At 40.0% G+C, this 144,179-nt stretch overlaps 1 protein-coding gene, 1 non-coding gene and 1 pseudogene across 2 annotated transcripts; 1 reads left to right on the top strand and 2 right to left on the bottom strand.

Annotated features, from left to right (window-relative positions):
* The first annotated feature begins 38,851 nt into the window (after positions 1-38,851).
* LOC136221178 (small nucleolar RNA R71) lies at positions 38,852-38,958 on the top strand. Its single transcript, XR_010684961.1, has one exon. It is a non-coding gene; the product is annotated as a small nucleolar RNA R71 (small nucleolar RNA).
* A 25,487-nt stretch (positions 38,959-64,445) lies between these two features.
* Positions 64,446-66,053, bottom strand: LOC136218670 (1-aminocyclopropane-1-carboxylate oxidase homolog 1-like). The gene is made up of 2 exons (XM_066005702.1): positions 65,456-66,053; positions 64,446-65,171 (listed from the first exon to the last, which is right to left on the bottom strand). The coding sequence occupies exons 1-2, from the start codon at positions 65,980-65,982 to the stop codon at positions 64,592-64,594; spliced, it is 1,107 nt and encodes a 368-aa protein (XP_065861774.1). The 5' UTR covers positions 65,983-66,053; the 3' UTR covers positions 64,446-64,591.
* An 8,377-nt stretch (positions 66,054-74,430) lies between these two features.
* LOC136217148 (1-aminocyclopropane-1-carboxylate oxidase homolog 1-like) lies at positions 74,431-122,523 on the bottom strand (annotated as a pseudogene).
* Between the last annotated feature and the right edge of the window lie 21,656 nt (positions 122,524-144,179).

Raw genomic sequence — 144,179 nt, 5'->3', positions numbered from 1 at the left:
GTCGGTTCAAGAAAAAGACGTGAACGGTGTCCTATTGTAATTTTTCTTATGTAATGATGTAACCGTACTCTGTTGGATTTTGGAAGATCTCTGTGAACTCTTTATCATTATCTCTGTACTTGATTTGATATCTACTTTTGATGAGCTATCTTTTATGTCTTGTCGTTTTTTAGCTATAAATTGGTGTCGTTTTTGTATTGAATTTGGGTGCTTCTATTCTGCTAAGATTTATTCTTTGTTTTTTTTGTGAGTTATCCTTCCTCCCGTATGTCTCTTCGGGATGTTGTCGATCCTGCCAGGGTGCTCGAAGTGCAGAAAGCGATCTCGACGATGCCTCACCCTTATGTGTATTGTCCGCCGAGGGATGATCATGATTTGGTATGAAATGTGCGATATGCCTCCCCGGTGTGGATGAGGCGGAGTACGAGCTCTCAATAAAGGACTATGGAAAGTGATAGTTCCATGCCTTATACTGGGTCGGTGACGGATTCCTGCGAGGTAGCTGTAAGTGCGTTTTCTTCGACTGAAAAGAAAATCTGGTCGCAAGAAGGGATTGGTTATCTTAATCCTGATGAGACAGTTGCTCCTGTTTTAAATCCTCATCCTTCATGGATTAAGAGGCATCTTACCGACGAGCTGGAGAGGGTAACTAATCTTCCTCATGAAATGGAGTATCGACGAGTGGGGCGTCATGCTTCACCGACTCATCCGTATGGTCCGACGTTTGTCGATCCTTTGAAGCCTCAAAGCATGGTGTTTCTCGAGTTTGCTAGGGAAGGATATCTTGGACCGGTTCCGGCTAACCCTAACCACCACGTGACCCATGTTGGCAAGGCATGTTTGTATCATAGGCAGAATGGGTATAATACTGATGAGTGTGTTGACTGGCGAGCAATGTATCAAGACTTGATGGATGATGAAGCTATACCCAACTCGGACCGTGTAAACGTGCAACTCACATGAATGTTTGTTTAAATTTCTGTATCTGTGCTTTCCTTTGATATGATGTACCGACTTATGTTTTCATGAATTTTACGATGCTTTCTTGCTTGTTTGTCAAAATGTATATTCGTTATCAGTTCCTATTAGGAAAGAAATATTGGGTTGATCCCGCATTTTCATGGGGCGGTCGAGATGCTTGAGAAAATTTGAAATAACGCTTTGAGTTATTCGTGGCGAGGACCTGATCGGGTAGCTCGCGTTCCGGTTAATTGGTAACAACATGGGGTTGTTTACACGATTTGCTAAGAGGCGTTCGAGATGATTGAGAAGCCTAGAAATAACGTTTTGAGTTATTCATTGCGAGGACCTCATTGGGTAGCTCGCGTTCCGGTTAATCGGTAACAACATGGGGTTGTTTACGCGATTTGCTAAGAGGCGTTCGAGATGATCGAGAAGCCTAGAAATAACGTTTTGAGTTATTCGTTGCGAGGACCTCATTGGGTAGCTCGCGTTCCGGTTAATCGGTAACAACATGGGGTTGTTTATGTGATTTGCTAAGAGGCGTTCGAGATGATCGAGAAGCCTAGAAATAACGTTTTGAGTTATTCGTTGCGAGGACCTCATTGGATAGCTCGCGTTCCGGTTAATCGGTAACAACATGGGGTTGTTTACGCGATTTGCTAAGAGGCATTCGAGATGATCGAGAAGCCTAGAAATAACGTTTTGAGTTATTCGTTGCGAGGACCTCATTGGGTAGCTCGCGTTCCGGTTAATCGGTAACAACATGGGTTGGTTTACGCGATTTGCTAAGAGGCGTTCGAGATGATCGAGAGGCCTTTGAATAATGTTTTTAGTTATTATTGAGCGAGGACCCTTGTCGGATAGCTCGCGTTCTTGCGTGATTGGTAATAACATAGGGTTATTGACGCAATCGGAGAGACGTTCGAGATTTTTGAGAAATCTGGGAATAACACGGTGTTTTGTAAACATGTATTTTTATTCATGATTCAGATTACAGGAGCTTATTGATAATATTTCTTCAATGTTTGGATGTTCCAGCTATTGTCAAAGACCGTCCCGTCCAAGGAGGCGATTTTGTAGGCCCCATTATGTAGGACCGTGTTGACTACATAGGGCCCTTCCCATGACTGTCCTAGCTTTCCTTTGGCGAGTAGAGATTGAGCGGCGGCTGCATCTCGGAGCACTAGGGCCCCTACTTGGAAAGTGCGGGGTCGCACCCGCTTGTTGTGATATCGTGCCAAGTTTTGCTTATGGGCCATGATATGGAGCAGTGCGTTAAGGCGCTCTTCCTCCAATCACTCTCCGGCCTCAGCAAGCTCTACGTCGTTGTCAGCTTGTTCGAAAGTTATCTGTCGAGGAGAATGAAGGATGACCTCGGATGGTGTCATTGCCTCCGCTCCATAGGTTAAGAAAAAAGGGCTTCGTCTTGTGCCGGAGTGTGGGGTTGTGCGATATGACCATAATACCGCTGGGATGTGGTCGGGCCATGCTTGTCCTTTGTCAAAAAGGCGTGCTTTTATACCACGCAGGATCGTGCGGTTGCTTACTTCAGTGAGCCCATTGCTCTGAGGATGCGCAACTGAGGTGTAACGACCTCTTATGCCCCACTTGATGCAGAAATCGCGAAATTGAGTGCAGTCAAATTGTCGCCCATTATCTGTGATGAATGAATGAGGGACTCCGAATCGGTATATTATTATTCGTTTTAGGAAGCTTATAACATTGTCAGCGGTTATCTTGGCGATAGCCTCCGCTGAAGGAAATTAGGGCTAAGGTATAGCAGCGGAAATATAAAAATTTTAGCCTATTTCCTTTTAACCATAGGATCCGTTAATCGTTATTTCATATAAAGAGGGATAAGAAGGAATACCTTTCGATGAACAATCTACCGTTGTTAAAGAAGCACCCACAATTCTTCTCCGAGGTTCCAACCACAAAGTTTAATACGGTGAGGCTAAGATGAAATCAACCCTTATGAGATGCAACCAAAATAGATTGCCTCTAATTAACCAACACAAGATCAAGGAGAAAGAGGGATGAATAAGATTAATCAATCGATGGAATGCCGTATGAATTCTTGTCCACGAACTTGGGGAATAGAATTCTTTTCTCTCTCTCTCTAAGCAATTTCGAAAATCACAAGTGGGGAGGCTTAGGGCCTGGTCGAAATTCACTATAGGGAGGGGTATATATATTAGCTTGTATCTAAACCCTAGTTAGATAGGAATATGTTACTTAATAGGAATCCAATTCGGAAAAGGATTTCTAATTATTATCTCACTATATATCTAATATATTTAGGATAATAATAAATAACCTAATTGGATAATAATAGGAGAATATTAATCTAATTAAAACTCCTAATTAAATTATCTTTTAATTAATTTAATTCATAATCCTAATCAAATTAGGATTAATGGAATAAAATCAATCCCTTACTAATACATACAAATTTCGGCCCCCTCCTTGTATTTGGGCCTTACTGGGCTCAATTGGGCTTCTATCTATTAATCACATCCATCTCTCTTTTTGTTCCAAGTCTTATGTGTGATCCATTAGGTCCTTACTACTTCTGGCCGTATGCAACCTATTAAATTAATTTCTTCAAGAATTATATTTAATCCGTTGCATAACGGAATGATGTACAGAGTATGTTATTGGCAAGTCTGTAATCATTCCCCCAGAGTCCGTTAAGAAGACAGGTTGATTCTGTCGTTAACCCTTCCGTATTAGTTACGGTATAATACGATCCTTTATCAACTACATCCTTGAACTGAATCTTATGACTATGGGTAATGTCAAGTCACATATAGCGAGACGTTCGTTTTACTTGTTCTTGGCCGAGTCAACTCAAAAAGATAGGTTAAGTGAAATCTATATTTCTACTCTTAAGCTATCACCTTGCAAGGGTTTAGAGTCGAGTCTTCCACAAGCGATCCTTGGATGTATCTCCCATTAATCGGGAGTGATAAATGCTCAATCCAATGTATAACTACCCTGAAATTACTTCCTGTGACACCCAACCTTTGCAGTTCACACCCCAGAGTCATCTCTGTTAAGGATCGTGGGACCGCAGGATCAAAGTCTCACATTCAGTAATTCAGGATGACCAATTAACATTCTTTTGAGTCTGAGGATTAGTTATACCTAGTAATACCAATGAGATGAACAGTTGACAAGGATGAATCTACCCATCCTGTTATCTCAAGTCGGATCCCCAATCCTAATGAACAACGTTTCACCGGATCTATGTAACTGTCCAGATATCTATATATATGAAGCTTGTGAGATCAGCTTTCTGTCGGACAGAAGACATTGTTACATACAAGACTCAACTGTGATATATCAATCCTAAACATATCACTTGACTTGGGGTGGTTTTAAGTTTATTAGTTTATTATAAAGTTTTGTCTCACTTCATGCTTGTATGAACACTTTATAATCACTTTAAACAAACTTACGGATTTCCTTTTATTAGACTTTATTTAGTGCTTAAAAGGGATTGTCTTTATATAGTTATAAAACATATATCTCATTAAAACAAATGATATAAAGAACAATTCATTTACAATAAGTTTGTATCCCACAACAATTGAATATAGGACACTAAACCCCAACATCCGCCTCAATCCATTTTGTGAAATGATCGACTGCGACTACTATGAAGCGTTTTTGTGCCAAGGAAATCCGAAAAAGGCCAAGTAGATCAACTCCCCATACTGCGAAAGGCCAGGGTGTAATGATGCCCTTGAGGGGAGACGCCGGTGCGTGATGAGTATTCGCGTGGATTTGACATGCCTGGCATCTGCACACTAGACTGACTGCATCGGAGTCCATGGTCTGCCAGTAAAGTCCCTATAATCGGGCCTTCTTTGCAATAGACCGAGCGCCCTGATGTGAGCTGCACACGCCCTGGTGTATCTCTTTTAAACAGTGATCTCCTTCCTCATCGGATATGCAACGCAACCAAGGGTGTTTGGAGGACTTCCGATAGAGTAGGCCGTCGTGCATTGCATACTGCCAGGAACGCCGAACCACGAGTGATGCCTGCGTTCGATCCTTCGGTAGTGTTCCATCTTCTAGATACCTAATTATCAGACTCCTCCAGCCGCTTGCTACTGCATCTGTCGTGTCGATCTGCAACGAGCATTGTGTGCTAATGGTTGGGGCCGCAGTAGTTTCTATAAGGGTATGCGGGTCACGGGATTGCTCGCCTGCTGCGAGAGCGGCAATGGCATCTGCCTCTTCATTCTCTTCTCGCGGTACGAGCATAAGGATGAAGGTTACTCCTTTGTTCTTGAGATCCTCGAGCAGGGATTTGGCGAGCGCCAAGTATTGACACATCGTCGGGTCTTTTTCTCTGTAAGTACCGCTGACGTGGCTGACGACGAGTTTGGAGTCTGAGTACATCGTCAGGTGTCTAGTTACCATCGTTTTGGCTAACCAAAGGACCACGATCAGGGCCTCATATTCTGCTTGATTGTTTGTGGTTGGAAAGTCGAGTCGGACGGCGTACCGTAGGCGGAGGTTATTAGGTCCCTAAATGGCAATGCCTGCGCCTGCCCGTCCTGGGCCGCAGGATCCGTCCACACTCATGGTCCATAGGTCTCTGTTGTGAGCTTTTGCCAGTGTGAGGTCGCTAGTCGATGACCCGAAGAATTCGACAATGAAATCGGACAGCACTTGAGCTTTGATTGTCGTGCGGGGTTCAAAGCGTATGTCAAACTGCGACAGTCGAACCGACCAGTTGGCGATCCGACCGGAGACTTCTGGTTTCTGGACTGCCTTCTTGAGAGGATAATTGGTCTTGACCACAACCGTATGCGCTTGGAAATATGGCCGAAGATGCTCGGATTGCGTTATGGCGAACAGAGCCTTCTCAACCTCGGAGTATCGGACTTCTGCTCCCTTTAGGACCTTGCTCAAAAAGTAAATCGGATAGAGCTCCGTACCCTCTTCTTGAGTTAGGACCACTACCATAGTTTTATCGGCGATAGTGAAGTACAGTTGGATGTCCTGTCCTTGCTTTGGTACCATCAGTAGTGGCGGCATGGCGAGGAAAGTTTTGATGGCATTGAATGCCGCCTAGCAGTCTGTAGACCATTTAAAGGGATGCTCCTTCTTGATTGCTTTGTAAAAAGGCAAACAACGCTGTGCCGAGCAGGAAATGAATCGTCCCAAGGCGATAACCCTCCCGTTGAGCCTCTGAACTCCCTGTAAATTGTGTGGCACTTCCATTTCTAAGATTGCCTCGATCTTTGCGGGATTAAGCTCAATACCCTTTTCCGAAACCACGCAACCAAGGAACTTGCCACTACAAATACTGAAGAAACATTTCTCCGGGTTTAGCTTGAGGTTGTAATCACTGAAAATTTTAAACACCTCCGCCAAGTCACGCGGGTGGTCGCTCTCATCAGTGCTCAGGACGACCATGTCGTCGATGTATACTTATACCGTTTTGCCAATGAGGTGAGTGAACATCTTATCTATTAGTCGCTGATATGTGGCCACTGCGTTCTTCAAGCCGAAAGGCATTACCTTATAGCAATACGTGCCTTCATACGTTATGAAAGAGGTCTTCTCGGCATCGGCTGGGTCTAGAGGTATCTGCTGAAAACCAACTGTGGCATCAAATTGTGACAGAATATTGCATCCGGCCGTCTGGTCGAGAAGCTGATCTATGTTAGGCAGAGGATAAGAATCTTTGGGGCATGCTTTATTAACATCGGTAAAGTCTACACACATGCAGTATTTCCCACTAGCTTTCTTTACAAGTAAGACATTAGAAAGCCAATCCAGATAGTGGACCTCATGAATAAAATTTACAGCCAAAAGCTTATCGATCTCTGCTTTGACAGCTGCCTGTTTGTCCTTTGCTTGCACCCGTTTCTTCTGTTTTAGCGGTTCGACGGAAGGGTCGATATTTAGCTTGTGGGTTGCTTGCTCGGGCGAAATGCCTGTGATGTCCTCTGTGCACCAAGCGAATACATCGGAATGTTCAGCTAGAACGACCTTTATTTCATTGGCCAGCGGAGACGAGAGCTTGGTGCCGATCTTCAGTGTCTTGTTCTCCCCGACTAGGCAGTCGTTGACTAGCTCAATTGGGGTGGGATTGTACCCCCTTATATCCATCAGGCCGTCTTCAAGATAGAGAGCCATCCGAGGTTGAGTCGCCTCCCATTGCAGTTTTTTGGCCAAGATACGGTCTCCCTTGATGGTGATTTTTCCACTTCGATGCGGTAAAGTTAAGCATAGGTCGGAGATGCCAATCGTAGCCTTGAGGCTAGCCAGGAGAGGTTTTCCTATAATGGCATTATAGGCTAAGGGGATGTCCACCACCACCCATTCGGCGGTGTCTTCTACCATTTCGTCGCTTTCAGCGAGCATCGCTAGGAGAGAGATGACTCCCTTCACGGGGACTTCTAATTCTGACAATCCGACCAGGGGAAAAGTTCCTGCCCGGAGGGCCGTGTGGGTATTTTTCATGGCGCGGAGCGCTTTCCAGGTAAGCAGATTTACCGAGCTTCCCGTGTCTACTAGTACCCGATGCACCTTAAATTCGGCGATGCTAATAGTGACCACGAGGGCTTTCGAGTGGCTAGTCCGGAGCGGTGGCTGTAGTGTTAGGGATTGATCAGCTGCTTTTCTCTTTCGGGAGCTCTCCGGAGGTGGATAGAGTGCCGGTGCTCCCTCTATTATCATATGGATCTCACCGTGGAACCTTGGTCGCTTTGCCTCATCCGTTCGGCCAGCGTCGCGCTGCTTCGGGCTTTGCTCTCTTTGTCTGATGGGTCTTGGCGGGGCACCTTGTTGTGTGATACGCTCGATTTCCTTCTGTAGTTGGTAGTAGTTCTCCGTGGAGTGTCCAGAGGATTTGTGGTACTTGCAGTATTCCTTCTCGACGCGGGTTTTTTCTTTGTCTGCCGACGTAGCCAGGTGTGTGTGTCGCCGAGCCTAGTTCTGAGTAACATAGTGTACCTCCTTTCCTCGGGACCGGTCCCCCCTGCGTTCTGAGTTTGTCTGCTCCACTTGGGCCGAGAAAGGCATATGTGCTTCTGTGGGGTTTATGTCCTATAGACAATTGTTTTAGGATATAAATATTAATGAATAAATTATTTATTTAATCATTTGTTTAATCAGATATATAGCATTAAACTGTAACTATATATAAAGGCAAAAATCTTTCATAAAGAAAGTAACCCTAAGTTTATTTAAGTAGTTATAAAGTGTTCATACAAGCATGAAGTGAGACTGTACTTTATAATGGACCAGTAGACTTAAAGTAAACCCAAGTCAAGTAATATGTTATATGGGTTGACATATTACTGTTGAGACTTGCATGTAACAGTGTTTTCTGTCGAGACAGAAAGCTTATCTCACAAGCTTTAGATGTTTAGATATCTAGACAGTTACATAGATCCGGTGAAGGAGTTCATTAGGATTGGGACCCGACTTGAGATAACAGAATGGATTGATTTATCTAATGTGTCAACTATTCATCTCATTGGTATTAGTAGGTATAACTAATCCTTAGACTCAAACATTCGTTAATTAGTGATTCTGGATTATGGAGTCTGATACTTTGATTCTGTGCGAGCACGATCCAACAGGTGAGAGCCTGGGGTGTGTGAGAGCAGGGTTGGGTATCACACAAAGTAATTGAAGAATAGTTAATGTCAGATTGAGCATTCGTCACTCCCGATAAGTGGGAGATATATCCAAATGGCCGCTTGTGGTGAATTGACTGAAATCCTTGCAAGGTGATACAGTTAAGAGTAGAAATGAACATTTCACTTAACTTATCTTTCAGAGTGAATTCAACCTGTACAAGTAAAACCGGACTCTTCGTTATATGTAACCTTGACACGTTCCATGGTTATAAGGAATTGACCGATAGGATATAGTTGATGAAGGATCGTATTATACTGTACCTAATACAGAAAGGTTAACGTCAGTTATCAACCTGACTTCTTAATTGCTCTGGGGGAATATCATAGGTTCTGCTAGTAACAGCTCGCGACGGTATTCCGTTATATATATGTTGGAATTAATCGTGATGAATAACTTCAAAGGATATATACGGCTAGTGGCAATAAAGAACCTAATGGGTCACATATGGGACTTGGAATCGGAGGACGAAAATGTAATTAGTGAGACACTATATATATAGACCGAAATTTGTAGATTAATTAGGGATAAATTAATTTGATTAATAATTATAATTTGATTATGGTTATGAATTAAATTAAATGATTATCTGATAATATTAATTAGAAGTTTTTATGTGATTGAAACTCTAATTAATTATTAATTTGATTAATAATAATTATCTAGATATAATTAGTTATTATTTAGATAATAGTAAAATGTTTATTTAATTATCTAATTAGTAATCCTGTTCCGAATAAGATTCTAATTAATTAATTACCTAACACAACTAGGATTAGGGTTTTGAGAAGTCTATAAATAGACTCCCTAGCCTACATATTTCGCCCAACACAATAAGAAGGCAAGAGAAACCGTTCCGAAACCGTCTCGGCTAATTACAATCTTTCTTACTCTCTCTTTGATCTTGTATCGATTTCTGTTAGAGGCAATCATTGCGATTGCTATTATTAAGGTTGATTACTGATTAGTTATTCTTTTCTGTGTTGTTTGTTTTGTTGTTCTCATGAAAGAAGAAAAGACAAACAAAAGGAGAAATTCGTTTTTCTCCTCCTACATCAGGTCAGTTCACATTTTCACGGATTCCCGGAGATTGAACCGTCGGATCGTCACGATTTTTGGACAATAGCTTCTAGACATATTCTTCCTTGTTTTCACCATTGCGATTTTCATTCGGACATCTGGAAGGTCTGTTCGGGTAGGGGGCAGATTCGTTGACAGATTCTATTCTTTTGAAGTTGTGAGCACTTCGTTTGCAACGGTAGATAGATCGTCATAAAGGTATTTCGTTCTATCCCTCTTTATATGAAATAACAATTAACAGATCTTGGAAATGGGAAATAAATAAAATAGATAAAATTTTATAATTCCGCTTCGTCTAGGCTTGTCTATTTTCCTTCATTGGTATAAGAGCCTCTGTTAATCTGTTATTTCATATATGTAAATAAATGGATTATTCAATCAGATTGAATAGATTTATTGTTAGGACAAATTAATTAATCGGCTAGTTCAATTAATCTAACGATAAATAAGTTTTGATTACTTGTTAATTAAAACTGATTATGCATAGTTCCTGATTATTTCGGTTGATAATCGTTTGAACAAAACATTAAAGGTTTTATGGTTGGATAATTAAAACGTTTTGTTTTATTAAATCTCAAAGATAAAAACTGATATTCTGAAAATTGTTTTGAAACAATTATATGTAAATATATAATTTTTTTAAAAAAATAATTATAGAAACAGTAGCGTCGGGGTCGCTGCCGCGAGGCAGCCACCCCGCGCCACTGTTGCTGGTTGCTGCCAGCGGCAATGCGACGCTGCTGCCGTTAAGGTGGCAGCGCCGCGGTGCCGGCTGTTGCCCTAGGGCAACGACCTTGACGTTTGGGTCGGGAAGATTAAATCGGCCCGGTCGAATCACTGATACGGGTTTTAAAATTGGTTTAAAACAGGCCCAGGTTTTATATATATATATATATATATATATATATATATATATATATGTATATGTATATGTATATGTTTCAGAATATAATAATTTGTTTTGATTATCAAAACCAATTTATTTAAAAGTTTGTTTTACATAAATATTTGATATAAGTAATTCAAATCATTAAATGAATTGTACGAATTAATTAGGGTATGCATAATTAAAATTGGATGTGAATTAATTTAAGTTGTTAATTTGATTAACTCAAATATTACATAAATAGTTTATGTAATCAAGCAATTAAATTTAGTTTAATTGAGTCTATGCATGTTTGGAGTTATGGACATATTAGACTCTGTATAATCGTTATTTAGTCTTTTGGTATTTTAAATAGGACCTGCGTGTCCTGCCTTCTCTTACTCTCTATTGTATTTCTCTTCTCATCCAAATTCCTTCAAGAAAATTGAAGTTTCTTAGAAATTGAATATTGTTGTAATTCAAGGCGCCAAGGAAAAGACGGAGGACCCAAAGAGAAATATGTAATAGTTAGTATTTCCCTAAGGTGACCCTTTATTCCGTTTCTGGCTCAACGGAATAAATTTAGAGATATGTCCATAATTATCAATGTTGAATGTATGAATGTTTGATATGTGCTAAAGCAAATCAAGACTAGGTTAGATTATGAGACTTAAATAAAATCCCTCACTAATCAAAAGTTAAGTAAATAAGCAAGTTATTAAAATCGGTTGCCCATCCCTAATATTATAATTCAGCTGGCAGTACTGGGGGCCTTTGGGTTGTTGAGTAAACTCAAGCTCGGGGTCTTATGGTAACACCTGAATTATCGAAAAATTGTTTTTCACGAATATGGGGTAATGCTTAAATTAGGATAGAATAATTGGATGAGTAAAGTCATGTTGTTCTAACCTAATGGGAAATATGGTTAGGATTGATAGATGACACAATCAGTTACTAATGTGGTTAGTAACCCAACAACCTAGAAATCACATGTTTTGATGTGATTGATTACATGAATCTACCTAATGAATGAAACTAGCTTGTTGAGCAAACTCAAGGTGAAATTTCAGGAGTTAGGATTCTAACTCACTAAAGGAATTGTGAATATCCTTCGAATTAATATAGAGGGTTATTAATTTGGTAAAATAGTGGGAGCAATTTAAAACATAAAAGTCCGACGTATTTAAATTGTAAGTGAATTAAACAAATGAATAACATCCGTCACTCTATCTCACTCTCAGGTTAAAGTAAATACTCTGAATCATCATATCTAAAATGGATCTACATAATATTTTAACCGATAACAAATTGAATAGTTCAAAATTCACCAACTACTTTGGCAAACTCAAAATTGTTTTGAGGATTCGGAATGATTGGGTATGTACTAAGATACACTGATACTCATCATCAAAATTGTTTTGAAGTTCGAAAAGATTGGGTATGTATTAAGATACGTCGATACCCAATGTCATTGTTAATGATGCTCCTGTCAAGAAGATTGATGTTTACCGGAAGCACCAATCAGATGACGAACGTACAGGATGTATCATACTTGCAGCTATGGCACTAGAGCTACAAAAGGAACATAAGAACATGGATACGTATTCCATGGTTATGCACTTAGAGGAGGTGTTTTGAGAAACAGACTCAAATGCGAAAGCTATAAGATAGCGATGATTGTTTCGCTCCAAGATGCAAGAAGGTTCTTTTGTTGTGGCACTTTGTGTCAAGATGATTGACTACATCACCAAAGCTTTCTAGTATTGGATTTGTGATGGATAATGAATTAAGTGTCGACTTAGTTCTACATTCCCTCCCAGAGATTTATTCATAAGTTCATCTCGAACTAACAGATGAATAAACTCAGAGACCTCTCTAGAAGAGCTCTTGAATATGCTCAAGATAGTTGAGCCCAAATCTTAAGAAAGTGATGTCAGCACTTGTTATTGAGGGATCTCACGAGAGAAAAGGAAGTTTCCCAATTCTAAAGATTCCAAGAAGAACAAATGCATTAAACCCAAGTCAATATAAAAGCAAGAAGGGAATGCCACCAATATGGTAAAGAAGGGAAGTGGAAGAGAACTGTAAGAAGTACCTAGACTCTCTCTAGAAGAAGGGTCATAATGGTGCTTTTACTTTTAGAACTAAAGGATAGATAATTGAACTTACTTGTGATAGTCACCTAGGCCATGTAAGCAAGAAACACATGTCTAAGCTACATCAAGATGGGCTTATAGACTCGGTTGATTTTAAGTCAATGGGCACATGTAAGTCTTGTTTAAAGGAAAGATGACAAAGACACCCTTTAGCAATAAAGGAGAATGTGTATCAGACACTCTAATACTAGTGCATTCAGATGTATGTAGTCATACATCAAACACAAGCAAGAGAAAGGTTCAATCACTTCATTAGCTCCATAAGATGATCATACCAGATATTGATTCATCTGCTTAATGAAGCATAAGTTAGAATCTTTTGAGAAAATTCAAATGATTCAAGAACGAAGTAGTAAATCAAACAAGAAAAAATATTATAGTGCTTCAATTAGATCGTCGTGGAGAATATCTTTCTAATGATTTTCTGAATTATCTAAATTGAATATAGGATTCACTCATAATAGACTCCTCCGTATACACCACGATGTATCTAAAAGGAAAAACTGTACTCTATTAGATATAGTACGATCCATGATGAGCACAACCTCTCTTCCAAAGATGTTCTAAGGCTACGCCCTAGAAACCGCATTGTTTACCTTGAACCGAGTATCCACAAAACCGCCAAGTTCTATTCCATTTGAATTGTTCATTTGAAAGGAAACCCAGTTTCTCTTTCATGAGAATTTAAGGGTGTTCAGCACATGCTAAAGACATAGCATCAGATTAAGTTAGACCCTAAATCTGATAAATATTTCTTCATTGGAATTCCGAAAGAAACAATAGGATATTACTTCTATCATTCGGATGATCGAAAGTAATATTATCCAAACACGTTGTATTTCTAGAGAAAGAGTTTCTTCTAGAAACACAAGAAGAAAATGTGATTGAACTTGAAGAAGTTCAAGAAGAAGGATTGGCTGAAATAGCGGAAGCGATGGTGGAACCCGAATCTGTCTCACAAGATGAGACACTGGTGACATTACTAACTCATAGGTCTGGTTGAGTTCATTAAATCCCAAAGAGATTTGGATTTCTAGTGGGAGCCGATAAAATCCCAAAGAAATTTGGATTTCTAGTGGGAGACGATGAAGAGGTTCACGTGTTAGACGATGAATCTACGACTTATGAGAAGGCTCTTGCAAACCTATACATGTAAGCTAGTGGGAGCTCGTATGAGCCTTTACATGTAAACTAGTGGGAGCTTGGTCATTTACTTAGTATTATACATCGACGATATTCTACTAATGGGAACGACGTAGCTATACTGCAATCGGTGAAAATTTTGGTTATCGGATAAAATTCTCCATAATAGACTTAGGAGAAGCAGCTTACATCTTAAGGATTAAGATCTATGGAGATAGATTGAGAAGATTGCTTGACCCCTCCTAGTCTAAACATGTTGACAAAGTGCTCAAAGCGTTTTGCACTAGACCTAACATCACTTTTGCTTTAAGCATGACAAAGTCGATTATAGGTCAATCTGAGTGATGGTCACTGGATTGTTGTCAAGAACATTCTTAAGTACTTAAAATGACTGAAGATATGTTCCGGGTATATGGAGATGAAATTTGAGAGTTAGAGACTTTCAGATATAAGTCATCAAACAGATAAAGATGATCTTACGGAATACAAGTTTATTCTGAAAGAGGTACGATTAGCTGGAATAGTTCCGAGCAGGAAATCGTGACCGAGCCAGTAAATTAAATCAGAGTATATATATATATATATATATATATATATGTGTAGCAGCTTCGGAAGCAGCTAAAAGGAAGTTTGGAATGCAAGTTCATTAATGAACTAGGCGTGGTACCTAACATTGTTAATGAAATTAACAATAGGGCTGTTGCTCTTTCTAAGGGCCCGCAGTCTCATAATACGTCCAAACACTACCTCAGTTGTTACCATCTCTTCCGAGAGATAACAACAAGAGTATATGTGAGAATTGAAAGAGTGCCCACCAAGGCACAATCTTATAGATCCATTTAAAAGAATGCCTTACCCCAAAAGGTTCATGATCGTCATACGAACGCTTATGGGAATGTTTTTTAGAAACAATTGGCTTTAGTCCAAGTGGGAGAATGTTGGGGTTTATGTCCTATAGACAATTGTTTTAGGATATAAATATTAATGAATAAATTGTTTATTTAATCATTTGTTTAATCAGATATATAACATTAAACTGTAACTATATATAAAGGCACAAATCTTTCATAAAGAAAGTAACCCTAAGTTTATTTAAGTAGTTATAAAGTGTTCATACAAGCATGAAGTGAGACTGTACTTTATAATGGACCAATAGACTTAAAGTAAACCCAAGTCAAGTAATATGTTATAGGGGTTGGCATATTACTGTTGAGACTTGTATGTAACAGTGTTTTCTGTCAAGACAGAAAGCTGATCTCACAAGCTTTAGATATTCAGATATCTAGACAGTTACATAGATCCGGTTAAGGAGTTCATTAGGATTGGGACCCGACTTGAGATAACAAAATGGATTGATTTATCTAATGTGTCAACTGTTCATCTCATTGGTATTAGTAGGTATAACTAATCCTTAGACTCAAACATTCGTTAATTAGTGATTCTGGATTATGGAGTCTGATACTTTGATTCTGTGCGAGCACGATCCAACAGGTGAGAGCCTGGGGTGTGTGAGAGCAGGGTTGGGTATCACACAAAGTAATTGAAGAATAGTTAATGTCAGATTGAGCATTCGTCACTCCCGATAAGTGGGAGATATATCCAAATGGCCGCTTGTGGTGAATTGACTGAAATCCTTGCAAGGTGATACAGTTAAGAGTAGAAATGAACATTTCACTTAACTTATCTTTCAGAGTGAATTCAACCTGTACAAGTAAAACCGGACTCTTCGTTATATGTAACCTTGACACGTTCCATGGTTATAAGGAATTGACCGATAGGATATAGTTGATGAAGGATCGTATTATACTGTACCTAATACAGAAAGGTTAACGTCAGTTATCAACCTGACTTCTTAATTGCTCTGGGGGAATATCATAGGTTCTGCTAGTAACAGCTCGCGACAGTATTCCGTTATATATATGTTGGAATTAATCGTGATGAATAATTTCAAAGGATATATACGGCTAGTGGCAATAAAGAACCTAATGGGTCGCATATGGGACTTGGAATCGGAGGACGAAAATGTAATTAGTGAGACACTATATATATGGGCCGAAATTTGTAGATTAATGTTGAGCGATTTCCGCAAGTGCACGGTATACGCTTGTAGTAATAAAAGATATCGATCCCACATGGAACGTTTTTCGAACAAAAACTTATTTTGAATCGGTTAAATTTACTTTAAGGTTTATAATATAGAAAATCGTTAAAACGGTTTTGGTTTTGAAATTGCTAGAATGAGAATTAGGTTAGAGTATGAAAACATTAGAAAATACTCTGATTTAAGAATGAATTTGCAAGATAGGAACGTTTAGTACTTTTAGAAAAGTAAACAGATGTATTTGTTTGCATTAAGCAAAGAAAACAACTTTAAACTTTGTATGAATTATAAAGATGAAATAAATGACGGAACCTCTAATTATTTGGCTTTGAACATGACAAAACCCTATCCGGGATAATTGCCCTTAATCAAATTAAAACTCTTTCGAGATAATAATTTGCCTAAGTGTTCAACAAAGTTTCCTTGTAAAGATTTTGAATTAAATACGTTTTAATGAAAACACCAGCATCCACTTCGGATCCTTTACCAAAGTGCTGCATAAAAATCTATCGAATAGAACGGACTTTATTAGATGAAATATAAATTGATACAAGTTTACAGAGAACATGGAGCATGGAAACATTCGACGGCTTGCAAGTGAACGGGTTGTCAATCCTTTCCTTGGGTTTCGTTAGAGTTTGTCAGGCTCCGGGGCGGATCCTCTACTCAATCTTCTCGTTGAATCTTCGTAATAGAGACTGGGTCGGTCTACTACCAAAATGAAAACTAAACTGGAACAATGTCTAAACGCTACTAAACTTGTTATTATTGAATAAACAATGTGTGTACAACATATTGCTTTTTACAGAATCGAAATCTAACTTCTGAATCACTTGACTCGGAATTTCTGCATAAATTCTATACTAATCTCTTTCTTCTACATATCTTCAACTCTCCATCAACTCTTTATTTATAGATGTTGAAGAGTCTTGATTGAAGTGTCGTGTCCGTTGTGAAGGATCGTATCCGTTGCGAAAGGACGTCTTTATCCACCCAAACGATCGTGTTTCGTCGAAAACGAAAGTGTGCAACTAGGCTTCTACAGACTCCTGCTCGTACCGAGAATATTAAATTCTCTACCGAGAATGGGGGAGCATCAATTGGTCTTCAAATGAAGGGAAGGAGAAGCTGAGGAACGCGTGTCGCGACCGAGAATGTGGGGGCCGTGGTCGCGGCACGGAACGTTTTTCACCTCTTTGGCTTTCGTTCGCGTCCTCGATTTGGCGTTATTAATTTCTGTCGTCTTCGACTCCTTTTGTAGGGTTTTTCTTCTGTTTTTGAGCTCTTTTCGTTCCTATTTGGATTTTACCAAATATTTATGTACCTTACAAGAAAGAAACATATTCGAGAGTAAAAGCTTTCTAAACAGTTATAAATAGCATAAATTCGTAGCAATATTGATGTAATTATTGATGATATTTTAGGTATATTTTGGGCTTAACAAATCTCCACACTTAATCTTTTGCTAGTCCCGAGCAAAATTTCTCTAAATTTATTCTTTAACTAATCTCTTTATGAACATAGAACATATATCTTAGTATTACCTTTTGAATTAGTTAAGCCGAAAAGACTTACTTCGCATGGCAAATTTATACGCAAAACATCAAACTAACTTAGTACAATATACGATATATCACTTGTCTTGTATTTCCAATTTGGAATTGAAGCATTCGGGACGATATAAGCACGCATGTTATTGAGTCTTTCGTCTCAAGGCATTTCAAAGCACAAAATTTCTTTCCCAAACCTAAACCAATATATGAGATATATTATACATTTAAATAAGTACTTGGGTTAATTATTTGTTTAGTTACGCCCGAGATAAGGGTGGTCTTGATCGTAACTTTATACATATTTTATTGCTTGGTGTTTGCTTAAGAGGTACCGACTATGCCATGTGTGGACGCAATCGTTACTTTAAACTTATACACGCTTATTATTATTTTTTTTTTGCTTTTAACGTTCCTTCCATACCTCGATTGTGATAAGGGTGGTTGCAACCATGGCCAAAAGTAAACGGTACTTAATTATTCTTCCCTTTCATACCTCGATTGTGATAAGGTTGGTCTCAATCGTGGCCAAAAGTTAAGAATTCAACTAATTGATTAATTAATATGAAATATAAAATTGAAATTTGGAAAAAGAAAGATAGCACATTCATCCTATATTGACTTAAAATTCAACATGTATTATGGCTAAAGTTTCCTTAAAAACTTCAATTGGTGTTAATGTAAGACGAAATTCAAACCGAAAAAAATTGTTAGTTCAATTTAATGCCTATAAACCTAATTGAAAACTTAAAATAAGATTTATTGTATCATGATTTGCATGATATAAAATAGAGATTGAAAATAAAGAATTTTTGTTACTTAAATACATTCACTCGAGACAATTTTACTTAAAATCGTATCGGAGATTTGTGAAAAATTTGAAAAATATTACCCGTATACGTATAGAAATATTTTTTCTAACGATAATGATAACCTAAACAAATAATCATATTAACTTATGGTTAATTTATGAACATATGAAAAATGTCAAGTTTATAAAAAATAGTGTGAAAATAAAATGTTTTGCAATATATGTTGCATTTGCATAAAAATTATTGGTTGCATTTATTCGTTTTGCAAAATAATATTTTCGTTGCATTTATTCGTATATGTGGAAATGATATATGTATATCTCCTCCCACACTTAAATTGGACCATGTCCTCATTGGTGCAAAAAATGGAGAAAAGATAAAAAAAATAAATACGAAATAAGGCATACGAAACAAAGACTGAAATTGTAGCAAATGAAATATTCAACATAAAATTAAAAATGGAAAATTGTACCAAACATAGAAAAATTAAAATTGTACCAAATTATAACAAGATAAAAAGAAAATAAAGAAAACAACTTATGCTTGAGGCGGGGAATCCGGAGGTGTAGGTGAAGTCTCCACATTTCAGCATCGGAAAAAGGAAAGCATCCGATGCCGAGTCGATCTATGCTCACGCCTCAAAAGGTTGAGGTTGTCATTCATCACCATGTTGTTTTCGACCAAATCATCAATTCTTAAGTTCATTTGACGTTGATTTGGTTCAAAATCCTCCGCAAATCCACCGGATCATCCGCTTGAGGTGCTTGGGGTTGTGGTTGAGCTTGGGGTACATCTTCCTCTCCTTCCGCCTCTCCGCCGCCTTCGGTACCTGCAAATTGAGAACTTGAAGCGCCACCACCCATAGTGCCACGAAGGTGGGCAATACGGGAGGCATACGAAATAAAGATGGGGGGACCTTGTGGAAGCAATAAATGAGCCCGCTAAAGAGCCGAGATATCCAAAAGTGGAACATACCCACGGTAGGTGGACATGTCAAAATCAGCCAATTCACCCCGAGCTCCCAACACAATAGCGGTGATAAAATTACAAAGAGGGATCTGAATGGTAGTAGCCCTTGAAGCATGGAACAAATTATCGAACAACATGCCAATGCTATCAATCCTCAAGCCTTTAAACAAACTATCCAAAACATACAAATCCCGAACCTGAACTTTTGAACTCTCAACACGCCCAAACAAGGAGAAACTCAAAAATTTGTGAAAGAAGAACACACAATTGTCCTTAATCAACTTGCTTGAAGTGTTTTTGGAATTAAAATAGTCTTGGTCCGAAAGAGTTTGCCAAACAGCATCATTATCAAAATCTTTAGGCTTATCATAAAAATCAGAAGTAGGGAAACCAAACATGTTTCCCATCACTTCATAATCAATGGTGTAAGTGGTACCATTATTCCTAAAAGAGATTGAGGTTTTCTTCTTGTTCATGGTCAAAGTGACCAAAAATTCCACCACATACTCATTAATACGCGGAAAACGCATATTAACGAATTCTTGCCAACCCAACGCCTCAATAAAAGCATCAATTCTAGTAGAGAAATTCAATGATCTTACCTAATGGAAGTCTAGGAAGTGCATGTCCACAAATTGGCGGTCGGCTTGTGAAAAATGTTTGAAACGAGCGGCTTCCTCCTCCGAAGCGATGTCGAAATAAGCTCCACATTGAACCCGAAGGCGATTAGCTTCCGTAACAACGGGCTTGTTACCAACACGCTTAGTCCTTACCATGGTGATGGTGTTTAGTGTGTTTAGGGTTTGAGAAGAAGAAGAAGAAGAAAAAGGAATTGAGAGAAAGAGTAAAGCTTGAAGATGAGTTTGGGTGGTGTAATTGGAAATGATTGAATGGAAAAGAGGATAGAAATTGGAGTGAATAAATTGGGAAGAGTAAAAGTATGTTTTTGGGGAAGAGTTTGGAGTAAGGGATTGGGTAAAAATAGAGGTGATGTGAGGTTTGTGTAAGAAGTAGGTTTATATAGGGTGATTAGGTAGATGTATAGGTAGAATAGGAATAGGAATGGGCAAAAATTGTGTCAAAATCGGAATAAAAATGGCATATATCACACGTGTCGCGACCGCGAATAGCGTGACTTTCAGGGAATTTTTCCCCTGAAATCCGTCCGTTTTTGCTGCTCATACCGAGAATTATTAATTCTCGGTAGAGAATTAGTCAAAATGGCCTATTTGGATGCCTATTGACTTGGTTTGTGCTTTTTTGTTGATGGAATGGTTCCTGAACTTAATATAAAGTGTCTCTGCACTTAAAAACTAAAATAAATGACATTAATTGCAAGGAAAACCAAAGGTTTAACCTTAATAAATTGAATTAAAGTGTAATAAATTGGTTTATGAAGAATTAATGAAACTTAAATGTTCATTTATGCATATAAGTTAAGAGAATCATATTAAGTGCATAATAAGTGCATATAAATATATATTAATAATATGAATTTAATCAATTGAATGAAGTAATGTTTTAAACTCAATGAATGAAGTTTGTGAAATTGGATTAAGTGTGAATATATGTGTGTTAATTAAGAAAACCATGATTGTTCAATATTATAGATTTTATATAGATTTAACCATGGTTATATAAGAAATGGAATCAAACATATATCTAACCTTTGTAAAATTAATAAATGAACTAAAATGAAAATAGAACTTTATTGAATAAAACAAAATATAAAAACAAAGAATGAAACTAAATAACACAAAATACACAAATATTTACAAAAAGAAAACTTATAAACCTAAACTATTCTATATACTCATCCCTATCAAGCGGGATATTTCTAGCCTTAATACGATCAATTTGAAACTGCACGAAAGTTTCACGTTCCGGTGCAGACAGAAAGTGAGGCCCTGCTCGAAAGACACGTTTCACAAGTCCTTCGTGCTCGAGAAATTCATAGTCTATCGTCGGGAAGAATTCATCATCACTCAATGGAACATCAATGGTACCCTTGGTACCGAGAATTATGCCACAGATTATATTGTCGAACCCAATCTTCTTATCTTTGGATCGAGAAGCGACGACAAGACCCTCCATCAGAATCTACTGCATTTCCCTGGAATATATCTCCAAGAACATAAAGATCTGTGTCACGGACCACACTACTGAATGTGCAACCGAATAAACTGTGACACAGGAATTTGTGCAAATACAGCATGGAGTTGGAGCGAAAGGAGTGATTATAGGCGAGTTTTGAATTGAATCGACAGAAACCGATGAGCATTCTCCAAACATCCGTGGATGTCATGTCTCTTCTAGGATGACGTTTGATTATATCCCTCGGGGGAAAACCAAACCAAGCATGCAACTCGGGATAGACGAAAGTGAAGATTTCGCCATCTCGACGAAAACTGAGACGTACCCGTCGTTTGTTAGTGAAACGAACGGTAGAAAAGAATTCGAGTATCCAGTCGCCTATTATTGGAAATCGCATTTTGGCGAATTTTGTCCACCCTAGGCGTTCCATATAGCGGCTCATGTCATCACTAATGCCAAGTTGGGTGTTAAGAAATTCATCCATATACAACATTCCGGTGAAGAATTTGTAACGGAGACTCCAGTAACGCCTACCTTCATCGTGATTGAAGATAGGAAAAGGCGCCCCATATCGCTTAGATAAGTCTGGGCATTTGTTGCTTGAGGCAGCATTGTGCCTTGAAAGTTTGTATTTGGTAGACATGGTGTTGAATTCAAAGAAACAAAGTTTCTGTTACTTAATGAAAAATGGTGTTTTGAAGAAATCAGAAGTCTGACAAAGATGAAAAGAATTGTAACAGAACTTGAATCCTCTAGGACTAATTTATAAGATTTTAGGATGAAGAGAGGTGTTGTTTTAATCATGAAAAGGTATAAAATTACACCTTTCGGGAATGAAGAAACTTAAGGTTTCGTTTGTCAAAGGGTTCGTCGAAAGGTTTAGGATGATTCAGACCTAAATGTGCAGGAATTACGCGTGTCGCGACCGAGAATTCCAAATTCGCGGTCGCGACACGCTGATTTCCTTGCGGAAATCAGGCGTCGTAAGCCATGTCCTGATTCACGGTAGAGAATTTATTATTCTCGGTAAGTTCAGAGAAAATCTAACCTATTTGGACAAATCTGAAAAATAGAATTCTCGGCAGAGAATTCCAAATTCTCGGCAGAGAATTGCCTGAAACTTCAATTTCATTCTAATTTCCTAAATTTTAATTCTAAAATCATGAAATAAACATATGTTATGCATTTAAATCATAACATAAAGTCATCTAATCACAAAAATGGCATGTGGAAAAATAAAATAAAATAAAATAAAATAAAATGAAAATAAAATAAAATAAAATAAAATGAACAAAAAGAAACAAAACAAAATAAACTGTGATCGAAAAACTGAGTGATTTATACGTCAGATAATCTTGTTACGAACGGAATTCCTATTTGTGAAATATTTTCGTAATAAATTTTACATCGATTACCATTAACTTTGAAACGAATTCCGTTAGGACCTTCCAGTTCTAAAGAACCATAATCGAATGTTTTGACGACTAAATATGGTCCTATCCATCTGGACTTAAGTTTGCCTGGAAATAGACGAAGTCATGAATTAAATAACAGCACTTTATCCCCAACATTAAAGTGTTTGACTTTAATTCTGGCATCGTGCCATTTTTTCACTTTTTCTTTATAAATGTTTACGTTTTCGTAAGATAGATGGTGTAACTCATCTAACTCATTTAAATTGAGCAAACGTTTCTTACCTGCTTGTCGTAAATCAAAGTTAAGTTCCCTAATAGCCCAATAGGCTTTATGTTCTAATTCGACTGGCAAATGACATGCCTTCCCATACACTAAGTGGTATGGAGTCATTCCTATTGGTGTTTTAAATGCACTACGGTATGCCCATAACGCATTATTTAGTTTAGAAGACCAATCTTTTCTTGAGGATGAAACTGTTTTCTCTAGAATCCATTTGAGTTCTCTATTTGATATCTCCGCCTGACCATTTGACTGAGGATGGTATTGTTGGTCCCTTGTTTAGTTGCAAGTATAGTTCCAAGGGGGGGTTAGGAACTATTTAAACTTTTTTCGCAATTTAGGCAGACTTCTTTTTCTAAAGAAAAAGGTTTGAACAGCGGCGCTGAGTAAACAGCAAGATACTGGCTTAGTCAACAGGTGACTAGGTCAGTTCCTCAGCTTGAGTCAGGAGATAGCACTTGGAGTCTATTCCTGAACTCAGACGTTCAACGCGCACAACTCAACTTGACCTCTTTACTTGGTCAGTTTTGATTATTTAAAGCAAGCAATATAAATTAGGAGTTAAGGTTTAGAAATACTTCACTCAGCAGATTTATCCAGGTTCGGCTTCTTCTAAGCCTACGTCCTGTCCCCGGAACACTTCCGAGATTTCGAATTCTCTACTGAGCTCTTTAAAGGTAGAGCCTCAAACCTTTTACAATATCAGCAATTGAGTATGACAAGAGTACCTTCCTCTATACTTCTACTCAATCCTAATCTCTCCGCTGAGTACTTAAAACCGAGTACTCAGCCTCTCCTTTCTACTTCTAGAAATGATAAAGATTTTTGTCCTAAACAACAATTGCTAGAACACCTTAGATGATTGAAAAACAATCACTCTAGACTTTTACACAAATGAATAGACTTTGTAGTGTAAGAAATTTGCTTTGCTTCTTGCTTGCAGAACTTGTAGAGATTTGGTCAGCGTAATGGCTTGATCAAGTTCTATGTGTTGTGAAGCTTGTGATGGCACTATTTATAGAGACGTCTGGTCATTCGGTCATTTCGAATTTCGAAATAACCGTTGGAGGGAAACGGCTATATGTCGTTGTCATCCTGACTTGCATAGAGCTCTCGGCCAATCATAATCGTGTATCTTCTGTCCTCGGTCAGCACAGCAGATGGTCTCTCTTTTTATGGTAAAGTCAACTGGACAGCATACTGTGTCGTCTGAACTTTGCCAAAAGAGGAAACACTTTGTCTGGAAGTTTTCCTTTGCCAGCTGCTGTCTTGTACGCTTTGTCGAGACTACTCAGCAGCTTCATCTTGAAGTTGTTCCCGAAGGTCTTCTAGATCCTTCCGATTGCTGAGTTGCGTTTTGAACAAAAACGGCAGCGTCTTGACATACGTGGGCCGAGTGTACTGAGTTGTTTAACTTGGGCCTTGGTTTTCGTATTGGGCTTGGGCCTTCCAATCCTTATGACTTATAACATTTATACTCAACATTGAACAAACACATTAGTAGAATAAATCAACGCATTTAAACTTAGTGTGTTTAGAATATGTATTCTAATTTATACTTAAACGATTTTGTCAAATCAAAATTATGTGGAAAGGTGTTTCAACAAACTCCCCCATTTTGATGTTGGCAAAACTGTTCAGCAAGGAACTCAGTATGATCTCCCCCATGATAGTTGACCTTTTTAATTAAGTGAACTCCCCCGTAAGGACTGAACTACTGACTTAGTTTTATTCTAAACATTCTAAGGTTTAACTGAATAAGTCTAAGATCAGATTTCAGGTATAGGTCAGCTTATGGGTCATATTTTATTTTACTCAGAATTCAGCGGAAGTAATCTATAGTGACAGAGCGCGCTGAGCAAATTATTGTCCATTGAGTTCTTTATCAGAATGTATCATAAGATCATAGTATGATGTCAAACATGTTATCAGCATATCATTTAGTCAATAAATATTATAAGTGTTAAGCATAGCTGATATAACGAAGATACATAATAACTCAGTACTTAATAGCATATATCATAACTCAGTATTTGAATAAGAAAAGGAAGTATGATATATTGATAGAAGTCAGCAGTTGCACAGCAAAAGAAATAAATTAGCAAAAATTAAGACCTAGCCTAACTATTTCTCTTTCTTGCCCTGTGACTGACTTCTCTTGTACTGACATTTCTCATGCTGAGCTCTAGCAGCTTGCGCTTTCTCCCCCGTTTTGTCAACTTCAGGGAGCTTAAACGCATCGGTTAAGACAGCGCGAGTCAGTTCTTGTGAAAGCTCTTTGAGTTTGTCAGCACTTTCATTTACCCCATCAAAAATGCCAACGCCATCAGCGGATACTTCGACTGGTATATGAAGATCAGCAGCACTGAGCATATTCACACTGAAGGCTTGTGCTTTGGCTTGCCAAATGAGAGCTTCAGTGAGACCAGCAAAGACTTGGTGGAAGGTTTTTAAGAGTGCTGAGTCATAATGATGACGCTGGATATTGTTATGACGGATGTGAGTGAAGGATTGCCGTGCAATAGATAGCAACTCATTTTGCTTCATCGAGTCAGTATCCATCTCTTGCTTGTTGAGATTAAGGAGCCGAATGGCCTCACCAATTTGCTCGACTGAGCACTGACTATAGGATACCATTTGCTCATTTGTCTTAAGTTGCTCAGTATGAAGCTGAGCAAAGAGCATCTTGAGTTCTGAGGAAGTGGCATAGTCAGTGTTCACAGCAGATAATTTCTGAACTTGCTGATGGAGGGAGTTCAGATGTTGAATTGTTGACAGCTGTATCTCTGCCAACTTAGCAATGGAATCCTGCTTAGCTTGCTGGGCTTGTAATGACAGGACGACATTCAGCAAATCCTTGAGTCCCTTGACTTCGTTGAGAAGTAGAGTGACTTGAGAGAGCTGAGTTGCGGCAGGAATTGAAGATCCAGCAGCAGGCGAAGCGGAATGTTGAAGATCGTGGATGAGTGCTTGCACTGAGTCAAGGAGCTTTTTGCCGGACTCAGTGGTATCCCGATGTACATCAGTATGACCAGAAGAAAGTGGGGTGAAAGGAATACCCTGGTCAGTGACTGGATGACTTGGCTCAATCTGCACTTGAGTTGGAGGTAAGTTTGATTGATCAGCAGAGATGTTGTTGATGATGGAAGTCATAACCCGAACACTGTCTGTGCTGACGGCAGAGGGATGAGGAGTCAGCATTATGCTTGAGGAAACAGCATGGGCAGTGCTTGGTTCAACCTGACTTGTAGAAGTGGTTGAAGTGTTATGCTCGGCATGTTCCTGTTGAGAAGAAATAGAGGCTTGTTTGTCCAACGGCGTTGTAGTAGAGGAAGTTGAGGGCCGTTTGAAAAATTTTAATTGGACGGTAGAAGGATCCTTTGTTGTCTTGGAGAGGACAAGTTGAGGAATGGATGGTGGTTGCACAGGAGGGTCACTGACTATTACCTCACTGGCCTTAACCAGTTTTCGCCTTCTACGTGGTGGAGTAGTATGATGAGCAGGTTCTATTGAGTGAGTAGGAGAAGGTTCCTTTTGCTCAGTCTGAATCTGGTCAGCTTGCTCTTCAACTTGTTCAACTCCCGCAGCCAACTCAGTGTCAGTCTGCACAGCACCACCTGCTAACCCAGCGTCAGCGTCCTCAGCTTCAATTTCGCTGGCATATTCTTCAGACTCCTCAGCGTCATTCTGACCGCTGGTTTCATCATCTTCTTCTTCTTCCTCAGTATTATCTCCATCAAGTTCTTCCTCAACTTGGGAGATGAAGTGGTCATCTAACTGGACCTCAGTTCCCTCAGCATCAGTGCCTTGACATTGAGTGAAGTGAGAAGCACCCGGTACAATAAAATCCATCGGTATGACGTCGAGAGGGGCCAGTGTTGAAGACTTCTGCTTCTTCTGAGGGAGCTCAGCAGCTGCCTCAGTGTTAGGCTCATCTTGCCTGCTTCTCTTCTCAGCTGACTTTCCAGCTGACCTCTGCCTCTTTGCTGGAGACACAACATTAGGTGTCTCAGCAGATTTTCTCTTGCGAGAAGCTGGGGCCTTAGTTCTTTGCCCTTTCTTAGGCTCGGCTATAGTCTCCTCAGTCTGATCAGCTTGGCCAGCAGCAGCAGCAGCTTTTCCTTTCTTCAAAGGCTGCCCATATTTCAGTGCCCTCAGCGAGGCCGCTGTGATTTCGGTTCCTCTGAAAGATTCCTCGCCTTCAAGGTCAATCTTGTGGTCGATGAGGATCCTGGTAATGATTGATCCCAACCTTATTGTACCCGTGCTGCGTAGGAACCCAGCAACTAGGAAGACAGGCATGTTGATGGGGGTGTACGTCAGCATGTGCCATATGAAGCACTGTTCAAAGTTCGTTGCTGAGGTCCTGCAGTTTATCTTAGGGTAAATGAAGTAGCTCAGCAGGTAGTGAGCCATCTTTTGGTGCTGTCCCATTGAAGATGCTGAGATCTCGCCTGAGTGACCCTCAGGTTTGCAGAAAGTATGGACGTAGTCGGTCTTGTCCTGATCTCCAGACTTCCTCAGCCTCACTCCCTCAGTTTTAAGTTGGAGGAGATTTCCCAAGTACAGAGGGTTGATGAAGATCGTCTTTCCTTTTACTTTAGTGCTTAGATAGTCAAGGGAGTCATTGGCAACCATGAGATTGTGGTAAAACTCCCTTACCAGGTCAGGATACGTTTCATCTCTGACGGAGAACAGCCCAGTCCATTCGTTCTTTGCAATCCATTCGGCAAACGGTTGTTCATGTTGGACGAAGTGCTCAGACACCCATCTGGAGGGCTCAACTTTCCATTCGAGAACACTTTAGAAGACTTTGGAGTAGGTTCGTATTTTCACAGCTTTCTCTTTTTCAGAGTTTTGATCAGTTTTACCCTTGCTAGAGGTGGAAGGGTTTCGTGAAGGTTCATCGGAGCTGGACTTATTTTGGCCGGCACCGGAGACGTTGAAGGATAGCTTAGTCATGCTTCTAAGATGGAGAGAATAGAGGTATTTGAGAGAGAGAAATTTGGGTGATTTCGTAGCCTTAAAGATTTGTTGAGCGTAAGGAGTAAAAGATGGGGAATTGCCCATGATTTATAGACGAGTTGAACGGTGTGGATCTTAACCAAATCCATGTGTCAGTTGCCTTGGGATCATGTACCGACAGGGATCCTGGCATTTATGACACATTACGGCGAATACGTCATCCTAGGTTATACGCGTGCTTGGAATTTATGCTAACGGATTAATCACTCAGTATTTAGAATGTCAAGCGTTTGATATTCTGAGAGGTCGGTGCATTATTTAAGGATGATTTTAAGTTCAAGTTCTAAACTAATTTACTCAGTGTGCAAGTTTACTCAGTATTGTATATTCAGTCAGTTTCAAGAGATACTCAGCAAACAATAAATCATTCAGCATGTAATTCACTCAGCATTCAATATTCATTTAGCACAGGAATTTACTGAAGAGGATTAAACATACCAATTGCTTCTCTCAGTATGCTGAACTGCTCACGAGCCAGTGGCTTCGTGAAGATATCCGCCAGCTGTTCGTCCGTTGGGACATAAGTCAGCTTAATTTCTTTCTTAAGTACATGATCTCTGATGAAATGATGTCTTATGCTGACATGCTTCATCCTGCTGTGCTGGATTGGGTTCTTTGAGAGGTCAATTGCACTTTTGTTGTCGCATTTGACTTCAATTGTCTTTGTTTGAACACCATAATCTTCAAGCTGTTGCTTAATCCAAAGGACCTGAGCAACACAGCTTCCAGCAGCAATGTACTCAGCTTCAGTTGTGGACAGGGCTACTGACGCCTGCTTCTTGCTGAACCAAGATACAAGACAGCTTCCTAGGAATTGGCATCCTCCAGAGGTGCTTTTTCTTTCCAGTTTGTCTCGTCCATAGTCAGCGTCAGTGTATCCGATGAGTGTAAAGTCATGAGTATTTGGATACCACAGACCTGCATTTACTGAGCTTTGCAAATATCTAAGGATCCTTTTTACAGCTATGTAATGGGATTCCTTAGGGTTAGCTTGATATCTAGCACAATAACATACTGAGAACTGAATGTCCGGTCTACTTGCTGTTAAGTAAAGTAAAGAGCCAATCATACCTCGGTATAACTTGCTGTCTACTGGTTACCATTCTCATCAGCGCAGAGGACAGTGTCAGTGCCCATAGGAGTGGATATTGGCTTGCAATTTTCCAAGTCATATTTCTTTAAGATCTCCTTGGCATATTTTGCTTGACTGATGAAGATGCCATTGTTTCCTTGTTTAATTTGAAGACCGAGGAAGAAGTTGAGTTCTCCCATCATAGACATTTCAAACTCAGTCTGCATTTGTTTGCTAAACTCCTTGCACATTGATTCGTTAGTTGCACCAAATATTATATCATCAACATAAATTTGGGCCAGCAGGGTATCTTTACCCTTTTTCTTAATGAATAAGGTTGTATCAGCTTTGCCCCTGACGTAATTTCTAGTCAGCAGGAAACTGGTCAGCCTCTCGTACCAAGCACGTGGTGCTTGCTTGAGGCCGTACAGAGCCTTTTTGAGTTTGTAAACATGGTTTGGGAACTTAGGGTCCTCAAAACCTGGAGGTTGATTTACATAAACCTCCTCGTTTATAACTCCATTAAGAAATGCACTTTTGACATCCATTTGGAATAATTTAAAATTCATGTAAGATGCATATGCACATAATATTCTAATTGCCTCCAGCCTTGCCACTGGGGCAAAGGTCTCACCGTAGTCTATACCTTCTTGCTGACTATAGCCCTGAGCTACAAGCCTTGCTTTGTTCCTGACTACGTTTCCTTGTTCGTCCATCTTGTTCCTGAAGACCCATCTTGTTCCGATGGTCTTTTGACTCTTTGGATGATGCACTAGCTCCCATACATCATTTCTTCTAAATTGATCGAGCTCCTCTTGCATTGCGATCATCCAGAATTCATCGTACTCAGCTTCAGTGAAATTCTTCGGTTCTTGTACTGAGACGAAGGCAACATTGCTGAGGTATTTCCTGAGTTGATTCCTCGTCATCAGGGTATTCCCAGCAGAATCAAGGATTGCACTTTCGGAGTGCCCTTTAGGAATCCTTATTTCTTTGGGTAGATTCATGTCTTGTGCTGTTCCTGTTTCAACAATCTCTGCAGAAGTAGATGGGTCAGTAAAAGTAATTTTAGGTTCACTCTTACTTTTGGTCAGCCGTTTTATGAAGGACTCAGTGGCTGGTTCTTGATCAGCAGGTGCTGAGTTTGGTTCATCTTCTGTCAGCGGCTGGTATCTTCCTGCAGGGTTAGTTTCATCGAATTGCACATGTATAGATTCTTCTAATGCTTGAGTTCTCTTATTAAAAACTCTGTATGCTTTGCTGTTTGTTGAGTAGCCTAGAAAGATAGCCTCATCAGCTTTTGAATCAAATTTGGCTAAGCTATCTTTGGTATTTAAAATAAAACACCTACAGCCAAAGGCACGAAAGTATCCAATTTTGGGCTTTCGTCCTTTCCAAAGTTCATATGGGGTTTTCTTAAGTATAGGTCTAACTAAAGCCCTATTCAGAATATAGCATGCTGTGTTGACAGCTTCTCCCCAAAAATACTTTGGAAGCCTATGTTCATCCAGCATTGTCCTGGCTATTTCAACCAGAGTTCTGTTCTTCCTTTCTACAACCCCATTTTGCTGAGGTGTTCTAGGAGCAGAAAAATTGTGGTCAATGCCGCTGGCTTCACAGAATTCAACAAACTTTTGGTTTTTGAATTCTCCACCGTTATCACTACGGATATGAGCTAATTTTAGGTCTTTTTCATTTTCAATTTTTCTAACCAAATTTGAAAATGTCTCAAAGGTCTCATCCTTGCTGGTCAGCAAGATAACCCACGTATACCGAGAGAAATCATCTACAATGACCAAGGAAAATCTTCTTCCACCCAGACTCAGCGGCTGGACTGGACCAAAGAGATCCAAGTGTAGTAATTCTAACGGACGTTTAGTTGAGACAATGTTTTTACTGTGAAAAGATTGTTTGGTTTGTTTTCCAGCTTGGCAAGCGTGGCATAATTGATCTTTTTGGAATTTAAGTTCAGGCAGTCCCTCAACCAATTGCTTTCTTGCTAGTTTGACCAGGAGGTCCATGCTTACATGACCAAGTCTCCTGTGCCATAGCCAGGAATTTTCTTCCTTTGTTACTAAGCACACAGTTTTTGAAAACTTTTTCTCTAAGTCTAGCATAAAGACATTATCTATCCGAGGGGCAGTTAAAATTAACTCATTAGTTTTACCCTCGTATATTTTACATCCAGTAGCATCAAATATAACTTTTCTCCCATTGTCACATAGCTGAGCTACACTGAGTAAGTTATATTTGAGTCCGCTGACTAGGGAGACAGATTCAATAGTAGGATTACCTCCGATGGTTCCTGAGCCTACTATCTTACCCTTCTTGTTGTCTCCAAAACTTACGCTTCCTCCTCGTTTACGTTCGAACGTGATGAATTGAGTTTCATCACCCATCATATGCCTTGAGCATGCGCTGTCAATATACCACATTTTTGACTTCTCGGCACATCTCAGGCTTACCTGCATTGTAATCAGTTTCCTTTAGGTACCCAATTCTTTTTGGGTCCTGACTTGTTAGGTTCAATAGGTAAAGCATCATATTTTATTTTGTGGCGACATACATTAATAGTGTGGCCACTTTTTCCACAGAAGTCACAACTGACTTTCTGTTTAGGACTCTTTACTGACTTGTCAGCACCCTAGTGTTGAGCGTGCCAGCACACCTTAGTGGTGTGTCCTAACTTCCCACAAAAGTCACACTGGACTCTTCGCTGGGGATTTCGTCTCTGCTGAGTACCTTGGTACTGAGTACCTTGATACTTAGTTCTCAGAGGAAAATTATTTTTGTTTGGAACCTTTAGTTGGTTCTGAATGGTTGTGACATCCTTCCTCAGTTTCTTGGAAACTGACTGGACTTCAACTACAGACTCATGAATGGTTTTCATATTTTCATGCAAAACTGAGTTGTCTTGAAGAAGGTATCTGAGGTCACTCAGTTTGACCTCTTCCACCTCATCACAGCGCTGGCTGAGTGTTTTAATCTTTTTGTTACACTTTTTGACAAGTGTGTAAAGATCACTCAGGGCATTACCCATTTCATTTCTGAGTTGAGAGAGTGAGATTACCTCATTGGATTGCTCTTCATTGTCTGACTTATCAGATTGGTCAGCATGCTCAGAAATGCATGGCTCAGCAAGTTCGTCAGCCATGAAGCATATCTTCGCTGACTCGGTGGCCTCAGTTTCTGTTGATGAAGATTCATCACTGTTACTCCAAGTAGCCACCATTGCCTTCTTCCCACTTTTCTTGTCTTTCCTCAGCGTGGGGCAGTTTGACTTAATATGGCCATCTTGGTGGCACTCAAAGCATGTAATGGGCTTTGAGCTGTCCTTTCTGTATTTGCTGTCACTTGAGTCAGCCTTATACTTATCAAACTTTTTGTAAGGCGTTTTGGAATATTTGTCGTTCTTCCTGAACAGCCTCTTCATCTTTCTTGTGAACATAGCCATCTCCTCATCATCAGTTGAACTACCGTCAGTGGAGTCAGCCTTCATGACAAGTGACTTCTGCTTCTTATCATCAGATTTTTCCTTCACCTCAAAGTTCTTCATTGATATCTCATGGGTCAGCAATGAACCGATGAGTTCGTCATATTTGTAGGTGGTTAAATCCTGAGCTTCCTCAACTGCTGTCTTCTTTGCTTGCCAGTCTTTTGGAAGACTCCTGAGTATCTTTTTGACTTGTTCTTCCTCAGTGAAGATTTTCCCAAGTCTCTTGAGCTCATTAATGATGTTGGTGAACCTTGCGTTCATGTCTGAAATGCCCTCATCATTGTTCATCTCGAACAGCTCGTACAGTCTCATCTGCTGATTCACCTTGGATTCTTTTACTTTGTTTGTTCCCTCGTAGGTGACTTCCAGCTTTTTCCAGATCTCTTGTGCCGACTCACAACCTGAGATTTTGTTATATTCTGCAGCATCGAGCGCACAGTGAAGCATATTGATAGCCGAAGCATGGTTTTGAAGCTTCTTAAGATCATCCTCTGTCCATTCAACCTCAGCTTTAACAACTGACTGGCCAGCAACAACTTTCACAGGTACAAACGGGCCTTGGACTATAGATAGCCAGGCACTCATGTTTGTAGCTTGAATGAAGTTTTTCATCCTATTCTTCCAAAAGGTATAGTTTGACCCGAAGAATAGGGGAGGCCTGGTAATGGACAGCCCCTCAGGTAATATCTGAGTTGTCTGGTTTCCAGGGAGAAACCGAGTGCTGTTTTCGCCCATGGTATGGATCAACTCAAGGTTGTTAGACCTTTAGTAATGAGCTTTTAGACTCTGATACCACTTGTTGGTCCCTTGTTTAGTTGCAAGTATAGTTCCAAGGGGGGGTTAGGAACTATTTAAACTTTTTTCGCAATTTAGGCAGACTTCTTTTTCTAAAGAAAAAGGTTTGAACAGCGGCGCTGAGTAAACAACAAGATACTGGCTTAGTCAACAGGTGACTAGGTCAGTTCTTCAGCTTGAGTCAGGAGATAGCACTTGGAGTCTATTCCTGAACTCAGACGTTCAACGCGCACAACTCAACTTGACCTCTTTACTTGGTCAGTTTTGATTATTTAAAGCAAGCAATATAAATTAGGAGTTAAGGTTTAGAAATACTTTACTCAGCAGATTTATCCAGGTTCGGCTTCTTCTAAGCCTACGTCCTGTCCCCGGAACACTTCCGAGATTTCGAATTCTCTACTGAGCTCTTTAAAGGTAGAGCCTCAAACCTTTTACAATATCAGCAATTGAGTATGACAAGAGTACCTTCCTCTATACTTCTACTCAATCCTAATCTCTCCGCTGAGTACTTAAAACCGAGTACTCAGCCTCTCCTTTCTACTTCTAGAAATGATAAAGATTTTTGTCCTAAACAACAATTGCTAGAACACCTTAGATGATTGAAAAACAATCACTCTAGACTTTTACACAAATGAATAGACTTTGTAGTGTAAGAAATTTGCTTTGCTTCTTGCTTGCAGAACTTGTAGAGATTTGGTCAGCGTAATGGCTTGATCAAGTTCTGTGTGTTGTGAAGCTTGTGATGGCACTATTTATAGAGACGTCTGGTCATTCGGTCATTTCGAATTTCGAAATAACCGTTGGAGGGAAACGGCTATATGTCGTTGTCATCTTGACTTGCACAGAGCTCTCGGCCAATCATAATCGTGTATCTTCTGTCCTCGGTCAGCACAGCAGATGGTCTCTCCTTTTATGGTAAAGTCAACTGGACAGCATACTGTGTCGTCTGAACTTTGCCAAAAGAGGAAACACTTTGTCTGGAAGTTTTCCTTTGCCAGCTGCTGTCTTGTACGCTTTGTCGAGACTACTCAGCAGCTTCATCTTGAAGTTGTTCCCGAAGGTCTTCTAGATCCTTCCGATTGCTGAGTTGCGTTTTGAACAAAAACGGCAGCGTCTTGACATACGCGGGCCGAGTGTACTGAGTTGTTTAACTTGGGCCTTGGTTTCCGTATTGGGCTTGGGCCTTCCAATCCTTATGACTTATAACATTTATACTCAACATTGAACAAACACATTAGTAGAATAAATCAACGCATTTAAACTTAGTGTGTTTAGAATATGTATTCTAATTTATACTTAAACGATTTTTTCAAATCAAAATTATGTGGAAAGGTGTTTCAACAGGTATGGCGTAGACACGCGGTGGCGTACTCCGTATTTTTTCATAAGTGTTTCAAAACTTCGGTTTATAAAATGAGTACCGCCATCACTAACGATGACTCTTGGACAACCAAATCTACAAAATATATCGTCAAGAAAATTTATGACAACTTTAGAATCATTCGTCGGGGTTGCAATTGCTTCAACCCACTTTGAAACATAATCAACGGCAACTAATATGTAAGTTTTACCATTAGAAGGAGGAAAAGGTCCCATGAAATCTATTCCCCACATATCGAAGACTTCAAATTCTAATATGGTTGTGAGGGGCATCTCATCTTTCCTTCCTAGATTTCCTGTTCTTTGGCACTTATCACAACAAGTAATAAATGAACGGACGTCTTTAAACATCGTAGGCCAAAAGAAACCACATTCAAATATTCTAGCTACTGTCTTGTTAGCTCCATTATGTCCTCCATAAGAGCTAGAATGGCATTCCGACATTATGGATTCAAATTCATTTTCACCAACGCATCTCCTAATTATCCCGTCACCACAAGTTTTGAACAAAAAAGGATCTTCCCAAAAGTACTGTTTAATGTCGAAGAAGAATTTCTTCTTTTGGTGGAAATTTAATCCTTCCGGAACAATATTGGCTGCAAGATAATTAGCAATATCTGCATACCATGGTGACATGACGCTTTTCATTTGATAGAGATGTTCATCAGGGAAATCATCTCGTATACCGATAGTTTCACCTATAGGACCGTTCTCATCTTCAAGTCTCGATAGATGATCGGCGACAAGGTTTTCTACTCCCTTTTTGTCTTTTATTTCTATATCAAATTCTTGTAACAATAAAACCCATCTAATTAGATGCGGTTTTGCATCCTTTTTAGCAAATAGATATCTTAATGCTGCATGATCAGTATAAATAATAACTTTCGAACCTAACAAGTATGACCTAAACTTATCACATGCAAAAACTACAGCTAACATTTCTTTCTCAGTTGTGGTGTAGTTTAATTGTGCACGGACAGTGTGTGACTTGCATAATAAATGACATGAAGTTTCTTATCCTTCCTTTGACCTAAAACACATCCGATAGCAAAATCACTTGCATCACACATAATTTCAAATGGTAAATCCCAATCGGGTTTAGCAATAATAGGTGCACTGACTAAAGCTGTTTTTAATGTTTCGAAAGCTTTAACGCAATCTTCATTAAAATCAAAGGTGGAATCTTTCATGAGTAGATTAGTGAGTGGTTTGGAAATTACAGAAAAATTCTTAATAAATCTTCTGTAAAAACCGGCATGTCCTAAAAATGATCTTACTCCCTTAACAGTAGTTGGAGGGGGTAATTTTTCTATTACTGAAGTTTTTGCTCTATCCACTTCTAATCCTTTTTCAGATATTTTGTGACCTAAAACAATTCCTTCGTCAACCATGAAATGACATTTTTCCCAGTTTAATACCAAATTTGTTTCTTCACACCTAGACAAAACTTTATCCAAGTTTTCTAGGCACGAATCAAAAGAATCTCCATAAACTGAAAAATCGTCCATAAAAACTTCCATGATATCTTCAATGAAATCATTAAAAATCGCAGTCATACAACGTTGAAATGTTGCAGGTGCGTTGCATAGACCAAAGGGCATTCTCCTATATGCAAATGTTCCATAAGGACATGTGAAGGTTGTTTTATCTTGGTCATCCGGGTAAATGTATATTTGAAAGAATCCGGAGTAACCATCTAGAAAACAGTAGAAAGCGTGACCAGCTATCCTTTTGATCATTTGATCAATGAAAGGAAGAGGAAAATGATCTTTCCTAGTTGCTTTATTTAGATTTCTATAATCTATACAAACCCTCAAACCAGTGGTGGTTCGTGTAAGTATTAATTCACCTTCTTCATTCCTTACAACTGTTATGCCTCCCTTTTTAGGTACGCAATGGATTGGACTAACCCATTCACTATCCGAGATAGGGTAGATGATTCCATTGTCCAGAAGTTTAGTAATCTCATTTTTTACTACTTCCTTCATATTGGGATTTAGGCGTCTTTGCCTATCCACTTTAGGTGGCTTATCTTCTTCTAAGTGAATTCTATGCATTACAATGCTCGGATTAATACCTTTTAAGTCTGAAATTTGCCAACCCATACTTCTTATCCTATTTCTAACAACTTCTTTCAATTTCTCTTCTTGAACTTGTGTTAATTTGTTAGAGATAATTATAGGTAGAGAATCGCCTTCGCCTAAGAAAGCGTACCTCAAATGACTTGGTAATTCTTTAAGTTCTAATTTAGGTGGAACTATAATTGAAGGCGGAACTGGTCCATCTTCTCGAATCAAAGGTTCTGGGTCCTTATCTTCTAGTTCCTCACTCATTATAGGTTCTATTATTTCTTCTTTTTGAATAATGTCATTTACACATTCTTCAATTAAATCAAGTTTCATACAAGCGAAATCCTCCATAGGATATTTCATCGTTTGATTCATATCAAACTCAATCATATCATCGCCTATTCTTAAAACTACTTTCCCTTCCGACACATCAACTAGAGCACGTCCCGTGTTCATGAACGGTCTACCAAAGATTAGCGGACAATTTACGTCATAAGCAAAATCTAAAATAACGAAATCGGTAGGAAAAATAAATTTGTCAACTTTAACTAAAACATCCTCAATTATACCGTATGGTCTTTTAGTGGTTTGATCTGCTAATTGCAAAACCATATTGGTACGTTTGATGTCTTCTTCTAAGCCTAACTTATTAAAAATAGATAATGGCATCAAGTTAATGCTTGCTCCTAAATCACAGAGACAACTGGGAAATTCAATATCTCCCAATTTACACGGAATGGTAAAACATCCGGGATCTTTGAGTTTAGTGGGCAAATTGCTTGACACAATTGAACTACAATCTTCAGTTAGTGAAATGGATGAAATTCCTTCCCAACTGATTTTCTTTGAAATTAAATCTTTGAGGAATTTACCATAATTGGGAATTTGCGTAATCGCATCCATAAACGTTAAATTAATATGCAAATTTTTAAGTTTGTCTAAAAATGTTAAAAGTTGTTTATCATAGTCCTTATTACGGACTTTGTGTGGAAAAGGTGGTTTGGGTACAAAAGTTTTTGTACTAGAGTCAATTGGTGCATCTTTTTATTTTAATGTATCTTCTTTGGGCTTCGGTAAATCAGTTCCAGGTAAAGTCGAATTTCCGAGCATTTCCGGGCCTAAGTAATTTTTCCCTGAACGAAGAGTGATAGCCTTAACATGCTCTTTCGGATTTTCTTCCATATGGCTTGGAAGACTTCCCTCTTTGCGGGATGGAATTGATTTAGCGAGTTGTCCAATTTGAATCTCCAAATTATGGATGCTAGATGATTGGTTTTTAATAAGCTGATCGAATTTATTCTCGATCCGTTTAAAACCATCGTCGTGATTACTTATTTTTTCGCTCATAGCATCAATAAATTTGTCGATTTTAGAAGATAAAGTGCTAATCGTATCTCTTGATTGATTTTGATAATTAGCAGTACGATTTTGATTAGCATTAGTATTATTATTATTATCTCTCCAGTTAAAGTTAGGATGATTTCTCCACCCAGGATTATATGTATTGGAGTAAGGGTTATTAGGTTGGTTTTGCCCTTGGACAAAGTTTACCTGTTCAATTTCGCTCATACTTTCGTAATCCACATCCGTTTGGATTGGCTTACCATTAGGATCACACGGTGCCATAAACCTATCAATTTTGTGCGATAAGGCAGAAAATTGGGCTTGCAACATCGCTACTGGATCAAGATTCATTATACCTTTAACTGATGAAGTTGCTGAGGATGATGGTTTCGCTAATGGTACGTGTCCACGTTCCGCGGGCCACATACTGCTGTTGATTGCCATTTCCTCCAAAAGTTCTCTTGCTTGGGCAGATGTTTTCTTCATGAATAACCCTCCAGACATAGTGTCCAATGAACCTCTAGTTGTAGGATTTAGTCCATTATAAAATGTTTGCATTAAAAGTTCAGCGGGCAATTGGTGGTGTGGGCATAAACGTTGAAGTTCTTTAAAACGTTCCCAAGCCTCATAAAGAGTTTCGTTATCATTTTGAGAAAAAGATGTTAACTCTTTAATGACTCTTGCGGTTTTTGCTAAAAGAAATTTTTTTGATAAAAATGCTTGGGCTAATTGCTCCCAAGTCTCAAATGATGCGGCTGGCATAGAAGTTAACCATTCTTTGGCTCGATCCTTCAAAGTAAAAGGAAAAAGGCGAAGTTTGATTTCTTCTGCAGTTACATCAGTAATTTTAAAAGTGTCACAAATTTCTAAGAAATTTGTCAAATGGGTATTAGGATTTTCGTTAGGTAACCCGTAAAATGTTACGTTATTTTGCAACATATTAAGCAATGTTGGCTTAATTTCAAAATGGTGTGCATTAATTTGGGGTCTAACTATACTGTTTGTTACACCGGCCACTCCTGGCCTAGCGTAATCCATAAGTGTGGCCATAACTTCTGGCTCGGTAATTCTTGTTTTTATTGGGGTTTTGTTTTTGTTTTTGTTTTTCTTTTCTTTCTTGTTCTTTTTAAGAGTTCTTTCAATTTCTGGGTCAATAGGATCTGGTGACGTGCCTGAACTTCGAGAACTGCGCATGAACTTGAAATCTTGCACGAACCGAAATTACCTACAAAACAGAATTTGAAGAATAAATATATTAGTTATTGAAAATTATAAAATAAAAGAAAATTAAAATAAGTATGAATAAACCTAGATTCGTAATAAAACACGAAAAATTTAAAATTTTGTCAAAATTTTTGGCGTTCCCCGGCAACGGCGCCAAAAACTTGTTGAGCGATTTCCGCAAGTGCACGGTATACGCTTGTAGTAATAAAAGATATCGATCCCACAGGGAACGTTTTTCGAATAAAAACTTATTTTGAATCGGTTAAATTTACTTTAAAGGTTTATAATATAGAAAATCGTTAAAACAGTTTTGGTTTTGAAATTGCTAGAATGAGAATTAGGTTAGAGTATGAAAACGTTAGAAAATACTCTGATTTAAGAATGAATTTGCAAGATAGGAACGTTTAGTACTTTTAGAAAAGTAAACAGATGTATTTGTTTGCATTAAGCAAAGAAAACAACTTTAAACTTTGTATGAATTATAAAGATGAAATAAATGACGGAACCTCTAATTATTTGGCTTTGAACATGACAAAACCCTATCCGGGATAATTGCCCTTAATCAAATTAAAACTCTTTCGAGATAATAATTTGCCTAAGTGTTCAACAAAGTTTCCTTGTAAAGATTTTGAATTAAATAGTTTTAATGAAAACACCAGCATCCACTTCGGATCCTTTATCAAAGTGCTGCATAAAAATCTATCGAATAGAACGGACTTTATTAGATGAAATATAAATTGATACAAGTTTACAGAGAACATGGAGCATGGAAACATTCGACGGCTTGCAAGTGAACGGGTTGTCAATCTTTTCCTTGGGTTTCGTTAGAGTTTGTCAGGCTCCGGGGCGGATCCTTTACTCAATCTTCTCGTTGAATCTTCGTAATAGAGACTGGGTCGGTCTACTACCAAAATGAAAACTAAACTGGAACAATGTCTAAACGCTACTAAACTTGTTATTATTGAATAAACAATGTGTGTACAGCATATTGCTTTTTACAGAATCGAAATCTAACTTCTGAATCACTTGACTCGGAATTTCTGCATAAATTCTATACTAATCTCTTTCTTCTACATATCTTCAACTCCCTATCAACTCTTTATTTATAGATGTTGAAGAGTCTTGATTGAAGTGTCGTGTCCGTTGTGAAGGATCATATCCGTTGCGAAAGGACGTCTTTATCCACCCAAACGATCGTGTTTCGTCGAAAATGAAAGTGTGCAACTAGGCTTCTACAGACTCCTGCTCGTACCGAGAATGGGGAAGCATCAATTGGTCTTCAAACGAAGGGAAGGAGAAGCTGAGGAACGCGTGTCGCGACCGAGAATGTGGGGGCCGCGGTCGCGGCACGGAACGTTTTTCACCTCTTTGGCTTTCGTTGGCGTCCTCGATTTGGCGTTATTAATTTATGTCGTCTTCGACTCCTTTTGTAGGGTTTTTCTTCTGTTTTCGAGCTCTTTTCGTTCCTATTTGGATTTTACCAAATATTTATGTACCTTACAAGAAAGAAACATATTCGAGAGTAAAAGCTTTCTAAACAGTTATAAATAGCATAAATTCGTAGCAATATTGATGTAATTATCGATGATATTTTAGGTATATTTTGGGCTTAACAATTAATTAGGGATAAATTAATTTGATTAATAATTATAATTTGATTATGGTTATAAATTAAATTAAAGGATTATGTGATAATATTAATTACAAGTTTTTATGTGATTGAAACTCTAATTAATTTTCTCTAACATTAATTAATTATTAATTTGATTAATAATAATTATCTAGATATAATTAATTATTATTTAGATAATAGTAAAGTGTTTATTTAATTATCTAATTAGTAATCCTATTCTGAATAAGATTCTAATTAATTAATTACCTAACACAACTAGGATTAGGGTTTTGAGAAGTCTATAAATAGACTCCCTAGTCTACATATTTCGCCCAACACAATAAGGAGGCAAGAGAAACCGTTCTGAAACCGTCTCGGCTAATTACAATATTTCTTACTCTCTCTTTGATTTCGTATCGATTTCTGTTAGAGGCAATCATTGTGATTGCTATTATTAAGGTTGATTACTGATTAGTTATTCTTTTCTGTGTTGTTTGTTTTGTTGTTCTCATGAAAGAAGAAAAGACAAACAAAATGAGAAATTCGTTTTGCTCCTCCTACATCAGGTCAGTTCACATTTTCGCGGATTCCCGGAGATTGAACCGTCGGATCGTCACGATTTTTGGACAGGAGCTTCTAGACATATTCTTCCTTGTTTTCACCCTTGGGATTTTCAGTCGGAGGTCGGGAATGTCTGTTCGGGTAGGGGGAAGATTCGTTGACAGATTCTATTCTTTTGAAGTTGTGAGCACTTCGTTTGCAACGGTAGATAGATCGTCATAAAGGTATTTCGTTCTATCCCTCTTTATATGAAATAACAATTAACAGATCTTGGAAAAGGGAAATAGATAAAATAGATAAAATTTTATAATTCCGTTGCGCCTAGGCTTGTCTATTTTCCTTCAGCTTCCCTACGCGTCCGTCCTCCATCTCACGTTTCCCCGGTTAGCCTGCTTTTCTCTTCTTTCCGTGGGTCTCCTCTGGCTTTGTCCTTTTCTGATTCTTCGTATCCTGCTGGCCGATCACAATCGTCATAGCGGACGAAAGTCGGCGCCATGGTCATGAGTTCCTCGAAAGATCGCGACATCTTCCTGAAGCATTTTTGTTTAAGGGGTTCACACGAGGTGCCTTTTACGAGGGCGTCGTGAGCAACTTCCAGATTGAGGCCCTTGACCTGAGAGGCCATGTGGTGGAACCTGGAGAGGAAGTTCCGTAGCGGTTCGGTTGTCCGTTGTTTGAGCCCATTGAGATCCGAGCTGATCTTCCTTACCTTTGCTGCTGCGGCGAATCTAGAGAGAAAGAGATCTTTCAATAGATCGAAGGAATCGATGGACTCGGGAGCCAGTCCTCGATACCATTCTTACGCACTTGCGGAGAGCGTAGTGGGGAAAACTTTGCACATGACGTATTCGTCCTTTGAGTAGAGGTTGATGGTGCTCATGAAAGAAGCCACCTCCCGAATATTGGGATAACCGTGGGGCTTTCCAGTCGCGAGGGAACCTCGTTTCAATGATCCTTTGCACTAGCGGAGTTTTGCTGGAGGTGATGCTTCCTCCTATCACTCCCCCAAGTGCCCTCTTGTCCAGAAATCTCTGGATCTTCTACTCCAGTAGGTCCACGCCGCAGACGGCTGCTGGTCCTCCGGAGGTGGTGCCACCCGTGCCTATGGCTGGCATGGCGGGCTCCCGTTGTCTTTCAGGTAGCGCCTCCTGGGCCGCCGATTCACTCATGACATTGCCAACTTGCCGCGGTGCTGCTGCCTCCTTGAGATATTGCCAGATTTTAGTGTTCTCCTCCTGCAAACTTTGTTGCTGTTCCATAACCTTCATCTGAGCCGCCGAGTGAATGGCTTGGGTTGTCTGAAAACCCCGTATGGCGCTGAGGAGTTGCGCAGTCTTGTATGCTGCCTCCTCCTCGAGATCCACTTCCTCCATCAGTGGAGCCAGGTTCCTGGGAGAAATTGGGGTAGACAACGCAGGACGCGCCTCGCCGGTCATCGAGCTAGTTGCTGCTGCGCTCGGTCCTCCGGCGGGGGTGAGCTCAGTTGGTGTCTGCATCTCGTCGAATGTTTCAGAAAATCACTCGTAGTCCACGATCACCGCACCAAATAATTAGAGAATGCACTACAGTGATTCGGGCAGCCTTGGCGGATTCCCGCGGTTCTTGGTAATTGTCTCTGTTCGGGGAGCGGTCCCTGCGAACACTCCGACGATCAAGACAGTTAGATATTCAATGGGGATTAACAAAGGAAATATTCGAGAAGATGTGGGGTTACCCGGAAAGTCTATTCAAGAAGCACTCCCCCCTTTCCCTTCCCTTGGCAGGGGTATTTATAGGAGATCGGTGTGGGCTTTCGGGCCCTTGGGCCTAGTCTTGGGCCGGGATATATACATTCTGAATCATTTAGTAATTAATATTTTATAACAATTCGATAAGTATTTATCTGTTTTAATTAATCAATATTAATAGATAATATTATTACTATAGTAAATAATTTAATTATTTGTTAATAGTATTACCATCAAAATATAATTTTTCGATGAAAAAGATGCATGACGAGACCATAAGTAGGTACACACAATTTACTGATTTAGGCAACAGTAACAGAAGAGATTAAATGTAGCAAATTGATTGGGTTGAGAATATATTATATATGAGCCCTATAAATATAGTATTATTGAATGCAACCTGATGATTCTGATTGACTCATTATCTTTGTCTGCTGAAGATTTCAATTCCTTGTTCTGCACTATTATTTCGACTCAATCCAAAGAAATCAGTGGCAAATTTATTATGGTCCTATGGAGTTGGTGGAAAGCTCGCAACGGCAAACTTTGGAAAAATGAGATTACAAGCTCCCGTCAGGTGGTTATTCGTGGAATGGATTGTCTATATAATTGGCTTGCAGCCTGCAACCTCAAACGTGATGTCCGTCCCAACATTCCCACTGATGCTGGTTGTCCGAAATGGCACCGCCCCCCTCTTGGCTCGGTCTGCTGTTGTTAGACGAGGTGTCGCGGCCTAATCTCCCGGGCGGACCGGGGGGTGGACAACCTCATGGCGACATAAGCGGTGATTGGCGCCGAAAGCAACCAATCGCGGAATCAAGCTGCTCGGCAGGACCGGAGCTCGGAGATATGGAAGAGTCGCCACCCACGAATGGGAAAATGAACACCAATCCCTTGCGGGAGACCGGTGTGGGTTCGGGAAACTTAGGTACGAGCCGAGAAGGCTAGCTCCTTTCCGGAGAAAGGCTACTAGGCACCCCGACATCGCCCGGTTATGAACCACCGGCCTCCTACTCAGCATGTTAGGCGATAACGGACTAATCGTATACTTCTTTAAGTTTAAAATTCATTTGAAACCCTTTTCTTTCTCTTTTTGGAAACCATTTTGAGCATATGATATTGAAAAGCCACATCAGTAAAGAATCACCCATTTATGTTTATACATACACAGAGAGGGGGAAGAAAGAAGTGATTTATTTACAACCGTATTTAAATGTTATGTTGTGTGTCTATTCTACATTAACTTATTTCCCCAAAACGATGTTTATTACATGGTTCGCACCTTAATCGCCGTTGGAACGATTTAGGTGCGTTTTAAAACCCCGTTTGATGAAGCTTACCCAAATCGCCGTTGGAACGACTCGAGTAATTGAAAACGTTAAAGTAAAAGCCTTTTAATAAGAAAACGTGGTTAAACATACAAGTCAATTTTATTTTGTACAAATTCATTAAGAAAGCGATTCAAAATCTCCATTATTAACAAAGAAAACGATTTTGATTACAATGTTCGCTTAATCCGTCGTTGGAACGGACTAAGGTTTTAAAACGTGGTGTTTTGAAGACGATTTGAAATATCAACCGAAATGACTCTATTTATCTACATTAGAGATCTAAGAAAGCTCATTAGCTTAAATAATTTAATTGAAAACTCTCTTTTTGTGACTTATTTTCCCCACTTATTTAATGGACTCTCTAACTATTATAATTACATCAATAAACACATTTAGGTCCAAAAATTAATTTTTCCAAGTGAAGCCCATTTGAAACATGGACTTATAAATGACCAAAAGAAATAAAGAAAATAATATAGATATATATTTACACATTTTAGCCCAAAAGACATAAAATAAGAGTAAAAGAAAATATACTATCTAATACATATATAAGAAAGAATAATGAAAATAATATATTTATACTTTAAACATAAGAAAATAGTGAATGAAATTCATAAATAAGAAAATAGCATTTATCACTCAAAATAATTTTATTTAACAATAATTAAGATAACCCAAATATACCCCAAAACTATATATATACATAACTAATATAATCATAATGTCAAAAAGACTATATGTTCATCCCCCAATATCTACTAATTATCTCCCAAAATGCCCAAGTAAATAACATTTAAAATAGAATTTAATGTAATTTAAATGAATAATAATAAAAAAGAAAGTAATATGTACATATACAAAAAATTAGAATAAAAATGGAATACCAATCTCCTAAAATAATTATATATGTTAAAGTTTTAAAACAATTTGAAAAGAATATATTACATAATTATATATGTATATACTAAGGATTAAAAGTCTAAAAGTTAAGAAAAAGGGACCGAAATGACATTTTTTACATTTTGGCAGATTTACCGATGGAAAATCCGTCGGTAAACAGCATTTAGTGACAGAATTGGCAAATTACAGCAGCACTCCAATATTTTCCAGATTTATTCAAAAGCTTTAAATTAAATCTAATTCAATCGTTTTGGGACTTCCGAACTACCAAAGATGGATCATAGTCGAACACGGAAGTTCCTAAAACGATGTTTTTATTTTAAAACGTTATTTGGAAACCTCTTTTAAATAAAAAACTTATAATTACAACATTTTCGATACCCGAACTACCTTTTTATCGGATCACGGTTCGTATTGGGATATCCAAAACGAGGTTTTTATTTTAAAACAAAACCGAATTTTATTTAACACGAAACGAAAATTAAATAAATACGTTAATTAAATAAAACGTGACAAAATAAATAAATAACTAAAGGAATAAAAACTATAGCATAAAAAAATAAATAGAAGGAGAGAATAGATTAAATAAAATAAAGAGTCTAGTCATCGGATAATACCTTTAATTCGGTATCTGACAGTCGAAGCCGATTGATTCCACGAACCGCGAGCTCCCGTTTTTTATGAAAAATTTAGTAAAAATTGAACTTAGGAAATTTAGAGATTTTCAATTTTAAGAAAAAAAATGTTTTTTTCCCAAAAAATCCACTTCCTCTCTCTAGAAAAATATCTAGTGTGAGAAAGCTCTCCCCAAAAAATCACCCCTTCACCTTGGGATCCGTGCCCTTATATAGGGAAACGGATCCCGGAACAATGGGCGACGCCCAAAAAAAATTGGGCGTCGCCCATTGTGGTTGGGCGGCCGCCCAACCTAGTGTTGGGCGGCCGCCCAACAATGTTGGGCGATCGCCCAACGGCGTTGGGCGAGCGCCCAACGCGAGGTTGGGCGCCCGCGCCCAACCCTCGTCGGGCGTCCGCCCGACGCGTTGGGCGTTCGCCCGACGTGGTTGGGTGCCCGCCCGACGACCCTCGGGGCGTGCCCCGCGCCGTCGGACGCGTGCACTCTGTGGCCGCCGAGCGCGAGTTCCGCGCAGCTAGACGCTCGCACGTCGCGGCCGCCGAACGCGCGCCCCGCGCTGCCAGGCACGTGTGCTCAACGGCCCACAAGGGCGCGCACCGCCAGCGGTCCCAGGCATTGCTCGGGCGTCGAGAGCGTGCCACTCGCGGTGCGTCCGACGGACGCCGCGCGCACGTCTCGAGCCGTCAAGCGGGCGTTCGACCATCGTCGTCCGCGTGCGGGATGCCGTTGTGTGCCCGCGCCGTGCCGTTAATTTTCCTCAGCTTATTATTCTTTATATATTTTTTAAAACTTCCGGAATCAATCGCTTCGACCGTCTTGTTTCAGGTTTTCGTCTTAGGTCCTCCGACTCGGTGTCTACAGTTGCCCCTACTTTTCTATTTTGACAGTGATGTGTGTGGTTCGAAAACGTTTTTGCTAACGTAACACATGCAATGTAAAACATATAAAAGTAAAAGACACGTAACGAGTAGGAGGAAACATACCTGACCTTTGCGCTGCGCGCTCCGTCGTTGCTCTCTGACTGCATCAGACTCTGCTTCGGGCTGCACCCTAGTTCACGACCGCGGGGATAATGGCTAAATAGCTACCCTAGTTTACGACCGCGGGGATAATGGCTAAACAGCTACCCTATTTCAAGATTGCGGGGATAATGGCTAAATAGCTACCCTGATTTACGACTGCGGGGATAATGGCTAAATAGCTACCCTATTTTAAGATTGCGGGGATGATGGCTAAACAGCTACCCTGGTTTACGACTGCCGGGATGATGGCTAAACAGCTACCCTGGTTTACGATTGCGGGGATGATGGCTAAACAGCTACCCTGGTTTACGACTGCGGGGATAATGGCTAAACGGCTACCCTATTTCAAGATTGCGGGGATAATGGCTAAACAACTACCCTATTTCAAGATTGCGGGGATAATGGCTAAACAGCTACCCTATTTCAAGATTGCGGGGATAATGGCTAAACAGCTACCCTATTTCAAGATTGCGGGGATAATGGCTAAACAGCTACCCTATTTCAAGATTGCGGGGATAATGGCTAAACAGCTACCCTGATTTACGACTGTGGGGATAATGGCTAAACAGCTACCCTATTTCAAGATTGCGGGGATAATGGCTAAACAGCTACCCTATTTCAAGATTGCGGGGATAATGGCTAAACAACTACCCTATTTCAAGATTGCGGGGATAATGGCTAAACAGCTACCCTATTTCAAGATTGCGGGGATAATGGCTAAACAGCTACCCCATTTCAAGATCGCGGGGATAATGGCTAAACAGCTACCCTAGTCTACGATCTTAGGTAAATATGGCTCAAAAGCAACTCCGGTCTGCGACCATGAGTCAGATGGCTCAAAAGCAACTCCGATCTGCGACCGTGAGTCAGATGGCTCAAAAGCAACTCCGGTCTGCGATCGTGAGTCAGATGGCTCAAAAGCAACTCCGGTCTGCGACCGTGAGTCAGATGGCTCAAAAGCAACTCCGGTCTGCGACCGTGAGTCAGATGGCTCAAAAGCAACTCCGGTCTGCGACCGTGAGTCAGATGGCTCAAAAGCAACTCCGGTCTGCGACCGTGAGTCAGATGGCTCAAAAGCAACTCCGGTCTGCGACCGTGAGTCAGATGGCTCAAAAGCAACTCCGGTCTGTGACCGTGAGTCAGATGGCTCAAAAGCAACTCCGGTCTGCGATCGTGAGTCAAATGGCTCAAAAGTAACTCCGGTCTATGACCGTGAGTCAAATGGCTCAAAAGCAACTCCGGTCTGTGACCGTGAGTCAGATGGCTCAAAAGCAACTCCGGTCTGCGACCGTGAGTCAGATGGCTCAAAAGCAACTCCGGTCTGCGACCGTGAGTCAAATGGCTCAAAAGCAACTCCGGTCTGCGACCGCGAGTCAGATGGCTCAAAAGCAACTCCGATCTGCGACCGCGAGTCAGGTGGCTCAAAAGCAACTCCGGTCTGCGACCGTGAGTCAAAATGGCTCAAAAGCAACCCTGGTCTCTAAATCGACCGTAGGTGTGTAGTGATGCATATAGATGGATGAATGTAGCCTAGTCTATGGATGCATGTAAACACCTATGTGTGTGTAGGTGACTGCGCGTGTGTTTGAATGTGCATAAGTGTGGCTTATGTGTTTTGCTTTATGCGGATGTACGGACATGTGTGTATGCAAACTATGTACATGTGGATGAAATGCTCGGATGGATTCCCTTTTCATAGGCTTGGAGGATTTTTGTAGCTTCAGATCGAGAAATGATGGTTCGGGCCGTCCCCAAGGAGTGCGAGGATGAGGGCGAGGTTAAGTTTGAAACCAAGGGTTGTAAGGATGAGGATTTGGTCTTGATGAGCTCGTGTCAAAGGGGCTCTCGCTTTTAACCAGAGTTTGACGTATTCATTTTCTCCCTAATTTTTACCTGAGCTGCCCTTTTCGGGTTTTCAACTCAACGGGATCTCTCCGATATTCTCTATCTCTCCTTTTGCATGAACTGCCCCTAGGGGTTTTCAATTCATCTTTTCTATATCTCACTGATTTTCTCTATCTCTCCTTTTGCTTGGATCGCCTCTTTTGAGGTTTTCAATCCAACTTTTTTGTTCAATTTTTCTTCTCTTTTTCTTTCTTTCTTGATTGTGAATGATACCGGATAGCACAGGGGGCTTATATCCACGGGCCATTTCTATGCTAATCATTTGACGATGAGTTCATGCTCGATGCCTTCGTTAATGGAGAAGCTTCCGAAGTGAGATGGGCGTTGATCTGATTGTAGGGCCGTGCCCCCGATTAAAGTTACCGTCTTGGCGTAGGTTAGAAGTTGATGCTAGCGTATGCCCCTGCCAATTCGAGGTGAGATTTCATGTTCGCCAAACTAGGGATACTGCCGTTGGGAGTAGCTATGGAGGAGAGACGCTTCGGTCGAAGTTTGACCCTTGAGAGGACCACATAGGAGCAGAGGAACTAGACTTCATGGAGCATGAGAGAGAGGAATAGTCTTCTTTTTTTTAGTTTTTCTTTTTTATAGATTTTGGATTGGTTTATGGGTGTTGGGGTGATTTCAGTTGAGATGGGGTGTCTATTGATGCGGGTGTTTTCATTACAAATGCAACCGTCTAGCTTAAATAAAGCACCTGGCAAAGATACATTGAATTGTTTACTGCTCAGTTTATTAACCACTGTCACCAAAGCATGCCCTTTCGGGTTTTCACACTTCAGTTATTTTAACTCTCTCCTTTTACCCCGGAATTTTCAAATAAGCGCCCCGTGGGGTTTTCACTTATTGGGGTGTCCTTTATTGTTGCATAAGCCGTCCTTTGCGGATTTTCAACCTATCGGGATTTTCTTTCTTTCTTTTTTTTTTATTTTTATGAGAAGGATTCCTCGGTTCCCTCGAGATCGATTAAAGTTCTGAACTTTGTTGCCGCCTTCGGCTTCCCTTGACTACGCATTTGGTCTTTCTTCGTTACAGTGAGCTTTTCTCGTACATTTGATTACACATTTGTTGGACAATGTCAACCGCTCTTGCCACCTTGACGCCTCTTGGCTGATCACGTCAGCTTTTGATTTATTTTCTTTTACTTCCGATTGACTTGACTTTGCCCCAGGGCCTTTTTAGCATCATTTTTTTCTTCTTCCTTTGTTTAACTTTGAGTCATCATAGGTCTATCCCTTTCGTTGATCCTGGAACAAAATACTTTATCGCTGATAGGTTAGTTGCCCCCGCCTCGTTCTAAATGGCGCACTCATGTACTTGTGTCCCCCCTTGGGGGGAGAAATCTTTGTCGGTGCCTCAGTGTAAGTATGGCTCTAAGGGCTTGTTGCTTGCTCCATATTTTCTTTTCTTTTTCTCTCTTTTGGACTTTGTTGATTGTCGCTCAATCTTCTTCTTGGCAAAAGCCGGTGAGAACCCTTCGTTTTATGGATCTACGTCCGACTTATCATTGTAGAGTCAGGGAATCGCTTCTCATGATTTATTTTGCTTTTTTTTTTATTCTCTTAATTTTCTCTCTTCAGTGGTTAAGTACTGAGCAATAAGTATATTCTAGAGCTTATGTCCGTGCCATGATAGAAGCGAGAATATCTCAATTAAGTGGATATCAAATGTAAGTACGTATGTTTAGGATAAACTTGCGGAAACGAAATTTCATTGAATTCAAAAGGAGGTTAATAACATCTTGTGGAATAGAAGATAAAGTAAAAGACAAGGATAAAGACTACAAGTGCAATCCTCTCTCTTATACTACTTCAGGAAGCTTCAAGTTCTCCTGCTTCATAAGCGTCCTCAATCTAGAGAACCTCTTCTTTCGTTTATCCTGATCCATGGTAGACCTCACCGTTCAAGGAACAAGTCGAAGACTTCATCCGCCGAGAAGGATCTGGGTCACTTATCTTCCCAGCTTCGATGAGATCTTGGATTTCATGCTTCAACTTCATGCAAGTGCTTGTTTCGTGACCATATTTCTGGTGGAAGTGGCAGTAGCCCCTGCGTTTGACTAATTCAGTGGTTGGACCTCCCGTGGCTGGTAGGGGATGAAGTATATCATGCATTTGTAGGCCCTCCAATACTTCTAATAAGGGTTGAATTCCCTTCCCTCCCTTCTATACTGAGTGGGCGATGGAGGGCGAACAACCTTGGTAATCTCATGTCCCCGATGGCGTGGATCTGGTTGTGTTCGTGAAATATGGTGTGAGACTACCCTTGGTGGAGTGAATATTTGTGGATTAACTTGTGACGCAAGCTGGAACATAGGTTTCTCCATAGCAGCTTTCGGGATCTCCGCAACCAGTGACTCGCTCAGGACCTCCCTGACCAACCTTTTCAGCTCTATCTTGAATTCATCTGAAGCAAGGATATCGGGAAGAACTCGCTCGATTTCTGCTCTGAAATTGAAATTTCCTATCATCTCTTGGGAATTTTCAACCCCCTCATGCTTAGTATTCTCCGGATCATTAAGAGCACGTTTGAACTCATCAGAAAAGATGTATTTGGCTAAAGCCCCTTGCACACGGCTCTCAAGATTGTGGTTTGAATTGCTGGACTGGGCCATGAGTTGGGTTTCTAACAAGGAAAGAGAAAGGATCGGTGAGTGGAGCTTTTTAGGCATTATGAATTTTGATGATGCACGTGCGATGCGAATGCTAAAGCTATCTACTTGTGCCTCCTATAGATGGATGTATGATTTATGCATGATTCGTGGTCTGCGCTTTATTTCTTACAACATAAACACGATTTGACTGGAGCTAAACCCCTTCTTCTTTTTTTCTTTTCTTTTCTTTTTTTACCAGAGCCGTCGGCAGTACTTTGGTCGTTTGTGCTAACTTACCTGTTTGGAAGTTCCGATGCTTGAAACCATTTCAACTGTTATACACACATTAGTACGAACCCTACAAGTTTACCTTGCAATGCTTTACAAGATGTACAATGTTGAATGACGCTTGACACGACTGACACTTGTGAGATTGAGACGACCCTCATGATACGTAAAATCCCCTATGACACTAGGTAAATGAGAGTGTACCCCGATGATATCCGTGACGTGTAGATACATTGGAGGGGTAGTGACATGAGTGGTGGGAATGGAATATTTGGTACATCGATACGACTCACGATCTAAAAAGAACAACCTAAGCGATCATGCCTGAGGTGTATGTGAGGGATTGCCATCCTTGGTGGCAATGACGTACTTCGAAGATAGGCAGTGTTACACGGACTGATGTGATGCTCATGGTATGTCCGAGACTCAAACAGACCGTGATGGAGGCATGCGGGGCATTTGTCCATAGTTTACTTGGTATCGATACTGATAACAGGGAACCGTCTTTCTGGGAAACACAAGTTTCCTGAAACAGACCGACGTAGAGGGCGTGTCCTAAACTAGAAGCAAGCGGGATGAGACCACCGCATATGCGGTGTAGGTCAAGGGTTAGTTTAAACCCAAGACACGAATACATAGGTGTACCAACGGAACCTTGGCGTGTTATGCAGAAAGTGGTGATGCACGGGACATGCCCTAAATAGGTTAAGGCATAGGGGAGGCTCGAGTGACATATGTGATGTGCGCTAATCGTCGGCTTCTCCTGGAAAGCAACTATTACGATGATGGGTATTATCTGACGGGATAACGAACACGGAATTCCCGACACTCGAGGTACGAATAGGATGCATATGTCAACGTACGAGGTACGTGTCAATTATTAACTCCTACTTGGCTCACTAGCATCTTGACATAGTGGTTTGAAACGTGGTGCGTTTAGGAAACACGATGACGTACTTGGTATGCCTTAGAGGTAGCCAAAAGTCATGATGGGAGTCCCACTTGATGTGCCCCCACGATTGACTTATACGTAACTCACGAACGATTTGATGGCTTGATTTTGGGATTTCGACCATTGTGGGGGAAATCCAACATGCTAGGTACGAGACACGAATAGGGTACGCATATGACACACGTATTATCTGACCAACTTTGGGTACAGAGATGACTCGAGAGGTACCTTCTAACAACATTGGAGGTGTAAGCTCGACACGATACCGACACGCAGGGTGTGGTTCAAGGATTAACTTAAGCTAGGGACCCAAATACCTCGATGGATTTGCGGACATCAGTGCGTCCGGTAGAATGAGAGGTGTCCTAATCCGATCGAGGTATCAACGAGACGGAAATGAAGACTTACCTGGTACGTGTCGAAGGTCAATTTGTTTCATAGCGCAAACCCGACGAAGATATGTTTTATGAGAATCACTAAAGATCTTACGCGGATATGTCTGACGTATTCGGTCCATCATTGATATTTGAGATACCAATGATGACACACAGGGTGGACATCCATAGTTCGACGGGAACCTATTACTATGAACAACTCGAGGAACAACGAGGACGCGAACCAAGACCTTCGAGGTAAGTGCCAAATGTTGGACTTAGCCGCGGTATGAACAACTCGATACTACTGATACGAGTGAGACTCAAATAGCGACACATAGGGCATGTGTCTCAGACTCGTGGATAAGGCAATTCGGAGTTTGGGGGCACATGGACAGCGGTACCAATGATGTAGGGAGAGCGTGTCGAGGATTTGACGATAGAAACAAACCGATGTTTGAGACGTACTCCAGATGTGAGTGACAATTTACAGGGCGTACGTCAAGAGTTTGATAGGAACCTCATGACATGAACGACTCAGTGTGTCAAGGTATGGGCGGGATGCCCGAGATGTCCCATAGGGTACGTGCCTAAGGGTGTGACTTGGACTCGATGACATGAATCACTCTATATGACAGGTACGGGCCAAAAGTTCAACTTGAACTTGTCAATACAAATGACTCGACATTGGGGGTGTAAGCAAGATGCACGTGATGACATATATGAACTTGCCCCAGATTCGATTGGAACTCAATGACATGAGTGACTCGACATTTGACATGCGAACAAGACGTACCGAACCGCGTATGTGGGTGTGTGCCACAAGCTTAACCTTGACTGGATGGTATAAACGACTCAGTTTTCGACATGTGAGTAAGGTGCGAGGGATGACCTACGGAACGCGCGTCAAAGGTCGGTCCAGAATTGGATAGCCTAATGACATACTCGTGGGCTACAAATATTGACAAGGCGACATGTGGGGCACATTTTGACAAGGCCCAACGTATGATTAAAGCGCAAGTGGTGACATACGAGATACGCACTGAAAGCCGATATGTGTTTGAAGCACTAGTGTCACATGTTTTGGAATACTGACGTGTTACGATATATGGTGACACACCTGTTACGTCTCATATTGATTTGGCTGTTTTGAAGATGTGACGGGGCGTCTCAAGAAGACCAAGGATGCGTGGGTTACCTTAGTACAATGACATGTTGATATACAAGGTACAACTGAGAGTACCAATGGGGTGTGGTGATGACCTACTAGCCAAGCGGTTAGTACAATAACGCACAGATTCATTAGATATGACGAGGCGACATATAAGGCGTCACTTAAAGCGCGAATGTGACGCCGCGACTTCATGTGAAGCGTGCATCAGAGGGTCAATGTGAACCTGGGGTCCGGACAGTGGGATGACGTAAATACGAGGGGACGCTATGACGACCCACATGCCGCACCTAAAGGTACAAATGGGAAGCATGGACAACACACCAGCCAAGGGTTCATTTCGAAGTTCAGGGTATTGCCCATAGTTCTGAAATACGGAGGTGCTACGTATGGGTTACCTCCCCAGATGCGAATGGCGACGGGTAAATGAGATTCATACGAAATAGTTCACTCGACCCTAAGGTTTCGATCCTACAACCACGTAATTTTGGAGTATAGGTTCATGGCGCACCGACACACGTGGCATGTCTTAGCGTACGAAGGTCATGATGGCAACCTACGAGGTGAGGGGCATGGATAATACAACAACGTAATTTGGAATCACCTGGGCATTATGTATAGCGCGGCGACATCCGTGGGTATGTCTTGAGATACGAAAGGGAGGTGACGACGACCCGTGAGATTATGGTTCCATTTGAGAACAAGGTACCAGTCATAATCTTGATATGTGTTGGCTAAGGCGTAGCGACATACATGGTATGTCTTGTGGCGTAAGTAGGACATGTGTGAGACATGTGACGAATGGTTAATTCGAGTCTCGGGGGGAACCGATGCCATGACAATGTTTCTTTTTTTTTGAACTATCGATAAGTTGTAAGTGACGTGGCGACACACATAGTATGTCTCGAGTCGACCATGCGGAAAGTGAACGGAATTTTCCCCACGATGTGAATGTTAGGACAACAAGGTACGACCACCAAGCAGTTTGGTATTATTAACCATGACAGAGGGAGGCGGAGTACGTCACGACATATGGGATATGTCTCCGGATGACTTAAACACGATGGCGAAGGTGCGTGTGGCAGGTCACGATGCAGGCGGTATACCCCCTAATGGTATGAACGGGACGATAAAGATATGTCCGACGCATCCCACGCAAAGTATAACCTGGTGAAGACGTAGAGAACACCTCGGGGTCTAGAGGTAGACCACTTGACGGGTATGCAAGACCTGGTAAAGACGTGCGAGATTCATCATGACATACGGGGTATGTCTTTCATTAGGCACCTAACAAGGTGAGAACTCAAGTCGTGATATGTGGGGTATGGCTCTGGACTAGTGTATCTGATATGGACGACGCATTTGTGACCTATCACGATGTGCGACCTTGACAATGCCTGAATGTACGCGGTGCACGGTGGTGCATCGAGTACACGTCTTGACTAGCGTATAGCTGACGTGATGGAGACGCATAGGACATTCCACGATATGGAAGATGGGACGGGGTAAGGATGTCTAGGCTACGCCACAGCTCAAATGGTATGCCTTCCGTCTAACATACATAACATGGTGAATAAGCACCGGATATGCCCTGACATATGGGGTATGCAACTCATGCCCCTTGCTTGGCGCAAGGAATGAGGCGAAGATGTACATGATGCGTTATGACACACATGGTACCCCTTCTGGCCGGTGTGTAATGACGTGGTAAAGACACAAGGGATGGATCATAATATACGAGGCACGACAGGGAAAGGACATGTGGTATACGTCATAGCATAACGGGTACACCCCTTGATCAGTGTCTGAATGTTTACTGGAAAGTGCATGGGGGGTGCGTTACGTCCTCAGGGGTACGACAAAGTAAAGATGCAAGGAATACGTCACCACATGACAGGTGGGACTCTTGACGGGTGTACGCGTGATGACACGACACAACAAAGACATAGGGGATACGTCACGAGAGAATAGTACGCCTCTTGACAGGGTAAGGACATATTGGAGGTGCCATAACATACGGGGTATGCCAAAACCAAGGCGTAGGGGATACGCTATGACATAATGGTTGTACCTTCTGACTGGTGCCTACGATACTGGAAAAATGTACGAGGTACGCTACCATACACATAGTATGCTAAGGCGAAGACGCATAGGATACGTCACGACATAATGGACATGCCTCCTAGCTAGCATACAAACGACACGGTGAAGACGCGCGAGACGTGCCAAGGTCGCATAGGATGCGTCCCAACACATAGGTATGACAAGGCAAAGACGTATGGGATACGTCACGACATAACTAGTATGCCTCCTGAATGACACGCGACGCTGGGGTCGACTCTTTCTCACTTTCCTAATAAACACGTCCTAAATCTATGAAACCTAGAATGGCTGCACGCAATGCGGTTAGCATGCAACGCTCTATATGGTATGATTGCAATGATTCGTTAAGCATAGAACGCATTATAACTTAAATTTGACTCGACTGATGTACAACAAGATATAAATCTATACAAACAAACTAGTTAGCGAAGATCGTACATAATGCGTAAGTATATCGCAATAAGAGAAAGAAAACGTTAGATAACAATCACAATCATCACATCATCTCTCTTCCATCCTTATTTCTCCACACACTCGTTGGTCCAAGTCTCTTTCCTAGGATTTTGGTATGGGCTCACACCGTGGTCTAGAGGACGCGTGATGCCATCGATTATTGCGGAAAAGTAAATCATCCATCAGACAATACAGTTCGTTTTGACGTATCCACGTTCAGTGACTTAAGAAATCGACCAAATTGGATTGTCCTTTCAGAATAACTCGTCTTTCGTCCTTTTGCGAGACGCATTAATTCGGGTTTCGACTCCCTTTGAGCGCATCTCGGTTTTTAGACATGGTTCGAGTTATTCTTCTGGTTTAATCGTCGTTATCGTCTATGATTCGTTCCCTTTCATTTACTTGGATTTGTGTCTCGATTTTTGGATTACAATGGGATCTTTTTGGATCTATCGAGAGACGTAACCACGCGTTTGTTTAGTGATGGAATTACTTTTGGATTTATTTTAGGGAACGGATTCATTGCGTAACGTGTTTGTTCTTAGCGTCGAGGATTCGTTTTCTCATTTTGCTATGTGAAAAGACGGTGAGTCTTATTTGAGCGCACGGTAATCTTTCGGCTAACAACAATCCTTTATCCTTTCCAATCTACGGGATACGTCACCTTAGCGTGGTTATAGAAAATCAACGTTTCGTTGGATCGCGTGTTTATTCGAGGCGAGGATATCACCGTTCTCTTTCCTTTAGGCGCGAATTTAAGCAAACACGTACATCGGGCCATATTTCTTGCAGTTTTGGTAACGGTCGAAATGATCGAGTCGTTAGTCAAAACCAGCAGTCTCGTCCATATGGCGCAATTATATGGTTTGGCTTAATCCGGCTTCGAGATTTCAAACGGGGTATATAATCGTTCGAGACACGTATTCAACGGCATTGGTTTATTTTCTTTAACTACCCTCGGGATTGATATATATCGTAGGTTCGGAAAGATTTTGGTCGTATAGTTTATTTTTCTTTTCTTTTATTTTCTTAGTCACCTTTGCGGACACATCCATTTCTCTTAAGAACAACTCGAGGCGTAACGTAAAAGCTCGTCTTTTATTCAGGAGGGACGGGCTACTTGTGCGAAACTTTTCACGTTACGACAGGGTCATTCAAGACAGAAATGTTCTTTGTATTCGTTTCATCATGATTTCGTTTTATCCCAATTTATTTAAAGAATGTGAATAACGGCTACTGTTAATATAGTCTTTTGTATCGACATGTAATTATCCTTAATACCAAACCGATTCATACTAATACGTGCTTACGTCATAACGCATTTCCTGAACATGTGCCTTCGTCGGGACACCGAAAGGGACAAGGCGGGTCGCACATGTTCATTCACACGAGACGACTAAGTCGTTTTTAGTTCAAATCGTTTTGATGTTTTAGGGTAATGAGTATGTCGATTCACGAGTATATATTAACGCATCGTTTCATTTTCTTTACATAATTTAGGATTAGACACGTATCATGGCGGTTTGAAAACACGAACTGATTCATTTATCACATCAAAAATAGTAACGGGTAATCCTATGGAAACTTCTAAGGCTACTATATGCTGACACGGCTGACCGCGGGACCTCACAGGACCGCACAGATTCGCCCCTAACGAATGGATGGGGACCCTCTGGCGCCTTACTGTAAGGGGGAACTTACGCTAGCCTCTTTCGAGCGACGAATGGACTCTCGCTAGAGGTTTCACGGAAATTACCCAAAGGGTTTGCAATAATGCTCGTGAATGTATACGAAAAGAAGTAAAACGATCCGTCCTCGTTAAGGGCTTAGTGCATGCCTTCCGGAATCAAATTTCTCGCTTACCCAACAGAGTCGCCACTTGTTAGACGAGGTGCCGCGGCCTAATCTCCCGGGCGGACCGGGAGGTGGACAACCTCATGGCGACATAAGCGGTGATTGGCGCCGAAAGTAACCAATCGCGGAATCAAGCTGCTCGGCAGGACCGGAGCTCGGAGATATGAAAGAGTCGCCACCCATGAATGTGAAAATGAACACCGATCCCTTGCGGGAGACCGATGTGGGTTCGGGAAACTTAGGTACGAGCCGAGAAGGCTAGCTCCTTTCTGGAGAAAGGCTACTAGGCACCCCGACATCGCCCGGTTATGAACCACCGGCCTCCTACTCAGCATGTTAGGCGATAACGGACTAATCGTATACTTCTTTAAGTTTAAAATTCATTTGAAACCCTTTTCTTTCTCTTTTTGGAAACCATTTTGAGCATATGATATTGAAAAGCCACATCAGTAAAGAATCACCCATTTATGTTTATACATACACAGAGAGGGGGAAGAAAGAAGTGATTTATTTACAACCGTATTTAAATGTTATGTTGTGTGTCTATTCTACATTAACTTATTTCCCCAAAACGATGTTTATTACATGGTTCGCACCTTAATCGCCGTTGGAACGATTTAGGTGCGTTTTAAAACCCCGTTTGATGAAGCTTACCCGAATCGCCGTTGGAACGACTCGAGTAATTGAAAACGTTAAAGTAAAAGCCTTTTAATAAGAAAACGTGGTTAAACATACAAGTCAATTTTATTTTGTACAAATTCATTAAGAAAGCGATTCAAAATCTCCATTATTAACAAAGAAAACGATTTTGATTACAATGTTCGCTTAATCCGTCGTTGGAACGGACTAAGGTTTTAAAACGTGGTGTTTTGAAGACGATTTGAAATATCAACCGAAATGACTCTATTTATCTACATTAGAGATCTAAGAAAGCTCATTAGCTTAAATAATTTAATTGAAAACTCTCTTTTTGTGACTTATTTTCCCCACTTATTTAATGGACTCTCTAACTATTATAATTACATCAATAAACACATTTAGGCCCAAAAATTAATTTTTCCAAGTGAAGCCCATTTGAAACATGGACTTATAAATGACCAAAAGAAATAAAGAAAATAATATAGATATATATTTACACATTTTAGCCCAAAAGACATAAAATAAGAGTAAAAGAAAATATACTATCTAATACATATATAAGAAAGAATAATGAAAATAATATATTTATACTTTAAACATAAGAAAATAGTGAATGAAATTCATAAATAAGAAAATAGCATTTATCACTCAAAATAATTTTATTTAACAATAATTAAGATAACCCAAATATACCCCAAAACTATATATATACATAACTAATATAATCCTAATGTCAAAAAGACTATATGTTCATCCCCCAATATCTACTAATTATCTCCCAAAATGCCCAAGTAAATAACATTTAAAATAGAATTTAATGTAATTTAAATGAATAATAATAAAAAAGAAAGTAATATGTACATATACAAAAAATTAGAATAAAAATGGAATACCAATCTCCTAAAATAATTATATATGTTAACGTTTTAAAACAATTTGAAAAGAATATATTACATAATTATATATGTATATACTAAGGATTAAAAGTCTAAAAGTTAAGAAAAAGAGACCGAAATGGCATTTTTTACATTTTGGCAGATTTACCGATGGAAAATCCGTCGGTAAACAGCATTTAGTGACAGAATTAGCAAATTACAGCAGCACTCCAATATTTTTTCAGATTTATTCAAAAGCTTTAAATTAAATCTAATTCAATCGTTTTGGGACTTCCGAACTACCAAAGATGGATCATAGTCGAACACGGAAGTTCCTAAAACGATGTTTTTATTTTAAAACGTTATTTGGAAACCTCTTTTAAATAAAAAACTTATAATTACAACATTTTCGATACCCGAACTACCTTTTTATCGGATCACGGTTCGTATTGGGATATCCAAAACGAGGTTTTTATTTTAAAACAAAACCGAATTTTATTTAACACGAAACGAAAATTAAATAAATACGTTAATTAAATAAAACGTGACAAAATAAATAAATAACTAAAGGAATAAAAACTATAGCATAAAAAAAATAAATAGAAGGAGAGAATAGATTAAATAAAATAAAGAGTCTAGTCCTCGGATAATACCTTTAATTCGGTATCTGACAGTCGAAGCCGATTGATTCCACGAACCGCGAGCTCCCGTTTTTTATGAAAAATTTAGTAAAAATTGAACTTAGGAAATTTAGAGATTTTCAATTTTAGGAAAGAAAAATGTTTTTTTTCCAAAAAATCCACTTCCTCTCTCTAGAAAAATATCTAGTGTGAGAAAGCTCTCCCCAAAAAATCACCCCTTCACCTTGGGATCCGTGCCCTTATATAGGAAAACGGATCCCGGAACAATGGGCGACGCCCAAAAAAAATTGGGCGTCGCCCATTGTGGTTGGGCGGCCGCCCAACCTAGTGTTGGGCTACCGGCCCACGAGGGTGCGCGCCGCCAGCGGTCCCAGGCATTGCTCGGGCGTCGAGAGCGTGCCACTCGCGGTGCGTCCGACGGACGCCGCGCGCACGTCTCGAGCCGTCAAGCGGGCGTTCGACCATCGTCGTCCGCGTGCGGGATGCCGTTGTGTGCCCGCGCTGTGCCGTTAATTTTCCTCAGCTTATTATTCTTTATATATTTTTCAAAACTTCCGGAATCAATCGCTTCGACCGTCTTGTTTCAGGTTTTCGTCACAGGTCCTCCGACTCGGTGTCTACAGCTGTAATACCGATGCTGCGTTTTTTGTTGATACTGGACAGACGGGGACAGCTGATGTTCTTCGCTCTGATACGGGTCAGCCTTGGGGACGGTCTGCAGCTTGTTCATGAAGGGGAAGCCTCTACACTGCTGGATGTTATTCAATGGATTATTGATGAAGGCTACGATCAGGTGGTTTTGGAATCGGATTCACTAACGGTCGTGCAAGCTATCAACTCCCCTCTTGTAGATGATAGTCAGTTCGGTGACATTATACAACATTGCAAATCTCTTCTTAACCTTAACAACGACTTCTCGGTCCGTTTTGTCAGGAGATTAGTTAACGGTTTAGCTGACGCTTTTGCCCGGTTATCCCGTTTACATGCTATTCCTTTTATTTATGATGTTATTCCGAGTGTTATTTCCCCTAATTTGTTGACTCCTTATTCGATTGTGGCTCATTAATGTGTTTTGATTTCAAAAAAAAAAAATTAATTATAAAAATATTTTATTATATATTACTTCAATTGGGCTTGGATTAAATAGTTTTATTTTCTAACAATCAAATCGATAACCATAATCAAATTAATTTTATTGTAAAACCAAATCAACCTATACTATATGAATAATCAATCGAACTACATTGAGCCAATTTATTTTTTTCGGTTATCGGTTACTCCAAACTTTAGTTGCTCTAATTTTGATTAAATATCAATATTTGAATATATTTGTTTTTTTAGAATATTATTTTAATATATTTGTTAATAATATATTTCAAATTTTTTTAATTTTCTGGGCAATTAACGAAATTGTACAAAAGCATCGCTTTCATTTGCTAGACTTTTCTATTTTGAAACAAGATGATACTCTATTACTCTTGGAACCACAATATATAAACTATGCTGCGCCTAGTCTATATCTTTAAACAAGAAACAAATATATTAATATTCATTAATTAAGATCCCACTTCTACAAATAATGAATTTAAAATGGAATTTTAATTTGTTAATTTTAAAGATAAAGTGTAGAAATACTTCTAGTATTGATAATCAGAAGCAATTATATCTTAATCCCTCCCAAAAAAGAAGCAATTATATCTCTCACGTTTAAAATCGTGTAATTTTATCCTTAATGTTAGTAGAAAAAACAATTTTACACCTAAAAATTGACAAACTGGATCAATTTCATACACTATTATAAATCACATATTTTTTTTCTTATTGTGCACCAATTGCCTATTTGAATCTAAAAAAAAAGATTTTACATTTTTGTTTGTTTGTTTGATTGCTCGGAGGAGAGGATGCAGAAGAGCTTCGCTCGCCCAGACGGTGACCGGCTCAATAGAGCACCTTTGGGCGTTGACTTTTTTGTGATTTAATAATAAATTGAAGATTAATATTTTTTAAATTCGACGAAATATTTAGATTTTTTATCCAACTTTTAAAAAAATACAATATAATTTTTAATGTTTTTTTAAAAAATAATCATGTTTATTCGTATGGTTGTGATATAATATAAATTGTGGATGACATAATTTATGACTGAGAATATAATTTGATGAATTATTTTTCAAATTGATCAAACTTGTCAATGTTAGGGATAAATTTGACCTTTACACTATGCCAAAAACCCCTTCAGATGACGGTTAAAAACCGTCATCCCGCAAGATATAAATCTGTCACAGGGCTCACTGCCATTTGATGGTACTTCAGATGACGGTCACGTTCTGTCATCCGTAATACCCTCACATAACAGAAGATGAATCTGAACTAGAACTTGAATCTAAACTCATGGTGTAGGAACCAAGCAAGATGATAAAAAAACAAGATTGCCTTAAGCAATCAAGAAATCCAGCAGATGAATCTCTAGAAATAAGACAATTTGTTTCTTTAGCTAAAAACGAAGAACTCAATTTGATTTTCTAGAAGAAAACCAAAAGACAATAATTGATTCGACTTTTCAGATATAAATCGAAGAAATATGATAGAAATATGATTCATTTTCTCAGGTGAAAAACAAAGAAATAAGATTCATTTTCTTAGAAGAAAAATGAGAAACTAATGAGAGACTAGCACAAAGCGGTCTGACACCATAATAGAAGAACGAAGATCAAAGATTCTCATTGATAAAGAAGTTGAGATTACAGTGAAGAATATTGAAGAACAGAGATGAAGAGAAGGAGACAGAAGATCCTTTAAAAAATAATAAAAGGAAGAGCTAACCCTAAATAGAACACAACGTTCTTTATATATAAATACAAAAGACTAAAATACCCTTTAGGATTTCTGTTAGTGTTAGAGGCTAAAAACTTAAAACTTCCTAACCTAAAAGGATTTGATCCTTATCACTAAAAAAAACTAAACTTAACTGAATGCTACTTAATTGAATTGAACTGAACTGAATTTTACTGAAACTGAAATAATAATATAATCCTTTAAAAATAGCAATAGTTAAAATAAAAATCTTATAAAAATAATAATGGTTCTAATAATAATAATAATAATAATAATAATAAAAGTTATAATTATAATAAGTAATGATAAATTACTGAACTGGGATTGATACTGAAATTAAGTAATAAAGAACGTAAACATCTTTAATATTTTATAAGATACTACTTTTACTTTTATCTTTTCATTGTTAGTTATAAATTTCTTATAATTATGTTATAAAATCGCAACTAATATCTGTTTAAGTGTATGTAACAAAAGCAATCAAGGATTCATATGGTATTTGGGAGAATTTAGCATACATATGCAACAATAAATAATTGATATTTGTGAAGTGTATATATAATATATCAAACTCATTATTATGATATGGAAACTTAATTAAGTACATATGGTATCTATGTTTGCAATTTGAAATGTGTGAGTGCAGAAGTCCCATCTAGTCCTTTGGAATCATAGTATGTGACGAAGTCTTTGATAGTGGTTTGACAGTAAATGGGAGGATTATCTTGTGAAAGTAATTGTGGGATGGGCCCATACTTCCTTGTTGTTGGGTGAAGATGGGGAGTGAAAAAACATGCTACTGATAGTCTAGGACCCACATTATTCGCCAATACTCTGTGTTCCACACTTTTGAACTTGTCGTTTGATATAAGCTGTAAAAGATCTCCAATGTTGACTACCAGAGCTCCATGGAGGGGAGGAACATCAATCCAACAATTTTCATGAAATATTTGGAGTCCACCTATTTCGTCTTGAAGGAGAATAGTCAGGAAATCAGGGTCTGAATGTTTAGTGGTACCCATTGTCAGTTCAGGCTCAGGACATGCTGGATAATAATGACCCAACACTGCTTGCCCTTTCTCACAATCCAACTCTTTTAGATGCCCAGAATTCAATCCAAGTGCCTCCGATAGTAATTCAAACAAATTTCTCCCTAATTTCAACATCTCTTTTGAGTACTCCATTATCCCATCTCTGCAAGTTATATCGCTGTTTAAGGTAAGTACAAATTTATTCCTAACGTAAGAAATTATACAATTTTATCCATAACGTTTCTAGTCAAGATCAATTTTACTGCTACTAATAGAAAATTTAAATTTAAACTAATATATATACTCTTATTTTACTCGTTATTTAATTGTGTCAAACAATATGTCCTAATAAAAAATTAATTGGAAGTTGCAGTCTCGCGGATTTACCTGCAATCTGCCCGAATCTTTCAAACATCTAAAGTAGTAATTAATTAAGGAGGGATATACCTGCAAACCTGAGGCAAGTCTCGCGGATCAAGCGGGTCAGGTGTCATAACACAAAATAAAGTGTCCCTCCAATTGGCATACTTTGATGTGTACAAATCGAAATTACTCCCATACTTCACCTTCTTAGTAGATTCTCTAGTATAATAATTATCCTTAACCGCCTGTGGTAACTCGTGGAACCCACGGACCGCCTCTAAGGTCTCCTCCAGTACCCTGTTATCTATCCCATGGTTCACCAATTGGAAGAACCCTACCTCCTCTGCTGCCCGTTTCACTTCCTCCACCGCCTCTCTGCGCCGCTCTTTCATGTCCTTAAGGTCGATCACAGGAATTTTGAACTTAGCTTTTACATCTCTATTCTGCTTGCCGGTGATGAGGTCATCATCAGGTGGACGGATGAATATTTTGGGAATTTGAGTGATGCCCGAATCAACTATGCCTTTGACGCCAGATCTTGACTCGTCGAACCTTTTGAGTTCCGTGTAACGGTCATATGTCTTACTGGAGGAATCTCCGGTGACCACCATTTTGCTTCAACAAACTTCCTTTAATTAATAAAAATTCGTTTAAATGATATTTAATATCTCAATGGTATTTGTTGGTCAATTTTATGATATACACGTATCACTAGAACCTAAGTAACCTACCTACCACTCATTTTTTTCAATTCAGTGCCTAAATTACACTTACCACGTAACATCCCCTTACTAGAAGCAAAGTTAGAGTTCCCTTACTAGCACCGGCGACTACAAGTTGGTTAAGCCGATTTTACACCTGTGTCTATAATAATTTGTTTATTTTTTTTTTTTATGTTAAATCCAACTCGTTTAAATTTTTTTGTGTTGTATATATATTATTATCTGAGTGGTGTAAAGCCAATTTTTACATACCAATATAAAACTTTTCAAAATTAAATTTGATTTGGATTACAAAAGTAAAATTGAATCGTTTAAAACTTAGAGAAACTTATCGTCTATCAACGGAAATCCGGCCAAACTATTTTCTATTTTGGAATCAGAACACAAAAAATAGCTTTAAAGAAAAACCACCCTGACAGTCTTTCTTATCCTTTTTATCCACTTAAATAATATTTTTCATTTTTATTAAAAATAAATAAATGTTACCTAAATTTTGTATATATATTTATAAAAAAACAAACAAAAAAAAACGCAAAATAACATTAAAATAACATTAAAAGGAGCATGAAATCTGAAATTCGAATATAAATAAATTAAATTACATTAAACTAGTGTAAAATAATTAAAGTAACAACAACAACAATAACAAAGCCTTAGTCCCGAAATGATTCGGGGTCGGCTAACATGAACCATCATATAAAACCGTGAAATCAAGTCGTGTCAGTGACACAAATTCGCTCCCTCCACTCCGTCCTATCCACTACCATATTTTCCTCAATTCCCAATAAACTCATATCACTCTCTATCACTCTCCTCCAAGTTTGCTTAGGTCTTCCCCTACCCCTCACCACTACATCCCTTTGCCATTCTTCGGTTCTCATAACCGGCGCATCAAGCGCTCTACGTCTCACATGGCCAAACCACCTTAGTTGGTTTTCTCTCATTTTATTCTCAATAGATGTGACCCCTACTTTTGTCCTAATTATTTCATTACGCACCCGGTCCTTTCTCGTATGACCACACATCCATCTCAACATACGCATCTCCGCCACCGACATCTTATGGATGTGGCAGTGTTTCACTGCCCAACACTCCGTACCATATAACAATGCTGGTCTAATTGCCGTCCCGTAGAATTTTCCCTTCAATCTATTAGGCATGCCGGGATCACAAAGGAAACCCGTAGCACTCTTCCACTTCGACCAACCAGCTTTAATCCTATGAGCAACATCTCCATCTACTTCTCCATCCGTTTGGATAATAGATCCTAAATACCGGAAGCAATCCGAGGCCTGAACAACTCTCCCATCTAGGGTGATTGTCCCTGCCTCCCTAATCCTATGGCCGCTAAACTTACACTCCAAATATTCTGTCTTACTTCGACTCAACTTAAAGCCTCTAGATTCTAGAGTTTGTCTCCATAGTTTCAACTTCCTCTCCACTCCTTCTTTCGTCTCATCAACCAACACAATATCATCTGCAAACAGCATGCACCATGGTATACCATCTTGAAGTGAACTTGTTAGTTCATCCATAACGATGGCAAAAAGAAATGGGCTTAGTGCGGAACCTTGATGCACTCCAATCGTAATAGGAAACTCTTCAGTCTTCCCAACACTAGTACGTACACTCGTGCATACTCCCTCATACATGTCCTTTATGATGTCAATATATTTCCGCGAAATGCCTTTCCTTATCAGGGCCCACCAAAGTACTTCCCTTGGTACCTTATCATATGCTTTCTCCAAGTCAATGAAAACCATATGCAAGTCTTTCTTCTTATTTCGATAGTGCTCCATTAACTGTCTCATTAGATGGATGGCTTCCATAGTTGATCTTCCCGGCATAAAGCCAAACTGGTTTTCTGAGATCTTCACCGTCCTCCTTAGCCTTTGTTCGATCACTCGCTCCCAAAGTTTCATAGTGTGACTCATTAATTTGATTCTCCGATAGTTGGCATAATTTTGGACATCGCCTTTGTTCTTATACAAAAGGATTAAGATACTTTTCCTCCATTCTGATGGCATCTTATTGTTTCTCCTCCTTGAGATATTGCCAGATTTTAGTGTTCTCCTCCTGCAAACTTTGTTGCTGTTCCATAACCTTCATCTGAGCCGCCGAGTGAATGGCTTGGGTTTTCTGAAAACCCCGTATGGCGCTGAGGAGTTGCGCAGTCTTGTATGCTCCCTCCTCCTCGAGATCCACTTCCTCCATCAGTGGAGCCAGGTTCCTGGGAGAAATTGGGGTAGACAACGCAGGACGCGCCTCGCCGGTCATCGAGCTAGTTGCTGCTGCGCTCGGTCCTCCGGCGGGGGTGAGCTCAGTTGGTGTCTGCATCTCGTCGAATGTTTCAGAAAATCACTCGTAGTCCACGATCACCGCACCAAATAATTAGAGAATGCACTACAGTGATTCGGGCAGCCTTGGCGGATTCCCGCGGTTCTTGGTAATTGTCTCTGTTCGGGGAGCGGTCCCTGCGAACACTCCGACGATCAAGACAGTTAGATATTCAATGGGGATTAACAAAGGAAATATTCGAGAAGATGTGGGGTTACCCGGAAAGTCTATTCAAGAAGCACTCCCCCCTTTCCCTTCCCTTGGCAGGGGTATTTATAGGAGATCGGTGTGGGCTTTCGGGCCCTTGGGCCTAGTCTTGGGCCGGGATATATACATTCTGAATCATTTAGTAATTAATATTTTATAACAATTCGATAAGTATTTATCTGTTTTAATTAATCAATATTAATAGAGAATATTATTACTATAGTAAATAATTTAATTATTTGTTAATAGTATTACCATCAAAATATAATTTTTCGATGAAAAAGATGCATGACGAGACCATAAGTAGGTACACACAATTTACTGATTTAGGCAACAGTAACAGAAGAGATTAAATGTAGCAAATTGATTGGGTTGAGAATATATTATATATGAGCCCTATAAATATAGTATTATTGAATGCAACCTGATGATTCTGATTGACTCATTATCTTTGTCTGCTGAAGATTTCAATTCCTTGTTCTGCACTATTATTTCGACTCAATCCAAAGAAATCAGTGGCAAATTTATTATGGTCCTATGGAGTTGGTGGAAAGCTCGCAACGGCAAACTTTGGAAAAATGAGATTACAAGCTCCCGTCAGGTGGTTATTCGTGGAATGGATTGTCTATATAATTGGCTTGCAGCCTGCAACCTCAAACGTGATGTCCGTCCCAACATTCCCACTGATGCTGGTTGTCCGAAATGGCACCGCCCCCCTCTTGGCTCGGTCTGCTGTTGTTAGACGAGGTGTCGCGGCCTAATCTCCCGGGCGGACCGGGGGGTGGACAACCTCATGGCGACATAAGCGGTGATTGGCGCCGAAAGCAACCAATCGCGGAATCAAGCTGCTCGGCAGGACCGGAGCTCGGAGATATGGAAGAGTCGCCACCCACGAATGGGAAAATGAACACCGATCCCTTGCGGGAGACCGGTGTGGGTTCGGGAAACTTAGGTACGAGCCGAGAAGGCTAGCTCCTTTCCGGAAAAAGGCTACTAGGCACCCCGACATCGCCCGGTTATGAACCACCGGCCTCCTACTCAGCATGTTAGGCGATAACGGACTAATCGTATACTTCTTTAAGTTTAAAATTCATTTGAAACCCTTTTCTTTCTCTTTTTGGAAACCATTTTGAGCATATGATATTGAAAAGCCACATCAGTAAAGAATCACCCATTTATGTTTATACATACACAGAGAGGGGGAAAAAAGAAGTGATTTATTTACAACCGTATTTAAATGTTATGTTGTGTGTCTATTCTACATTAACTTATTTCCCCAAAACGATGTTTATTACATGGTTCGCACCTTAATCGCCGTTGGAACGATTTAGGTGCGTTTTAAAACCCCGTTTGATGAAGCTTACCCAAATCGCCGTTGGAACGACTCGAGTAATTGAAAACGTTAAAGTAAAAGCCTTTTAATAAGAAAACGTGGTTAAACATACAAGTCAATTTTATTTTGTACAAATTCATTAAGAAAGCGATTCAAAATCTCCATTATTAACAAAGAAAACGATTTTGATTACAATGTTCGCTTAATCCGTCGTTGGAACGGACTAAGGTTTTAAAACGTGGTGTTTTGAAGACGATTTGAAATATCAACCGAAATGACTCTATTTATCTACATTAGAGATCTAAGAAAGCTCATTAGCTTAAATAATTTAATTGAAAACTCTCTTTTTGTGACTTATTTTCCCCACTTATTTAATGGACTCTCTAACTATTATAATTACATCAATAAACACATTTAGGTCCAAAAATTAATTTTTCCAAGTGAAGCCCATTTGAAACATGGACTTATAAATGACCAAAAGAAATAAAGAAAATAATATAGATATATATTTACACATTTTAGCCCAAAAGACATAAAATAAGAGTAAAAGAAAATATACTATCTAATACATATATAAGAAAGAATAATGAAAATAATATATTTATACTTTAAACATAAGAAAATAGTGAATGAAATTCATAAATAAGAAAATAGCATTTATCACTCAAAATAATTTTATTTAACAATAATTAAGATAACCCAAATATACCCCAAAACTATATATATACATAACTAATATAATCATAATGTCAAAAAGACTATATGTTCATCCCCCAATATCTACTAATTATCTCCCAAAATGCCCAAGTAAATAACATTTAAAATAGAATTTAATGTAATTTAAATGAATAATAATAAAAAAGAAAGTAATATGTACATATACAAAAAATTAGAATAAAAATGGAATACCAATCTCCTAAAATAATTATATATGTTAAAGTTTTAAAACAATTTGAAAAGAATATATTACATAATTATATATGTATATACTAAGGATTAAAAGTCTAAAAGTTAAGAAAAAGGGACCGAAATGACATTTTTTACATTTTGGCAGATTTACCGATGGAAAATCCGTCGGTAAACAGCATTTAGTGACAGAATTGGCAAATTACAGCAGCACTCCAATATTTTCCAGATTTATTCAAAAGCTTTAAATTAAATCTAATTCAATCGTTTTGGGACTTCCGAACTACCAAAGATGGATCATAGTCGAACACGGAAGTTCCTAAAACGATGTTTTTATTTTAAAACGTTATTTGGAAACCTCTTTTAAATAAAAAACTTATAATTACAACATTTTCGATACCCGAACTACCTTTTTATCGGATCACGGTTCGTATTGGGATATCCAAAACGAGGTTTTTATTTTAAAACAAAACCGAATTTTATTTAACACGAAACGAAAATTAAATAAATACGTTAATTAAATAAAACGTGACAAAATAAATAAATAACTAAAGGAATAAAAACTATAGCATAAAAAAAATAAATAGAAGGAGAGAATAGATTAAATAAAATAAAGAGTCTAGTCCTCGGATAATACCTTTAATTCGGTATCTGACAGTCGAAGCCGATTGATTCCACGAACCGCGAGCTCCCGTTTTTTATGAAAAATTTAGTAAAAATTGAACTTAGGAAATTTAGAGATTTTCAATTTTAGGAAAAAAAAATGTTTTTTTCCCAAAAAATCCACTTCCTCTCTCTAGAAAAATATCTAGTGTAAGAAAGCTCTCCCCAAAAAATCACCCCTTCACCTTGGGATCCGTGCCCTTATATAGGGAAACGGATCCCGGAACAATGGGCGACGCCCAAAAAAAATTGGGCGTCGCCCATTGTGGTTGGGCGGCCGCCCAACCTAGTGTTGGGCTACCGCCCAACCTTGTTGGGCGGCCGCCCAACAATGTTGGGCGATCGCCCAACTTTCGTTGGGCGATCGCCCAACGGCGTTGGGCGAGCGCCCAACGCGAGGTTGGGCGCCCGCGTCCAACCCTCGTCGGGCGTTCGCCCGACGTGGTTGGGCATTCGTCCGACGTGGTTGGGTGCCCGCCCGGCGACCCTCGGGGCGTGCCCCGCGCCGTCGGACGCGTGCACTCCGTGGCCGCCGAGCGCGCGTTCCGCGCAGCTAGACGCTCGCACGTCGCGGCCGCCGAACGCGCGCCCCGCGCTGCCAGGCACGTGTGCTCAACGGCCCACGAGGGCGCGCACCGCCAGCGATCCCAGGCATTGCTCGTGCGTCGAGAGCGTGCCACTCGCGGTGCGTCCGACGGACGCCGCGCGCACGTCTCGAGCCGTCAAGCGGGCGTTCGACCATCGTCGTCCGTGCAGGATGCCGTTGTGTGCCCGCGCCGTGCCGTTAATTTTCCTCAGCTTATTATTCTTTATATATTTTTCAAAACTTCCGGAATCAATCGCTTCGACCGTCTTGTTTCAGGTTTTCGTCACAGGTCCTCCGACTCGGTGTCTACAGTTGCCCCTACTTTTCTATTTTGACAGTGATGTGTGTGGTTCGAAAACGTTTTTGCTAACGTAACACATGCAATGTAAAACATATAAAAGTAAAAGACACGTAACGAGTAGGAGGAAACATACCTGACCTTTGCGCTGCGCGCTCCGGCGTTGCTCTCTGACTGCATCAGACTCTGCTTCGGGCTGCACCCTAGTTCACGACCGCGGGAATAATGGCTAAATAGCTACCCTAGTTTACGACCGCGGGGATAATGGCTAAACAGCTACCCTATTTCAAGATTGCGGGGATAATGGCTAAATAGCTACCCTGATTTACGACTGCGGGGATAATGGCTAAATAGCTACCCTATTTTAAGATTGCGGGGATGATGGCTAAACAGCTACCCTGGTTTACGACTGCCGGGATGATGGCTAAACAGCTACCCTGGTTTACGATTGCGGGGATGATGGCTAAACAGCTACCCTGGTTTACGACTGCGGGGATAATGGCTAAACAGCTACCCTATTTCAAGATTGCGGGGATAATGGCTAAACAGCTACCCTATTTCAAGATTGCGGGGATAATGGCTAAACAGCTACCCTATTTCAAGATTGCGGGGATAATGGCTAAACAGCTACCCTATTTCAAGATTGCGGGGATAATGGCTAAACAGCTACCCTGATTTACGACTGTGGGGATAATGGCTAAACAGCTACCCTATTTCAAGATTGCGGGGATAATGGCTAAACAGCTACCCTATTTCAAGATTGCGGGGATAATGGCTAAACAGCTACCCTATTTCAAGATTGCGGGGATAATGGCTAAACAGCTACCCTATTTCAAGATTGCGGGGATAATGGCTAAACAGCTACCCCATTTCAAGATCGCGGGGATAATGGCTAAACAGCTACCCTAGTTTACGATCTTAGGTAAATATGGCTCAAAAGCAACTCCGGTCTGCGACCATGAGTCAGATGGCTCAAAAGCAACTCCGATCTGCGACCGTGAGTCAGATGGCTCAAAAGCAACTCCGGTCTGCGACCGTGAGTCAGATGGCTCAAAAGCAACACTTTTTTCATCCCTAGGAACCTGTTGCACCACTTCCTCTAAGTCATCCCAAAAAGCTTGTCTTATAGACACATCTAATCCTATTTGTGGCGCATATGCACTAATGAAATTCACAACCTTATCCCCTATCACTAGCTTAACACTCATAATTTTATCGCTCTTCCTAGACACCGCTACTACATCATCAATATACTCCCTATCAATAAGAACACCTACTCCATTTCTACCATTATCCTTTCCTGAGTACCAAAGCTTATAACCCCAAGGAGTTATCTCTCTAGCCTTGCCTCCAACCCACTTGGTTTCTTGTAGGCACAGTATATTTATTCTCCTCCTCTTCATAACATCTACAATTTCAGCTAATCTTCCTGTCAAAGAACCTATGTTCCATGTCCCAAAGCGTAACCTACTACCCTTACCCTTACCCCTACCATTACCGTGGACTAGCTTATTTACCCGCAACCCTTGTATATTTGACACCACCCCCGGGTCCTGGGGTGGCGCGCCGCTTCGGGGCGACGACCTAGCAACCCTTGCACATTTATCACTACACCCGGGTCTAGGAAGTGCAGCGCGTCGCTGAGTAGGGAACGCCCCAACGACATTTATATTATGGTTCATGTCATAAGATGTGGCTAAGTTTTACGCTGGCCGCCACAAACCTACCGCAACCCTCCTCCTTTGTCCGGGCTTGGGACCGGCTGTAAAGGCCACCAAGTGACCCTCACAGGCGGAGTTAATAATTAAAGTAGAAGATGAAAATATAAAAAATGAAGAACATATATGAAAGGCAAAGGAGTTATTTTGTTATGGATGCATATCCTAGAGTTGTGATTGAACAGAGAGAGTTACGAAAAGCTCATCTATAATATAATTAAAACATGAATAAGGTAAGGCCTCATCTGTATGAAATAAACAAACAGTCTTAAGGTAAGAAGCCATTTGATTACAATGATATCTTGAAATAGTGTAAAGCAGTTATACCATCAAGTCCTTTGTGATAATAGTATGCCAAAAAGTCCTTGACATTTGTTTCTCTGTACATATATTCTTTCTGTATCCTCAGGAGGACCATGTGCCACTGATATTCTTGGACCTTCTTTTCTTGTTATCACTCCGTGTTGTGAGCTTTTCAACTTGTCATTTGAGATCAACTGCAATGCATCCATTCAATTAACATTATTAATTCATTAATTAGGTAATTCATTAATTAAGAATACATATATAATTACCTTACCTGTAATAAATCTCCAAGGTTTATGAAAAGAGCTCCAGGAGTAGGGGTAACATCAACCCAGTGGTTTTGGTACTAGACTTGAAGGCCACCAATTTGGTCTTGTTAGAAAACTACTATCAGAATGGCTTGAAGTTCCCATTGTCATCTCTAGTTCTGGACAACATGGATAATAATGACCCAATAAAAAAAAAAATCCATTCGCACAACCTTTTTCTTTAAGGTAATCCGCTTTCAGCCCCAAACCTTCCGACACCAACTCTAATACTTTCTCTGCTAATCTCCTTACCTCTTTTGAATAATCCAACATAATATCTCTGCCAAATTCTAACTCATATCATTTTCAAGGGATAACTAACTTAACTTGTGAATTTAATAAAAAATTCAATTTCATACCTACAAACTTCCGACAAGTCTTCTGGATTGGGTGAACGAGGAGCCAGAACGCAACTAAGTGTATCCCTCCAATTACAAGGTGTTTCACTATACAGATCGAAATTGGAATTGTAATACACCATCTTTCTTGTATACTCCCTTGAGTATACTTTTTTCTTCTCTTCATTATCTTGCTCATGGAATTTCCGAATCATCTAAAACCCTTACGGATATACCGTGATTCACCACCTGGAAAAATCCCCATTTCCGGCAAGCATCTCCCTATAGAGAAGAAGAAGTTGTGTTTATTCACTTTGGAAGAGAGGTATAAATAGAGTTTACAACCCTAAACTGTGCAGTTAAGATAAGCTAGAGATAATAACTAATTACAGGATAAATACAGAATATAATTTGAATAAATATCATAACAGAAAATGACTAAGTCAATCCTTATCACGCCCCCTCAAAATGGGCGGCCAGGAAGAAAGACCAATTTTGTGAATTAAGACAACAAAGGTGGAGCGTGGCAGCGGTTTTGTAAGGGCGTCCGCAATCTGATCAGATGTGTAGACATAGGCAACACGCAGAAGACCAGACTGCACATTTTCACGAACAAAATGGTAGTCTAAAGCAAGGTGCTTCATCTTCGAATGAAAAACGGGATTAGCACAGAAATATGTAGCTCCTACATTATCACAATATATAACAGGAGCAGCAGCAGATGACAAGCCTAACTCTTGAAACAAATTGTGCAACCATAATACCTCAGCTGTTGCGCCAGCGACAACTCGGTATTTTGCCTCCGTGGAGGACCGTGCTCGTGTACGTTGTTTCCGAGATGTCCAGGAGATAGGATTCTTCCCAAGGTACACAATGTATGCTGTAGTTGAAATGTAATCATCCTGATCACGAGCCCAATCCGCGTCAGAGAAAGCATGGAGTTGGAGTGGAGAGTCTTTGTGAAGAACTAAGCCCGTATTTAATGTGCCATTTAAGTAGCGTAGAAGGCGCTTCAAGGCAAGCATGTGATCCTTGGTTGGACGGTGCATGTACTGAGCCAATTTATTCACAGTGAAGGCAACATCTGGTCGAGTTAAGCTAAGATACTACAAGCTGCCAATCAATGCACGAAACTCAGCGGGATCTGGAATAGATGTGCCTGTCAATGTCATTGGAGGGTGAGTGGCTTGAGGAGTGGCAACAGGTTTAGAATCATCCATTTTAGCTCTGCATAGAATATCAGAAATATATTTGCTTTGACTTAAGAACAAGCCATTGGGATGAGGAAGAACTTCAACTCCAAGAAAATAAGAGGGTGTGCCCAAATCTTTAAGAGAAAAACGAGATGAGAAGGTTCTTATGAAAGCTTCAAGAACAGATGGAGCATTACTTGTAACTATTATATCATCAACGTATACCAGGAGATATATAATGGAGCCTTTTGAATGAAGAGTAAACAAAGAAGAGTCTGAAACTGAATTTTTGAATCCCGTCTCAAGCAAAAAATTTCGCAACTCATGATACCAGGCTCTTGGGGCTTGCTTAAGTCCATATAGAGCCTTATTCAATTTGCACACATAATTCGGATGAACAGAGTCACTGTACCCTGGAGGTTGAGATATGTAAACTTCATCAGTGAGAGTACCCTGCAAAAAAGCATTGTTAATGTCAAGTTGCCGTAGGGGCCAACCTTGACTCACAACAAGAGACAAAATCAATCGCACAGTAGCTGGCTTGACAACGGGACTGAAAGTCTCATTGTAATCAAGACACGGGCATTGATGGAAATCCCTAGCCACAAGACGGGCTTTGTACTGAATAATCTTTCCATTTGAGTCGTGTTTGATGCGAAAAATCCATTTACATCCAACAACATTTTGAGATACAGAAGGTGAAACAAGATTCCAAGTCAGAATCAGCTACCTGAACATGAAGGGTAAGTTTATTGATGGGTTTGCTGATATTGTTTCGGAGACGAGTGACCATTGGGTGATTGGGATGAATTGAAGAGGAGGGTGGAGATGGAGATGAAGTGGCGGACTGATTTGGAGAGGAAGTGACAGACCTATTTGGAGAGGAAGAAGCAGATTGATTTAGACAGGAAGCGACAGACTGATTTGGAGAGGAATTTACAGACCTATTTGGAGATGAAGTGGCGGACGGAGTGGGAGAGGAATTGATAGACACACGCAGAGAGGAAGAATTTGAGGATGAGGACTTTGTAGGAGCTGTGGTGGAATGAGAAGGTGAATTCTGGTTTGGGAAAACAGGAGATATTTGAGACTCCGAGCTAGAAGAAACAATAGGTGGAGAGCAAACTGATTTTAATGGAACTGTAAAAGGACACCATTCTTCTAGTAATTGAGGAATAGGAGGAGATGGCGAGGTAAGAGATGAATAGGGAAATTGAGTTTCAACAAATTGAACATGGCGAGAGGTATATATTTTAGAGGACTGTGGATCAAGAAAGTAATAAGCACTTTGAGTGGGTGAATAACCTATAAAGATACAAGGAGTAGATTTAGATTCCAGTTTATACTTATTGTAAGGTTTTAACCACGGATAGCATAAGCATCCAAAGCTGCGAAGCTTGTGATAGTTTGGAGGTTTGCCAAAAAGGCGAAGATAGGGAGAATCATTGTTTAATGTCAAGGTAGGGAGGCGGTTAATAAGGTAGACAGTTGTTGCATAAGCATTTGACCAGAATTTTAATGGCATAGAAGCATGAGTCAGAAGAGTAAGACATATTTCGACAATATGACGATGTCGTCTTTCAGAATATCCATTATGTTGAGGAGTATGAGGAGGTGTGGTGAGTTGGAGATGTCATTAATGGCGAGATAATCTTTTAGAGCCTCATATTCGCCACCATTATCGGAGTATAAGTTAATAATAGGAAGGTGGAAATATTTCTCAACCAAGGCCTTATAACGAATAAAAATATTGTGTGTATCAGATTTTTGTTTGAGGGGATAGAACCATATGTATTTAGTATAGTGATCAACGAATATGAGATAGTACTTGTACCCATCATGAGAATAAAGAGGAGCTGTCCAAAGATCAGTATATATATATATTGAAGAGGAGCATTGGAATTTATAGTTGAAATAGAAAATGGAAGCTGATGACTTTTATTGCAAGCACATGAATTACAATCTAAGGTGGAAAGACTAGAAACATTTAAATTATTTGTAGAAATAAGATGTCGAAAAACTTTGAGAGACGAGTGACCCAAGCGATGATGCCAATCAAGGGAGTGGACAATGGAGCTAGTGAAGACACGAGGAATACTGGGCTGAATTTCATAGACACCTGATGTAGTTTGACCCTGAAAAAGGAATGCCCCCGCTTTGACATCCTTCACACGAAAAGAATTGGGTAAGAATTCAATACAGACATCGTTATCAATACAAAATTGAGAGATGGAAATAATGTTCTTGGAGATGGAGGGTACGTAAAGTACATTGTTCAGTTTAAGAGGTGAAGAAGAATGAAAAAGGGAAAGACAACCAGTGTGAGAGATTTTTAAACCTGTACCATCGCCAATTATGAGTTCCTCAGTACCATCATAGGGAGCATGGAGAGCCAAATTCTGGAGATCATTCGTGACATGATGTGAGGCACCACTGTCAAGCAACCATGTGGATGAAGAAGGAGAGTCAAGCATATGAGCAGTATTTGCTTGTGGTATAAACCTGTGACTGATAGGGGTCAAAAAACCCTATCTTTGGGTACGGTTTTAGAACGGTTTTTAGCGTTATTTAGTTAATAAGCGAGCAATTCTCGCATTTAAATGCTTTTGTGTGAGTTAGTTAGAAATTGGAAATGTTTCATTTACTTTTCGTTGTTTAGGCTCGTTTTATGATCAATTTAGGAAAACGCGGCCAAAATGTCATGCATATTATAATTCCGTTATCTTTTGAAGCTAATTGATCCGTCAAAAGTCGCACCAAACGAAGCGTTTGCTCAAAATAAGCGATTGGCGGGTCAATTTAGCCTTTGGACTAATGTTGTTTGGAGTTTATGTGCGTGTGCAGGTTAAAACATGATCAATTTCAGGCAAAAATCGTGTCTCGGGGACCCCCGGCAGTCGCTCGGTGAATTGAGCATCGGTGAGCAGCCCAGGCGCTGCTCGACGCGCAGCCCGAGCGCTGCTCGGCGAGCAGCCCAGGCGCTGCTCGGCGAGCTGCCCAGGCGCTGCTCGGTAAGCTGCCCAGGCACTGCTCGGGCACTGCTCCTGCTCGCCGAGCAGGCTGTGCCTGCTCGCGACGAGTAGTGCCTGCTCTCTGCTCGGCGAGTAGACCTGCGGGAATTGGTCAAAAAGACCAATTCCGCCCCCACGACTCCACGATCGGCCCCACGACTTCCTACCTGCATAAGGACACGAAATAGGTCATCAAAAGGGCCCGAGCCACGCCTATAAATAGGATTTTTCCAATGTAATTAGGCATCTTTCATTATTTGTAAATTACTTTAGCTTTCCCCTTGAATTTCCTCTCCATCTCCTCCATCTTCTTCGACCTCCATTGAAGCTCCTTCAAAGCTGTTCTCGAGGAATATTCAAGGTCCGTCCTTAAGACCTAGGAAGCCGATTGCAGAGTAGACAGGTTCCTTGAAAGGGATTTTCGTATCTCCTTTTACTTTACTTTGTTTGTACTCTTTGATACAATCTATGAATCCTAGGCTAATTGTATCCTGTGACATTATTCTTCATCTTTAATAATACTTTAGCTCTTATTTTGTTCTATGCTTATTGATTTAAACTTTGTCTTACGCTTTATTCAATTGGTTTAACTCATTCAAAAGCCCCAAAATCGAGTAGGCACATATTGTGAACTGAATCTGACCTAGTCAGAGCCTAGGAGATTGACGACCTCTTAGTTGATTAAGCCCAAATTGCTGAGCCTTAGACCTAGTTTCGGCCTTACAAGGGAATCGCGCACTAGGAACTTCAGGAGGGTAAGTAGGGTTAATCGCCTTGAATACAAGTGATTTAGATTAGGTTTTTAATCAATAGACCTAATAACCTAACTTCATTATTATCGTTCATACCATGTTCCTTCGGGTAATTGCATTAGTGAAAGATCAATTAGGAGTAGTTTAACTTAGTTAGGAGTAGTTTAACTTAATTAGGCGTAGAATAACTTAGTTAGAACTAGTATAACTTAGCTAGGAGTAGCGTAATTCAACCTAGGAGTAGATTAACTTAAACAAACAAATTCAAAACCCACAAAGCCTAGATAACACCTGAGACTAAGTAATTCGATACTTGTGGTAAATAAGTCCTGTGGATTCGATACCTGGACTTTCCAGATTTATTACTTGATAACGACGGGGTACACTTATCCCTTAGTGAGTCTCGCGGTGCGACTGCCGTGAGGCATATCAAGTTTTTGGCGCCGTTGCCGAGGATTTATTTCTTCTGCAATATCGAACCAAAGGTTTATTTGTTAGTTTAGGCATTCGCTGTGAATACCCTTGTTTATATCGTTATATCGTTTATACTTGTTTATACATATACCTGTTTATACATATACTTGTTTATATACAATTCGTTTGTGAATATCTTTGTTTATATCGTCTATACTTGTTGATATATAATTTCTTTATACTCTTCTATACTTGGTCATATCTGTATACTGTTACTTATCAACTTTTGTGCTAGAACTTCACTTTTTCTCAGCATTCTCTGATCAATGAATTGGCAAGAAAAAGTAGAGTGGCAAGCTCAAAAGTTTACTATCCCATCAAGACCATACATTCATGCCCTGGAGAATGAGGCTCCCAATCCCTCCATGGCCGACTTAAATAAGAAAATGGATATCTTGATGGCGAAACTGAGCCTCAATCACCAAGGGTTTGTTAATGAGCACAGGGAAAACAAATTGGGAATGTTTCCTTACGAACAAGCAAGCCAAGTTCCTCCACAACCCTCTAGCTCACGAGATGAGGTGTTGTCCCTTTTGAAAGGAATATCAGCCCGACTTACAATCAATGAGGAGGTTTGCAAGGACTTGAGCAACCAATTGGCTCAAATAAACCATGAGATGCAAGAGCACTCCCGAGATGCCCTCCCAAGCATAAAGGAAAACATAGAAATCCCACAAAGGGAATCAGCTCAAGCCATCTCTTTGAGGAATGACGAAAAGGTAGAACCAAGTCCACTGTCACATGCATCACTCAAGGTAAGTGAAGAACCGGAAGCGGTAAGCAACCCCGGTTCAAAATCTGAAATTCTAAATCATGTGATAGAAATAAATGATCAAATCGAAGCTTGTGTATATCAACTACCTTTTCCTCAAAAGTTAGAAAAGTTTGGATTTACTCCTTGTTCAGAAGTTTTCATTCTCTTCGACCTACCAAGAGAATCCAAAAGGGAGCAAACCAAACTTTTTCATAATATGTTTAAATTCGGCCTCCTACTTTCATTAAACTTATTTGAGGCTCTTAATCCGTTTTGTAGGTACGGGTTATTTGTTAAGGAGTTCGAGTTCCTAACGCGAGTAGAAGCATACACCAAGGCGGGAATTCTATGTCGAGCTCACCGACTATAACGTAGCACTTCTTGGGAGGCAACCCAAGTTTTAATAAAACTTTTCAGGTTTATTTTGTTTATATTATACATTGATATTTTAGTTTAGTTCTTTAGTTTTATTTTATTTTATTTTATTTTATTTTATTTTATTTTTATTTTTTTTAAGTGTTCAGGTTTAAAATAAAATTAAAAAAAAATAAAAATAAAAATTTGGCCTCAGGAGGCCCAGCTCGGGCGAGCTGGGCACTGCCGCCCAGCTCGGCGAGCAGGGCCCAACTCGCCGCGAGCTGGGCACTGCCGCCCAGCTCGGCGAGCTGGGCGCTGGCGCACAGACCGCCGCTAGGCACTGCGCCCAGCCCGCCGCTGGGCCCTGCGCCCAGCCCGCTGCTCGGCCGAGATAAGCAACGGTTCGGGATTTTTTCCCGAACGGAGCTAAAATAAATAAATAAATAAATAAATAAAAATAAAAATAAAAAAATTGGCACCGCAAATCATCAAATTTTTTGCGATTGCGATAAAATCAGTAAGTTGTCTTCTCCACCCTAACTTTTTGCACTTGTACTTTATGGTTTGTGATGCAATGTTGGAACTTATTGTATATTTTTAGTGTGAGGAGGAGGGGTAGACAAACTTACAAAAATTGTATAATTTTTTTAAATTTTTGTTGCGTCGTGTCTAGTTTAGTTTAGCGTTTTCGGGTTTTATTTATGTTTTCGCATATTTAGGATCTAAAACCGTGAACCTCCTTTGAATCTAAACTTCGCTATTTGTCCTTGAGGGCTGAGAACCGAATCTAAGATTGCATGACAACTAGTTTAGGTGTAGGACACAATCCTTGTATCTGTAAAAGCATGAGCTAAAGTTTGCATTTAGACCCTACTTTTGAAGAAATGCTAAAATCATTACTTAGGTAGATAACTTAAGAATTGAAGGCATGTGATATTAAACTTGAGTTTGGGGAGAACTAGTAAACACAAAATTGAAACCCAAAGAATTGTGAGTTGAATTTGAGCCTAAGAGCGAACATCAAAAAGCTCTTTTTCTTGACATTTTTGTGTGAATGCTTTGACTTGTGGAAAGATTACAGATTTTGCACCTAATACTGTGTTGAACCTACATGCAATGATTTGAGATGATAAACGATGAATCAGCCTCATTAGAATTAACTCTTTTCTTTACCTTATTTTCTCTTTTTCATCCACTCTAGGAAGCCCCTTTGAGCCTATATTTTTGTAGTTTATAGATTTTTCTTTCGTTCTAACCCAATTTTTGCAAACCATCATTTGGTTTGCTACTTAACCCTAAGTTTTTGTAAAGCTCACATCGAGCCTTTGTCGTTCTAGCGCTTTATCTTTGTTTATGGCATCATAGTAGCAAGCCAAAAGGCTAAAAAGTGAATGAGCATCACTATCCCAAAAAGAAAAAAAAGGGAAAAAGAAAAAAAAAGAAAAAGAGAAAAACAGAAAAAGAAAAGAAAAGAAAAGAGACGAACAAAAAGGGGAGAACTTCATTCCCCAGTTCTTAAAATCAAAACGTCTCAAGAAAACGTCCTAAAAAGAGAATAATGAATGAATAAAAAGCTCAGTCACTTCATATTTGCTAAAGCCATTTGAACTTTGTTTTTCTAGTGCTGGAACTATTAACCCTTGTTGTACCTTTAACCCTCTAACCACATTACAACCCCAATTCGAGGCTGTTTTTGATATCATCGTAGTTATATAGCATAGTAGAGGAACTCGGATGAACGTGCAAAATCCACGTAATCCTAAGCAAGAACATAAGCCGAGAGTAAACACTTTAGCCACCAAAATTGTGTGAAATGAGTGAACTACCTATGGTGAGGTGTTTTACTTAGCGATCCCCTCAAGCTCGTTTAATTGAACATATGTCCTATTTCTTAAAACATATGACCTATGATAATTGAAATGCGGCTTTTGGATATCGTGTCTCTACTTTGTATTTCCCAATGCATGTAATTATAGATGCTCGAAATTGTGTCAAGCACCTAGTCAAAACGGGAGGTTTTCTAGCTTGCTTGTGATTGCGGGTTTACTTTTTTAATTTACTTGGGGACAAGTAAAGTTTTAAGTGCGAGGAGGTTTGATAGGGGTCAAAAACCCCTATCTTTGGGTACGGGTTTAGAACGGTTTTTAGCGTTATTTAGTTAATAAGCGAGCAATTCTCGCATTTAAATGCTTTTGTGTGAGTTAGTTAAAAATTGGAAATGTTTTATTTACTTTTCGTTGTTTAGGCTCGTTTTATGATCAATTTAGGCAAATATGGCCAAAATGGCATGCATATTATAATTCCGTTATCTTTTGAAACTAATTGATCCGTCAAAAGTCGCACCAAACGAAGCGTTTGCTCATAATAAGCGATTGGCGGGTCAATTTAGCCTTTGGACTAATGTTGTTTGGAGTTTATGTGCGTGTGCAGGTTAAAACATGATCAATTTCAGGAAAAAATCGTGTCTCGGGGACCCCCGACAGTCGCTCGGCGAATTGAGCATCGGTGAGCAGCTCAGGCGCTGCTCGGCGCGCAGCCCGGGCGCTGCTCGGTGAGCTGCCCAGGCACTGCTCGGGCTACCAGCAGTGCCTGCTCGGCGAGCAGACCTGCGGGAATTGGTCAAAAAGACCAATTCCGCCCCCACGACTCCACGATCGGCCCCATGACTTCCTACCTGCATAAGGACACGAAATAGGTCATCAAAAGGGCCCGAGCCACGCCTATAAATAGGATTTTTCCAATGTAATTAGGCATCTTTCATTATTTGTAAATTACTTTAGCTTTCCCCTTGAATTTCCTCTCCATCTCCTCCATCTTCTTCGACCTCCATTGAAGCTCCTTCAAAGCTGTTCTCGAGGAATATTCAAGGTCCGTCCTTAAGACCTAGGAAGCCGATTGCAGAGTAGACAGGTTCCTTGAAAGGGATTTTCGTATCTCCTTTTACTTTACTTTGTTTGTACTCTTTGATACAATCTATGAATCCTAGGCTAATTGTATCCTGTGACATTATTCTTCATCTTTAATAATACTTTAGCTCTTATTTTGTTCTATGCTTATTGATTTAATCTTTGTCTTACGCTTTATTCAATTGGTTTAACTCATTCAAAAGCCCCAAAATCGAGTAGGCACATATTGTGAACTGAATCTGACCTAGTCAGAGCCTAGGAGATTGACGACCTCTTAGTTGATTAAGCCCAAATTGCTGAGCCTTAGACCTAGTTTCGGCCTTACAAGGGAATCACGCACTAGGAACTTCAGGAGGGTAAGTAGGGTTAATCGCCTTGAATACAAGTGATTTAGATTAGGTTTTTAATCAATAGACCTAATAACCTAACTTCATTATTATCGTTCATACCATGTTCCTTCGGGTAATTGCATTAGTGAAAGATCAATTAGGAGTAGTTTAACTTAGTTAGGAGTAGTTTAACTTAATTAGGCGTAGAATAACTTAGTTAGAACTAGTATAACTTAGCTAGGAGTAGCGTAATTCAACCTAGGAGTAGATTAACTTAAACAAACAAATTCAAAACCCACAAAGCCTAGATAACACCTGAGACCAAGTAATTCGATACTTGTGGTAAATAAGTCCTGTGGATTCGATACCTGGACTTTCCAGATTTATTACTTGATAACGACGGGGTACACTTATCCCTTAGTGAGTGTCGCGGTGCGACTGCCGTGAGGCGTATCAAGTTTTTGGCGCCGTTGTCGGGGATTTATTTCTTCTGCAATATCGAACCAAAGGTTGATTTGTTAGTTTAGGCATTCGCTGTGAATACCCTTGTTTATATCGTTATATCGTTTATACTTGTTTATACATATACCTGTTTATACATATACTTGTTTATATACAATTCGTTTGTGAATATCTTTGTTTATATCGTCTATACTTGTTGATATATAATTTCTTTATACTCTTCTATACTTGTTCATATCTTTATACTGTTACTTATCAACTTTTGTGCTAGAATTTCACTTTTTCTCAGCATTCTCTGATCAATGAATTGGCAAGAAAAAGTAGAGTGGCAAGCTCAAAAGTTTACTATCCCATCAAGACCATACATTCATGCCCTAGAGAATGAGGCTCCCAATCCCTCCATGGCCGACTTAAATAAGAAAATGGATATCTTGATGGCGAAACTGAGCCTCAATCACCAAGGGTTTGTTAATGAGCACAGGGAAAACAAATTGGGAATGTTTCCTTACGAACAAGCAAGCCAAGTTCCTCCACAACCCTTTAGCTCACGAGATGAGGTGTTGTCCCTTTTGAAAGGAATATCAGCCCGACTTACAATCAATGAGGAGGTTTGCAAGGACTTGAGCAACCAATTGGCTCAAATAAACCATGAGATGCAAGAGCACTCCCGAGATGCCCTCCCAAGCATAAAGGAAAACATAGAAATCCCACAAAGGGAATCAGCTCAAGCCATCTCTTTGAGGAATGACGAAAAGGTAGAACCAAGTCCACTGTCACATGCATCACTCAAGGTAAGTGAAGAACCGGAAGCGGTAAGCAACCCCGGTTCAAAATCTGAAATTCTAAATCATGTGATAGAAATAAATGATCAAATCGAAGCTTGTGTATATCAACTACCTTTTCCTCAAAAGTTAGAAAAGTTTGGATTTACTCCTTGTTCAGAAGTTTTCATTCTCTTCGACCTACCAAGAGAATCCAAAAGGGAGCAAACCAAACTTTTTCATAATATGTTTAAATTCGGCCTCCTACTTTCATTAAACTTATTTGAGGCTCTTAATTCGTTTTGTAGGTACGGGTTATTTGTTAAGGAGTTCGAGTTCCTAACGCGAGTAGAAGCATACACCAAGGCGGGAATTCTATGTCGAGCTCACCGACTATAACGTAGCACTTCTTGGGAGGCAACCCAAGTTTTAATAAAACTTTTCAGGTTTATTTTGTTTATATTATACATTGATATTTTAGTTTAGTTGTTTAGTTTTATTTTATTTTATTTTATTTTATTTTTATTTTTTTTAAGTGTTCAGGTTTAAAATAAAATTAAAAAAGCTGGGCGCTGGCGCCCAGCCCGCCGCTAGGCACTGCCGCCCAGCCCGCTGCTCGGCCGAGATAAGCAACGGTTCGGGATTTTTTCCCGAACGGAGCTAAAATAAATAAATAAATAAATAAATAAAAATAAAAATAAAAAAATTGGCACCGCAAATCATCAAATTTTTTGCGATTGCGATAAAATCAGTAAGTTGTCTTCTCCACCCTAACTTTTTGCACTTGTACTTTATGGTTTGTGATGCAATGTTGGAACTTATTGTATATTTTTAGTGTGAGGAGGAGGGGTAGACAAACTTACAAAAATTGTATAATTTTTTTAAATTTTTGTTGCGTCGTGTCTAGTTTAGTTTAGCGTTTTCGGGTTTTATTTATGTTTTCGCATATTTAGGATCTAAAACCGTGAACCTCCTTTGAATCTAAACTTCGCTATTTGTCCTTGAGGGCTGAGAACCGAATCTAAGATTGCATGACAACTAGTTTAGGTGTAGGACACAATCCTTGTATCTGTAAAAGCATGAGCTAAAGTTTGCATTTAGACCCTACTTTTGAAGAAATGCTAAAATCATTACTTAGGTAGATAACTTAAGAATTGAAGGCATGTGATATTAAACTTGAGTTTGGGGAGAACTAGTAAACACAAAATTGAAACCCAAAGAATTGTGAGTTGAATTTGAGCCTAAGAGCGAACATCAAAAAGCTCTTTTTCTTGACATTTTTGTGTGAATGCTTTGACTTGTGGAAAGATTACAGATTTTGCACCTAATACTGTGTTGAACCTACATGCAATGATTTGAGATGATAAACGATGAATCAGCCTCATTAGAATTAACTCTTTTCTTTACCTTATTTTCTCTTTTTCATCCACTCTAGGAAGCCCCTTTGAGCCTATATTTTTGTAGTTTATAGATTTTTCTTTCGTTCTAACCCAATTTTTGCAAACCATCATTTGGTTTGCTACTTAACCCTAAGTTTTTGTAAAGCTCACATCGAGCCTTTGTCGTTCTAGCGCTTTATCTTTGTTTATGGCATCATAGTAGCAAGCCAAAAGGCTAAAAAGTGAATGAGCATCACTATCCCAAAAACAAAAAAAAGGGGAAAAGAAAAAAAAAGAAAAACAGAAAAACAGAAAAAGAAAAGAAAAGAAAAGAGACGAACAAAAAGGGGAGAACTTCATTGCCCAGTTCTTAAAATCAAAACGTCTCAAGAAAACGTCCTAAAAAGAGAATAATGAATGAATAAAAAGCTCAGTCACTTCATATTTGCTAAAGCCATTTGAACTTTGTTTTTCTAGCGCTAGAACTATTAACCCTTGTTGTACCTTTAACCCTCTAACCACATTACAACCCCAATTCGAGGCTGTTTTTGATATCATCGGAGTCATATAACATAGTAGAGGAACTCGGATGAACGTGCAAAATCAACGTAATCCTAAGCAAGAACATAAGCCGAGAGTAAACACTTTACCCACCAAAATTGTGTGAAATGAGTGAACTACCTATGGTGAGGTGTTTTACTTAGCGATCCCCTCAAGCTCGTTTAATTGAACATGTGTCCTTTTTCTTAAAACATATGACCTATGATAATTGAAATGCGGCTTTTGGATATCGTGTCTCTACTTTGTATTTCCGAATGCATGTAATTACAGATGCTCGAAATTGTGTCAAGCACCTAGTCAAACCGGGAGGTTTTCTAGCTTGCTTGTGATTGCGGGTTTAGTTTTTTAGTTTACTTGGGGACAAGTAAAGTTTTAAGTGCGAGGAGGTTTGATAGGGGTCAAAAACCCCTATCTTTGGGTACGGTTTTAGAACGGTTTTTAGCGTTATTTAGTTAATAAGCGAGCAATTCTCGCATTTAAATGCTTTTGTGTGAGTTAGTTAGAAATTGGAAATGTTTTATTTACTTTTCGTTGTTTAGGCTCGTTTTATGATCAATTTAGGCAAATACGGCCAAAATGGCATGCATATTATAATTCCGTTATCTTTTGAAGCTAATTGATCCATCAAAAGTCGCACCAAACGAAGCGTTTGCTCATAATAAGCGATTGGCGGGTCAATTTAGCCTTTGGACTAATGTTGTTTGGAGTTTATGTGCGTGTGCAGGTTAAAACATGATCAATTTCAGGCAAAAATCGTGTCTCGGGGACCCCCGGCAGTCGCTCGGCGAATTGAGCATCGGTGAGCAGCCCAGGCGCTGCTCGGCGAGCTGCCCAGGCACTGCTCGGGCACCGCTCCTGCTCGCCGAGCAGGCTGTGCCTGCTCGCGACCAGCAGTGCCTGCTCGCCGAGCAGCAGTGCCTGCTCGGCGAGCAGACCTGCGGGAATTTGTCAAAAAGACCAATTCCGCCCCCACGACTCCACGATCGGCCCCACAACTTCCTACCCGCATAAGGACACGAAATAGGTCATCAAAAGGGCCCGAGCCATGCCTATAAATAGGATTTTTCCAATGTAATTAGGCATCTTTCATTATTTGTAAATTACTTTAGCTTTCCCCTTGAATTTCCTCTCCATCTCCTCCATCTTCTTCGACCTCCATTGAAGCTCCTTCAAAGTTGTTCTCGATGAATATTCAAGGTCCGTCCTTAAGACCTAGGAAGCCGATTGCAGAGTAGACAGGTTCCTTGAAAGGGATTTTCGTATCTCCTTTTACTTTACTTTGTTTGTACTCTTTGATACAATCTATGAATCCTAGGCTAATTGTATCCTGTGACATTATTCTTCATCTTTAATAATACTTTAGCTCTTATTTTGTTCTATGCTTATTGATTTAATCTTTGTCTTACGCTTTATTCAATTGGTTTAACTCATTCAAAAGCCCTAAAATCGAGTAGGCACATATTGTGAACTGAATCTGACCTAGTCAGAGCCTAGGAGATTGATGACCTCTTAGTTGATTAAGCCCAAATTGCTGAGCCTTAGACCTAGTTTCGGCCTTACAAGGGAATCACGCACTAGGAACTTCAGGAGGGTAAGTAGGGTTAATCGCCTTGAATACAAGTGATTTAGATTAGGTTTTTAATCAATAGACCTAATAACCTAACTTCATTATTATCGTTCATACCATGTTCCTTCGGGTAATTGCATTAGTGAAAGATCAATTAGGAGTAGTTTAACTTAGTTAGGAGTAGTTTAACTTAATTAGGCGCAGAATAACTTAGTTAGAACTGGTATAACTTAGCTAGGAGTAGCGTAATTCAACCTAGGAGTGGATTAACTTAAACAAACAAATTCAAAACCCACAAAGCCTAGATAACACCTGAGACCAAGTAATTCGATGCTTGTGGTAAATAAGTCCTGTGGATTCGATACCTGGACTTTCCAGATTTATTACTTGATAACGACGGGGTACACTTATCCCTTAGTGAGTCTCGCGGTGCGACTACCGTGAGGCGTATCAAGTTTTTGGCGCCGTTGTCGGGGATTTATTTCTTCTGCAATATCGAACCAAAGGTTGATTTGTTAGTTTAGGCATCCGCTGTGAATACCCTTGTTTATATCGTTATATCGTTTATACTTGTTTATACATATACCTGTTTATACATATACTTGTTTATATACAATTCGTTTGTGAATATCTTTGTTTATATCGTCTATACTTGTTGATATATAATTTCTTTATACTCTTCTATACTTGTTCATATCTGTATACTGTTACTTATCAACTTTTGTGCTAGAACTTCACTTTTTCTCAGCATTCTCTGATCAATGAATTGGCAAGAAAAAGTAGAGTGGCAAGCTCAAAAGTTTACTATCCCATCAAGACCATACATTCATGCCCTGGAGAATGAGGCTCCCAATCCCTCCATGGCCGACTTAAATAAGAAAATGGATATCTTGATGGCGAAACTGAGCCTCAATCACCAAGGGTTTGTTAATGAGCACAGGGAAAACAAATTGGGAATGTTTCCTTACGAACAAGCAAGCCAAGTTCCTCCACAACCCTTTAGCTCACGAGATGAGGTGCTGTCCCTTTTGAAAGGAATATCAGCCCGACTTACAATCAATGAGGAGGTTTGCAAGGACTTGAGCAACCAATTGGCTCAAATAAACCATGAGATGCAAGAGCACTCCCGAGATGCCCTCCCAAGCATAAAGGAAAACATAGAAATCCCACAAAGGGAATCAGCTCAAGCCATCTCTTTGAGGAATGACGAAAAGGTAGAACCAAGTCCACTGTCACATGCATCACTCAAGGTAAGTGAAGAACCGGAAGCGGTAAGCAACCCCGGTTCAAAATCTGAAATTATAAATCATGTGATAGAAATAAATGATCAAATCGAAGCTTGTGTATATCAACTACCTTTTCCTCAAAAGTTAGAAAAGTTTGGATTTACTCCTTGTTCAGAAGTTTTCATTCTCTTCGACCTACCAAGAGAATCCAAAAGGGAGCAAACCAAACTTTTTCATAATATGTTTAAATTCGGCCTCCTACTTTCATTAAACTTATTTGAGGCTCTTAATCCGTTTTGTAGGTACGGGTTATTTGTTAAGGAGTTCGAGCTCACCGACTATAACGTAGCACTTCTTGGGAGGCAACCCAAGTTTTAATAAAACTTTTCAGGTTTATTTTGTTTATATTATACATTGATATTTTAGTTTAGTTGTTTAGTTTTATTTTATTTTATTTTATTTTATTTTATTTTATTTTTTTTAGAGGAGGCATGAGGCACAATGTTAGGGAACTTCTGATTGAACTTTGGACATTGTGAAAGGACATGGCCTTGCTCACGGCACCACTGACATTTATCCAAAAAAGGACGGGGCTATTTAGGATAGTTATTGTTGAGATTTGGTAAAATACCAGGGGCATGTGATCGCCCATAATTGCGATTTTGTGGTCGAGAGGAGGCGGCAAAAGCAGTAACAGGGGTACATGAGTTGTACTGGTTTTGCTATAAGGTAAGCTCGCGATTGATAAGTTTTTCATGTAATTCCTCAAAGGAAATTGTAGTGTCACGAGCATTGACAGATTCAATTACAGAATTATAGGAAGAGTCAAGACCGAGCAAAACACGATCAATAACATCCTCGTGCTCAACAGGTTTACCTAAAGTAGCAAGTTGATCCGCATAGGCTTTGAGAGATTGCATATACTCAGTAATGGTGCGATTACCCTTTGATATGCGATTGAATTGATCTTTCAGTTGTTTAATGTGTCCCCGGTTTGGTTTAGCATAGGTTTTAGCAAGGATATCCCAAATATCTTTGGTGGTTTTTGTTGAAACACCTTTCCACAAGATTTTGATTTGACAAAATCATCCATGATTAAGAGACAATCAAATTTAAGTGCTTTATTTGTACTAATCCGTTTGTTCAATGTTGAGTATAAATATAAATATAAATAGATATAAAAGTAAAACAGGACAAAGTCAGCATGAGATGACAGAACAAGCTAAGTGGAATAAAACTCAGTCTCATGATCAAGCTGAGTGGAATCGAACTCAGCATGAAAAGATTGAGGTTTATAGTCCAACAGAGCTAAGTGAGATAGAACTCAGCATGAGAAGCCGTCGAAACAATTTGTTGAAACACATTTCCACATAATTTTGATTTGACAAAATTGTTTAAGTGTAATTAAAATATATTCTAAACACACTAAGTTTAAATGCTTTGATTTATTCTACTAATGTGTTTGTTCAATGTTGAGTTAAATTGTTTATAAGACACAACATTAAAAGGCCCAAGCCCAATACGGAAGTCAAAGCCCAAGTCAAACAGTTTAAGGCAACTCGGCCCGCGTATGTCAAAACGCTGTCGTTATGTACAAAACGCAGCTCAGCGGAAGAAGGATCTAGAAGACCTTCGTGGAACAACTTCGGGACGAAGCTGCTGAGTTGATTCGACAAACAGTACAAGACAGCAGCTGGCTAAGAACAACTTCCAGACAAAGTATTTCCACTTTTGGTAAAGTTCAGAAGACACAGTATGCTGTCCAGTTGACCTTACCATAAATGGAGAGACATTCTGCCGAGCTGACCAAAAGCTGACTGAGGACAGAAGATACTCAAATCTGATTGGCTGAGAGTTCTGAGCAAGTCAGGATGACAACGACAGGAAGCCGTTTCCCTCCAGCGGTTATTTCGAAATTCGAAATGACCGATGCCTCAGAGGTCTCTATAAATAGTGCCATCAGTTGCTTCATTCAATACAGAACTTGATCAAGCCATTACGTTGACCAAATTTCTACGCAAAGTTCTGCAAGAAAAAGCAAAGCAATCTTACACTAAATTTCATATCTTTTGTGTAAAAGTCTAGAGTGATTATTCAATCATCTAAGGTGTCTTAGCAATCATTGTTTAGGACAAACACTTATCATTTCTAGAGATTAGAAAGGAGAGGTTGAGTACTCGGTTATAGTACTTAGCAAGAGATTAGGATTAAGTAGAGGTATAGAGGAAGGTACTCTTGTTATACTCAGTTGCTAAGATTGTAAAAGGTTTGATGCTCTACCGTTAAAGAGCTCAGTAGAGAATTCGAAATCTCGGAACGTGTTCCGGGGACAGGACGTAGGCTTGGAGGCCGAACCTGGATAAATCTGCTGAGTAACATATTTCTAACCTTTAACTCCTTTATATATTTATTGCTTGCTTAAAACTAAAAACTGACCAAGTAAAGAGGTCAAGCTGAGTTGTGCGCATTGAATATCTGAGCTCAGGAATAGACTCTAAGTGCTATCTCCTGACTCAAGTAAAGAAACTGACCTAGTCACTAGCTGACTAAGCCAGTATCTTGCTATTCACTCAGCGCCGCTGTCCAAACCTTTTTCTCACGAAAAAAAGTCTGCCCTAGCTTAAAAATTTTTAAATAGTTCCTAACCTCCCCTTGGAACTATACTTGTAACGTTATAAGGGACCAACAAGTGGTGTCAGAGCTTAAAAGCTCACTGTAAAAGGTTTAACCACCTTGAGCTGATCCCTACTATGGGCGAAAACAGCACTCGGTTTCTCCCAGGAAACCAAACAACTCAGATCTTACCTGAGGGGCTGTCCATTACTCGGCCTCCCCTATTCTTCGGGTCTAACTACACCTTTTGGAAGAATAGGATGAAAAATTTCATTCAGGCTACAAATATGAGTGCCTGGCTATCCATAGTCCAAGGTCCATTTGTACCTGTCGAAGTTGTGGCTGGCCAAACAGTTGTTAAAGCTGAGGCCAAATGGACAGAGGATGATCTCAAGAAGCTACAAAATCATGCTTCAGCTGTAAATATGCTTCACTGTGCACTCGATGCTGTAGAATATAATAAAATCTCAGGTTGTGAGTCGGCGCAAGAGATCTGGAAGAAGCTGGAGGTCACCTACGAAGGAACCAATAAAGTAAAGGAGTCCAAGGTGAACCAGCAGATGAGACTGTACGAGCTGTTCGAAATGAACAATGATGAGGGTATATCTGACATGCATTCAAGGTTTACCAACATCATCAATGCGCTCAAGAGACTTGGGAAGATCTTCACTGAGGAAGAACAAGTCAAAAAGATACTCAGGAGTCTTCCTAAAGACTGGCAAGCAAAGAAGACCGCTATTGAGGAAGCTCAGGACTTAACCACCTACAAATATGACGAACTCATCGGCTCGTTGCTGACCCATGAGATATCAATGAAAAACTTCGAGGTGAAGGAAAAGTCTGAAGACAAGAAGCAGAAATATCTTGTCATGAAAGCTGACTCCACTGATGGGAGCTCAACAGATGATGAGGAGATGGCTATGTTCACAAGGAAGATGAAAAGGCTGTTCAGAATGAATGATAAATATTCTAAGAAGCCTTATAGAAAGTTTGATAAGTATAAAGCTGAGTCCAGCGACAGCAAATACAAGAAAGACAACTCAAAGCCCATTACATGCTTTGAATGTCATCAAACTGGGCATATCAAGTCAAGCTGCCCCACGCTGAGGAAAGATAAGAAGAACGGCAAAAAGGCAATGGTGGCTACATGGATCGACAATGATGAGTCTTCATCAACAGAAGCTGAGGCCACCGAGTCAGCAAAGATATGCTTCATGGCTGACGAACTTGCTGAGCCGTGCGTCTCTGAGCATGCTGACCCCTCCATTGCATCTGACGATGAGGAGCAATCAAATGAGGTAATATCACTTTCTCAGCTCAGAAACGAAATGGGTAATGCCCTGAGTGACCTCTATACACTTGTCAAAAAGTGTAATAAGAAAATTAGAGCACTCAGCAGGCGCTGTGACGAGGTTGAAGAGGTCAAGCTAAGTGACCTCAGATTCCTTCTTCAGGACAACTCAACTTTGCATGATAATATGGAGATCATACATAAGTCTGTCTCTAAAGTCCAATCATATTCAAAGAAACTGAGAAAGGACGTCACAAATATCCAGAACCAACTAAAGGTTCAAAACAAAAGAAATATTCCTCTAAATGCTCAGTACCGAAGTACTGGTCAGTAGAGATGGAATCCCCAGCGGAACGTCCAGTGTGACTTCTGTGGGAAGAAAGGACACACCACAAAGGTGTGCTGGCACGCTCAGCACTAGGGTGCTGACCAGTCAGTGAGAAATCCTAAACGGAAGGTCAGCTGTGACTTCTGTGGAAAGAATGGCCATACTGTCCAAGTATGCCGCCATAAAATAAAATATGATGCTTTACCTGTTGAACCTAACAAGCAAGGACCCAAAAATAATTGGGTACTAAAAAGTAACTAGTTACAATGCAGGTAAGCCTGAGGTGTGCTGAGAAGTCAAAGATGTGGTATATTGACAGCGCATGCTCGAGGCACATGACTGGTGATGAAACTCAGTTCATCACGTTTGAGCGTAAACGAAGAGGAAGCGTAAGTTTTGGAGACAACAAAAAGGGTAAGATAGTAGGGTCAGGAACCATCGGAGGTAATCCTACTATTGAGTCAGTCTCCCTAGTCAGCGGACTCAAATATAACTTACTCAGCGTAGCTCAGCTATGTGACAATGGGAGAAAAGTTATATTTGATGCTACTGGATGTAAAATATACGAGGGAAAAACAAATGAGTTAATTTTAACTGCCCCTCGGATTGATAATGTCTTTATGCTAGACTAAGAGAAAAAGTTTTCAAAAAATGTATGCTTAGTTTCAAAGGAAGAAAATTCCTGGCTATGGCACAGGAGACTTGGTCATGTAAGCATGGACCTCCTGGCCAAATTAGCAAGAAAGCAATTGGTTGAGGGACTGCCTGAACTTAGATTTGAAAAAGATCAATTATGTCACGCTTGCCAAGCTGGAAAACAAACCAAACAATCTTTTCATAGCAAAAACATTGTCTCAACTAAGCGTCCGTTAGAATTACTACACTTGGATCTCTTCGGTCCAGTCCAGCCGCTGAGTCTGGGTGGAAGAAGATTTTCCTTGGTCATTGTAGATGACTTCTCTCGGTACACTTGGGTCATCTTGCTGAGTAGCAAGGATGAGACCTTTGAGACATTTTCAAATTTGGTTAGAAAACTTGAAAATGATAAAGACCTAAAACTAGCTCACATCCGAAGTGATAATGGTGGAGAATTCAAAAACCAACAGTTTGTTGAATTCTGTGAAGCCAGCGGCATTGACCATAACTTTTTTAATCCTAGAACGCCTCAACAAAATAGGGTTGTTGAAAGGAAGAACAGAACACAGGTTGAAATAGCCAGGATAATGCTGAGTGAGCATAGGCTTCCAAAGTATTTTTGGGGAGAAGCTCTTAACACAGTGTGCTATATTCTTAATAGGGCTCTTGTTAGACCTATACTAAAGAAAACCCCCTACGAGCTTTGGAAAGGACGAAAGCCCAACATTGGATACTTTCGTGCCTTTGGCTGTAAATGTTTTATTTTAAACACTAAAGATAGCCTAGCTAAATTTGACTCAAAAGCTGATGAAGCTATCTTTTTAGGCTACTCAACAAACAGCAAAGCGTACAGAGTTTTCAGTAAACGAACTCAAGTTTTAGAAGAGTCAGTACATGTTGAGTTCGACGAAACTAACCCTACAGGAAGATATCTGCCGCTGACCGAGGATGATCCACACTCAGCACCCGCTGATCAAGATACAGCCGCTGAGTCATTCCCTCAAGGGCTGACCAAAGGTAAAAGTGAACCAAATATTGTTTTCACTGACCAGTCTTCACCTGCAGAGATTGTTGAAACACAGACAACACAAGACATCAATCTACCCAAAGAGATAAGGATTACAAGAGGGCACTCAAAGAGTGCAATCCTTGATGCCGCTGAGAATACCCTGATGGCAAGAAACCAACTCAGGAGGTACCTCAGCAATGTAGCCTTCGTCTCAGTTCAGGAACCTAAGAACTTCACTGATGCTGAGGAAGATGAATTCTGGATGAGCGCAATGCAAGAGGAACTTGACCAATTCAGAAGAAACGACGTATGGGAGCTAGTGCCACATCCAAGGAGTCAGAAGACCATTGGAACAAGATGGGTCTTCCGTAACAAGCTGGATGAGCAAGGAAACGTACTCAGGAACAAAGCAAGGCTTGTAGCTCAGGGCTACAGTCAGTAAGAAGGTATTGACTACGGTGAGACCTTTGCCCCAGTGGCAAGGCTAGAAGCTATTAGGATTTTATGTGCATATGCATCTTACATGAACTTTAAACTGTTTCGAATGGATGTTAAGAGTGCATTCCTTAATGGAGTTATAAACGAGGAAGTTTATGTTAATCAACCTCCAGGGTTTGAGGATCCTAAATTCCCAAACCACGTTTATAAACTCAAAAAGGCTCTGTACGGCCTCAAGCAAGCACCACGTGCTTGGTATGAGAGGCTGACCAGTTTCCTGCTGACTAGAAACTATGTCAGGGGCAAAGCTGATACAACCTTATTCATTAAGAGAAAGGGTAAAGATACCCTGCTGGCTCAAATATATGTTGATGATATTATTTTCGGTGCTACTAATGAGTCAATGTGCAAGGAATTTAGCAAGCAAATGCAGACTGAGTTTGAAATGTCGATGATGGGAGAACTCAACTTCTTCCTTGGACTTCAAATCAAACAAGGAAAGAATGGCATCTTCATCAGTCAAGCTAAATATGCCAAGGAGATATTGAAGAAATATGATCTTGAAAATTGCAAGCCAATATACACTCCTATGGGCACTGACACTGTCCTCTGCGCTGATGAGAATGGTAAGTCGGTAGACAGCAAATTGTATCGAGGTATGATAGGCTCTCTACTTTACTTAACAGCAAGTAGACCGGACATTCAGTTCTCAGTATGCTACTGTGTTAGATATCAATCTAACCCTAAGGAATCTCATTACATATCTGTAAAAAGAATCCTTAGATATTTGCAAAGCTCAGTGAATGCAGGTTTATGGTATCCCAACACTCATGGCTTTACACTCGTTGGATACACTGACGCTGACTATGGTCGAGACAAGCTTGAACGGAAAAGCACTTCTGGAGGATGTCATTTCTTAGGAAGCTGTCTTGTATCCTGGTTCAGTAAGAAGCAGGCGTCAGTAGCCTTGTCTACCACTGAAGCTGAGTACATTGCTGCTGGTCACTGTGTTGCTCAAGTCCTATGGATTAAGCAACAGCTTGAAGACTATGGTGTTCAAACAAAGACAATTGAGGTCAAATGCGACAACAAAAGTGCAATTGATCTATCAAAGAACCCAATTCAACACAGCAGGATGAAGCATGTCAGCATAAGACATCACTTCATTAGAGACCATGTACTCAAGGGTGAGATAAAGCTGACCTATGTCCCAACGGATGAGCAGCTTGCGGATATCTTCACAAAGCCACTGGCTCGTGAACAGTTCAGCATACTGAGAGAAGCCATTGGTATGTTTAATCCTCTTCAGTAAATTCCTGTTCTAAAATGTAAATTTATGCTGAGTGAATTACTATGCTGAATTATTTATGCAAATGCATGCTGAGTGATTGTTATGCTGAGTACTTAACGCAAAATACATATCAATACTGAGTAAATATGCACACCGAGTAGTAATCTCAAACTGAGAAATCATCCTTTCATATACTACTGACCACTCAAAATATAAAACGCTTAGTATTCTAAACGCTGAGTGTTAGATCCGTTGCATTAAATGCAAAAGCACGCGAATAGCCACCTAGGATGACGTATACGCCGAATGTGTCATAAAAGCCATCTTTGTCGGTTGACAATCCCAAGGCAAAACTTACACATGGATTCGATAAGATCCACTCTTCACTGCTATAAATAATGGGTAAATCCCCATTTTTATTTTCTTTACACTTACCGAATTCTTGGCAAAGCAGTCTCTCTCTCAAAACTCTCAAAGCTTCCAAATCTGTTTCTGAAACTATGACTAGAGTTTCCGTCAACATCTCCGGTGCCGGTCACCCTAAGACCAGCTCCGATGAACCCTCTAGGCAAACTACTGTGCCTGAAACCACCAAGGTCACTACGCTGAGCAAAGGCAAAACTGGGCAAGCTACCTCCTCCAAAGGAAAACCGACCAAAATCAGAACCTATACCAAGGTATTTGATAACATTAGCGAATGGAAAGTAGACTTCTCACGATGGGTTTCTGAGGACTTCGTGACATCCGAACTACCCTTCTGCGAATGGGTATCGAAGAATGGCTGGACAGAGCTGTTCTCCATTAGAGACCACACCTATCCTGACCTAGTAAGGGAGTTCTACCACAATCTCCTAGTCACTGACGATAACCAGGACTACTTAACAACAGTGGTAAGGGGGAAAATGATTTTCATCAATCCCACCTATTTGGCGAATTTGCTAAAGTTGAAAAATGAGGGAGCAAAACTGAGAAGAACTGGAGATCAGGATGACACTAACTACGAAGTCAACTTTTGCAAGCCCCCTGGCCATTCTGGAGAAATCTCAAGTTCATCCATGGGTCAGCACCAAAAGATGGCTCATTACCTGCTGACCTACTTTATTTACCCAAAGATAAACTGCACCAGCTCAGCGACAAATTTCGAGCAATGCTTTATATGGTATATGCTGACATACACGCCTATCAACATGCCAGTATTCTTGATTGCTGGGTTTCTAAAAAGCACTGAAACTCTCAGGCTGGGCTCGCTCATCACCAGGATCCTCATTGATCATCAAATAGACCTAACTGATGAAGTTAAAGCCAGAGGATCTAAAATAACAGCTGCTTCGCTGAGGGCTTTGAAGTTCAATCAGCCACTAAAGAAAGGAAAAGTTGCTGCTGAACAACAAGCTGAGGAAACAGCTCCAAAGCAAAGCCAAAGGACAAAGGCTCCAGCTGCCCGCAAGAGGAAAGCTGTGTTGAAACGCCTTTCCACATAATTTTGATTTGACAAAATTGTTTAAGTATAATTAAAAATATATTCTAAACACACTAAGTTTAAATGCTTTGATTTATTCTACTAATGTGTTTGTTCAATGTTGAGTTAAAAATTGCTTATAAGACATAAGGATTAAAAGGCCCAAGCCCAATACAAGAGTCAAAGCCCAAGTCAAACGATTCAAGACAACTCGGCCCGCGAATGTCAAAACGTTGTCGTTATGGACAAAAGCAACTCACCGGAAGAAGGATCTAGAAGACCTTCAGGGAACAACTTCGGAACGAAGCTCCTGAGTTGATTCGACAAAGCGTACAAGACAGCAGCTGGCTAAGGAAAACTTCCAGACAAAGTGTTTCCACTTTGGGTAAAGTTCAGACGACACAGTATGCTGTCTAGTTGACATTACCATAAATGGAGAGACACTCTGCCGAGCTGACCAAAAGATGACCGAGGACAGAAGATACTCAAATCTGATTGGCCGAGAGCTCTGAGCAAGTCAGGATGACAACGACAGGAAGCCGTTTCCCTCCAACGGTTATTTCGAAATTCGAAATGACTGATGTCCAGACGTCTCTATAAATAGTGCCATCAGAAGCTTCATTCAATACAGAACTTGATCAAGCCATTACGCTGACCAAATTTCTACGCAAGTTCTGCAAGCAAAAAGCAAAGCAATCTTACACTAAATTTCATATCTTTTGTGTAAAAGTCTAGAGTGATTATTCAATCATCTAAGGTGTCTTAGCAATCATTGTTTAGGACAAACACTTATCATTTCTAGAGATTAGAAAGGAGAGGCTGAGTACTCGGTTATAGTACTCAGCGAGAGATTAGGATTGAGTAGAGGTATAGAGGAAGGTACTCTTGTTATACTCAGTTGCTAAGATTGTAAAAGGTTTGAGGCTCTACCTTTAAAGAGCTCAGTAGAGGATTCGAAAGCTCGGAACGTGTTCCGGGGACAAGACGTAGGCTTAGAAGCCGAACCTGGATAAATCTGTTGAGTAACGCATTTCTTACCTTAAACTATATATATTGCTTGCTTAAATAACCAAAAACTGACCAAGTAAAGAGGTCAAGCTGAGTTGTGCGCATCAAACATCTGAGCTCAGGAATAGACTCTAAGTGCTATCTCCTGACTCAAGTTAAGAAACTAACCTAGTCACCAGTTGACTAAGCCAGTATCTTGATGTTTACTCAGCGCTGCTGTTAAAACCTTTTCTCTTAAGAAAAGAAGTCTTCCCTAAATTATAAAAAGTTTAAATAGTTCCTAACCCCCCCTTGGAACTATACTTGTAACGTTATAAGGGACCAACAAGTGGTATCAGAGCTTAAAAGCTCACTGTAAAAGGTTTAACCACCTTGAGCTGATCCCCACTATGGGCGAAAACAGCACTCGATTTCTCCCAGGAAACCAAACAACTCAGATCTTACCTGAGGGGCTGTCCATTACTCGGCCTCCCCTATTCTTCGGGTCTAACTATACCTTCTGGAAGAATAGGATGAAAAATTTCATTCAGGCTACAAACATGAGTGCCTGGCTATCCATAGTCCAAGGCCCATTTGTACCTGTCGAAGTTGTGGCTGGCCAAACAGTTGTAAAAGCTGAGGCCAAATGGACAGAGGATGATCTCAAGAAGCTTCAAAATCACGCTTCGGCTATTAATATGCTTCACTGTGTGCTCGATGCTGTAGAATATAATAAAATTTCAGGTTGTGAGTCGGCGCAAGAGATCTGGAAGAAGCTGGAGGTCACCTACGAAGGAACCAATAAAGTAAAGGAGTCCAAGGTGAACCGGCAGATGAGATTGTACGAGCTGTTCAAGATTAACAATGATGAGGGCATATCTGACATGAATGCAAGGTTTACCAACATCATAAATGAGCTCAAGAGACTTGGGAAGATCTTCACTGAGGAAGAACAAGTCAAAAAGATACTCAGGAGTCTTCCTAAAGACTGACAAGCAAAGAAGACCGCTGTTGAGGAAGCTCAGGACTTAACCACCTACAAATATGACGAACTCATCGGCTCGTTGCTGACCCATGAGATATCAATGAAAAACTTCGAGGTGAAGGAAAAGTCTGAAGACAAGAAGCAGAAATCTCTTGTCATGAAAGATGACTCCACTGATGGGAGCTCAACAGATGATGAAGAGATGGCTATGTTCACAAGGAAGATGAAAAGGCTGTTCAGGAAAAATGACAAATACTCTAAGAAGCCTTACAGAAAGTTTGATAAGTATAAAGCTGAGTCCAGCGACAGCAAATACAAGAAAGACAACTCAAAGCCCATTACATGCTTTGAATGTCATCAAACTGGCCATATAAAGTCAAGCTGCCCCACGCTGAGGAAAGATAAGAAGAACGGCAAAAAGGCAATGGTGGCTACATGGAGCGACAGTGATGAGTCTTCATCAACAGAAGCTGAGGCCACCGAGTCAGCGAAGATATGCTTCATGGCTGACGAACTTGCTGAGCCGTGCGTCTCTGAGCATGCTGTCTCCTTCGTTGCATCTGACGATGAGGAGCAATCAAATGAGGTAATACCACTTTCCCAGCTCAGAAACGAAATGGGTAATGCCCTGAGTGATCTCTATACACTTGTCAAAAAGTGTAATAAGAAAATTAGAGCACTCAGCAGGCGCTGTGACGAGGTTGAAGAGGTCAAGCTGAGTGACCTCAGATACCTTCTTTAGGACAACTCAACTTTGCATGATAACATGAAGATCATACATGAGTCTGTCTCTGAAGTCCAATCATTTTCAAAGAAACTGAGAAAGGACATCACAACTATCCAGAACCAATTAAAGGTTCCAAATAAAAGAAACATTCCTCTGAGAACTCAGTACCAAGGTACTCAGCAGAGATGGAATCCCCAGCGGAATGTCCAGTGTGACTTCTGTGGGAAAAAAGGTCACACCACAAAGGTGTGCTGGCATGCTCAGCACTGGGGTGCTGACCAGTCAGTGAGACAACCTAAACAGAAGGTCAGCTGTGACTTCTGTGGAAAGAATGGCCATACTGTCCATGTATGCCGCCATAAATAAAATATGATGCTTTACCTGTTGAACCTAACAAGAAAGGACCCAAAAAGAATTGGGTACCTAAAAGTAACTAGTTACAATGCAGGTAAGCCTGAGGTGTGCTGAGAAGTCAAAGATGTGGTATATTGACAGCGCATGCTCGAGGCACATGACTGGTGATGAAACTCAGTTCATCACGTTTAAGCGTAAACGAGGAGGAAGCGTAAGTTTTGGAGACAACAAGAAGGGTAAGATAGTAGGGTCAGGAACCATTGGAGGTAATCCTACTATTGAATCTGTCTCCCTAGTCAGCGGACTCAAATATAACTTACTCAGCGTAGCTCAGCTATGTGACAATGGGAGAAAAGTTATATTTGATGCTACTGGATGTAAAATATACGAGGGTAAATCAAATGAGTTAATTTTAACTGCCCCTCGCATGGATAATGTCTTTAGGCTAGACTTAGAGAAAAAGTTTTCAAAAACTGTATGCTTAGTATCAAAGGAAGAAAATTCCGGGCTATGGCACAGGAGACTTGGTCATGTAAGCATGGACCTCCTGGCCAAATTAGCAAGAAAGCAATTGGTTGAGGGACTGCCTGAACTTAAATTTGAAAAAGATCAATTATGCCACGCTTGCCAAGCTGGAAAACAAACCAAACAATCTTTTCACAGCAAAAACATTGTCTCAACTAAGCGTGCATTAGAATTACTACACTTGGATCTCTTCGGTCCAGTCCAGCCGTTGAGTCTGGGTGGAAGAAGATTTTCCTTGGTCATTGTAGATGACTTCTCTCGGTACACTTGGGTCATCTTGCTGAGTAGCAAGGATGAGACCTTTGAGACATTTTCAAATTTGGTTAGAAAAATTGAAAATGATAAAGACCTAAAATTGGCTCACATCCGAAGTGATAATGGTGGAGAATTCAAAAACCAAAAGTTTGTTGAATTCTGTGAAGCCAGCGGCATTGACCATAATTTCTCTGCTCCTAGAACACCTCAACAAAATGGGGTTGTTGAAAGGAAGAACAGAACTCTGGTTGAAATAGCCAGGACAATGCTGGATGAGCATAGGCTTCCAAAGTATTTTTGGGGAGAGGCTGTTAACCCAGCGTGCTATATTCTTAATAGGGCTCTAGTTAGACCTATATTAAAGAAAACCCCCTGTGAACTTTGGAAAGGACGAAAGCCTAACATTGGATACTTTCGTGCCTTTGGTTGTAAATGTTTTATTTTGAATACCAAAGATAGCTTAGCAAAGTTTGACTCAAAAGCTGATGAGGCTATCTTTTTAGGCTACTCAACAAACAGCAAAGCATATAGAGTTTTCAATAAACGAACTCAAGTTTTAGAAGAGTCAGTACATGTTGAGTTCGACGAGACTAACCCTGCAGGTAGATACCAGCCACTGATCGAGGATGATCCACACTCAGCAACCGCTGACCAAGAACCAGCTGCTGAGTCATTCACTAAAAGGCTGACCAAGAGTAAGAGTGAACCTAAGATTGTTTTCACTGACCAGTCCACTTCTGCAGAGATTGTTGAAACACAAACAGCACAAGACATCAATCTACCTAAAGAGATAAGGATTCCAAGAGGGCACTCAGAGAGTGCAATCCTTGATTCTGCTGGGAATACCTTGATGACGAGAAATCAACTCAGGAGGTACCTCAGTAATGTAGCCTTCGTCTCAGTTTAGGAACCTAAGAACTTCGCTGATACTGAGGAAGATGAATTCTGGATGAGCGCAATGCAAGAGGAACTTGACCAATTCAGAAGAAACGATGTATGGGAGCTAGTGCCACATCCAAGGAGTCAGAAGACCATTGGAACAAGATGGGTCTTCCGCAACAAGCTGGATGAGCAAGGAAACGTAGTCAGGAACAAAGCAAGGCTTGTAGCTCAGGGCTACAGTCAGCAAGAAGGTATTGACTACGGTGAGACCTTTGCCCCGGTGGCAAGGCTAGAGGCCATTAGGATTTTATGTGCATATGCATCTTACATGAACTTTAAACTGTTTCAAATGGATGTTAAAAGTGCATTTCTTAATGGAGTTATAAACGAGGAAGTTTATGTTAATCAACCTCCTGGGTTTGAGGATCCTAAATTCCCAAACCACGTTTATAAGCTCAAAAAGGCTCTGTACGGCCTCAAGCAAGCACCACGTGCTTGGTATGAGAGGCTGACCAGTTTCCTGCTGACTAGAAACTATGTCAGGGGCAAAGCTGATACAACCTTATTCATTAAGAGAAAGGGTAAAGATACCCTGCTGGCTCAAATTTATGTTGATGATATAATATTTGGTGTAACTAACGAATCAATGTGCAAGGAATTTAGCAAACAAATGCAGACTGAGTTTGAAATGTCGATGATGGGAGAACTCAACTTCTTCCTCGGACTTCATATAAAACAAGGAAAGAATGGCATCTTCATCAGTCAAGCTAAATATGCCCAGGAGATATTAAAGAAATATGACTTGGAAAATTGCAAGCCAATATCCACTCCTATGGGCACTGACACTGTCCTCTGCGCTGACGAGAATGGTAAGTCAGTAGACAGTAAATTGTATCGAGGTATGATAGGCTCTCTACTTTACTTAACAGCCAGTAGACCGGACATTCAGTTCTCAGTATGCTACTGTGCTAGATATCAATCTAACCCTAAGGAATCTCATTACATAGCTGTAAAAAGAATCCTTAGATACTTGCAAAGCTCGGTGAACGCAGGTTTATGGTATCCCAACACTCATGGCTTTACACTCGTTGGATACACTGATGCTGACTATGGTCGAGACAAGCTAGAACGAAAAAGCACCTCTGGAGGATGTCATTTCTTAGGAAGCTGTCTTGTATCTTGGTTCAGTAAGAAGCAGGCGTCAGTAGCCTTGTCTACCACTGAAGCTGAGTATATTGCTGCTGGTCATTGTGTTGCTCAAGTCCTATGGATTAAGCAACAGCTTGAAGACTATGGTGTTCAAACAAAGACAATTGAGGTCAAATGCGACAACAAAAGTGCAATTGATCTATCAAAGAACCCAATTCAACACAGCAGAATGAAGCATGTCAGCATAAGGCATCGCTTCATTAGAGACCATGTACTCAAAGGTGAGATAAAGCTGACCTACGTCCCAACGGATGAGCAACTTGCGGATATCTTCACAAAGCCACTGGCTCGTGAACAGTTCAGCATACTGAGAGAAGCCATTGGTATGTTTAATCCTCTTCAGTAAATTCCTGTTCTAAAATGTAAATTTATGCTGAGTGAATTACTATGCTGAATGATTTATGCAAATGCATGCTGAGTGATTGTTATGCTGAGTACTTAACACAAAATACACATCAATACTGAGTCAATATGCACACCGAGTAGTTATCTTAAACTAAGAAATCATCCTTTCATATACTACTGACCACTCAGAATCCAAAACGCTTAGTATTCTAAACGCTGAGTGTTAGATCCGTTGCATTAAATGCAAAAGCACTCGTATAGCCACCTAGGATGACGTATGCGCCGAATGTGTCATAAAAGCCAGGATCTTTGCCGATTGACATCCCAAGGCAAAACTGACACATGGATTCGATAAGATCCACTCTTCACCGTTATAAATAATGGGTAAATCCCCATTCTTTATTTTCTTTACACCTATCGAATTCTAAAGCAAAGCTTTCTCTCTAAAAACTCTCAAAGCTTCCTAAACTTGTTCTGAAACTATGACTCAAGTTTCCATCAATATCTCCGGTGCCGGTCACCCAAAGACCAGCTCCGATGAACCCTCCAGGCAAACTTCTGTGCCTGAAACTACCAAGGTCACTACGCTGAGTAAAGGAAAAACTGGGCAAGCTACCTCCTCCAAAGGAAAACCGACCAAAATCAGAACCTATACCAAGGTTTTCGATAACATTAGCGAATGGAAAGTGGACTTCTCACGATGGGTTTCTGAGAACTTCGTGACTTCCGAGCAACCCTTCTGCGAATGGATATCGCAAAATGGATGGACCGAGCTGTTTTCTATTAGGGATCACACCTATCCTGACCTAGTAAGGGAATTCTACAAGAACCTCCAAGTCGCTGATGATAACCAGGACTATCTGGCAACAGTAGTAAGGGGGAAAACGATTTTCATCAATCCCACCTATTTGGCGAATTTGCTGAAGTTGAAAAATGAAGGAGCAAAGATGAGAAGATCTGGAGATCATGACGGTACTGGGTACGAAGTCACCTTCTGTAAACCTGAAGGCCACTCAAGAGAAGTCTCCAGTTCCTCTATGGGTCAGCACCAAAAGATAGCTCACTATCTATTGACCTACTTCATTTATCCTAAGATCAAGTGCACCAGCTCAACAACGAACTTTGAGCAATGCTTCATATGGCATATGCTGACATACAAACCGATCAACATGCCAGTATTTCTAATTGCTGGGTTCCTATGGAGCACTGGAACTCTCAGGCTGGGCTCGCTCATCACCAGGATCCTCATTGATCATCAAATAGACCTGACTGATGAAGTTAAAGCTAGAGGATCTGAGGTCACAGCTGCTTCGTTGAGGGCGTTAAAGTTCAATCAGCCCCTAAAGAAAGCAAAAGCCGCTGCTGCTGGTGAACAACAAGCTGAGGGAACAGCTCCCAAGCAAAGAAGAAGGACAAAGGCTCCAGCTGCCCGTAAGAGAAAAGCTGTTGAGACTCCTTCAAAGAAGGCTGAGCCTAAGGCAAAGAAGCCTAAGTCAGTTGCTGAACCAGGTCAGGAGAGACCTAAGTCAGCTGAGAAAAGGAGCAGGCAAGATGAGCCTGAAATTGAGGAAAGACAAGATGCTGATGAGCAACCTCAAAAGAAGCAGGAGTCTTCTTCACTGACTCCAATTGACGCAATCCCTACTGACGTCATTGTTCCTGGTGATTCTCACTACACACAGTGTCTAGGAACTGAGGCTGTATAGCAAGAGGATGATGTGCAACTGGACGATCAGTTCATTGCACAAGTTGAGGAAGAATTGGATGGGGAGGATGAAGAAGATGAGGAACAGGGCGAAGAAAACAGTGATGAAGCTGACTCCGAGGAGACAGCTAGTGAGATTGAAGCTGAGCAAGCCAATACTGAGTTGGCTGCTGGAGAAGAACAAGAACATGACCAACACAATGTTGATCAAGTACAAGAACAAGCTGACCAGCTTAATGCTGATCAAGAAGCTGATCAAGAAGAAACTTCTCCATCTCACTCAAGAGAGTCTATTCAAGCTGACCCTCCTCCTTGCAGAAGAAGATTGGTTAAGGCAAGTCAGAAGACAGTCATTGACATTCCTGTTCAACCACCAACTGTTCCAAACTTTGTCATTCAAAAGCCGACCCAAGATCCTTCTAAATTGAAGCTGAAATTTTTTAGAAAACAACCATCCTCTACTCCACCGGCTTCTCTAGAAAAGCAAGCCTCTGTTTCTTCACTAAAGGAATATGCCGACTTGAATGCTTCCGCAAATTCTACGAGTCAAGTGGAATCAATTCCCGTCGATGATGTCAATCCAAGCATTGTGCTGACTCAGAACATTCCTGCCTCAGTTAGCACCGACAGCATCCGGATTACTTCCTCTCCACTCAACACATCTGCCGATCAATCAACTCTACCACCAACTCAAGTGCAGATTGAAACCACACTTCCAGTCACTGACCACGTCATTCCCTTGACTACGCTTCCCACCGGTCATACTGATGTCACTGGACAACTTAATGAAGGCTCTCAAAGCTACATAAATGTCATTGAGTCTGGTAAACGAATCATCGACTCAGTGCAGACATTGATCAAAGACCTTCAACAAACTACTCCTCCTGCTGCTGGGTCCTCTACTGTTGAGACTACTCAGCTCTCCCTAGTAACTCAGCTTCTCAACGAAGTTAAGGGATTCAAGGACTTTCTGAGTCTCATCATTACCTTTCAAGCACAGCAAGCTAAGCAGGATTCCATCGCAAAGCTGGCTGAGATCCAGCTGACAACAGTTCAACATCTAAATGCTCTTCAAGAACAAGTTCAGACTTTGTCAGCTGTGAACACACGCTATGCTACTTCTGATGAAGTTAAAATGCTCTTTACTCAGCTTCACACCGAGCAAATCAAAACCAATGAGCAAATGGTCTCCTATTCTCAGTGCTCAGTGGAGCAAATTGGTGAGGCCGTTCGATTGCTGAATCTGAACAAGCAAGAAATGGATACTGACGCTATGAAGCAAAATGAAATGATGTCTATCACCAGACAAACCTTAAACCACATACGTCACAGTAATATTCAGCGTCAATACTATGACACATCCTTACTTAAAACATTCCATCAAGTCGTTGCTGGTCTGACCGATGCACTTACCTAGATAGGCAAATCTCAAGCCTTCACAGTCAGCATGATCAGCGTTGCTGAACTTAATATACCCACCAAGGTCTCAGATAATGGAGCGGCTATTTTTGATGGTGTCAATGAAAGCGCCGATAGACTTAAAGCGCTGTCCACAGAACTGACCCGAGCCGTCTTAACCGACGCCTTTAGGATTCCTCCTCTCGATGCTAACAAAACGGGGGAGAAAGAACAAGCGAAAACACAGCATGAGTCTAGTCAGTCCAAACAGAAGAGAAAGAAATAGATATAGGCTAGCTCAGTATAGGCTAAGTATGTAGTCTCTATACCAGTCTTGTTCTTTTGTTTGAAAATGCTGACTACCTATATTAATATCAATACTTGCATCTTTTCATTCAAACCCTGAGTTATGAATTATTTTTATACGATGCTATGTATTAAGTTATTATCTTCAATTACATCAACTATGTTTAATGCCTATAAAACTTGTTGATTGCACCCAATACTGATAACATGTTTGACATTGACTTGTATGTTTATAAAACATTGTCTTATAAAACTCATTGAACAACAAATTACTCAGCGCCCTCTGAATGATAAAACCTTCCGCTTAAACACTGAGTAAAATAGAATATGTTCCATGAGCTGACCTATATCTGAAAACTGACCTTAGAATTACTCGATTAAACCTTCAATTGTTTAGAGTAAAACTAAGTCAGTAGCTCAACCCTTACGGGGGAGTTTGCTAAGTTATATTAGGTCAACTATCATGGGGGAGCTCAATACTGAGTTCTTCGCTGAATAGTTTTGCCAACATCAAAATGGGGGAGTTTGTTGAAACACCTTTCCACATAATTTTGATTTGACAAAATTGTTTAAGTATAATTAAAAACATATTCTAAACACACTAAGTTTAAATGCTTTGATTTATTCTACTAATGTGTTTGTTCAATGTTGAGTTAAGAATTGCTTATAAGACATAAGGATTAAAAGGCCCAAGCCCAATACAAGATTCAAAGCCCAAGTCAAACGATTCAAGACAACTCGGCCCGCGAATGTCAAAACGTTGTCGTTATGGACAAAACGCAACTCAGTGGAAGAAGGATCTAGAAGACCTTCAGGGAACAACTTCGGAACGAAGCTGTTGAGTTGATTCGACAAAGCGTACAAGACAGCAGCTGGCTAAGGAAAACTTCCAGACAAAGTGTTTCCACTTTGGGTAAAGTTCAGACGACACAGTATGCTGTCTAGTTGACATTACCATAAATGGAGAGACACTCTGCCGAGCTGACCAAAAGCTGACCGAGGACAGAAGATACTCAAATCTGATTGGCCGAGAGCTCTGAGCAAGTCAGGATGACAATGACAGGAAGCCGTTTCCCTCCAACGGTTATTTCGAAATTCAAAATGACCGATGTCCAGACGTCTCTATAAATAGTGCCATCAGAAGCTTCATTCAATACAGAACTTGATCAAGCCATTACGCTGACCAAATTTCTACGCAAGTTCTGCAAGCAAAAAGCAAAGCAATCTTACACCAAATTTCATATCTTTTGTGTAAAAGTCTAGAGTGATTATTCAATCATCTAAGGTGTCTTAGCAATCATTGTTTAGGACAAACACTTATCATTTCTAGAGATTAGAAATGAGAGGCTGAGTACTCGGTTATAGTACTCAGCGAGAGATTAGGATTGAGTAGAGGTATAGAGGAAGGTACTCTTGTTATACTCAGTTGCTAAGATTGTAAAAGGTTTGAGGCTCTACCTTTAAAGAGCTCAGTAGAGGATTCGAAAGCTCGGAACGTGTTCCGGGGACAGGACGTAGGCTTAGAAGCCGAACCTGGATAAATCTGCTGAGTAACGCATTTCTTACCTTAAACTCCTTATATATATTGCTTGCTTAAATAACCAAAAACTGACCAAGTAAAGAGGTCAAGCTGAGTTGTGCGCATCAAACATCTGAGCTCAGGAATAGACTCTAAGTGCTATCTCCTGACTCAAGTTAAGAAACTGACCTAGTCACCAGTTGACTAAGCCAGTATCTTGTTGTTTACTCAGCGCCACTGTTAAAACCTTTTCTCTTAAGAAAAGAAGTCTTCCCTAAATTATAAAAAGTTTAAATAGTTCCTAACCGCCCCTTGGAACTATACTTGTAACGTTATAAGGGACCAACAAGCTGTTGGGACTCCTTCAAAGAAGGCTGAGCCTCAAGCCAAGAAGCCTAAGTCAGCTGTTGAACCAGGTCAGGAGAAACCTAAGTCAGCTGAGAAAAGGAGCAGGCAAGAAGAGCATGAAACTGAGGAAAGAACAAATGCTGATAAGCAACCTCAAAAGAAGCACAAGTCTTCTACACTGACTCCTATTGATGCTATTCCTACTGACGTCGTTGTTCCTAGTGATTCTCACTACACACAGTGTCTAGGAACTGTAGCTGAGCATCAAGAAGATGATGTGCATCTGGACGATCAGTTCATTGCACAAGTTGAGGAAGAGTTAGATGGCGATAGTGAAGAAGATGAAGAACAAGAAGAAGCAAGCGGTCAGGATGACGCTGAGGACACTGAGGAAACAGCTAGTGAGGTTGATGCTGAGCCAACCAATACTGGGTTGGCTGCTGGAGATGAACAAGAACCTGACCAACACAATGTTGATCAAGGATAAGAACAAGCTGACCAGCTTAATGCTGATCAAGAAGAACCTTCCCCATCTCACTCAGGAGAGTCTATTCAAGCTGACACTCCTCCTCGCAGAAGAAGATTAGTTAAGGCAAGTCAGAAGACAGTCATTGACCTTCCGGTTCAACCACCAACTGTCCCAGACTTTGTTATTCAGAAGCCGACCAAGGATCCTTCTGCACTCAAGCTGAAATTTTTTAGAAAACAACCAACTTCTACTCCATCGGCTTCCCTTGAAAAGCAAGCCTCTGTTTCTTTACCAAAGGAACACGCCGACTTGAATGCCTCTGCCAACTCAACAAGTCAAGTTGAGTCAATTCCTGTAAATGCTGTCAATCCAAGCATTATGCTGACTCAAAACATTCCTGCCCCATTCAGTAGAGACAGCATTAGAATTACCTCTTCTCCAATCAACACATCTGCCGATCAATCAACTCTACCAGAACCACAAGTGCAGATTAGAAACACACTTCCAGTCACTGACCATGTTATTCCTCTAACTCCTCTTCCAACCGGTCATACTGAGGCAACAAGGCAAGTTAATGAAGGCCCTCTTAGCTACTTGCATGCTACCGAGTCTGGAAAAAGAATCATCGACTCGGTGCAAACACTAATCAAAGACCTTTATCAAACCACTCAACCTGCTGCTGGGTCTTCTACTGCTGAGACAACTCAGCTCTCCCATGTAACTCAGCTTCTCAATGAAGTTAAGGGATTCAAGGACTTGCTGAGTGTCATCGTTACCTTTCAAGCACAGCAAGCTAAGTAGGATTCCATCGCAAAGCTGGCTGAGATCCAGCTGACAATAGTTCAACATCTCAACGCTCTTCAAGAACAAGTTCAGACTTTGTCAGCTGCGAACACGCGCTATGCAACTTCTGATGAAGTCAAAATGCTTTTTGCTCAGCTTCACACTGAGCAAATTAAAACCAACGAGCAAATGGTCTCCTATTCTCAGTGCTCAGTGGAGCAAATTAGTGAGGCCGTTCGATTGCTGAACTTGAACAAGCAAGAGATGGACACTGACGCTATGAAGTAAAATGAAATGCTGTCTATCACCAGACAAACCTTCAACCACATACGTCACACAAATATTCAGCGTCAATACTACGACACATCCTTACTGAAGACTTTTCATCAAGTCATTGCTGGTCTGACCGATGCACTTACCTGGGTAGGAAAATCTCAAGCTTTCATAGTAAGCATGATCAGCGCTGCTGAACTTAATATACCTTCCAAGGTCTCAGATAATGGAGTTGCTATTTTTTATGGTGTCAATGAAAGCGCCGATAGACTTAAGGAGCTGTCCACAGAACTGAGCAGAGCCGTCTTAACCGACGCTTTTAGGATTCCTCCTCCCGATGCTGACAAAACGGGGGAGAAAGAACAAGCTAGAACACAACATGAGCATAGTCAGTCCAAGCAAAAGAAAAAGAAATAGAATTTAGGCTAGCTCAGTTATGCTATGTTTGTAGTCTCTATGTGTTATGTTTTTCTTTCTTTTGCTGTATACACTGACTACTTCTAGTAATATCAATACTTGCATCTTTTTATCCAAAAACTGAGTTATGAGTTATTATCTATGATGCTGAGTATTAAGTCATTATGTATCTTCAATTACATCAACCATGTTTAAATGCTTATAAAACTTGTTGATTGTACCCAATGCTGATAACATGTTTGACATTGACTTGTATGTTTATATAACATTGTCTTATAAAACTCATTGAACAACAAATTACTCAGCGCCCTCTAAATGCTATAACTTCCGCTTAAACTCTGAGTAAAATAGAATATGTTCCATGAGCTGACCTATATCTGAAAACTGACCTTAGACTTACTCGATTAAACCTTCAAATGTTTAGAGTAAAACTAAATCAGTAGCTCAACCCTTACGGGGGAGTTTGCTAAGATATATTAGGTCAACTATCATGGGGGAGCTCAATACTGAGTTCTTCGCTGAATAGTTTTGCCAACATCAAAATGGGGGAGTTTGTTAAAACACCTTTCCACATAATTTTGATTTGACAAAATTGTTTAAGTGTAATTAAAATATATTCTAAACACACTAAGTTTAAATGCTTTGATTTATTCTACTAATGTGTTTGTTCAATGTTGAGTTAAATTGTTTATAAGACACAAGATTAAAAGGCCCAAGCCCAATACGGAAGTCAAACCCCAAGTCAAACAGTTTAAGGCAACTCGGCCCGCGTATGTCAAAACGCTGTCGTTATGTACAAAACACAGCTCAGCGAAAGAAGGATCTAGAAGACCTTCGTGGAACAACTTCGGGACGAAGCTGCTGAGTTGATTCGACAAACAGTACAAGACAGCAGCTGGCTAAGAACAACTTCCAGACAAAGTATTTCCACTTTGGGTAAAGTTCAGAAGACACAGTATGTTGTCCAGTTGACCTTACCATAAATGGAGAGACATTCTGCCGAGCTGACCAAAAGCTGACTGAGGACACAAGATACTCAAATCTGATTGGCCGAGAGTTCTGAGCAAGTCAGGATGACAACGACAGGAAGCCGTTTCCCTCCAACGGTTATTTCGAAATTCGAAATGACCGATGCCTCAGACGTCTCTATAAATAGTGCCATCAGTTGCTTCATTCAATACAGAACTTGATCAAGCCATTACGCTGACCAAATTTCTACGCAAAGTTCTGCAAGAAAAAGCAAAGAAATCTTACACTAAATTTCATATCTTTTGTGTAAAAGTCTAGAGTGATTATTCAATCATCTAAGGTGTCGTAGCAATCATTGTTTAGGACAAACACTTATCATTTCTAGAGATTAGAAAGGAGAGGCTGAGTACTCGGTTATAGTACTCAGTAAGAGATTAGGATTGAGTAGAGGTATAGAGGAAGGTACTCTTGTTATACTCAGTTGCTAAGATTGTAAAAGGTTTGATGCTCTACCGTTAAAGAGCTCAGTAGAGAATTCGAAATCTCGGAACGTGTTCCGGGGACAGGACGTAGGCTTGGAGGCCGAACCTAGATAAATCTGCTGAGTAACATATTTCTAACCTTTAACTCCTTTATATATTTATTGCTTGCTTAAAACTAAAAACTAACCAAGTAAAGAGGTCAAGCTGAGTTGTGCGCATTGAATATCTGAGCTCAGGAATAGACTCTAAGTGCTATCTCCTGACTCAAGTAAAGAAACTGACCTAGTCACTAGCTGACTAAGCCAGTATCTTGCTATTCACTCAGCGCCGCTGTCCAAACCTTTTTCTCACGAAAAAGAAGTCTGCCCTAGCTTAAATTTTTTTAAATAGTTCCTAATCCCCCCTTGGAACTATACTTGTAACGTTATAAGGGACCAACACAATTGTCTTACAAAGTTGAGCCAACTAAAAGTGAACTCAGCATTAAAGATGCCAAAGACAATGAATAACGTAGTAGAAGCTGGGTGAATCTTCAGGACAACATAAAAGAGTCGTTCACTAGAAGACAATGATTGCCATCCCTCTGCGCCAATAATTGATTCCTTGGAATAACACAAAGGACACATTCCGAGATGTATGGGTCAATGGATTACTGGTAAAAGACAATTGGCACAAAGAGACAAGTCTGACGCAAGAAGACAAAGTCTGACGCCTCAAGGAAAACAGAGGTAAGGAATGGCCGGAACAGTCTGGAGCTGACCAGAAGTTGTTCCCTAAAAGAGTCGTTTTAACATCAACGGCTAAATCATTTCAAAATGATCCAACACAGATTTTCTCCTATATAAGGACAATCAAAATCCTTGGATCATCGCCGATTGAAAAAGCACAAAAAGAAAAATACAAGAGAGAAAAATACAAGTTCAAAGCACTTCAAAACAAGAAAAAAATCTTACACTCACTTTCTATTCCTGTGTAAATGTTAGTTTGATTCTCTGTAATCATATAAAGTGTTCTCCCTCTGAAAGAGAAAAAATTGTATCAATTGAAATATTGAGAGTGTTGTGCTGAGTGTTTGGTTGTAAACATTCAGTGGTAGAAAAATCTAAGTATCGGGCTGTGGTGCTTAGTAGGAGTTGAGTAGAAAAATAGAGGACGGTACTCTTGCATATTCAACTGCCTGTAATCGGTTTGTGCTCTACCTTTAAAGAGCTCAGTATTGGATTCTAAAAGCCTAGAGGATTCAAGGGACTAGACGTAGGCAGAGAGGCCGAACCAGGATAAGTGATACTGAGTAATTTCTAACTCTCTCAAATATATATATATATATATATATATATATATATATATATATATATATATATATATATCTGTGCTTGTGTTGTTTGTTGCATTTTCTCAGCATATAAACTGTTAGAAACAAACACGGAGTAAATCGAAGTGCTGAGTTGGAAACTGACTACAAGAGAGTCAATTCCCATCTCTCAAGGAAAACAGTCTTAGTCAGCATCTGACTAAAGTTGTCTTACGGTAAGCTCACCCAAGCTGACCAAAGTTGAGCTGCTCAAATTACTAAAATAACTAAGTCAGCAAGATTAATTAGCGAAAAAAGTTAGATTAGTTCCTAACCCCCCCTTGGAACTAATCACACGGGACCAACAGTTTTTGCTTGAGAAACTAGTGGAAGGAGTGAGGGAGAAAGAGTGCCAACTAGGGCAACAAATAGTAATTGATCTTGTCGATTCCATAAACGCAGTTCCGGGTTAGGTTTCTCAGTGCCAGCTTCAGTAATGGTTGGGGAGGGAGGAAGGTAAGTGTCATCAACAAACTTGTACAGATCGTGCCCAATCAGGATGGCTTGAATCTGTAATTTCCAAGATAGATAGTTTGTAGGGCTTAATTGAATTGTGCGTTGGATATTTATGTAGGTGAAGGGCTTCGTTCGGTCATCATTATTGGGAATTTGAGAAGATGAATTCGGAGTTGCCATAGGAGAGGCGTGAGAGGAAGAAGGGGTTTTGTTAAAGAGGGAAAGTGGATCAAAAAGCTCTGATACCACATAGAGAAGAAGAAGTTGTGTTTATTCACTTTGGAAGAGAGGTATAAATAGAGTTTACAACCCTAAACTGTGTAGTTAAGATAAGCTAGAGATAATAACTAATTACAGGATAAATACAGAATATAATTTGAATAAATATCATAACAGAAAATGACTAAGTCAATCCTTATCACTCCCACTTTCCCAATGATTTCGCCTCGTTTATTACCATCTTTATCTGCATCTTCCAAATTTATTACTGGGATGCTGTATTTGGGGTTTGATAAAATTGACTTTTCCTCTGTATCTGTATCTGTATCAAATTGATGATGGATGAATATGCCGGGAATCTTTGCGATTCCGGCATCTACAAGTCCTTCCAGGAAACCAAACAACCCAGATACTCCCAGAGGGATTATCAATCAGTCGGCCTCCCCTATTCTTTGGATCAAACTATACATTCTGGAAGAATAGGATGAAGAACTTTATCCAAGCCACAAACATGAGTGCATGGCTTGCAATTGTTCAAGGGCCATTCGTGCCATATAAAACTGTTAACAATGAGAAAGTTGTTAAGAGTGAAACTGAGTTGTCAGAAGATGACCTTAGAAAACTCCAAAATAATGCTTCGGCTATAAATATGCTTCACTGTGCTTTAGATGCTGTAGAATATAATAAGATTTCAGGTTTTGAGTCACCACATGAGATTTGGAAGAAGCTCGAAGTGACCTATGAAGGCACAATCAAAGTCAATGAGTCAAAGGTGAATCAACACATGAGATTGTATGAGCTATTTGAAATGAACGACAACGAAGACATCTCCAGCATGAATGCCAGATTCACCAATATTATAAATGAGTTAAAAAGACTCGGCAAGAACTTCACTGAAGAAGAACAAGTGAAGAAAATCTTGAGAAGCCTACCGAAGAGCTGGCAAGTAAAGAAAACTGCAGTAGAAGAAGCTCAGGACCTGACTACATACAAGTATGATGAGCTAATCGGATCTCTGCTGACTCATGAAATCTCAATGCAAAACTTTAAAGCTAAAGAGAAAGAAAAGTAAGAAGTCAAGAAACAAAAGTCACTAGTCATGAAAGCTGACTCGACTAAAGCTGACTCAACTGATGATGAGGAAATGGCTATGTTCACTAGAAAGATGAAGAAGCTGTTCAGAAGAAATGACAGGAACAGCAAACGACCATACGAAAGAGGTGACAGATATAAAGCTGAGTCAAGTGACAAATACAAGAAGGACAGCTCCAAGTCCGTCACATGCTTTGAGTGCCATCAGACTGGACATATCAAGTCAAGCTGTCCGAATCTCAAAAAGGATAAGAAGGGAAACAAGAAAGCAATGGTAGCAACATGGAGCGACAGTGATGAGTCAACCTCATCTGAAGCTGAGCAAAATGAAACTGCCAATATATGTTTTATGGCAGATGATGGAGCTGACCATTCTCAATCAGAGCAAGCTGACCTCTCTGATGAAACTGACCGGGAGGTACACAACAATGAGGTAACACCCTTACTCTTGTTTAGAAATGAAATGGTAAATGCCTTGAGTGATTTATACAAGCTAACTAAGAAATGCAATAAGAAAATAAAATCACTCAGCAGGCGATGTGACGAGATTGAAGAGGTCAAGCTGAGTGACCTCCGATATCTCCTCCAAGACAATTCAGACTTACATAGCAACATTCAAATAATGCATAAGTTTGTCACGGAGGTCCAATCTGAGTCAAAGAAACTTAGAAAGGACGTTACAATCCTACAGAGTCAAGTAAAAGGCTCAAATAAAAATAAAACCCATGCTGAGTACACCAGTACTAGTCAGCACAAACAGTTCACCCAGTGTGACTGTTGTGGAAAAAGGGGACACACAAAAGATGTGTGTTGGTTCAACAAGCGGATTGTCCAATGTGACTTCTGCGGAAGAAAATGACATACCACTAAGGTATGTTGGCATGCTCAGCATAACAATGCTGACCACACTCAGCATCACCCTCAAAGAGTAAGTTATTGTGACTTCTGTGGTAAAAATGGCCACACTATAAAAGTATGTCGTCACAAACTGAAATATGACTTTGCACCTGTTTATACTAACAAGAAAGGACCCAAAAAGAATTGGGTACCTAAAGATGAATAGTTTAAAATGCAGGTTAGCTTGACATGCGTGGAGAAGTCAAAACTTTGGTACATAGACAGCGCATGCTCAAGACACATGACAGGTGATGAAACACAATTCATCACACTAGAGCTTAAACGAGGTGGAAGTGTAAACTTTGGAGATAATAAAAAGGGTAAGATAGTCGGCTCGGGAACTATCGGAGGTAACCCAACTATTGAATCTGTCTCCCTAGTTAAAGGTCTCAAGTACAATCTGCTAAGTGTAGCTCAGCTTTGCAAGAGCGGCAGAAAGGTTGTATTTGATAATACCAAGTGTCAAATACTCGAGGGAAATACAAATGAATTAATTTTAACTGCCCCTCGTGTAGAAAATGTGTACATGCTAAATTTAGAAAAACAGTTTTCCAAAAACATATGCTTGGTGTCTAAAGAGGATAACTCCTGGATATGGCATAGAAGACTTGGGCATGTCAGCATGGACCTTCTTGCCAAAGTAGCTAGAAAGCAATTAGTTGAGGGATTACCCAAATTAAAATTTGAAAAAGATCAATTGTGTAAAGCTTGTCAGCAAGGCAAACAAACTAAAAAGTCATTTCATAGTAAAAATATTGTCTCAACCAAGAGACCATTGGAATTACTACACTTGGATCTTTTCGGACCTATCCAGCCACTCAGCTTGGAAGATAAGAAATTTTCCTTGGTCATTGTAGACGATTTCTCTCGGTACACTTGGATCATCTTGCTGAGTAGCAAGGATGAAACATTTGAGATGTTCACCACATTGATTAAAAAGCTTGAAATTGACAAAGACCTAAAAGTAGCTCATATTAGAAGTGACAATGGTGGAGAATTCAAAAACCAACAGTTTGACGAATTCTGTGAAACCAGTGGTATTGACCACAATTTCTCTGTCCCTAAAACACCTCAACAGAATGGGGTTATTGAAAGGAAGAACAGAACTATTGTCGAAATTGCTAGAACCATGCTGAGTGAAAATAGGCTTCCAAAGTAGTTCTGGGGTGAGGCTGTCCACACAGCATGCTACATACTGAATAGGGCTCTAGTTAGACCTATACTTAAGAAAACCCCATATGAACTTTGGAAAGGACGAAAGCCCAACATTGGTTACTTTCGTGCCTTTGGGTGTAAGTGTTTTATACTCAATACAAGGGATAATCTTGGAAAATTTGATGTTAAAGCTGATGAAGCGATCTTTTTAGGGTACTCAACAAACAGTAAAGCATATAGAGTCTATAACAAAATAACTCAATATAGAAGAGTCTATCCATGTTGAGTTCGATGAAGCTGACCATGTAGGAAGGTTAGCTCAGCTCGAAGAAGAAGATGAACCAAGCTCAGTTTCCGCTGACCAATCAGGAGCCTCTGAATCATCTATACAAGGGCTGACCAAAGGTAAGCATGAAGTTGAAATAACATTTACTGACCAATCTATTCCTGTAGAGATTGTAGAAACACCTATTCCAAATGACTCAACATTGCCCAAAGAAATAAAGATCCCAAGAGGACATTCAGAAAAATCCATTCTTGATGCTGCTGACAACAAGCTGATGACCAGAGATCAGCTTAGGAAATACCTCAGCAATGTTGCATTCGTCTCAATGCAAGAACCAAAGAATTTTGCTGATGCTGAGCACGATGAGTATTGGATCAATGCCATGCAATAAGAGCTTGATCAATTCACCAGGAATGAGAACTTAGCAAACAGATGCAAACTGAGTTCGAAATGTCCATGATGGGTGAACTCAACTTATTCCTTGGACTTCAAATTAAGCAAGGCAAGAATGGCATCTTCATAAGTCAGTCTAAGTACACCAAAGAAATGTTAAAGAAATTCAGCATGGTGGATTGCAAACCCATATCAACCCCTATGAGTACAGATACTGTCCTATGCAAAGATGAGAAAAGTAAGTCAGTAGATAGTAAACTCTATCGAGGTATGATAGGCTCCTTACTTTATCTCACAGCTAGTAGACCTGATATACAATACTCAGTATGTTATTATGCGAGATATCAATCTGACCCCAGGGAATCTCACCTAATTGCTGTGAAAAGAATTTTTAGATATTTGCAGAGCTCAGTCGATGCAGGTTTATGGTATCCAACCTCAAGTGACTTCACACTCATTGGATATACTGATGCTGACTATGGACGAGATAAGCTAGAGCGTAAGAGTACTTTGGGAGGATGTCATTTCCTTGGAAGCTGTCTAGTATCTTGGTTCAGCAAGAAACAATCATCTGTAGCCCTATCTACGACTGAAGCTGAGTACGTGGCTGTTGGAAGCTGTGTTGCACAAGTCCTATGGATAAAGCAACAGCTTGAGGATTATGGAGTTAAAACAGAAACAATAGAGATCCGATGTGACAACAAGAGTGCCATTGATCTATCCAAGAATCCAGTCCAACACAGTAGATTGAAGCATGTTAGCATAAGGCATCACTTCATCAGAGATCACGTACTAAAAGATGAGATCAAGCTGACCTATGTGCCAACCAATGAACAGCTTGCAGATATCTTCACTAAGCCCCTGGCACGTGAACAATTCAACATACTAAGGGAAGCCATCGGTATGTCTAATCCCCTTCAATAATTCTATGAGAAAAATTGAATGTTGTGAAATTGCCATGCTGAGTAAATTCAAAAATTTGTAACTACTACTCACTGAGCTTGAAACGTAGAAAATCACTCTATGCTGAGTTAACATACATGTTGAGCGATCATCCTGAGTAGGTACATATGCTGAGTAGTAACCTTGTGCTGAGTAGATATACAAACTGTGTTATTATCTTATGCTGAGCAACTAAGAAATGAAAATTCATAAAATTAGGTACTCAGTATCACAAACGCCTCACATTCTAATTAAACTGAGTTAAAACCTACTCGCACCATTAAATGCCAACACGTGTAATAAATAGCACCTCAAAAAGGCAAACAATAATGACATAACCCATGCGCCGAAGATGACATAAGTGACAGAATCTCTGTCGATTGAATATCCCAAGGTGAAACGGCTAGTTCAATAAATGGGGGCGATTTAGATTTCTATAAATAGAGGAAGATTCTCCCTTAATCCTTTTCACACGTGAATCCTTAGGCATTCGAATTCTTCTCTCTCTGTCAAAACTTCAAAAACCCTAAAAATCTCTGAGAATGACAAACTCTCAGAATGTCTCTGGTGGTGATTCCGGCAAACATCACACCGATGAAAATCCCAAATCTCCTGTTCTTAACAAAAATCCTCAAGCTGACCCAGCAAGCTCCTCAAAACAAAAGAAACCCAAGGCTAGAACCATGGTAAAGGTTCACAAGAAAGTCAACAATTCGAAGTCCTAAAGTGCCGATGGTTTTCTCCCAGCTTCATCACCGCCGAGAAACCATTCTGTCAGTGGATTGAGAAAAATGATTGGGTAGGCTTTTTCTCTCTCCCCGGAACTACCTATCCTTGCCTGGTTAGGGAATTTTACTCCGGTCTGTTTATGGATGAAGACGATGCGGACTACTTGGAAACCCATGTCAAGGGCCACAAGATAACAATCACACCATCCTACTTGGCAACTCTGCTAAATCTACCAGAAGAAGGGACTGAGTTTAGAACAACAAAGGAAAAGCTTGATCATGTCAAGGGATTTTGCAAACCCAGAAATCACAAAGGAGAGATAACCAGTACCTGTATAGGACAAAACCAGAAGATGGCACACTACATACTAACAAACTTCATCTTCCCTAAACTCAGCTCAGCCTCGCCAGCCTCCAACTTCGAGCAGTGCTTTATATGGCACATGCTAACCTACAGCCCACTCAATATGCCTGTGTTTCTGGTTGGTGCACTTCAACGTGGAGGTAAGAAACTTAGACTGGGTTCTCTAATCACCAAAATCCTTGAAGATCACAAAATAGAGACAATCAATGAGACTAAGAGTTTGGGAACGAAAATAACCGCAGCTCTACTGTTTGGGTTAGTATTCAACCAGCCATTGAAAGGGGCTGAAGAAATTGTGGAAGAGGAAGAATCAGGTGATGCTGAACCAGAAGTTGAACCTAAGAACGGGAAGGAAGTCCCTGCTGAGTCACCAAAGGCAAAGAAGAAGAGGAAAGCACTTGAAACGTGCACAAAGGACATCTCTGCCATCCCAAAGAAGAAGCGGGCCATGGCTAAGGAAAAGAACGTTGATGCTGACCAACCTCAGGTTACACCTAGGTCAGCAGAGAAAAGAAAAGGGCAAGCTGAGCCCGAAGAAGAAAGTAATGAAACCCCAGAACAACGTCTAAAGAAGAAGAGTCGAAGTTCTGGCTTGAATATTGTTGAAGCTGATCCCATTGATTGGGTTGTGACACCCAAGTCACACTATGCTCAAAGCATCGGGATCGATCTTGAGAAAACTCCAGTTGAGCAAGCTGAAGAAGCGGAAGAACAGAGACAGGATGACACTCAGACTGATATTGAGGAAGTAGATCATGCTGAGTCAGATGATATTGAGCAACATCAGAAGGAAAATACTGAACAACCAGGGAATGATGAACGTTTGGAAAAATCACTGTCTAGCTCCAGTGAAGATATTCAAGCTAATCCTTCACCCCCAAAAGCCAAGGAATTTCGACGACTTAAGAAGAAGGCACACAAGTAAACACCTATTGATCTTCTGGATGATTCCCCACCTCGAGAGCCACTTACTAGCCTCTCCGATATCCAATTCAAATACTTCTCCCGTGATACTGAGTCTCCTCCTAGGGAATCTGTGCAAAATCAAGCCTCTGTTCCTCATATTGAGGAACAAGCCAAGACTCTGGAACATCCAAATTCTGCCGAGCAAGTGCTCGAAGTCCATGTTGCTCAAGACGGGGAGACAACTATGGGACAACCTGGTCAACTTCCTCCTCATGTTGAACAAGTCAACATCTCTGTAAGTCCTTCCCCTCAAACTCAAAATACACAGGATGTTGAGCACTCAGTTCCTCACACTGAACTACCATACGGCCCAAAAATTGACCAACCACTCCCAGCTGATAAGCAGCCAACTTCACCACCATCAAACTCCACTTCCATACCTACTTCTGAGCCAAATCCAGTTGGTCGCTTTGCCTATCTTAGTGCAACTCAATCTGGCCATCGCATCATATAAACTGCTCAATCCCTTCTCAAGGAGTTCAACACTTCTGATGCTGCTGGGTCTGATCATCCTGAGTCATCTAACATCTCATCCATCGCTCAACTGCTTAATGAAATCAAGGGGCTCAAGGATCTTATAAGTATTATGACATCAGTTCAAACATAGCAACCCAATCAAGACCAAATTGCTAAGCTGACCGAGCTGCTACTTCTCATGGTGAATCACATGGATTCGCTTGAAGGAAAAATCAACACTCTCTCAGTAGTCCATCCGGAATATGTCACTTCAGCTGAGTTAGCTCAACACTTTGCTAAGCTGACTGAAGAGCTGACCCATCTACGGTCTACGGGAAATCCTGAATCTGCCACATCTGCCGAGCTGCAAGAATGCTTCGCTAAGCTGAATGCTGATCTTACTTGTACACGTGAGTTAGTTTCTTCTTCTTCTCAGTGTACAATTGACCAACTGAGTGAAGCGGTAAGTCTACTCAACGTCAACAAAGCACAGATGGATGTTGACCCCATCACTAATGAAACCATTCTGAGCTTCTCACAAACCATCCTTCGCTCAGTACGTTACACAAATGCTCAACGATAATTCTACGACTCAGCTCTGCTCAAGATGTACCATCAATCCTTTGCTCAGCTCACTGAGTCCATCTCTTGGATCAGCAAATCTCATGAATGTCTCATCACCATGCTGAGCAGCTCCTTACGGGTTCCTCGAACTGTTCAAGATGAATGTGTTCCAGTTATTGATGGCTTAAGTGAGAGTACAAGAAGGCTAAAGCGTTATTCAAACGCTCTGTCTGGTGCTGCTAGAAATGATATGTTCATTCCTCCTCCTTCCGATGATGGCAAAATGGGGGAGAAAAGCCAAGATGGAACTCAACACGCCGGTGGTGCATCAGGAAGTAAAGACAAAGGAAAAGGCAAGTATGCTGAAGCCAGTCTGACGAAGAAGAAGTAGTATAGTCTAAAATTTGTGCTTAATATTTGTGTTTCGTGTCAAGTAAATTTATGATAAGCATCACTTTATCCAACCTGTCTTAATACCATGCTTAGTATTATATACTGATCTGTCCAAATTGAACAAACAAATCATTATACTCAGTATACATCTTCACACATAAGTAAACTAAAGTAATAAAATGACCATTCCTGAAAACTGACCTATCTGATCTTAGAAGATCTAGGAGTGAACTTAGTCAGTACAAATATCTTTAATGTCTCTCAATTAAATCCTGGAAGGTTTAGAGTTAAGTTAATATATGCAACCCTTACGGGGGAGCAATTTCAGGAATATGAAAAATAATTCAATCATAGGGAATTTCAAAACTGAGTTCCATAATCATGTATTTTGCCAACATCAAAATGGGGGAGTTTGTTGAAACACCTTTCCACAAGATTTTGATTTGACAAAATCATCCATGATTAAGAGACAATCAAATTTAAGTGCTTTATTTGTACTAATCCGTTTGTTCAATGTTGAGTATAAATATAAATATAAATAGATATAAAAGTAAAACAGGACAAAGTCAGCATGAGATGACAGAACAAGCTAAGTGGAATAAAACTCAGTCTTATGATCAAGCTGAGTGGAATCGAACTCAGCATGAAAAGATTGAGGTTTATAGTCCAACAGAGCTAAGTGAGATAGAACTCAGCATGAGAAGCCGTCGAAACAATTGTCTTACAAAGTTGAGCCAACTAAAAGTGAACTCAGCATTAAAGATGCCAAAGACAATGAATAACGCAGTAGAAGCTGGGTGAATCTTCAGGACAACATAAAAGAGTCGTTCACTAGAAGACAACGATTGCCATCCCTCTGCGCCAATAATTGATTCCTTGGAATAACACAAAGGACACATTCCGAGATGTATGGGTCAATGGATTATTGGTAAAAGATAACTGGCACAAAGAGATAAGTCTGACGCAAGAAGACAAAGTCTGACGCCTCAAGGAAAACAGAGGTAAGGAATGGCCGGAACAGTCTGGAGCTGACTAGAAGTTGTTCCCTAAAAGAGCCATTTTAACATCAACGACTAAATCATTTCAAAATGATCCAACACAGATTTTCTCCTATATAAGGACAATCAATATCCTTGGATCATCGCCGATTGAAAAAGCACAAAAAGAAAAATACAAGAGAGAAAAATACAAGTTCAAAGCACTTCAAAACAAGAAAAAGATCTTACACTCACTTTCTATTCCTGTGTAAATGCTAGTTTGATTCTCTGTAATCATCTAAAGTGTTCTCCCTCTGAAAGAGAACAAATTCTATCAATTGAAATATTGAGAGTGTTGTGCTGAGTGTTTGGTTGTAAACATTCAGTGGTAGAAAAATCCAAGTACCGGGCTGTGGTGCTTAGTAGGAGTTGAGTAGAAGAATAGAGGACGGTACTCTTTCATATTCAACTGCCTGTAATCGATTTGTGCTCTACCTTTAAAGAGCTCAGTATTGGATTCTAAAAGCCCAGAGGATTCTGGGGACTGGACGTAGGCAGAGAGGCCGAACCAGGATAAGTGATACTTGTTGAAACACCTTTCCACAAGATTTTGATTTGACAAAATCATCCATGATTAAGAGGCAATTAAATTTAAATGCTTTGATTTAATTGTACTAATGTGTTTGTTCAATATTGAGTGCAAAAATATATATATAAAGTTAGACAGGACAAAAGTCAGCATAAGCCAAAGCTGAGTGGAACGGAACTCAGCATAAAAGAATAGAAGCTGAGTGGAGTAGAACTCAGTATCAGAAGTCTCCTTCAAAGTTGCCAGAACGAAGCTGACTAAATTAGAAGACTCCTTCAGAATTATATAAACAGAACGGAGCTGACTAAGAAGGAACTCAGCATGGAAGTTGAACATTCGAAGATAACGAATGGAGCTGAGTGACAGTCATGATAGCATGAAGGATCCGTTCACTAAAGGACAAAGTCTGCCAATCTTATGCACCAATAATTGAAGCCTCGAAAATACACGGAAGACTAATTCCAAGAAACATGGGTCAATGGATTATTGGTAAAAGACAACTGGCACAAAAAGACAAGTCTGTAGGAAGAAGACAAGGCTAACACCTGAAGAAAACAGATGACAGGATTGGCCTGCAAAACTGAAGCTGACCAGAAGCTGTCTACTAAAAGAGCCGTTTTGGAATCAACGGACACACCAAATTCAAACGGTCTAATCTCCAGAATTCATCTATAAAATGGACAAGGATTTCACTTGGACATTTGCCGAATCACAAAGAAGAAAAATCCAAGAGAGAAATCTTCAAATCACTCAAATACAAAGATCTTACACCAAATCTTCTATTCTTTGTGTAAATGCTAGAGTGATTCTGTGTAATCTTCTAAAGTGTTCTTTACTGAAAAGAGAACAAGTGTTTATCAATTGTAATATTGAGAGTGTATGCTGAGTGCTTGGTTGTAAGAATTTAGTGGTAGAAAAATCTAAGTGTTGGGTTGTAGTACTTAGTAGGAGCTGAGTAGACGAATAGAGGACGTACTCTTGCATACTCACTGCCTTGTAAAGGGTTTGTGCTCTACCTTGAAAGAGCTCAGTATTGGATTGAAAATCCCAGGAGGAACTGGGGACTGGACATAGGTAGAGAGGCCGAACCAGGATAAGTCGTGCTGAGTAACTTCTAAACTCTTTCTCTCAATATATATATATATATATATATATATATATATATATATATATATATATATATATATATATATATGTGTGTGTGTGTGTGTGTGTGTGTGTGTGCATGTGTTGCTTGTGATATTTACTCAGCATATAAAAATTGCTAAAACTGAAACTTTGTAAATCTGAGTGCTGAGTTGGAAGCTGACCTCTCAAGTGTCAATTCCCAACTCTCAAGTCAAGCAGTCTTAGTCAGCATAGAACTAAAACTGTCTGACTAATCAATCGGCCGTGCTGACCAACACGCTGAGTTAACAAACTCTTAAAATAACATTAAGTCAGCATAATTAAAAGCGAAAAAGTTACATTAGTTCCTATCCCCCCCTTGGAACTAATTACTAGGGACCAACAAGTGGTATCAGAGCCTAAGCTCACTACTCAAAGATCTAACAATCTTGAGCTGATCCCGAAAAATGGGTGAGAATAGCACTCGTTTCCTTCCCGGGAACCAAACAACACAGATACTCCCTGAGGGATTATCAATCATTAGACCTCCCCTTTTCTTTGGGTCAAATTATACATTCTGGAAGAATAGGATGAAGAACTTTATTCAAGCCACAAACATGAGTGCATGGCTTGCAATTGTTCAAGGTCCACATGTGCCATACAAAACTGTTAACAATGAGAAAATTGTTAAAAGTGAAGCTGAGTGGACAGAGGATGACCTCAGAAAATTACAAAATAATGCTTCGGCTATCAATATGCTTCACTGTGCTCTAGATGCTGCAGAATACAATAAGATTTCATGTTGTGAGTCAGCACATGAGATTTGGAAGAAGCTGAAAGTGACTTATGAAGGCACCAGCAAGGTCAAGGAATCCAAAGTGAACCAACACATGCGATTGTATGAGCTGTTCGAGATGACTGACAATGAGGACATCTCAGCAATGAATGCCAGGTTCACCAATATAATAAATGAGCTTAAAAGACTTGGTAAGAATTTCACTGAAGAAGAACAAGTGAAGAAGATCTTACGAAGTCTTCCCAAAAGCTGGCAAGCTAAGAAGACAGCTGTAGAGGAAGCTCAGGACCTGACCACATACAAATATGATGAGCTGATCGGTTCCTTGCTGACCCATGAAATCTCCATGAAAAAATTTGAGGCTAAGGAGAAAACCGAAGATAAGAAGCAGAAATCATTAGTGATGAAAGCTGATTCCACTGAAGCTGAGTCAACTGATGATGAAGAAATGGCCATGTTTACTAGAAAAATGAAGAAGCTGTTCAGAAGAAATGATAGAAACAGCAAACGACCATACAAGAAAGGAGACAGACACAAAGCTGAGTCTAGTGACACCAGATACAAAAAGGACAGCTCCAAGCCTGTCACATGCTATGAATGTCATCAAACTGGGCACATTAAGTCAAGTTGTCCTAATCTAAAGAAAGATAGGAATGGAAGCAAAAAGGCAATGGTGGCCACGTGGAGTGACAGTGATGAGTCAACATCGTCTGAAACTGAACAGAATGAAACAGCCAACATATGTTTCATGGCAGATGATGGAGCTGACCAATCTCAATCTGAACAAGCTGATCTCTCTGGAGATTCTGAGCAGGAGGAAAACAACAATGAGGTAACACCCTTACTTTTGTTTAGAAATGAGATGGTAAATGCCCTGAGTGATTTACATAAGCTAACTAAAAAATGCAATAACAAAATAAAATCACTCAGCAGGCGATGTGACGAGATTAAAGAGGTCAAGCTGAGTGACCTCCGATATCTCCTCCAGGACAACTCAGATTTACATACCAACATGAAAATCATGCATAAGTTTGTCATGGAGATCCAATCTGAGTCAAAGAAACTTAGAAAGGATGTCACAACCTTACAGAGTCAAGTGAATGGCTCAAGTAGAAATAAACCCCATGCTGAGTACGCAAGTACTAGTCAGCATAAGCAATTCACTCAATGTGAGTGTTGTGGAAAAAGGGGGAACACAAAAGATGTGTGTTGGCATAACAAGCGGATTGTCCAATGTGACTTCTGCGGAAGAAAAAGGAATTCCACAAAAGTATGCTGGCATGCCCAACACAACAATGCTGACTATACTCAGTAAAACCCTCAAAGGGTACCTTTTTGTGACTTCTGTGGTAAGCCTGGCCACACTATAAAAGTATGTCGTCACAAGTTGAAATATGACTTTGCACCTGTTTACACTAACAAGAAAGGACCCAAAAAGAATTGGGTACCTAAAAACGAATAGTTTAAAATGCAGGTCAGCTTGACATGCGTGGAGAAATCAAAACTTTGGTACATAGACAGCGCATGCTCAAGACACATGATAGGTGATGAAACTCGGTTCCTCACACTAGAGCTTAAACGAGGAGGTAGTGTAAGCTTTGGAGACAACAAGAAGCGTAAGATAGTTGGCTCAGGAACTATCGGAGGTAACCCTAAAATTGAGTCAGTCTCCTTAGTTAAAGGTCTCAAATATAATCTTCTAAGCGTTGCTCAGCTTTGCAAGAGTGGAAGAAAGGTTATATTTGATGATACTAAGTGTCAAATACTCGAGGGAAAAACAAATGATTTGATTTTAACAGCCCCTCGTGTAGAAAATGTTTACATGTTGAGTTTGGAAAAACAATTTTCAAAAAATATATGCTTAGTGTCTAAAGAGGACAACTCCTGGCTATGGCATAGGAGACTTGGACATGTCAGCATAGACCTCCTAGCCAAATTAGCTAGAAAGCAACTAGTTGAAGGATTACCCAAACTAAAATATGAAAAAGATCAACTATGTAATGCTAGGACAATGCTGAGTGAAAATAGGCTTCCAAAGTATTTTTGGGGAGAAGCCGTCAATACAGCATGTTATATATTGAATAGGGCCTTGGTAAGACCTATATTAAAGAAAACTCCCTATGAACTTTGGAAAGGACGAAAGCCCAATATTGGATACTTTCGTGCCTTTGGGTGTAAATGTTTTATACTTAACAGTAAGGATAATCTGGCAAAGTTTGATGCCAAAGCTGACGAAGCGATCTTTCTGGGATACTCAACAAACAGTAAAGCATATAGAATTTATAATAAAAGGACTCAGGTAGTAGAAGAGTCAGTCCATGTAGATTTCGATGAAACTGACCCTGCAAGAAAAACAACTCAACACACAGAGGAAGAACCCAACTCAGCTTCTGCTGACCAAAATGGACATGCTGAGTCATCAGCACAAGAGCTGACCAAAGGTAAAAACGAAACATAAATTACCTTTGCTGACCAATCTGTTCCTGTAGAGATTGTAGAAACACCTGCTCCAAATGACTCAACATTGCCTAAGGAAATAAAAATTCCAAGAGGACATTCAGAAAAGTCCATTCTTGATGCTGCTGACAACAAGCTGATGACAAGAGATCAGCTTAGGAAGTTCCTCAGCAACGTTGCCTTTGTATCAGTACATGAACCGAAGAACTTTGCTGATGCTGAGCATGATGAATATTGGATCAATGCTATGCAAGAAGAGCTTGACCAATTCACAAGAAATGAGGTATGGGATTTAGTACCTAAGCCCAGGAATCAAAAGTCCATAGGGACTAAATGGGTTTTTAGAAACAAACTAGATGAGCATGGAAATGTTGTTAGGAACAAAGCTCGACTTGTAGCCCAAGGCTATAGTCAGCAAGAGGGCATTGATTATGGTGAAACCTTTGCACCAGTTGCTAGATTAGAAGTTATACGTATATTGTGTGCATATGCCAGTTTCATGAACTTCAAATTGTATCAAATGGATGTTAAAAGTGCATTTCTTAATGGCTTTATAAACGAAGAGGTATATGTTAATCAACCTCCTGGTTTTGAAGACCCAAAATTCCCAAACCACGTTTATAAACTCAAGAAGGCCCTATATGGCCTGAAACAAGCTCCAAGAGCCTGGTATGAGAGGTTGACCAACTTCCTGCTGACCAGGAACTATGTCAGAGGAAAAGCTGACACAACCTTGTTCATTAAGAAAAAGGGCAAACATACACTACTTGCACAAATCTATGTAGATGACATAATATTTGGTGCTACTGACGAATCCTTGTGTCAAGAGTTTAGCAAACAGATGCAGACTGAGTTCGAAATGTCCATGATGGGGGAACTTAGCTTCTTCCTTGGACTTCAGATCAAGCAAGGTAGGAACGGCATCTTCATTAGTCAGTCCAAGTACACCAAGGAGATGTTAAAGAAGTTTGATATGGGAGACTATAAGCCCATATCAACCCCTATGGGTACTGATACTGTCCTATGCAAAGATGAGAAAAGTAAGTCAATAGATAGTAAACTTTATCGAGGTATGATAGGCTCATTACTTTATCGCACTACTAGTAGACCTGATATACAGTACTCAGTACGTTATTGTGCAAGATATCAAGCTGGCCCAAGGGAATCTCACTTAATTGCTGTAAAAAGAATTTTTAGATATTTGCAGAGCTCAGTTGATGCAGGTTTGTGGTATCCAACTTCAAATGACTTCACACTCATAGGATACACTGATGCTGACTATGGATGGGATAAGCTAGAACGTAAGAGTACTTCAGGAGGATGTCATTTCCTTGGAAGCTGTCTAGTATCCTGGTTCAGCAAGAAGCAGTCATCAGTTGCTCTGTCTACAACTGAAGCTGAGTACGTTGCTGCTGGAAGCTGTGTAGCTCAAGTCCTGTGGATAAAGCAGCAGCTTGAGGATTATGGAGTAAGAACTGAGACAATAGAGATCAAATGTGACAACAAGAGTGCCATTGATCTATTCAAGAATCATATCCAACACAGCAGGATGAAGCATGTCAGCATAAGACATCACTTCATCAGAGATCACGTACTAAAGGGTGAGATCAAGCTGACCTACGTGCCAACAAATGAACAGCTTGCAGATATCTTCACCAAGCCTTTGGCTCGTGAGCAATTTAACATACTAAGGGAAGCTATCGGTATGTCTAATCCTCTTCAATAATTCTAAATATTCGAATAAATGTTGAGTGATTGTCATGCTGACTGATATCAATCTAGTAACTACTGCACATTGAGCTTCATAGTCTATGCTGAGTAGATACAAATGTTGAGTAAATATTCTGTGCTGAGTAGATAAACATATTGAGTAATCACCTTATGCTGAGTAGATGTACATGCTGAGTGATTAACGTATGTTGAGTTACTAAGAGATAGAAAATCCATCTATGTAGAATTAAATACTCAGTATCATAAACGATTCATATTCTAGCAAACTGAGTAAAAGCCCACTTGTACCAATGAACAATGACACGTGTAACAAATCATACCTAGAAAAACACAAGTAATAATGAATACCCATGCGCCGAACCTGTCATAAATGACAGAATCTTTGTCGATTAAAGTCCCAAGAAGAAAACGGCTAGTTCATTAATTAGGAATGATTCAAGACTCTATAAGTAGTGGAAGAATCCCCACTCATTACTCTTTACGCTTAAAAACTTCTGAAATCGAATCCTTCTCTCTCCCTAAACCTTAAAACCTTCATCTGTAACAATGGCTTCCGGCAAAAACGAAATCCCTAACTTCACCACTCAGCTTGGCCAAACCTCTGGCAAACCCACTCAAGCTAACCCCGCCGGTTCATCAAAGCCAGTAGAAAGGAACATGATCAAGGTCCATAAGAAGGTCAACAACTTGGAGGTTCTAAAATGCAGATGGTTCTCTCTAGGATTCATCACTTCTGAGAAACCGTTCTGTGACTGGATCGAGAAGAACAAATGGACCGGTCTCTTCTCACTCACCGAAAAAACATACCCTAGGCTGGTCATAGAGTTCTATTCCAACATGTTTGTTGATGAAGAAGATGCTGACTATTTGGAGACCACGGTCAAAGGACAGAAAATCACCATAACCCCTGCCTATCTAGCTACTTTGCTAAACTTACCAGACGAAGGAATGGAGTTTAGGACAACAAAAGAAAAGGTACCAAAGGAAAAGCTTGACTAGATCAAGGGGTTCTGCAAACCCAAGAATCATAAAGGTGAAATACCCAGCACGTGTATGGGGCAAGACCAGAAGATGGCACACTACATATTGACCAACTTCATCTTCCCCAAACTCAACTCAGCCTTATCTGCCTCCAACTTTGAGCAGTGCTTCATATGGCACATGCTGACCTACACCCCTCTCAACCTTCCGGTATTTCTGGTTGGTGCGCTCCAGCGAGGAGGTAAGAAACTTCGATTAGGTTCTTTAATCACTAAGATCCTCGAGGATAAACAGATCGAGACCATAAATGAAACTGATACCTTGGGAAGTGAGATCACAGCAGCTCTGCTGGTTGGATTATTATACAATCAACCATTGAAAGGATATGAAGAAATTGAAGATATTGAGGAAAATGATGAAGCTGAACAGGAAGATGTGCCTGAGCATGAGCCTGAGAAAGAAGTGGAGGCTCCTGCTCAGTCCCCTAAGGATAAGAAGAAGAGAAAAGCACTGGCAACATGTGCAAAAGATATTGACGCAGTGCCCAGGAAGAAGCGGGCTATGAACAGAGCTAAGAATGTTGATACTAACCAACCTCAAGGTACACCTAGGTCGGCAGAGAAAAGAAAGAGGCCAGAAGAGCTTGAGGATGAAGAAGAGGATACTCCGGAATCCCCTTTGATGAAAAGGAAGAAGGGTCATACCTTAAAGACAGTTGAAGCAAATCCTTTGGATTTGGTTGTACCTCCAAAAGGTCATGGAATTGACCTAGACCAAACTCATGCTGAGCCGGTCAAGGATGCTGAGCAAGAAACTCCTGTTGAGGAAGAAGTCAATACCGAGCAGGAACAACCTACTGATGTTGAGCAACATCAGGATGATGCTGAGCGGAGAATTGAGGAAGAAGAAAATGTTGCTGTGGAGGATCACGTTGAGCAACATGAGAACCCAACTGTGGAAGAAGATACAGTTGATACTGATGAAGAGGTTATTCATGCTGACCCATCTCCTCCTAAAGAAACAAGGTTCAAACGGCTCAAGAAGAAAGCCTATAAGACTCCAGCTCTTGACCTCCTTGCAGACTCTCCTCTTCAAGAACCATTTACTGACCTATCTGAGCTACAGTTCACGTACTTTGCAAACGATACTGCGTCTCCTTCAAAAGAAAAACAAGCCTCCGTTACTCAGGATGAGGAACAAGCCAAAACCTTTGAAAATCCAAATCCAACTGCTCAAGATGGAACAAATCCTGCTTCAACTTCACCCACTCAAGATGAGCAGGTCAACATGACTAACCAAACTCCACCTCCAACACAGCATGTTGATAAATCAGCTCCTGAAGCCAATCTGCATCAAAGTCCTATCACCAATCAAGATGATCAATCTGGCAAACAGCCAACTCCACCACCATCAAGCTCAATTCCAGCCTCTGAGACAAATGCTGCTCAATTCACATACTTGAATGCTACTGAGTCAGGACGACGAATCATTGCCTCTGCTCAGTCCTTGCTTCAAGATTTGAACCCTCCTCAAGTTGATGCTACTAGATCTTCTCATGCTGAGTCCTCCCAACTGTCTGGTATCACTCAGCTTCTCAATGAACTAAGAGGACTCAAGGATCTTATAAGTGTTATGACCACCGTTCAAACTCAGCAACCCAGGCAAGACCAAATAGCAAAGCTGAATGAATTGGTACTCATAATGGTGAACCATCTGAACTCGCTTGAAGGCAAAATCCAACAACCGTCGGAAGTTAATCCAGGGTATGCAACTTCCACTGAGCTTCAAGGCTATTTTGCTAAGTTAACTGCAGAACTGACCAAATCAAGCGCAACTGGCAATCCTGAGTCTGCTACCTCTGCTGAGTTACACGACTGCTTTGCCAAGCTAACTGCTGAACTGACCAGTACGCGTGAATTAGTATCTTCTACCTCTCAGTGTACAATTGACCAACTGAGTGAAGCAGTCAGTCTACTCAACGTCAACAAAGCCCAGATGGATGTTGACCCAGTCTCCAATGCTCAACTCTTGAGCTTTTCCCAAGCAATTATAAAGGCAATGCGCATCAACAATGCTCAGCGCATGTTTTATGACTCTGCCCTGCTGAAGATGTACCACCAATCTTTTGCTCAGATCACCAGCTCGCTCATCTGGCTTAGCAAATCACATGAATGCATACTCAGCATGATTAGCAGCTCTCTCCGGATTCCTCGCCATGTCCAAGATGACAGTGTACCTGCAATTGATGGCTTGCGTGAAAGCACAAAGAGGCTCCAGCGTTACTCAAATGTCCTCTCCACTGCTGCTCGCAACGATACCTTCCTTTATAAACCCGATGATGGAAAAACGGGGGAGAAAAGCCAAAAAGGAACTCAGCTTGCAGGTAATGCCTCAGGAAGTAAAGATAAAGGCAAAGGAGTATATCGAGCTGACCATCAAGCTCAGGCCAATATGAAGGAAAAGAAGAAGAACTAGATATAGCTTAGTCAATGTTTAGAACTTAGCATAGAATCTTTCCTCATATGTTTTTTTTTGCTTAATCTATGACAAGTACCATTTTCTCAACCTGGCTGATAAAATTGAACAAACAAATTAAGAAGTAAAACATACTCAGTATACATTAACACTAAAATATTTATGTAATAAACTGAGTAACAACATACTTCTAATATTTTTGAAAACTGACTTAAATCCAATTAGCTCAGATCTTGAAAAAATCTAACATTAAACTAAGTCAGTATACACAAATGTCTTAAGGTTAATTCAATTAAATCTTGGAAGGTTTAAAATTAAGTTAAGACAATATGTGCAACCCTTACGGGGGAGTTATTTCAAAAATAAATCAATCATGGGGTAACTTATAACTGAGTTCCATAATTATGTATTTTGCCAACATCAAAATGGGGGAGTTTGTTGAAACACCTTTCCACAAGATTTTGATTTGATAAAATCATCCATGATTAAGAGGCAATTAAATTTAAATGCTTTGATTTAATTGTACTAATGTGTTTGTTCAATATTGAGTGCAAAAATATATATATAAAGTTAGACAGGACAAAAGTCAGCATAAGCCAAAGCTGAGTGGAACGGAACTCAGCATGAAAGAATAGAAGCTGAGTGGAGTAGAACTCAGTACCAGAAGTCTCCTTCAAAGTTGCCAGAACGAATCTGACTAAATTAGAAGACTCGTTCAGAATTGTATAAACAGAACGGAGCTGACTAAGAAGGAACTCAGCATGGAAGTTGAACATTCGAAGATAACGAATGGAGCTGAGTGACAGTCAGGATAGCATGAAGGATCCGTTCACTAAAGGACAAAGTCTGCCAAACTTCTGCACCAATAATTGAAGCCTAAAAAATACACGGAAGACTAATTCCAAGAAACATGGGTCAATGGATTATTGGTAAAAGACAATTGGCACAAAAAGACAAGTCTGTAGGAAGAAGACAAGGCTGACACCTGAAGAAAACAGATGACAGGATTGGCCTGCAAAATTGAAGCTGACCAGAAGCTGTCTACTAAAAGAGCCGTTTTGGAATCAACGGACACACCAAATTCAAACGGTCTAATCTCCAGAATTCATCTATAAAATGGACAAGGATTTCACTTGGACATTTGCCGAATCACAAAGAAGAAAAATCCAAGAGAGAAATCTTCAAAGCACTCAAATACAAAGATCTTACACCAAATCTTCTATTCTTTGTGTAAATGCTAGAGTGATTATGTGTAATCTTCTAAAGTGTTCTTTACTGAAAAGAGAACAAGTGTTTATCAATTGTAATATTGAGAGTGTATGCTGAGTGCTTGGTTGTAAGCATTCAGTGGTAGAAAAATCTAAGTGCTGGGTTGTAGTACTTAGTAGGAGCTGAGTAGACGAATAGAGGACGTACACTTGCATACTCACTGCCTTGTAAAGGGTTTGTGCTCTACCTTGTAAAGGGTTTGTGCTCTACCTTGTAAAGGGGACTGGACGTAGGCAGAGAGGCCGAACCAGGATAAGTCGTGCTGAGTAACTTCTAAACTCTTTCTCTCAATATATATATATATATATATATATATATATGTGTGTGTGTGTGTGTGTGTGTGTGTGTGTGTGTGTGTTGCTTGTGATATTTACTTAGCATATAAAAATTGCTAAAACTGAAACTGAGTAAATCTGAGTGCTGAGTTGGAAGCTGACCTCTCAAGTGTCAATTCCCAACTCTCAAGTCAAGCAGTCTTAGTCAGCATAGAACTAAAACTGTCTGACTAATCAATCGGCCGTGCTGACCAACACGCTGAGTTAACAAACTCTTAAAATAACATTAAGTCAGCATAATTAAAAGCGAAAAAGTTACATTAGTTCCTATCCCCCCCCTTGGAACTAATTACTAGGGACTAACAATACTGAGTAATTTCTAACTCTCTCAAATATATATATATATATATATATATATATATATATATATATCTGTGCTTGTGTTGTTTGTTGCATTTGCTCAGCATATAAACTGTTAGAAACAAACATGGAGTAAATCGAAGTGCTGAGTTGGAAACTGACTACAAGAGAGTCAATTCCCATCTCTCAAGTAAAACAGTCTTAGTCAGCATCTGACTAAAGTTGTCTTACGCTAAGCTCACCCAAGCTGACCAAAGCTGAGCTGCTCAAATTACTAAAATAACTAAGTCAGCAAGATTAATTAGCAAAAAAAGTTAGATTAGTTCCTAACCCCCCCCCTTGGAACTAATCACACGGGACCAACAGTTTTTTCTTGAGAAACCAGTGGAAGGAGTGAGGGAGAAAGAGTGCCAACTAGGGCAGCAAATAGTAATTGATCTTATCGATTCCATAAACGCAGTTCCGGGTTAGGTTTCTTAGTGCCAGCTTCAGTAATGGTTGGGGAGGGAGGAAGGTAAGTGTCATCAACAAACTTGTACAGATCGTGCCCAATAAGGATGGCTTGAATCTGTAATTTCCAAGATGGATAGTTTGTAGGGCTTAATTGAATTGTGCGTTGGATATTTATGTAGGTGAAGGGCTTTGTTGGGTCATCATTATTGGGAATTTAAGAAGATGAATTCGGAGTTGCCATAGGAGAGGCGTGAGAGGAAGAAGGGGTTTTGTTAAAGAGGGAAAGTGGATCAAAAAGCTCTGATACCACATAGAGAAGAAGAAGTTATGTTTATTCACTTTGGAAGAGAGGTATAAATAGAGTTTACAACCCTAAACTGTGCAGTTAAGATAAGCTAGAGATAATAACTAATTACAGGATAAATACAGAATATAATTTGAATAAATATCATAACAGAAAATGACTAAGTCAATCCTTATCACTCCCACTTTCCCAATGATTTCGCCTCGTTTATTACCATCTTTATCTGCATCTTCCAAATTTATTACTGGGATGCTGTATTTGGGGTTTGATAAAATTGACTTTTCCTCTGTATCTGTATCTGTATCAAATTGATGATGGATGAATATGCCGGGAATCTTTGCGATTCCGGCATCTACAAGTCCTTCTAGGAAACCAAACAACCCAGATACTCCCAGAGGGATTATCAATCAGTCGGCCTCCCCTATTCTTTGGATCAAACTATACATTCTGGAAGAATAGGATGAAGAACTTTATCCAAGCCACAAACATGAGTGCATGGCTTGCAATTGTTCAAGGGCCATTCGTGCCATTTAAAACTGTTAACAATGAGAAAGTTGTTAAGAGTGAAACTGAGTTGTCAGAAGATGACCTTAGAAAACTCCAAAATAATGCTTCGGCTATAAATATGCTTCACTGTGCTTTAGATGCTGCAGAATATAATAAGATTTCAGGTTGTGAGTCAGCACATGAGATTTGGAAGAAGCTCGAAGTGACCTATGAAGGCACAATCAAAGTCAATGAGTCAAAGGTGAATCAACACATGAGATTGTATGAGCTATTTGAAATGAACGACAACGAAGACATCTCCAGCATGAATGCCAGATTCACCAATATTATAAATGAGTTAAAAAGACTCGGCAAGAACTTCACCGAAGAAGAACAAGTGAAGAAAATTTTGAGAAGCCTACTGAAGAGCTGGCAAGTAAAGAAAACTGCAGTAGAAGAAGCTCAGGACCTGACTACATACAAGTATGATGAGCTAATCGGATCTCTGCTGACTCATGAAATCTCAATGCAAAACTTTGAAGCTAAAGAGAAAGATAAGTAAGAAGACAAGAAACAAAAGTCACTAGTCATGAAAGCTGACTCGACTGAAGCTGACTCAACTGATGATGAGGAAATGGCTATGTTCACTAGAAAGATGAAGAAGCTGTTCAGAAGAAATGACAGGAACAGCAAACGACCATACGAAAGAGGTGACAGATATAAAGCTGAGTCAAGTGACAAATACAAGAAGGACAGCTCCAAGTCCGTCACATGCTTTGAGTGCCATCAGACTGGACATATCAAGTCAAGCTGTCCGAATCTCAAAAAGGATAAGAAGGGAAACAAGAAAGCAATGGTAGCAACATGGAGTGACAGTGATGAGTCAACCTCATCTGAAGCTGAGCAAAATGAAACTGCCAATATATGTTTCATGGCAGATGATGGAGCTGACCATTCTCAATCAGAGCAAGCTGACCTCTCTGATGAAACTGACCGGGAGGTACACAACAATGAGGTAACACCCTTACTCTTGTTTAGAAATGAAATGGTAAATGCCCTGAGTGATTTATACAAGCTAACTAAGAAATGCAATAAGAAAATAAAATCACTCAGCAGGCGATGTGACGAGATTGAAGAGGTCAAGCTGAGTGACCTCCGATATCTCCTCCAAGACAATTCAGACTTACATAGCAACATTCAAATAATGCATAAGTTTGTCACGGAGGTCCAATCTGAGTCAAAGAAACTTAGAAAGGACGTTACAATCCTACAGAGTCAAGTAAAAGGCTCAAATAAAAATAAAACCCATACTGAGTACACCAGTACTAGTCAGCACAAACAGTTCACCCAGTGTGACTGTTGCGGGAAAAGGGGACACACAAAAGATGTGTGTTGGTTCAACAAGCGGATTGTCCAATGTGACTTCTGCGGAAAAAAAGGACATACCACTAAGGTATGTTGGCATGCTCAGCATAACAATGCTGACCACTGATAGGGGTATTTTACCCCTATCTTTTAGCGTGATTTACGGGTTGATTTTGGATAAAATAAATAAGTTTAATTACAAAAATAAAGTGTTTTGATAAAATAAAGAAATAAAAATAAATCTCGTACTTTCAGTTAATTTTCTGTGCTTTTGATTAGTTTAGGAAATAAAAACGTCAAGCTAACTCGGCTCGCAAGATTTGTATTTCAGGTACGAGCATGGAGCAAAAATCTACTCAAATACGTGGGGCGTATAATCCTTTACGCGGGGCGTGAAACATGTGTCAGCAATGATTGCCTTATCCGCAGGCACCATGTGGAATTGACTCAGCATACGCGGGGCGTATGCCACCATACGCGGGGCGTATGACACATGTCGGAAATAATTGGCCTAATCCTGAAAGTCAGACTGCACTGTCTCCCTGAGTCAACTCTTCATACGCGGGGCGTATAACCATACACGCGAGGCGTACCAGGCAATTCTTCAATGATAAAAACTCAGAGACTCTTTTACGCAGGGCGTACTTCAGCTACGCACGGCGTAAAAGCCCCAATTCAAGCAATAAAACTTCAGAGACTTAAACACGCGGGGTGTACTTTAGCTACGCAGGGCGTGTTTGAGACAACAAGACAACGAATTGGTCCATATACAGGAGATTTCTGATGGAATGGGCACTTACGCGGGGCGTAGACCAACCTACGCGGGGCGTATCATGGGATTTCTGCACCAAATAATGTTGCTCCATACTTGTACTTCATGAAGTTACAAACTTGCCCTTGCTTGATGTCTATAAATAGGAAGCTCTTGAACTTCATTTGATACCAAGAAATAATTACACACTAGGGAGCAAACTATACTTGTTTTGATATTTGTTGTAGTATAGATTCAGTTTTTGTAGCTAAACTCTCCACCTCGAGAGCTTGTTCGGTTGTTTCGGCATTCCATCAAAGTTCCGCTCCACCATTCGTCACCAAGCTCGAGAGTTCCACCTCCACGACCTAGGAGACGGCTTTGAGTCCGGTTAGCTAGTTTCAAGGGCGGATTCTCCCCTTTTACGTGCTAATTAGCTTGTACACTTCCTATGTACTAGGCTTGGTTGTATTCCATTTATATGCATTTCATATTTATAATTTCATGATTTATGATCTCTACTTCCCTTTACGTGTTAGTGTTTGCTACTTGTTTTGATATTGATAATTGATTATTGTGTAGGAGAACGCGATTTCCGACGCCATTCGGGCTATCTTTAGGGAGTTATATAGGTGTTGCCCTACCGGAAGTGACAAACCGGAAACCGTAGGAATTGACAAACCACGGAACTTACGGGCCCTAGTTTCTAATTCCCCCGCATTAGACACGCCTTGACTAGGAATCACGTAGTCTAAGTGCTTCACGGGTCGGTCCTACTACACTTAGTCATCTTTGCAAGAGTAAATTATTATCCGTATACATTTAGAGTCGTTATTTATCGTGGTTATAACTTATCATTATTCATCCCACTTCATAGGGTTTTAGCTACATAAATCTGTGTCGCCAATAGTTAGGAATAGTGTGTAGTTGTGTCTTACTTTACCCCAAAGTAATCGTCGCTTAAATAACATACGAAACCGAGTCGTCTAATAGTTGTAATTATAAATCTCGTGGATTTGATACCCAGTCTTAACCGGATTATTACTTGATACGATGGGGTACACTTGCCCCTAAGTAGTCGTAGCGTCTAGCAGAGTTAAGAGCAATTTATAAAGATCACATCCATAGATATAGAGTCCGCACTCATAATATATACATTTCGTCGTGAAAACTCTACCACTAGGCGTCGCGCTATCAAGTTTTTGGCGCCGTTGCCGGGGATTTATAATTTCTTGCAATATTAGACAAAAACGTTTTATTGTTAGTTTAAGCATTTGTAAATATTACTTTCTTTTCATGAATAATTTATTTCGTTTTATGTTACTAATGATTTGTTTCATGGTATGATGCTTCATAGTCGTCATCGGTGGGACGACCGTATGGATGACGGATGCCCACACTCAACCTCACAATTCGATGTGGTAATCTCTATGCTTAAAGATATTCATGAAGGATTATCTAACACTGAGACATATTTCAGGGAATTGGAAAATCTATGGGCCAGATTGAAGTCTCCTCTTGATTCCGCTGCTGACGAATCAATTCGAGATATCAATTCGGTTTGTCAAAATGGGAAGCTCGAGTTAATCGAGTTTTCTCAAAAGGATTCCCCAACGAATAAAAGTCGTCTCTGTTGTGAGGAAACGGACATCGATGAGCCGGTTATGTGCGGACCCATAGAAATAAATCCAAAGCTAGAAGAGTCAGAGGTTCCTTCTACATCGGAACATTTTGCTCCTTTTAAACTACCAAAGGAGTCAAAAAGGGAGCAAACTAAACTCTTCGATAATTTCTGTACATATAGTTTTTGGTTTTTGTTAAATTCTTTTGAAGCGAACAATCCGTTTTGCAGGTACGGGTTGTTTATTCAAGAATTTGAATTCCTAACGCGAATGGAAGCATACACCTAGGAGGAAATTCAAAGTCGAGCTACTTCGACTCAAAACGTAGCACCGGTTTGAGTTTCTCGAACCACTTGTTTATATATATTATAAACGTTTTTCAACTTATTTTTATTTTTGTTTGTCTCTACTTCTAGTATTTTTACGTATGCCGTTGTTAGTTTCCGTCATCTCATCATCTTCGCTTTCAGCTATCATTTTATTTTTACCCTCATTTTATTTTCTTTTGTATCCTCTTGCATAAATAAAAATAAGAGAAACAAATCCCATGTTAATCCAAAATTTTTTTTTTGAGCTACGCGGGACGTACAACCCCATGCGCCCCGCGTAGTTGTGTGTCTGCCCATTTTACTCAATAAAAGACACACCACGCGGGGCGTATCTCCTATCACGCCCCGCATAGCCATCGGTGAGTAAAACCTCTTTCGAATAAGAGCCACGTGGGAGGACACGCAGGACGCGCCCCAGGGCACGCCTCGCGTATCCTCGGGGAGTTGTGAATTACAACTCCCCATGGCAACTTTCCTTCCCTCAAACTTCCCATCACTCCTCTTCCCTATACACATTTTCCACTTCCACACTCCACCTTCCTTTCCATCCAATCAACTTCCACCCTTTCAAATTCAAAACTCCCTCCACAATAAATTTTATATTAACTACCTCCTTAATTACAATTTAAAAAATAAAAATATTAAAAACAATTAATAATTAAACATAAAAATCATAAAAACTCATTAAAAACTCATAAACCATAAAATTAAAAATCAGAAAACTGATATATAAAAAAACCGAAAATATTCCGAAAATATTCT

Source organism: Euphorbia lathyris, chromosome 2, assembly GCF_963576675.1.
Source record: "Euphorbia lathyris chromosome 2, ddEupLath1.1, whole genome shotgun sequence".
Taxonomy (NCBI): Eukaryota; Viridiplantae; Streptophyta; class Magnoliopsida; order Malpighiales; family Euphorbiaceae; genus Euphorbia; species Euphorbia lathyris.
The sequence above is the reverse complement of the archived record's forward strand: the minus strand, read 5'-3'. Positions and strand labels throughout refer to the sequence as shown.

Excerpts from the sequence above, each read along its gene's own strand:
- LOC136218670 (XM_066005702.1), bottom strand. The coding sequence starts at position 65,982 with ATGGTGGTCACCGGAGATTCCTCCAGTAAGACATATGACCGTTACACG. Across the intron at positions 65,172-65,455 it reads GACTTGCCTCAGGTTTGCAG|AGATGGGATAATGGAGTACT; the intron begins GTATATCCCTCC and ends TATAACTTGCAG.